At 52.9% G+C, this 140316-nt stretch overlaps 2 protein-coding genes across 5 annotated transcripts in view; both read left to right on the top strand.

Moving 5' to 3' along the window:
* The window catches only part of GHRHR (growth hormone releasing hormone receptor), a 14593-nt gene extending 5087 nt beyond the window's left edge, over positions 1-9506 (top strand). Inside the window, exons 4-13 of the mRNA XM_007175246.2 lie at positions 282-379; positions 1537-1634; positions 2367-2499; positions 3950-4103; positions 4391-4451; positions 5020-5089; positions 5778-5869; positions 6816-6945; positions 7527-7568; positions 9381-9506. Coding sequence (XP_007175308.2) covers positions 282-379; positions 1537-1634; positions 2367-2499; positions 3950-4103; positions 4391-4451; positions 5020-5089; positions 5778-5869; positions 6816-6945; positions 7527-7568; positions 9381-9506 — 1004 coding nt within the window. The remainder of the gene's footprint in view (positions 1-281; positions 380-1536; positions 1635-2366; positions 2500-3949; positions 4104-4390; positions 4452-5019; positions 5090-5777; positions 5870-6815; positions 6946-7526; positions 7569-9380) is intronic.
* A 65242-nt stretch (positions 9507-74748) lies between these two features.
* Positions 74749-131154, top strand: ADCYAP1R1 (ADCYAP receptor type I). Of its 4 annotated transcripts, none has more exons than XM_028164761.2 (17): positions 74749-75029; positions 86637-86775; positions 88285-88390; positions 99889-99996; positions 102158-102178; positions 103425-103466; positions 105790-105899; positions 106544-106641; positions 107122-107254; positions 108102-108255; positions 108686-108746; positions 109384-109453; positions 113243-113334; positions 120100-120180; positions 123390-123519; positions 124943-124984; positions 126206-131154. In XM_028164761.2, exons 2-17 carry the CDS (start codon positions 86725-86727, stop codon positions 126392-126394), a joined length of 1488 nt encoding a protein of 495 aa, XP_028020562.2. In that variant the 5' UTR covers positions 74749-75029; positions 86637-86724; the 3' UTR covers positions 126395-131154. The 4 variants fall into 4 exon arrangements, with proteins under 4 accessions (XP_028020562.2, XP_028020561.2, XP_028020563.2 ...); XM_028164760.2 differs by having other exon boundaries at positions 120097-120180; XM_028164762.2 differs by lacking the exon at positions 120100-120180.
* Positions 131155-140316: the final 9162 nt, after the last annotated feature.

Genomic DNA, 140316 nt, shown 5'->3' with positions numbered 1-140316 from the left:
CTGCCCTTAGGATGCTGGAGGCCCAACTCGCTACTCTGCTCCTCAAGGGAACCATTCTTTCCATTAACAGAAGGTGAGTCTGAGGCCAGAGAGGAAGTTCCTAGAACGTGTCCCAAGCAGGCTGGGCCTGGACCCCAGGCCTCTGGAGAGAAGGCTCCTCTCTCTCTGCTGCAGAGATGGGCTGTCTGTGCAGACCCTGCCAGGGTCACACCCCGGCTCCCCGACCTCTCCTGGGGAGAGAGGAGGAAAATCTCTCCTTCCCCGCCTCTGTTGCCTCCCAGGGGCCGTGAAGCGGGATTGCACCATCACGGGCTGGTCTGAGCCCTTCCCGCCCTATCCTGAGGCCTGTCCTGTGCCCCTGGAGCTGCTAACTGAAGAGGTGAGAGGCTCCTGGCATCTTGGAGGAAGGGTCGCCGTGGATGTTTGATTGGGTGGTGGACCGCACAACGGTAGGGGCCGCCATTCCCACTGTAGTCAGCAGGTTGGAATATTCATTACAGCACATTTCCGGAAGATGGCAGTGTCTGGAAGAGAGAGGGTCTTGTGCTAACTTGCTCAAGGGTGACAGGTGGGCCACGCAGCTAGGAGGGAGAGGGGAGGCAGAGGGCAGGGAGGGAGATGTGCTGGCCACCGTCTTCTTTTCTCCTTGGTGTACCCTCTCTGTGCCCAGGCCTCCAGGGCAGGGAGCTGAGAGTAGTTCTGGGCAACAAAGGCTCTTAGTGGTCCTGGGCAAGCTCCTTGCCCTCTCTAGCCCTCAGTCTGTGGGCAAGCAAGAGAAACCAAAGCCTGGAGTGATGTCAGTGCCCCCTAACCTAGCTGGCACACGCCACGCTTCCAAATTGAGCAGGACCTTTGCAAGGTGTCTCCACACCCATAATCCCATATCTCTTTCCCCCCAGCCCTGAAGGCAAAACATGAGTCTGACATTTTTTCAGATAAAAAGACTGAGTCTGGGAGGGGCGACGATTGCCAGCATCCCTCAGGCGAGCTGAGTTCCCGATCGATCCCCTCCCCGCAAGGCTGCACGCTCCGTCTCCATCTCCGGAGTCCAGGCTAGACTTTGATGGATCCAAATCCTTGGTCTTGGAAAGAGCTTTTCCTTGCAGCTGTCCCTGGCTGTCCCCTTTATTTGGGGATGTCATGTTCCCAAGCCAGTGAGCAAGCTGGATGTCAATAAACAAGCCCAATTTCCTCCTGAGCTTTGTCACTCCCCAGGGGCGTGCGGTTTCTGTGGCAGCCTCCCCCTACCCCCAGCGACAGCCAGAGTTAAAACAACTAGCTCCCTCCCCCCTCCCCCTCCCCTCCCCCACCCCTCCCCCCTCCCCCCACCCCTCCCCTGCTTCCTCACCAGCGACGGGCTGTAAACAAAAGCTTCGCTTCAGTTCCGGAGGGAGTTTGCTGTGGTCCCCACAGACACCCCTGCCCCCACATGGGCAGTTTCGGGATAGAATTGAAAATGTCACCTGCTTGACTGTCAAGCCTCCCTTTCCTCAAAGGCCCAGTTGCTGAGCATTCCTCCGTCTCCACCCTCCCCAGAAATCCTACTTCTTCACCGTGAGGATCATCTACACCATGGGCCATAGCGTCTCTGCCGTGGCCCTCTTCATGGCCATCACCATCCTGGTTGCCCTCAGGTTCGCCATCTTCATCACCTACTCCAGAACCTTCGCCCTCCGCATCGTCCACAGCACCAAACTTGAACCCTTACCTGGATATTCAAGACGTTCCCAGATCCGGCATTGGTCATTTCTAACTTCTCCTTTCCCTTTCCCCATCCCCTCACACTCCAGGTCTGGCTCCCACCTCTACACCTTTGCTTGTGTGGAACTTGTTCTATTTGCTTGGAATGCCTGCCTCCTTTTTTCTCAGTGACCTCATATCCGTTAAAATTCAAAGCTCAGCTCTCATCTGCCTCAAGAATCCTCTTTGTCTCTTCCATGAAGCCCTTCTTGACTATTTCAACCCTTTGATCTTTGCCCTCTCAAAGCCCCGCCCCACCCCACACCCCAGCCTGGCCCGCGCTGTTCTCTGTCTCCCGGGGGGTGAGCCTCCTCTCTCTGATTATCAGGGGGCTCCCCTGGGCAGGACCCTGTCGTTTCTGCCTCTGTCCTCCACACCGTGAGCTCCCTGAAGGCAAGGGACTGCTATTCTCTGTCCTCTCACCTACACTGAGCCCAGCTGCCCTGCAAGGTTATAGCTGAAGCCTCAAGTTCAATGCAATCCATCCGATCCAATCTGACCCAATCCAATCCAAGCCAATTCAGTTCACCTCCCACCCTGCTCAGCCTCCGCAAGCCTGCTTTGAGCACACCAAAAGCCCCTCTCCCGCCTTGCCTCCTGTTCTTCACCCCTCCTGTCCCCTCCAGGAGGCTCCACTGCCCCAGGAACTACATCCACACCCAGCTGTTCATCACCTTTATTCTCAAGGCGGGAGCTGTGTTCCTGAAGGATGCCACCCTCTTTCACGGCGAGAACACGGACCACTGCAGCTTCTCCACTGTAACAGCCATGGGTCGGGGTGCTGGTGTGGGTGCGGGCGAGGAGGTTGGATTAGAGATGCAGCTGTGCCTGTCCGGTAGCGTGGGCTGCCCTGCGGCTCCCGCTTTGCTAGCGACAGAGTGGGAAATCACCCCTCCCCCTTCCTCCCCCTCCTTGCGGTCAAGTTCTAAATCCTCCGGCTGTTTCCTGGACGACGGTGCCCATCCACAGCGTTTCCCTTATTCCACTCTCCACTCCATATTCTGTATTCCCGTTCCATTCCCCATCCCATATCCCAACCCGGACTACATTTCACTCCAGCCAGCCTTTCCATTTCACACTTCCTCTGAGCACTGTCTGTCTGTGCTGGGCGTGGGTATGCCAGGGGCTGGGCTGGACAGTCTCCCTTGAGAAGCACCCAGGGTGCCTAAGGGGACAGATTATACCAGATTATGGGACCACTAGGTAGAGGGAGGTGAAAGCTGGGAGAGAACAGGAGAGGGCTTCAGGGAGGAGATGGCTTTGGAGCTGGGTGGGCAGCAATGATAGGGAGGGAGCGGGGAGGACCAGGGTGAACGTGTCCAGTGTGAGAGGACCAGCTCTCACAGACAGGAGAAGCTGGGGCAAGTCCAAGAAACAGGGGTGTCATCATGGGGGCAGGGAGGTGGGCTATGAGAAGAGACCGAAAATAAGGGAAGTTGGGCTGAGTGTGGTGGCCCAGCACGTACCAGCTACTCTGACACCGTGCTGGAAATGAACAGCTACATGAATGAACAAACCAACAGATGACCTTCACTCGTTAATGAAAGACATAATAATAGTATATGTATCGAGCACTTATGTGCCAGGTATTACGCTAAATGCTTTACACATGTTATCTCCTTTTATTTCCTACATCTATTCTCATTTTAGTCCCATATGTAGATGAGGGGTAATTGGCGATGTCACCCAGCAGCTGAATGGTGGGAGAGGGACCAAGCCTGGGCCATTCTAAGCTCAGAGGCGAGCGCTCCTCCCCCGACAGATGAGCAGAGTCACGCAGTGAATGAATGAATGCATGCACGGGCACATGCGTGTATGTTCTCAGGACGGAGCAGTGCATGAATAAATGGTGTTCCATATCCTCAGCTCTAGGGATTGACTTGAGCTCAGGAGGGACGGGGTGAGAGTAAAAACAGTAGCAATTCGTATACAGGGTTTCCATTCAATCCTTATGATGAGGCCACGAGCCAGCATTGGAAGTTTTTCCTTTTAGAGATGAAAAGCTAAGGTGTGGGAAGGTTATCCAGATGGTAAATTTGAACCCAGGCTCTCTGGATCCCAAATCTGTGCTCTTAACCACTGCAATACACAACCACACCCCCTCTGGGGCAGCCCAAGGTGGAGGTTTGGGGCCTGAGTGGGGTAGGGGAGACTTGGCGGGGCTCCAATGGGTGTCCCGGCTCTGAAGCGCCCAGCCCCTGGCCCGCAGGTTCTGTGCAAGGTCTCCGTGGCCACCTCCCATTTCGCCACCATGACCAACTTCAGCTGGCTGCTGGCAGAAGCTGTCTACCTGACCTGCCTCTTGGCCTCCACGTCACCCAGCACAAGGATAACCTTCTGGTGGCTGGTTCTCGCTGGCTGGGGTGAGCACCGAGGGCTGGTATGGGCACTGTGCGGGTGTTGGGGGGTCGGGGATGCCCAGGGAGCTCACACCAAGGTCCCTTCATCTCACTCACGATGACCCCAAGGCCCAGGGAGAGGAAGGGCAGCCTACAGTCCTACAGCAAGTGCTGGAGTTCAGGGCCAGGTCCCCGGTCTCCAGGCTGTCTCCCGGTCCCACCTTCACAGTGCCCTGTGTGACTGGCTGTAGCGGTGGGAGGTGGGCGCAGGATGAAGACCCCTTACTCGTGTCTTTTCTGTACCCCCTCAGGGCTTCCCCTGCTCTTCACCGGCATGTGGGCGGGTTGCAAGTTGGCCTTTGAGGATGTTGCGTGAGTCTGGGCTATCCCTTCATCACACCCGTGCTGGGTCCCCATGGGGCATGGACTGGACTCTCAGGCAGTGAGGCTGTCCTCCAAGCTGGGAAGAGGAGAGCTGCCAGGCTTGGGAGAGGGGTGGGAGATGCAGTCGTGGGTAGCACAAAAGGGGCTTGAGCCTGGGCAAGAAGGGGGTGCAGAATCTCAGGGTTCGGGGCTCAGGGGGTAGGGGGCTGTAAGTGGGGGCCTTCTGGAACAGGGGGAGTGTTGGAGCCACAAGAAGGCAGCAAACAGACTGAGTTTTGAGAAACTCATCCACCTAGGTGGAGAGAAAGAGTGAACCCAGCTTGGATCAGGGCACGCCTTTGGAAAGTGCCTAAATGTCGGAGAGAACGTAGATAAGGCTGGTTGGGAGTAGGGTGAGGCTAGAAGGCTCAAATTCCAAAGTGAGGAGCCTAGAGGCTGGTAGGTAGAGAGGAGGGAGGAGCATGGGTGCCACAGAAAAGGGCTTTCCAGCAACTGCACTCTTCCCACCCCACCCCACCCCCGCCCCCCCATCAGTCCCGGCCTGTCCTCTCCCCAGGTGCTGGGACCTGGACGACAGCTCCCCCTATTGGTGGATCATCAAAGGACCCATCGTCCTTTCCGTTGGGGTCAGTGCCTGGGGCCAGTGTCCTCTGCTTTATTCAGCCAACCTCCCTGGGTCCACCGAGCAGCCATACACAGCAGGAAACACGACTCCAGGCTGGGAGTCAGGGCACCTGGGGTTCCAGCCTGGTTCTGCCGCAGATTCTCTGTGAGGCCCTCTCTGGACTTCAACAGCCCATTGGTAAAACCAGAGCTCAGGCCTCTTCTAGCTCAGAGTTTCAATGAGTCTGGTGTCCTGGTTGCAGATCACCTACCGCCGCAGTGAGGCTGGGCTGGGAGAGTAGAAGACGCGGCAGCTGAAACTCCTACCTGCTCCCACGTGGAAGACAGGGCAGCTAGGACTGGTTTTGTGGCCTGGGTGAATGTACGCATTTTTGACAGTTTTGCAGTTGTGCAAAGAGAAGGCCACATGCTTTGTGCCAGAGAAGAGGCTGAGAGGTGCTGGAGGCAGGATGGCAAGGCCTGACCTCACACCCTTGGTCCTGGGACTGGAAAGGGAGGGGGACCCTGAGCCCCCATGGGACCGTCCAGTCTCAGGCGACAAGGTCTAGAGCAATGACCTGCACATCCATCTACCTTCACATCCCTGCCTCTCCAGGATTTGAGGTTTCTAGTCCCCAAAGATGTCCCACCCCAGACCATTTGGGTCACCCCTGACCCTTGCCTTCCACCTTCCTACACCTCTATTTCCAGGTGAACTTTGGGCTTTTTCTCAATATTATCCGTATCTTGCTGAGGAAACTGGAGCCAGCTCAAGGCAGCCTCCACACCCAGCGTCAGTACTGGTAACGTGTGTGTGTGTGTGTGTGTGTGTGTGTGTGTGTGCGTGTGTGTGTGTTTCCGGGGGTTCTGGGGACATAACTGGAGTGGGAGTCAGCATGGTTCTCTTTTATGCACGATTAGGCATCCATGATCCTGGTCCAGTGCTTGTCCCTATGTCCCCAGAGAGAATAGATCTGGTCCCTGACCTCCAATAGGTCACAATATAGGAAGGATGGGGCCTCCAAACAGCCAGTAGCCAGGCCAAATAGGCTGATGAGTGTTGGGATCAATTTCTACGGGAGCCTGCGGAAGGAGATCCTTTCTAAACAGATGGTGGGGTTGGAGTACAGTCTGGGAAGACTTCCTGGAAGAGGTGTCTTTGAACTAGACTTTGAAAGATGCATAGACTTGACTAGAATAAATTGAGACAAGAGAATTTGTCAGAGGGAACAGCGGAATCCAGGGGCCCAAAGTAAGGAAGCCCAGGGTGCATGTGGGGAGTTCTCCAGGGTGGCTGGTGTGTAGAATTGATATGGGAAGCTGGTGGGAAGTGAAAGTAGGCAGGGGGCCCATGGGACTTTCCTTTTTTTTTTTTTTTAATATTTCAGCTTACTTTTTTTTTTTTTTAACTTTGGGTTTATTTAATTAATTAATTAATTAATTTATGGCTGTGTTGGGTCTTCGTTTCTGTGCTTTCTCTAGTTGCGGCAAGCGGGGGCCACTCCTTATCGCGGTGCGCGGGCCTCTCATCATCGCGGCCTCTCTTGTTGCGGAGCACAGGCTCCAGACGTGCAGGCTCAGTAATTGTGGCTCACGGGCCTAGCTGCACCGCGGCATGTGGGATCCTCCCAGACCAGGGCTCGAACCCGCGTCCCCTGCACCGGCAGGCAGACTCTCAACCACTGTGCCACCAGGGAAGCCCCCCATGGGACTTTCTAATTCCAGCCTTGGGCTTGTCTTTTTCTGCAGGCGTCTCTCCAAGTCAACCCTTCTCCTCATTCCGCTGTTTGGAATTCACTACATCATCTTCAACTTCCTGCCTGACAGTGCTGGCCTGGGCATTCGCCTCCCCCTGGAGCTGGGACTGGGTTCCTTCCAGGTGAGGACCCCCACAGCACTCACTCTCACTCCTTCCCTCTGAGTCCTTGAGCAGGAGGAAGGTGGTGCAGCCCACAGGCTTGGTTGATTTCATGGTAGGGTGAGGGTGACTAGGCTCGTTATTCTTCCTTCCAGCCACTCATCCATCTATTCAAGTATCCATCTGTCTGTTTTTCTCCCATCCATCCCTCTATTCATTCAACTACTCATGCACCTATCTACATATCCATCCATCTACCCATCCATTCATCCATCCATCCATCCATCCAATCTATTCAACATTTACTGAGCACCTATTATGTGTCAGGCTCTGTGCTTAATACTAGGGGATGGAGAAATAAAGAGAATCAGAGAAACAGGCCAATGGGGCCAACAGTACAGCCTTGGCAGACTTGCTATGACAATTACATGTGACAATATGCCTGGCACATGGTAAGTGATGACTACGTCTACTTTCCCTTTTCCCAAAGACCTGGTCCAAGTCACAGCCTGGCGGAGAGTAGGGGAAAAAGGTAGTAGGAAGACTGCAGACACCTTGAGGCCAGGCCAAGGTGATGGGGTCCTTTCTCTTTGGCCCCACAGGGCTTCATTGTTGCCATCCTGTACTGCTTCCTCAACCAAGAGGTATGTGACTCAGGCTATCCTTATTTGTTAAGGCTTCTCTCCCACCAGTCCTAAGGCTGCCTCTCTCCTGCCCAGCCCCTGTAAATCCCCAATCAGGCCAAACACTGAGTCCTGCAATCCTATGTGGAAATCTGTCCTGAGTTTCTGGATCACGCTTAACCTGAATACTTCCTGTAAACATCTTTTATCCATCCCTCCTCTGGGCTGGGCCAACTTTACTGTCCATTCAGCAGGAGGTGGGAAGGCCTTTCAGGGATCAGAAGAGGGATCCAGGGGTGGGTTAAAAGGATCCTTTAATTCTGTGTTTCTAAAAACTGAACGAGAGAGAGTGGGGGAAGGAATAAGTCGGCTCCTGGAGAGACAGGGAGAAGACACAGAGGAACCAAGAAAATCAGAGGTGGACATACAAAGTCTAGGAAAATAAATTCAAGTGCAGAGACAGGGAGGATGATGGAGAGCAAAGCCAGGGACTCTGAGACAGAGCACCCGGAGGAGAGGCGCAAAGAAAGAACAGACCAAACAGAGAAGGACAAACACATGAATAGACAGAATAGATGGTAACGGTGCACATGTAGAACTATGGAGAGATGGTAAAGAGGAGTGAATTATAACATCCCACCCAGAAGACACTTTGCATTTTTCCTTTAGGACAGACTTGCTTTATGGGGAGGGGTGGGAGAATTTAACTCAGTGCCCCAGACAACCAGGTCCTGTCGCTGTGTGCACAGGCAGAGTCATGGGCTCCCTCTGGTGGCCAAGGATTTGCTGTGGGCTCTGTGTTCTGCTGGAGACCTGGATGTACGTACCTGTACCCCAGCTGTGGAGCATTGCACCCCCCTATTCTGCCACCACTGTCTCTTATTGGTTCCCTCCCCTCTGCCATTCTTTACTACCACCCTAGCCTTTCTGAGTCTTCTGCAGCCTTATCGGGCGTCTGGACGCAGACACAGGACTGCAGTATCTGATTGTAGTGGCTCATGGGCCCTGGGGTTGCTGAGAGGGGCGAGGAACAGCCCTGGACAAGGTGGGTGGGATCTGGAAAAGGGGATTCCACAGAGAGTTGTGAAGGGATCTGTCCCAGGAAGCGGTTTGGGGACCAGACAGTTAAATGCCTCTGGAGACAGGGAGCTTACTACCTATCAATGACACTTTCTATCATCAGGAAGCTCACCTTTATGTTGAATGGAAAACTGTCTCCTTTCTGTCTTTGTCACAGCCTAAATTCAGCTCTGTCAGAAATGTCACAGCCTCTCAGCCCCCTTTACCCCAGCAGCCCCTTGGAGATGTGAAGATACAGACACTCCCCGTCCTGCCCCACGTCTCCCAAGTGGCTTTTCTTTCAGTTACTCTCAATCCCCTCAATTGCACCTCCTCAGACAGAGTTTGGAGGCCTCTCTTCCTTCAGGTCATGTCCCCTGGACAGGTTCCCAGTGGCCACAGTTCAGTTCAGTGGGCAGGGGCAGGAATGAGCCCCAGAGCAGGGGATCGTCTAAGCTTTTGGGGAAGACAGAGTCGTTTTTTGGCCAGAAACTCAAGAAAGCACCCATAAATGTCTTTAACTGGGCCCAGACAAAGACAGTGCTAAAAGAGAAAGGAGCCACAGGGAATGGTCAGAAATACAGGAAGGAGGTAGTATCCTCTAGAGGTAGTACTTAGCAGTGGCTGTGGCCAACCATAGCTTCTCCTGCTCCAGGAACCCCTGTCTCTGTTTCTCCTGCATGGTCTCCCCCTGCACACTCAGCCCCACTGGGGTTGAGTAAAGAAGTGGCAATGGGACCTTCCTAACATCCTCCCTCTTGTCCTTGCTTGGAGGTGAGGACTGAGATCTCACGGAGGTGGCGTGGCCATGATCCTGAACTTCTGCCAGCCTGGAGGACTCATGCCAAGTGGACGATGCCTTCCCGCTCAAGGGCGAAGGTGCTGACATCTGTGTGCTAGGCTGGCCACATCACGTGACTGGAATCCACACCTGAACTTGGGCAGCTACACGGGCCCACCACCCTTCAGAGGAGTGGGAGCAGCGCCCCCTGGGAACCCTCAGTTGACGCCTCCACCCAAGCTTCTGCCCAGCCCTTCTTCCCTGTCCTGCCCCTGACTCTTTTCGCCCGGGTCTCTGTGTGTCCACCTCTGACTTCCTTGGTTCCTGTCTGTTCTTCTCATGTTCCTTTTCCTGGAGTCTGGGCCATAGCCCAACGCCAGAGGAGCCAATAAACTTGTAAATGAATAGATACACGTTTGAGTGAAACCATGCGCCTCTGCAGGGGAGGGGTCTGTAGGCTTTATTTGAACCCCCGGTGCAGACGTGCATTTATCGTGTCTCAGTTCATGTCACGTCCCCATCACTTGTCTGTGCAAGGATCCTCGTGTTTAATTCATTAAAAAAATGTGTTCTCTTTTGTCTCTACCTGCACTCCCATTCCCCTCCTCCCACAGGCAAACATTCCAATGTGTTAAATGTGAATTCTTGTGTTTCTGTGTTCTTGCAGAATGTGTAGTGTTGTGTGTGTCTCTACTTTTAATTTACATAAATGCTGTAGGCTACATGCTTCATCCTGCTTCTGATGTTTTTCCTCTCAGCACTTTTAAGAGATCCACCCTTGTTGCCATGTGCTCATCTGGTTGCTTGTTTTGACTGCCGTAGGGTACCACATGGTGTCGCCGCCCACGTGTGACCATCCTGTCTCCCCCTGCCTCTAGGTGAATGTTTGCGTGCTTGTGCCCTCATGCCCCCACGCCAGCAAGCCTTTCTCCGGGACACATACCACAGAGTGGAAGTGCCAGGTCAGCGGTTGTGCCTTTTCTTAACGTGACGGAGCGGTGCCAGATTGCACCCAGAGCTCCGGCGAGATCTCCACTCCCACCAGCAGCTCTGCCAACTCTAGGCATTACCCAGTCTTTGGGTAAAGAGATTATGGCTGATTTTTATTTTCTTTTAAAATCCCTTCTATTTCTCCCAAAAGCCCTACAATGAGTATGAACCGCTTTTACGATCTGAGACTAAAGGAAGAAATGCATGGTAGGGTTTTTAGACTGTGGCCACACTTTTGACATTTGTCTGACCAGGAAAGTGCTGGGCAGCTGGGCATTATGGCCAACAATGTGCCCTTGGGTTTCATATGGCTGCATCTCCTTTCACTGGAACCCCTGTGACTGTAAGGGCAAGAGTGGCCATCAGAAGAGAAGACAATGGCAGGGAAGGCTGAGGTAGTGAAGGAAGGCTTCCTGGAGGCCGGGGAATGGAGCTGAGTTTTGCAGGACAGATCTGATGTGAGTAGTTCAAAAATGGGAGCGATTTCGTTTTAATAGTCAAAGAGTGGTCTCCTGAAGTTTTTTTTGTTTTCCTAAACCCTGGGGAGGGGTTGCGCCCTCCTATTTATTTATTTATTTTTATTTAAAAATTTTATTTATTTTATTTTTTGCTGTGTTGGGTCTTTGTTGCTGCACGTGTGCTTTTCTCTGGTTGTGGCGAGTGGGGGCTACTCTTGTTGCGGTGGCTTCCCTTGTTGCAGAGCACGGGGTCTAGGTGTGCGGGCTTCAGTAGTTGTGGCAGGCGGGCTCAGTGGTTGTGGTGCACGGGTTTAGTTGCTCTGTGGCATGTGGGATCTTCCCGGACCAGGGCTCGAACTTGTGTCCCCTGCATTGGCAGGCGGATTCTTAACCACTGCGCTGCCAGGGAAGCCCCTCCTGAAGTCTTAACTGGCATCAGTAGTGGTTAGTTAGCAGTTAGCGTTAGCAGTTCGTGGTGGTAGCAGTGGTTGAAGCAGAAGCTCACTTTGTGAATTGTCCATCCCTTCCCTAGAGGTTTCATCTATGGCTGGAAGTCTACTCCTTGCTCCCTCCAGTTTCTACTGGAGCCTCAAATTCCCACCACTTTGCTAGACTCTTCCACTACAAGGATCCTTTGCCTGGGGCTACATTGAGGGTTTCTGGGCAGATCCCTTGATTGGCAAACCCTTCCCTTCTCGGGGCCTCAGCAACCCCATCTGCAGCAGGAAGGTTTCGGTCAATAGGTGACTTCTGAGAGCTTTTCGAAAGGGACATTGAATTGCAGGCAGCAGAGTTGAGAAGAGCAATGCTTAACTTGGCCACCAGGTGGCAGAACAATGACGGTCAAGAACATTGGCTGGGCTGACCAAGCTCCCTGATGAGGCCCCAGTGCTGGAGGTGGACACAGGGCTCCCAGGGCCTGGCCTGGGCCACAGTGAGCCTGCAGGGGTGGTGGAAGAAGGACCTCGTGGTCTGGCCAGCATAGGGGGGCAGGAGGCTTTTGGAAGAGGGCGGGAATGGGACACCCCCGAGCCCTTCCGACCCCAGTCTTGAGGAGGACGAAGCTGATAAAAAGAGTGAGAGCTGAAGGGATAGGAGAACCTGTGCTCACTGGAGTCTCTGTACAGCGTTCACACCAGATGGGAGAGGTTTCCATGGGCCCCTGGTTTTGTGCAGGGAAAGTAGGATTTTCCATCATCCACTGCAGCATTTTCCTTCCAGCCAGCCCCTCCTCAGGTCCTGAAAGGAGTTTCCTAAAGGGAAGGAAGAAACTTCCCTGTTGTGGCCAACCTGTGCTCCTCTCCATTGTGGGGAGGAGGAGGGAGGGTACAAAAGGGAGGCCTGTTCCCTGTCCCAGGGGAGACCCCAGGAATGTTGAAGAGATCCCCAGGGATGAGCCCAAACCTGGATGTGAGTAAGAACGGGTATGTGGGGCTCAAATTCTCTGGGCTGTGGGAGCTCAGAGAACAGGGTGTTGGTGAGGGCAGGAGCAGTCAAGGAAGGCTTCCTGGAGGAAGGGACTCTGGCTGGTTGTATAGAGCCTAGAACCCCACCAGGCCAAGAGCCACCATCTGCTGGGCAGGAAGCAAGAGTGTGGCTGATCTCAGCTTGAGGAGCAACGTTTGGAGGAAGGGTCTGCAGGACAGGATGGTGGGTATCAGACTCAGACTTTGTTCTCCTCAGGGATTTTCATGGACATTCCTGTTAGGGCTCTGAGTTCTGTGGGGCCACCTATTTGCTAAGTACTTGCTTAGGTGGCAGACACCTTGCCAGCACTTAGAAACACGGCTGCAAACAATTCCAGAACATTCCTATTCAGGGGCTTAGGGTCTGGTTAGGGAGAATATGAGTCAGAGGTCTCTGCTGCAGGCCACAGGACCCCTCAGGCTGGGTTAAGCAGAAACATGATTTAGTCAAAAACGTCAGGGAGCTCACTGGTCTCCAGGAGTACAGTCAGAGGCAGCGCCCACCCCCAACCAGGGGACCACTGTGGCAAATTCCCCACTCCACCACTTTTGGTTGCAGACTCAGGTGCTCACAGCAGTAACACTGGGGATGCAATGCCGGACACCCCACATGGCTGTCCTGAAAAGCCAGACTCCTCCACTGCCATGCTTGCCAAAACCTCAATTGCACTTGGCGCTGGCTTCCTCTTGGTGCTCTCTTCCGAACCCAAGTCTCACAGAGCTGCCTCTGATGGCACGGCCTTGGTCCTGACCCTGCCCACTAGCTACAGGGGGTGCTAGAGAGCCCACGCTGACTTCTACCCGGAGAGGGTCAACACACTGTCGCAAGTTCCTCAGACATAAGACAGGCATTCAGAATAAGCTGGCTGGCCACGAACATGACAGATGTCCAACACTGGGAGACAGTCATGCAGCTCAAACAATTGCACGATAATGGCTATAGGTGTACAGAGGAGAAATAGAGTACCAAAAGAAGAAACATCTAGAGGACCAAGTCTAGTCTGGGGGTGTTAAAAAAAAGGCTTTCTAGAGAAAGTGACATGTAAGCTGAGATTAGACCGTGAATATGAGTTGGCTGGGTAAGGAAGTGGGTAAAATCCCAGGTAGCGGAAATAGCATGTGCAAAGGCCCTGAGGTGAAAAGGAGCTTGTCATTCGCAGGACCTGAAAGTAGTTACTGTGGCTGGATTGAAGTGAGAAAAGGGGAGGGTGGCCTGAGATGAGGTGGGGTGGGCAGCACCCAGATCACGCAGGGACAGGAAAAGCCACGTTAAGGAGGTTTCATCCCAAGAGCTGTTGGAAGTGTGTGATATAATGAGACATGTTTTTGCAGTAATCCCTCTGACTGGTATGGATGGGAAGACTGAATTTGGGGTGGAGACCTCAGCCGGAAGCAGGGAGGCTGAAAAGGGAGGCTTGGCTCGGGGGATGGTGGTAGGAAAGGCTAGGCCAGATTGAAGATGTCTAATTGGGTGATGAGTTCATGTGTGAGGTGAAGAGAAGGGAGCTTTGTAGGAAGATTCCTGGAAGAGGCCGAGGTGGAGAGGAGCACGTTTTAGGGGGGAGAGCACATTTTAGGAGCGTGAGCGTGGTCAGTGTGGGGTGCACGGGAGACAGATGGATGCCAAGGTGCAAGCTGGAGCTGAGGAGATGGGCCTGGCTGGGAAGTGAGACTCGTGAGCTGTGGGAATATCTGTGGTGGCGTTTGACCCCCCAGGCGGTGAGAGTGAGGCTTGCGCCTGGAAGGGGGCTGGAGGGACTGCATATCCCCAGGCCCTGCGCAGGAGCAGGAGCCTCCGGAGGAGGCTGGAGGGAGCAGCCGGAGAGTGGGAGGGAATCCAGATGGACTGGGGCGGGGATGGTGTGAGCGCTGCTGCGCAGCCCTAAGACCTGACCAGGCTTGCAAAGCAGGCCGTGGACCTGACAGCCCAGCTCACGGCAGGAGCAGGAGCATTTGGGGCAGAAGATGGACTCAGAAGGCAGCCTGGAGGGGGCTACACAGTGAGGGGGCCGTGTGGACATGCCCTTTACCCAGGCTGGTCTGGGAGGGGGAGGGGAGATGAGAGGGTATCGGGAGGGGAATGTGGGTCGATGGGGGGTTGTTTCTTTGTATGAAGACTGTCTGGATAAATGCTAATGAGCTGGATGTAGGAGTCACCGAAGGAAGGGGGGGAGGGCAAGTGGTGGGGCGAGGTCATTGAGAAGGTGGCCCCAGGACCCAGGTGGGGGCATCTTGTCTGGGGAAGGGGCCCCTGCCCCCAGGGAGGTGGTAGATGCAGGCGACAGGAGGGCCGGGTGGGCGGCCGTAGGAGGCCGGCTGCTGGCTCTGGCATTCACCCCGGAGGCGGAGGCGGAGGCGAGGTTGTCTGCGGGGCGAGGGAAGGTGCGGTGGGAGCGGAGAGTGGTGGGGCCTTGAGGAGAAGGAAGAGGCTGGGAAGTAGTAGTGGCAGAACGTGGGGGGACAAGCTGGGAGGAAATGGGGTGAGCTGGGCAGGTGAATTCGGAGTTATGGCCATTTCCCTCGGGGGAGTGTCTGGCCCAGAGAAGGCCAAGGGGAGCCTCTTCAGGGCAGGGTTTTGCCCAGAAGACAGTGGCGCTTGAGATTTCCAGGCCGTATTTGCAAATGAGGGTTTGCACTGATGACCCCGAGATCTAAGCCAGAGGGGACGGTGGATGGAATGGAGCAGGTTACGGAAGCGTCAGCTTTGTAGGTGGGGGGCATTGAGGAAAGACCCACAAGGACAGGCAGGCGAGGTCAGAGGGGATGAGAGCTGCTCTGGTGCGGTTTGTAGCCAGGACAAGGGCTCCACGCTGGGCGAGGGAGGGGCTGCTGGGAGACCAGGAGGATGGCGGGGGGTGCTGCTTGGCCAGTGGGCCTGGGCATTGCAGTCACCCGGGATGAAGGCTGCGGTTGAGGCGAAGGAAGACTTAGAGCCAGAGTCTCCAGTGACGAGGGAAGGCTGGCGACTGCAGAGAGGGGCTCAGGTGCGGGGGGAGTGACCCTGAGTAAGGAGGACAGGGCAAGCCAGAGGGAGACACAGGACAAGGCCACAGGTGGAGAGGACCCGGGCAGGGGGCAGGGCAGGAGGCAGGAAAAGATCCAGGCACTTGCGCCGACTCTGGAACCCTGGTCCCGGTCCTGCCCAGCCATCCTGTGATGGCCTCACTCTCCAAACTTTGGGGCTGCCAGTGGCCGGGCCCTGGAACCATTAGGAACAGGGCTGCCTTCAGAGGTAGAGCCAGGCTTTGGAAACCAGCAGGAAACCGTAAACTGCAGATGTTTGGGACTTTTATTTGGTTGGAGGGGGGCAGTCTGTTCTGTCTCTCTCATCTATGTGAATCTCTGTGTGGATATTTCTCTTCTGGGGCTCTCCCTCTCTGTCTCTGTATTTCTATCTCTGTCTCTGTATTTCTATCTCCCTCTGTATTTCTATCTCTCTGTATTTCTCTCTCTCTCTCTCTCTGTATTTCTCTCTCTGTATTTCTATCTCTATATTTCTCTCTCTGTATTTCTATCTCTCTCTGTATTTCTATCTCTCTGTATTTCTATCTCTCTCTGTATTTCTCTCTCTGTATTTCTATCTCTCTCTGTATTTCTATCTCTCTCTGTATTTCTCTCTGTATTCTCTCTGTATCTCTCTCTCTCTCCCTATCTCTCCCTCTCTCTGTCTCTGTCCTTCTGTCTCTGTCTGTTTCTGTCTCTGTCTCTGTCTCTTTCTTCCTGTGTATGGGGCCCCAGCTTCCAGCTGCGGGAAGTGACAGAACAGCCCATCGGGCAGCTGGCCCGTCTCTGTGATACCGGACATCTGGGATTGAGGTTGGCTGGAGGTGGCTGGAGCTTTTAGCTTGTATCCAGACGGCCAGCTCCCCCACCTGTCAGAATCCTCTGTGGTTCCCTCTGTCCATCCCCCTCACCCACGTCTTTCTCTTTCCCCCCGTCTTCCCTCCAGACCATTCTACCCCAGGAGTCCCTTCCACAGACAGGGTGCTGTGTGTGTGTGTGTGTGTGTGTGTGTGTGTGTGTGTGTGTGTGAGGAGTCTGGGGGATGACAGGTGGGGCAACATAACCCAAGTTCACGGAGCCTGTCTGCGGGCATCCCAGGGAGCAGGTCAGGCCGGCAGGCAGGATTGGGTTGATGGGCAGACCGTTTGCCAGTCTCGGAGATGTTGCATAAGCAGCCGCAGCTCTGCACACATTCCCATGGTTACGGGGCTGGGACAGGCTGGCAGTGGTGGCATCGCCATGGCACCAGCGTGGCCCGGGGCTCAGCTGGCATGGTGCTGGCGCAGAGCAGCTCTGGGTTCTCACTGGACAGATCTTTGCCAGGCAGGGCCCCTCCCGGGCATCCAGCAGCCTGTGGAGTCAGGCAGGAGGCAAACAGCCCGGGACCAGCTTTGGGGGGAAGGCTGGACGTTCCCCTCAGCCTCTCAGCCCAGCAGTCAGAGCTCCGTGGGGTATGGGGGTGGCCAGGGGAGTAAACGCCTCCTACACTAGCCAGCTCAGCACAGGCAGACCTGACCCCGCCCACAGCCCAAGTCCACAGTCCTCAACCTGCAGGAATCTTGACCTTGACCTCAGTCTTGGAGTTCTCATCTCCTGCACACCCTCCTGCTAGGTCTGTGCCCTGGGGATCTCACAGTGGAGACCTAAGCCCTGCTTTTGGGGGCGGGTATGCATACCGAGAACAGAGGCATGTAGGACTCAGGCCAGCAGGACGGTGGGGATTCAAATGTCAGAGGCCAGCGGGGGTCAGAGCGGTCATAGGAGTCCTCCTGGGAGGCAGTGGTGTGTGGGGCCCATGAAGATGAGCAAGATTTGGAGAAGGGAAAGATCCTGGGAGGAGGAGCAGCTGACATGAAGGTGGGGAGGCCCAGAGCACACGACCCGCTTGATCAGTTTAGGTCTTTCAAAAAGAGAATGTGTGTGTGTGTGTGTGTGTGTGTGTGTGTGTGTGTGTAGCGGTTTCTCCGGGTTTAGCTCTGGGTTGCTCCAGCACAGGAAGTCTTCCGGAGGGTGGGGCAGGGGAAGGTTAACAGGAAATCGCCTTACAGGGAGCCTTGCCCATGCCCTGACACAGACTCCAGGGAAGATCTTCTGCAGGTCACCTGAGCTCCCACGCATGGCCCCATCCAGCCCCCCGCCCAACTCCTCCTCCACAGCTCCGCGTGGGTGACTGAGGCCAGCTCCTCCTGCTGTTCTCCCAGTTCTGAGTATAAACCCCATCAGCCCAGCAGTTCCCACAGGGATTCCAGGAGTAACTCCTGAATCTCCATCAGGAGGTTCTGAAGCCTCGGCCTCCCTCTTGTGTCCCACATCCATCCTCTTTCACCGATTCCCTTGTTACAACCCCAGAGCTCCTGCCACCGGGTGACCCCTCACTGATGGCCTCTCGGCCCTTCCAGGACGTGGCCCACGAGGAAAGAATAAAGCCCATCCCAGCCCTCCCCACTTTCGCATTTGACTAGGAAAGAAGAACCCAAGTTCCTCTGCATGGCCTGGACTGCCCACCTCCCCAGCCTCATCTTCCTTCATCCTCCTCCCCTGGGCTCTGCCCTGGCCACACCAGCCGTCTCATGGTCCCCAGAACCCCCCAGGCCTGTGCTCATTTCAGAACGACTGCTGCTTGGGACACGCTGCCCCCAGCACCTCCCCTGGCCGCCGTCTCCCCTGACTCCTAATTCAGTGCCAGTGTCACCTCCTCAGAGAGGCTTGTCATGACCACCTAGTGACACTGCTCAAGGTCCTATTGCATTTCCATGTCTTATTTGCTTGGTGCCATTTGGCAGTAGTTACAGCTGATCCTCATTATTCGTGACAGTTACGTTCTATAAAGTTGCCGTGAATGCTGAGTTAGCAAATACGGAACCATCGCTCCTAGGAGAGATACAGCGTTAGGCTCCTGTGAGCCTCTAGTCACAAGATTTTGTCAACAGATCGATACGTAACCTTGTTTTCTGTGTGCTCTGTTTATAGACACATGATTTAATATATATCGTTGATTCATTAACATTGAACTTGTGGCCAACAGCGCTATCATTCGTGACCGAGAAAAGCTAAGTTACACATGTATTTGCTCTGTAGGGCACATCACAGCTTCCAGGCACTGAGCACCTCTAGACAACACTTCCGCACTATGCTTGGGGCCATTTAAAACAGTGAAATCACCCACAAGAAGCATAAAAATGTGGAAAACATGGCCCTAAGTAAACCTCGAAAAGGACACGTTTAAAGTCTGAGCTGAACCAAGAAGGCAGAGGTCACCATGGCGGAACCCAGCTGGAGACTTGTGCACTGGGCCACTGAAGTTTTCCCTACCCTGTGTTCGTCCAAGAATGACCATGACAACACTGTGAGTATCGACTTTGGGGTGCAAAAACATTTTAGCGAGCAGGCAAATTCACAGATATGGAATCTGCAAATAGTGAGGCTCAGCTGTTTGTTATTTTCAAGTGTTTCGTGTTTATTGTTGGGCTTCCCTTTGCTTATTCACTGCTGTATCCCCAGCACCAAACAGGGTCAAGGTCAAGATTCACAGTAGATGCCTTATAAATATTTATTGACTGACTGCCCTGCCTCTCTCTCTCTCTCTCTCTCTCTCACACACACACACACACACACACACACACACACACACACAAACACTTACAACACAGAGTCCTTATCAGGTCTCGGAGCCGAAAAGATGGGGCATCTTGTTTCTGGGCACCAGAGGCAAGGGAGAGAAGGAAGATTCTGGAAAGAGGGGGTAGGTGAGAGTCCTTGTCCTAAAACTTCCCTATTCCTGGCCTCCTCTCCCTACTTATTCGTCCCAGGGAAAGCTGTGCGTGCACGTGGGTTGTTAAAACCCCCTCCCGCAGGAATTGATGCGGGCACATGCAATATGTGCACAGCCTGGCTGAGGACCCCTGCGTCCCGCTCCCGGAAGGATGGTGTGCTTGTGCGCCTGTGTGTGCCGTGCCCCCTCGCGTGTAGGCACGTGTGTGAGCACGGGCTCCAGCCTGCCCTGACGAGGCCTGCTGGCTTCCTAGCAGCTGCAGAGCTTGCTGCACTGACAGGGCCTGTAATCACGGGAAATTACCAAGCCCAGAGCTAAAATTAAGGCTGCTGCTGCTGCCACAAAACCTGCTTACAAAGCCAAGTGCCTGGAAGAGGCCCTGGGAGGCTGTGCTGGGAGCTGCAATGTCTGGGGAGGACACGGGTGGGGACTGGGCGGAGAGGCCACAGAGAGGAAGGAAGCCTCTTGTACTTGCCATGTACCCATGAACTGATAAGCACTGTGCTAGTTAATTCTATGTTTCAGTTTATTTGATCCTCACAGCGGCCCTGCGAGGTAGGAATGGTCCCAGGGGTACCGACGCCAGACCTGGTCTCAGAGGTCGAGTAAGGAGTTTCAGGTCATGAAGCTTGTAACTAGCAGAGCTAGGGTTTGAACGCAGGGCTGTCTGCCTCCAGGGCAAGGCCTGTGGGGCAGGGAGAGGGGAGCCCTGTGAGCTAAGTGGGAACGGGTCTCACGAGAGGCAGGATTCTCTGGCTTTTAGTATTTGGTACTTGGTGTAAGGAGCCCTGGAAAGAAGACCCCCATCCATAATACTGTCCCCCTCCCACCTGTCACGTGGTCCATGGCACACCTGTTAATACTTTAGGGTGAAGGTGGCCCTGTGGGAACCCACATATCCCTCCAGGGAAGAAACAGGTGAATCGTGCACACTGACATCAAGTCTAAGGGACCGTGTTCCAGGTGCGGGGTCGCCCCTTCCCCAAGCACAGCACCCCCGAACCTCATATGAGTGGGCCTGAGGGGAGAGACTATAAAGCTGCACCAAGGCCCAGGGTCTGGATTCCCAGCTGAGGGCCTTTTCCTTTTCTTTTTTTTTTTTTTTTTTTTTTTTAAATTTATTTATTTTATTTATTTATTTTTGGCTGTGTTGGGTCTTCGTTGCTGTGTGCGGGCTTTCTCTAGTTGCGGCGAGCGGGGGCTACTCTTCATTGCGGTGCGCAGGCTTCTCATTGCGGTGGCTTCTCTTATTGTGGAGCACGGGCTCTAGGCGCATGGGCTTCAGTAGTTGTGGCACTTGGGCTCAGTAGTTGTGGCTCACAGGCTCTAGAGCGCAGGCTCAGTAGTTGTGGCGCACGAGCTTAGTTGCTCTGCGGCATGTGGGATCTTCCCGGACCAGGGCTCGAACCCGTGTCCCCTGCATTGGCAGGCGGATTCTTAACCACTGCGCCACCAGGGAAGCCCCCTTTTCCTTTTCTTTTTCCTTTTCTGTGGCCCTGCACAGACCCCTGGCCCCAGAAGGACCTAAATGTGTCCTAAAAGGACCCTGAGAACTACCCTCCCCACCCCTCCCCCCAGCCAGCAAGCAGATCATCAGTGAACAGTGGGTGATGGGTGGTGTCTGTGGAGGGGCATTGGGTGGGGCAGGGAACTCCCTCTGCAGAGGGCAGCGGCTGCACTGGACAGACAGTCATCCACACTGTCTGGGCTGGGCTCTCCGGGTGAGCAGCACCCCGAACCCCTCCACTGTCTCAAGGAGAGCCTGGCTCACTGGCCTGGGGGCCGTGGATAGAGAAAACTCAACCCAGAGGCCCCATATGGCATATTCAGTTCACAACTGAACTGGCCTCCAGCCAGTAAGTACTTTCATCTGACTGAGCAATAAAATATTAATAGTGTCAGGGACTGTTCTAGGTCACACACACACACACACACACACACACTCACATACACACACTTGCTGAGAACCCTTTGAGGAATTAGCATCATCCCCATTTTACAGATGAGAAAACTGAGGCACAGAGAGGTTAAGTGGTTTGCCCATGGCCATAGAGCTGGGTGATCATGGAGGCCAAATTTGGACCCAGGCAGTGTGGCAGCAAAAGTTCTGGGCTAACCACTATGCTATATTGCCTCTCTCTCGAGTCCCCAGTCCCCTGGTCTTTTGCAGGCCAGATACACACTGTGCAGGCTGTCTGGTGAGTGGCCATCTGGTCTCTGCCTGAATATGACCCTCACGGTTCCCTGTAGGTGGCTTGCCTGGGCAGAAGGGTCCTTCTTGAGAAGCTGAAGCAGTCTCTTGGGAGTGTCTGCCTCCTAGGTCTGCTCACCTGGCCTCTTGTGTCTCTGCGGGCACCGGAAGAGGACAGTCATGTGCCAATGGACATGCTCGCGCACCAGCCCTCACAACCCTGAGCTGTTCACCAAAGGGCTGGAGGGAGCCTTCCATGAGCCCGACTGCCTGCCAGACCCGAGGCTTCACTTCACATGAGCTCGTTAATCTTTTTTTCTGTTTGGGCTGTGATCAGCATTCAATATTTTTAATGAAATGGAAGAATAAAAATAGAGTGCATCATGCCTGGTGAGGGTAAGTACTGTTTCATGAAACTTTTATTTCCATTTTACATATTTATGCATGTTTATGCTGTCACAATGAAAATGAGGTAAAAAACCCAAGTTTGAGGAACAGTCCCATAGGTTGCCTTCTCACTCCTTGTGTCCCATTTAGGTTCCTGCATCCACAGCAGCCAGCCCAGGATCTCTGTGAGGCCGAGCCCAGGAGTCCCCTTGCTCCCCACACTGCAGAGCCAAACCCCGCTCCGGGGGCCACAGGAGAGAAGTCAGCTTACCGACTGAGCAATGATCAAAGGGACCACTGTGTGATGTGCGCTCACCAGGTGCCAGGCTCTGTGCGGAGCGCTTTACTTGCATCATCTTTTAAGCCTCATCAAGTAAGTGGCCCTATTCTCTCCCTTCCACAGACCAGGAAACCGAGGCTCAGCAAGTGTCATCTGCTTGCTCAGTCATGCAGCTCACACACATCATAACTGGGTCCAAATCTGGGTCTGGATGGAGGGCGCGTGGGTCCTGATTACAGGCAGGCGGTGATCAGAATGCGCCCTGACCCTCCCACCCCACCTCCGGGGACACCTCCTCCTCCCTCCTATACAGAGGCTCCTCTGCCACCAAGCTCCCCTGAGGCCCCCTCCCTGAAGGCCTGTGGGATTCTTCAGGTTTACTTTGAAGCAGCTTCTGATATCTGTGACCCCAGGGCGGAGTGACTCGGGAAGCCTGCTGGGAGCATGGGGAGGGGACCCACCCGAGGAGAGCCTGGCCCTGACTCCAAAGTCTGTTGCACAACCCTTGGGTCTGCACATCTGCCCAACCCAGGCTTTTCCTTTCCCCACGCAATTCACAGCTGGTGCCTGAGGGCAACACCACCCTCCTTGTGTTGCTGAGGGCGAATTGTCACGGGAGACACACTCCTTCCCAGAGCTGCTCATAGGGCAGCAAGGCTGGCCTTGCCTTCCCTCCCTCCACCCTGGCCCAAGCCCTTGACCCAGGGCTCGGTCCTCAAAGCTAACAGATCACTTCCACTCCTAGCCTCTCCCTTCTCAGAGGCAGGGGACCTAGTGAGCACTGAGTTTGGAGTTAGTCGGACCTGGGTTCATGTCAGGGCTGGATTCAGAGAAGAATATGATGCCTATTCCTACCCCGACAAACACTAATTTAAAATAAAACCTGTTATTTGCCGAACTCTCTAGTAGCTCCCCATTCTCCTCAAAGTAAAACGCCAAAGGCCTTAAAATGACTACAAAGGGCTTCAAAGACCTATATGTCTGCTTTTCTGGACACATCTCCTTTCTTCTTTCCTACACTCACTTGGCTCCAGCCATGCTGCCCTCTTGCTGTCCCTGCCCCAGGGCCTTTGCACCTGTGGTTCCCTCGGCCTGGAGACATCTTCCCTCAGGTACCTGCATGGATCACTCCTTCACCTCAGCGAGGGCCCCTGACCAAATAACACCCTTTAACCCCAGCTGCAGCCCATAGCATGTCTTATGCCACTTTCTCGCTTTATCTTCTTCCTATGTCACCTCCTACAAAAATACTGTATGACTTATTTATCTACCTTGTTTATCATCTATCTCTCTCCATTAGAATGTAAGCTCCATGAGGGTGGGTTTTTTTCCTTAGCTTGTTCAGCAGTGCCTAACACCGAGTAGGCATTAAAAAAAAGGTGGAAATGAACTGAAAGAGAGTTAAAGTATGTATAAAGAGGTCCAGAATTCAGATGTCTTCCATGAATTCCCTGAAGCTGCGATATCAAATTCTTTGAAACCAGAATCATCTAAAGAAATGTGTCTTTGACATTCTTGCTTTGCTATAGGCCTTTCTTTGGGTGGAATTCAGCTCTGATTCAGTGCCTGATCCCACCATCATCCTCCTGGTTGCCAGGCCCCGGGCAGGGCACTGTAAATACAGATACAAACCAGAAAGCTCCCCCTCCTGGAGTCACAGCCTGGAGGGGAGGCCGACAAGCGAATAGGAGGCAATGACACAAGTGTGACAGGGAAGCACCAGGGGCTGTGGGCACCCACAGAACGGGAAAGTGCCCCAGATGGAGGGGATGGCTTGCGTGCCTAACTTATCTCCTTAGAGCCTGTTTCCTCACAGTGACGCTGAGCTTCTAGATCAAATGAGATGATGAACTGGAGGACGATCCAGTCCTGAAAAGTGACATGCAGATAGAGATTTTTATGTTTCACTCTTCACAAAGAGACAGGAAGGCAGGGCAGAAATTAGTAAACCCATTTCACAGATTTTGCCATGTTCATCCTTTCCCGTGTGGCACTTCTTCCTCCTTCCCAAATTTCAGTCTCATCCAGAGCTCCTGAAGGCTGAGACCCTGTCTGCTTCATTTTGCCTCCCAGCCTGAGGCCCTTCCACCGCCAAACATGTGTTCTTTGGAGCCCCTGCCTCCAGCCTGGGCTCCCCTAGAGGATGCCATGACCTCTGACCCTGCTAAGCCTTCATCCACTCCTCCCGCACCCCTGGGGCTGTCAAACTCAGGGCTGAGGGCCTCTGGGGGCTGGCTGGAAACATGGGAATCAGGGTAAAGCCAGTTCTCACCGAAGACTTTGCACGCCTCTGCCAGGGCTCTGCACTGCCTTCTCTCCTCCCCTCCTCCCTCTGGAGAGCCGCTCTGAGGGGGACCACGTCCTACCCTTTTGGGGCAGACTCTCCCAAGGCTCAAGGATACAGATTTTCAAGCCTAGAGGGGCTGCCATGAAATTCAAGGTCCTGCCTCTTCCTGCCATGCTATAGAGGAGGAAACTGAGGCCCAGAGCAGGTGAGAGGCCAGCCCAGGTCCCAGGGGGCCAGAGGCAGGGCCAGGTCTGGAGTCAGAGTTCTGCGTCACCATCAAGTCTGAGAATATTTGCTCTTTCAGGGCTTCTGGTGTGTTTCATCTGGGCAGCATCCTGGACTCCTGGTGTCTAGCTAACATTGCATACCTCCAGCGATGGGGGACTCACTACCAATCTGTGTTTTCTCTTGCCCTCTCCACTTCTGTTCTCCTCATCTCTGAACCCAGACCTTGGAGTTCAGGTTCTCTGCTTCCGACCCTTCCTGCCTTCCCCACTGGTGCTTCTAAAGACACTCACGGGCTTCCCTGGTGGCGCAGTGGTTGAGAATCTGCCTGCTAATGCAGGGGACACGGGTTCGAGCCCTGGTCTGGGAAGATCCCACATGCCGCGGAGCAGCTGGGCCCGTGAGCCACAACTACTGAGCCTGCGCGTCTGGAGCCTGTGCCCCGCAACGGGAAGGGCCGCGATAGTGAAAGGCCCGCGCACCGCGATGAAGAGCGGTCCCCGCACCGCAATGAAGAGTGGCCCCCACTTGCCGTAACCAGAGAAAGCCCTCGCACGAACCGAAGACCCAACACAGCCAAAAAAATAAATAAATAAATAAATAAAGTAGCTATAAAAAAAAATTAAAAAAAAAAAAAAAAAAAAAAAAAAAAAAATAAAGACACTCACATGCTTGTTGTCTGTCCATGTTTACAGAGGGGACTTCTGTCCTGCTGCCACCCCCTCTCTACTCTAAACAGCATACTCAGGGCCCAAGGTGAGGTTTACTCATTCTTGTCATTCATTTCTTCAAAAATTCTTATTGAATGTTTGTTCTGCTACGTACCAGGTACTGTTCCAGGCACTGAGGATACACTACAAACAAACAAACACAAATATCGGACCAAACAGAGACTTGAACTGTCCCTGACCTAGACTCTCCGTCCCCATGACAGAGCCTCGTGCAGCTCTGAAACTGATCGCCGGAAGGGCAGACTACCATAGAGAGACAGACACACGGAACAGAAGTGCTCAGAGCGAAAGTGGGACAAGGCACATGGAAACTTTACAAACCACTGGTTAGTACAGTTCCTCTGCCAGGAAATTACAAGGCTGCCCTTTGACTTTCTTCTGGACTTGGAGGCTGAGAGTCCCTTGGAAACAACTGGAACATCTGCTAGCTATCCTCTTCCACGGAGGGAGACGGGGCCAGGGCTTGATTGGGCTGGGACTGGGGCCGGGGAGACCAGGCAGGTCCAGTGGGAGGCCGCTTCCTCCTCCCAGATCCCTATAATATCACTTGTAGAGCCTGGGCAGGCCTGGCGCCTCCCCAGCCTCCCCACCAGACCCTGCTCGTCCTTCCTGCCGCCTCTGGCTTCTCAGAGTGGGCTGGGTCCACCGGGGGCACACCCTCTGCAGGCCCCTGTGGGGATGTCAGCTCCCGCAAAGGAATGCCAGGCTCGGGGGCAGAGGCACCAGCCGAGCCCATGGGAGCTCACTCTCTGGGGATAGTCAGGACCGGGCTGTCTGAGGTTAGAGGTGGGAAGGTGAACGTGCACTGCGGCAGAGGTCAGGACTGGGAGCAGCTATAAGACAGTTGGGGGCAATGGGAGAGACTGATGGGCTGGGGAGAACAGAGTGGGTGACTCACACCACAGACTGAAAGGGGTCGAAGCTTGCCCCCGACCCCTGCTACTGGGGTTGAAACTCGAGGATGTTATGGCCCTAATTGGGGAGCCCCCCCCCCCAGTTCATATGTTGAAGTCCTAACCCCCAGTACCTCAGAATGTGCCCGTATCTGGAGATAAGGCTTTTAAAGAGGGGATTCAGTTAAAAAAGTCATACGGTTGGTCCCTAATCCAATATGCCTGGTGTCCTTTTAAGAAGAGGAGATTAGGACACAGGCACACGCAGAGGGAAGACCACGTGAAGACACAGGGAGGAGACGTCCGTCTGCAAACCAAGCAGAGAGGCCTCAGAAGAAACCAACCCTGCCGACCCCTGGATCTTGGACTTCGAGCCTCCAGAATCGTGGGGAAGTAAATTTCTGTTCTTTAAGACACTCAGCCTGTGATATTTGCTACAGCAACCCAGCAAACTAACATAGGTGCAAAGCTATTTGAATATGGCACTGCCTTAAGCGTGGTCACTTTCAGCTCCCCTGGAGATCCCCTTGTCCAGATGCTCTGCCAGGAAAGCGACAAATACACTTTTAGGATCGTACTCCTAGATTACTATTTCCCATGGATTAGGGTCAAAATTGGGGCAGCTGTAGAAGCTGATATTTTTCATGGAGACCAGGCAGGACATCACTTCTCAGCAATGAGTGGTATCTGCCTTTAAGAATGTAGGCGAAAACCTGACACAACATCGCCAGTACAAAGACCAACTAGAAGGGTACCCACTGTCTTCCTCTTGGACATTTAAGGGATAGAGGTGCCTTCTTCCCACCTGGAGTGAACAGAACGTCTATGAAAAAGAGGAATTCATAAACACGTAGCAAGTGCCTGAGGCAGCACAATGTACCAAATTCTAGGATGTGGTGGGGTGCTGAAACTTCTTAATCTGGGGGCTGGGTGTGTGTCCACCGGACAATTATAACAATAGCTAACCCTTTTCTATCTCAGACATTAGCGACAGACCATATTTTAAGCATGTTACACAAATCATCTTCATCAATCCTCACAAAACCCTATGAGAAAGGCACTATTTGTGCCCCCATTTTATGTATGAGAAAACCGAGGCACAAAGAGATCACGTGACTTGGCAAAGATTACACAACTGATAAGAAGGAAGAGTAATAATGTTAGAGGGAGAAGAGACTTGAAGACAAGAGAAAGGAAGGGTGAGGGCACAAGGGAGCAGACACATGGGTTGCCTTCCAAAATCTTGTCCTCCAGTTTGGAATGACTTCAGGACACTTATTGGAACCCTTCAATGAAGAACTACTTAACTCACCATTGGGGTCTAGGGAGTATTTAATCTGAAGATAAGCCCTACGAGACTGTGGGTGAGATAACCAAAAATATTAGTTAAAGTGGAGAATGATAAACAATGGCACGCAGATCTTGTGTATTTTGGGACAACTTTTAAGATGTATGCATCTATTAACCACTCTTGATATATGGCCAAGCGCTTTTCTTTGAGCAGAAGCCTGCTGACTGGAACTCTAATTTGCCTATTTTTTTTTTATAAAAAAAAATTTTTTTTTTATAAGCCCCACCACACTATTTTTTTATAAGCCACACCCACGATACCTCATCTTTGGTTTCCTGTTCTGTTTTTTTAATATGTAGAGCAGTGAGGGTGTGGGCTGGTTTGCACTCTCTGGCCCTCTTTCTGTCTGTGCGCAGGGCGGGATGGCCCTTCTATGCCCACCTGAAGTTGGTTACGGCCACGTGACTTCCCTGGGCCAGCAGAATGTAAGTGGAAGCGATGGCCCGAACCAGAGCCCCTGCTCACCATGACGAATCTGCAGCATGACTAAGAAGAAAAACCTGTGTGGTTTGACCACTGAGGTTTGGGGGTTATTTGTTATTGCAGCCTAGCCTACCTCCTCCTAACTGGTACACTCGTCAAGTACTACAAGTCCAGTCTTAGTCTGGGCATTTAGATGTATTTCTCTATATTTCTCCAGCATTTTTGTATGGTCTCCTTAGGCCTCATTTCACAATTCTGTTTAGCTATTTGCTTTTACTTTGGGATACCCAGGAGACCCAGCCCTTATTCATGATGCTGTTTCTGTGGTAAAAGTGTGGAACTCCAAGGAGAAGCCCACTGGGCGTGCAAAAGGCAGCACATTGAGTGTGGTCATCTGGGGCACCCTGAGGGCAGGACCCACGCCCACCCCTCTCCTACTTTTCCCTCCTGCTGAGACAGACAACTAACCTTGGACCATGGGCATCCCTCAACATTCCTGCTGGGTACTCCGCGAACGCAAGGCCCTGACCGCTCTTCACTTGGGCCACTCCTCAGGGTCATGTTTGCCACCAGCAACCTTGAGAGAAGAGGTAACATCTCCCACCAGGCAAAGAGCAGGCTTCCCATCCACTTTCTTTAAAACTGAAGACTCGGGCTTCCCTGGTGGCGCAGTGGTTGAGAGTCTGCCTGCCAATGCAGGGGACACGGGTTCGAGCCCTGGTCTGGGAGGATCCCACGTGCCGCGGAGCAACTAGGCCCGTGAGCCACAATTACTGAGCCTGCGCGTCTGGAGAGGCCGCTATAATGAGAGGCCCCGCGCACCGCGATGAAGAGTGGCCCCCACTTGCCACAACTGGAGAAAGCCCTCGCACAGAAACGAAGACCCAACACAGCCATAAATAAATAAAATAGTGTTTAAATAAATAAGAATAAAAATAAAAAGCCAGCTTGTATATCACCTGCTCTTTAAAAAAAAAAAAAACAAACTGAAGACTACCAAGCTCAGTACTTCCTTTCCTGCTACTCCAGCCGCTGAGTGACCCACCCATCCTGGGCCCCTTGCTTTGCCTTTGTGGGACTTGGATGGCACCGGAGAACCAGAGCAAACCGTTGTGAAGCTCTGGTAACTGCTTTTGTACAAGTAACAAAGTCCTTTGTCTTGGACCCAGGTGTCTGGGCTCTTCGGCCGGCATCCATGAAACAGTGGCAGGTTAACGTGTGAGCTTGTACACAGGGTAAAGTCTCAGGTCCTGCACCCTCCACCCCCAGTTCTGCCCAGGACAGTCTCATTCTATACCTGATTCCTTAGGGGCCATTTTACTTCCTGGAGCCTCAGCTTTACCCTCTGCAATTGGCACAAGAAACCAGGACCCAGTTCACACTCAGGGCTGTTAGATTTGGGGTTTGGAGGAAGATGACTGGCCTTCTCTGGTAATTGCCAGCTGATTTCTGTCTTCCTTTGAGGTGATGCCAGCACACTTGGCTCCTCCCAGAGAACTTGGGAAAGAGGAAGAATTTACTGTTAGTGAGAAAGGAGGAACGCAGCCAGCAGAGACGCCGTTGGCCGTGGAGTCTTTCCTGTGGACATCTGCGCAAGCAGGACAGGGACTTGGTGTTGTCACGAGGCAGGGCTGGATTGCGTGTCTCCTGGGCCTCTGTTTGGAATGAGAAACGTGACACCCACCTTCAGGGAGCTGATGGGAAGGACTTGCCTTAGTTTCCAGCCAAGGATTTGGGGTTGCTTTGTCGGGGCAGCTGTGGAGGCCTAGGGAAGGTAGACGGCGGCCAGAGACAACGGGACAGGCCTCTGAGGTCGCTGCCCAGGCCGTGCTGGAATTTGCACCCAAATAAACACTTGGCAAAGCTGGGGTGTGTTCCTGCATTTCAGATTTAATAAATCCAAAGAAAGCAACTCAGTGTGAAATTGAAAAAACAAAACAAAACAAAAGGGAGAGACCATTACTTGACTAGCGTCTTTGCTGTGCCTTCAACAGCTCTCACCAGGGGACATATGTGTCCCTGCATCTCTTTCCTACACTTCAGGGAAGGAGGAGGCTCAGGGAAGATTGCAGGTGGGACTGGAAGGGGAGAGAAGAGGCAGTGGGGTGGTGCAGCAGCTCTAGGAGAGGGAGACACGGGCCTGAGCCAGGGAGGGGATGATACAGGAGAGAGGAGGGGATGAAGGAGGGGTACACGATGAGGGCTAATTCTCAGCAAGGGGTGTGGTGGCTGACTGGCTGGGAGACCCCCGTGTCCCCTCATCTGCCACACCCGGCTCAGGGCTTTCTCTTCGCAGAGGATTCTGGGAACCGTTGCCCCTCCTAGTCTTGGGTCCACAGGGTTGGGGGTCGGGTTGATCTCAGGAACCCAGCTTCCCCGCCCCCCGTCAAGGAAGGGCCTGTCGCCAGGAGAAGGATAACCCTCCCGTGTCCGAGTCCTCATCTCACTCGCAGCTGGGCGCTAATCCAATTGCTGGCTCTAACCTAATTCTCCATTGATGCTCGAGTCCTTTGCCTGCCGATATTAAAACTCTTTTCATTTAATTGTGCAGAAGATAGATCCTCCTCAGCTGTCAGGTGGTAAATATAGAAGAGCTGATGTGGAGCTCTAATTTCTTCCCTGGCAGGCCTCCCACGGTTCTGAGTAACTGGGGACCAAGATGTTCTGAAAGGAGGGGGCCAGGAAGGAGGGAGAAGGGAGGCGGGTGGGTTGCTGGGATGTTACCGTGGCCCAGAGGTTACAGATTGGAGGGAGTTGGGCCTGGTCAGTGTGTTCCTGGCCTGGTCAGTGTGTCCATTTCATAGGGACAGTCACTTCTCTCCCGAATCTCTCACGTGACTGGTATCCCGAGATGTTATGGGAGAATCAAGGGTGACCAAGGGGAGGGGGCTATCCCACTGTAAAGAGTAGGAGGGGGTCACGGGAGCCCCCAGCGTTAGAGGCAGGGAGCCGTGGTCCCGATAAACCCCCTTGATCTCATCACAGAGAGGACCGTTCCAATCTCAGAGTCAGGACTTTTAATGGACCAAGACCCTTTGAGACAACTGACTGCAGGCCCCTTGTTTGGTGACCACAAGCAAGGCAATGAAGAGTTGGTGACAGAGGGCTGGCCTCTTGATTTCCAGTCCAGCCTGGAACGTGGTGGCCACCCTGTGTCCCTGTGGAGGGAGGGACGGAGCATCACAGTGACACCCCAGCAGCCATTCGTTAGCAGGTTCACCCTCCCATTAGAGGCCACCTGAAGTCACTCCCGCCATCCGCTGCTTATCCCCCCCGACCCCGCGCGCGCGCGCGCACACACACACACACACACACACACACTTATTCAGGGAAAGGCAGGACAGACGTAGAGACCACACAGCCGAGGCAGTGGGTCATGGGTAGGGCCCTGGCCTGTTACTGACCTCACACCTGGCCGCAAGGAGGCAAGAAGCATCCTAGCAAGAGCCACCGGCCACCAGACACTGACTTCTCTAGAGGCCCAGCCCCACCTGTGGCTTCCCAGGAGCTCACAGTTTCTAGGGCTCCGTCGGGCTCTGGAGGACTTGGCACCCACTCCACCTCCCGGGGAGCGGCTGCTCCTTCTTTTTGGCCCCCTGCTCAGCTCCCAGCACCCCAGAGCTCCTTGTGCTTGATCACCGGTGGACCTGAGCTCCTGGATGCGCCCTGCTTCAAGAGGCTTTGCTGCACCTTAGCTTCCTGAACCCCTCCCTTCTGCCACCACTTGTCACAGCCTGGTGGGGACCTCAGATGGTCCTTTCCTCTCTTCTTTCCCTTCCTGCCTCAGAACAAGGCACATAGCCAGTATTCCCTGAGGGCTCCTCTCTTCTGGACACTGGGGATTCGTAGACCTCCTTCCCCTCCTGACCTGTCACCCCAGGCCTTTCTGACTCCACCCCAGTCCACTTCCCAAGATCTGCTTCTCCCTTCCTACCTCCAGCCTGCGCTCTGCCTTTACCCCCTTTTCACCTGCTGAGCTAGGAGATCCTTGGGTAAGGGGAGGGCATACCCTGGGGCTTGGGGTACCTGCTGAATCTGTTACCAACCAGGGTTCTTGGCTTTCCCCAATCAATAGAAATTGACAAGAGGCCAGACAAGAAATTCAGGCAAGGCTTTATTGGGGCCCCTGCTGCAGCAGGGGGCAGCCAGAACAAACAACAGGTTCTCTTGCTTGCCCGCTGAGGGGGGGCAATCTTGTTTCTTATATGGGGTGAGGGTAGGGGTGTGTCCAGGGGTTGGGCCAGACGGGTGGCTTAGGTGGTCTGCCCACCCCTTTGGTGGTGTTGTGTGCAAGGGGCATGCGCAGTGCCCTGCTTTTGCTCCAGGCTCTTCAAGAGCGGCAGTTGGGCTTTTTGGTCTCTTTGTATCTTTTGGGTCCAGAATTTGCCCCAGCTGCGCATGCACGCAGTTATTTTTAGTCCCATACAGTTTCTTTGTGTTTTGTTGCTCTAGGAGAGGTGTGTCCAGGTGCAAGCACTGCAGCAAAGGGTCCCAGGTCCCAGCAAAGGGTCACAGGTCCCAGGCCTTTCTCAAATCCTTTGACCAGGAGGTCCTAGAGAAGGTGATCAGGGTGGTTTCCAAGACCCTGGCCCAGAACATCACCACTGTCCTTTCCTTCAGAATTTGGGGCCAAACCTGCTGACCTGCTGACTTGGGGTCCCTCTCCTTCATAGTATTTTCAGAACAAACACTGGCAGGACATGTGACTGCTGGGAACATGGGCCCAGATGGTCTAGTCACAGGATCCCTGTGTGCCGCGGCCATAACGGCCAGGGCTGCTGCCCAACCCCTCTGTTCAAATGAGGAAACTGAGGCTCAGATACACACACAGGAGGGCATGTTTGCCCAGGCTCCTGCTGTGACTCAGTCCAGAGACCCTGGCCTCCCAACTCCAGTCCACACTCTAGACGTTTCTGCCAGTAGAGTCAGAATGATGGGGGTGCTTCTGAGCACGGGGGTCAGGATGACGGAGTGCCAATTCCAGTTCCACCTTCTGCTGGCTGTGTGACCTCCGGCAAGTTACCTGACCTCTCTGGGCATCAGTTTCCTCACCAGTCAAGTGGGGATGCCAATGGTATCTACTGCTTATGTGGCATGAGAATGCACTGAGATAATCCTCCCAAAGCCCCAACACGGCATCTGGCACGTGGTGAGTGATGATTAGCTTTCAAGCAACATTCAGCTCCACTGGATCACAAACATCCTTAAAACCAGTAGGAACCATAACGAACATTAGCTATTCAAGAAACAAGCAGGCATTTAATTTACTCCCTCAGAAAACTGAAGGGTTCTGGGTCAGGAGACTGTTTGGATGGTTTTCCAGAAAGAGAAGTTTGCACAGATGTCGTTATTCCCTCCATAGATGTTTCCCAGCACGGAGCAGGGACAACAGAGTCATTCCACTCATCCTGAGGCTACCCCCAGGAAACAGAGGGAGCCGCCCAAGTCAGGATGCTGCTGGTTCTTCTCTAGAAGCTCTCCAGAAGCCCAGGACTGCCCAGACCAGCAGCCCACCTTCCGCTGAGCGGTGTATCTAGTGCTGTGGGAAGCCCCACTCCCCATCCCAGGACCTTCGGAGCAATGATTACGCCCTACGGTTCAGTCCCTGGCAAGGTGTTAAGCAAAAATGCTGATACTCACCAGGACCAGAACTAGGGCGAGGAGAGTGAAGCACTCACCTGGGATGCAAAATTTAAGAGGCACCCCCAAACTCAGTAGCCAAGATAAATAACATTTTAAAACGTTAAAATTAATTTAAAAATCTACAATGAACAAAATATCACACTTTTAAATAGAGACAGGCTCTGCCCCCTGCAGAACCCTGAGAGTGAGTGCCTCCCTGGCCTCACCCTAGTCCCAGCCCTGAAGCTCAGGTCCCTTCCCAGACCAGTAGAGTCAGACGCCCTGGGATGGGCTTCCAGACAGAGGTACCATCTGGGGAAAGCTCTGCAGGTAGTTCTGCTGTGCAGAGAGTTGAGTACCCTGCTCTGAAAGAAGTAACAAATGCAGGCGCGTCTGAGGTTTGCAGAGGGGAAGGGAGGGGATGCTATGTGATCCCTTAATGGCAGTTGTTGAAGAGTTCTGTGCAGAGAGGCCAACAGTGCCCCATCCTCCAAGGGCACTGAAATTCTGCTTTTCCACCCTCTTCTCTGTGGGTTTTCTTTCAGAACGCAGAAACTCCTAGAATAATTGAGCAATACAATAAATTAACTTGTTCAACCTTTGAGGACTCTCTGCTCCACTGTTTCCACTCCAGATAACTGGGGTCCTTCTCTCTGCTTATTTAACTCCTGTGCAGATTTCCAACCCCAGTTCATCTCTCATGCCGCTCCCAGGAAGCCCTGCTCAAAATTCTGTTTCTTGAATCTCTCCCTCTATTCATTCCATAAGCACACATTTGAGGACCTACTATGTGTCAGCCTGGATTATGGAAATACAAGGACTGAATTAAGAAAACTGTGCTTGGGGAACTCAAAGTAGTGCCAGCATATAACTAAAGTTAAATTATACTAGAAGGTTTAGAATGAAAAGCAGCAATCTCTGGTCCAACTTTCTCCAAGTTCAGTATCGCCTCTAGGCTCTAATCACCCTTAATTCTTTTGGGTGTTTCGTCTAGTATTTAGTTCCATTTTTCTAAATATAGGCATACACAGTTTTGTTTTGTTTTTTTATCAGTTTTGGGCATTCACTTTTGAATTCCTGCCATGGTAAATAAAGACTTAAATCTCCCATTTCCCTCCTGCTTCCTTTCCCTCCATCCTCCTAACATGAGTATTTTCCAATTTTTTATTGAACAAAAGCACTGCTGAGCCCAGTTGTACATTATAACTGCATTCTTTTTTATACAAGCCTTTTTTTCTAGAACTAATAACCGTCTTTTTTATTTGTCTGATGTGTAGTATCTATTGATAACTTTTCCAATGTCCCTGCCACTCGCCTATCAATAGTAGTTCCTCTCAATCAAACACATCGATTTTATTTTTCCCTCTATTTTCTTGTTTTAAGCTAGACTTGTTGCTTGCTGAGCCTGGGACTCAACTGTCCTCTTAGGACACTTGATCTTCATCTTCATGTCGAGATATACCTTCACTGCACGTCTGTGTTCACGTCCTCACTTCTGGAATCTCTTTCTTTCTCTTCCTGGGTTTGTTCCCCTGTTTTGGTGGCATATATTTTCCAATAGCTTCCTGAGAAAGGGGACATGGGAGGTAATATTCTCCATCCTTTTATGTCTGAAAATGTCTCTATTCTATCCTCACACTTGGTTGATGGTTTCCCAGAGCATGGATTTCTAGGTTGGAAATACTTTCCCTTGTAAAGCATTGCAAATTAACCTCTAAACTCCAGACCTGCTAGTAACCCAATGCCTGCCATTCCTGGTCTCCTGTGACCTGCTCTGTCACTTGGAAGCTCCTAAGGTCTCTTCATAACCACTCTGATTCTTGTTCATGACTCTTTTTGCATCCATTATGCTGGGAACTGGGTGGGACCCTTTTGTTCTGGAAATTCATGTCCCTCAACTCTGGTGAGTTTTTGTGTGTAATTTCTTTGGTAATTTCTTCTTCTCCATTTTCTCTGTCCTCACTATCTCAAATTCCCTTAGCCAAATGTTGGACTTCCTAAAATGGAGCTCTAATTCTATTGTAATATTTTCCCCTATATTCCTTTTAAATTTTTAAAATTTTTTCCTGATGGATTCTTTGTATTTCATCTTCTATCCTTCTATTGATTTTTAAATTTAATACTCTTTTTATTTTAATTTCTGAGAACTCATTTTTGTTCTCTGTTCCTTTTTCAAAAATCCCCTGTCTCTGGATGTGATTTTTTTTTCTCATTAAGAATGTTATTGTTAGTGTTGTTGAAGTTTTCTTCTGTTCCCTGCATAGTCTCTATTTTCTCTATCTTTCTCCCTTCCTTCCTTCCTTCCGTCCTCCCTCCTTCCCTCTCTCCCTGACTCTCCCTCTTTCTTTCTTTCCTTCTTCTTTCTTTCTTTCTTTCATTTTCTCTCTCTCTTTTCTTTCTTTCTTCTTTCTTCCTTCTTCCTTCCTTCCTTCCCTCCTTCTTTCCTTCCTTCCTCCCTCTCCCCCTCCTTCCCTCCACCTTTCTTTCTCTCTTTATCGCTTTCTCTCTTTCTTTCTTTGCAGTTTGGACCTTGTATTTTCTTTCTTTGGACCTTGGTCTTTAACGTCAGAGGATTTTCTAAAATTCTGGTGACTCTTGGCTGCCTGTTCTTACTAAGAGAGGTCCCCAGATGCTGATTAGAAGCCCTGCGTGCCTGGCAAGGCTAGGTACTGATGGGCTCCTCTGGAGGTGGTCAGATGACAAGCCTGCCTTTTTGTTGGGGGACACCTAAATGTCAGATTTTGTTTATATCTATTTTATGGGCTTGTTCAGATCTCCCGAGAAGAATGTGTGTGGCTGTTGGCCTCCTGGAATCCAGGAGGAGTGGAGGGGAAACACCTGAGAGAGGTTTCAGAAGTGGAATCCACAGGACTTGTTTTTTCCTGAAATTATTAATTTTTTGTTTGTTTGTTGCTTACTTAGTTTTCACGTACCTACGTGAATTCTTCCCCAAATCTCCAACAAAACATAAAACTGCTCTCAATTCTGTCAACCTCCATAGGTAATCTATAAGTGTGATTTTTTTTTTTCTTTTTTTGAAGATATGCCCCTTAGAACCTCCCATTCCCACTTGGAGGGGGCTCTCTCCACGTCTCTTCCCCAGCTAAGGACGGTCATTCTAGAGCTGTCCTTCCTTATCTTCCTGAGGATTCACTTCCCTCTCTCTCTCTCTCTCTCTCTCTCTCTCTCTCTCCCTCTCTCTCTCTCATGAGTTGATCCCACTATGTCCTGGATCCAATGCCTTCCTATTTCTTGGCTAACTTCCTTGTTTTGGTGTAACACGTTCTCCAGTAACTTCCTAAGAAATGTACACAGGAGATAAATTGTGTGAATCCTTAAATGTCTGAATAAGTATTTATTTTTACCTTTTATTTACTCTTTATTTTACTTACGTGATGGATAGTTTGGCTAGATATGGAATTCTAGGTTGCAAATAAATTTTCCTCTAAGTTTTTAAGACACAGCTAGATGTCATTCTAAGTCTTTGTCCTTTGTACGTGACCTGTCTTTCTCCTTTTCCCTAAATTTTTCAGGATTTTTTTCTCTGTCTCTGATGCTCTGTGACTTGGTATAGATCTTTTACGATTCATTGCTCCTGTGTACTCATGCCTGTTTTCAATGTAGAGACTTATGTCCTTCAGTTCTAGAAAAGCTTCTTGTATCATCTCTGAAAACTTTCTGCCCCTTTACCCTTTCTGTTTGTACTTTCTAGAACTCCTATCACTAAAATGATTTGAACTTCCAATTTCTTATCTTTTATCTTTTACTTTCTAACTTGTCAGTTTGCTCTATTTTTTGAAAAGATGTTTTCAAACAACTTTTTAGTTCTTCCACTGATTTCAGCTATAATATTTTTTTTACTTTCCATGAGCTTTTGCTTATTCTTTTAATGTACCTTTTAAGGATACCATTCTGTTCTTTTTTTCCCCCATGGATGCAATATATTCTATTACTTTTCAGAGGATATTAGCTATACTTTTAGTTTTTTACTTCCTACTTGTCTCTGTTTTCTCTAAGTTTCTTTCTTTATCTGCCTGATTCCTTTCTTGCTTCCCCCTCCTTGTCTAGTGCCTTTCACGTTGGAGGCATTTCTAGTGCGTCTGGGGATCCTTGGCAGGAGTTCATTTAAGACAGAGGCACCCACAATCTGATGGCAAACTCTGTGTGAACAGGGCTTGTCTTCAGAGGGGCTTCCCTGGAGGGGATCAGGTGGTGAGCTCATATGCTACTATCTCTAGGTCTTTCCTCTTGAGCTGACTGGTTTCTCCAGAGAGGGTTTCTCTACTATCCTACTGGGAGTCTTTAGCCTTTTCAAGTGGAGTAGCAGTTGGGACTAGAGGTCCACCATCCTGTACGTAATCCCCCATTTTCAGTATGACGCCTCAGGCCCACTCCCGCTACGCAGTCCCAGTGTCACTAAGAAATCCTCTCTCCATCCTCAGCTAGGTGGGGAGAGAATTTGCAGGGAGAATGGGCAGGGGGAGAGGGTGGGTCTAACTCCTTTCTTAAAGAGACTTTCATTGTTCCTCTTTCAGCCTCATTTTTGCTTTCAGAGGAATCTGGCTGCTCTCCATCCTGAGCCTTTCCAGGCATCGAGGTAGAATACGCCTTGCTTCTTGCTGCCTTCTCTCTCCACTGGCATTTATGTTTCCACTTTCTCAACTCTGTCAAGGCAGTTACTGCTCTGCCATTCACTTTCCCTTTTCCAACATTTTGTTGAGTCCTATTGTCTCGTCTCTGGTTGCCTTTGTCTTTTTCTGTCATTTTAGTGGGGCTTTGCAGGGGTGGGGGAAGGGAATATAGTGGGTGTGGTCAATCCCCAGGGCTTACTTTTTTTAAATAATTAATTAATTAATTAATTAATTTTTGGCCACATTGGGTCTTCGTTGCTGCGTGCGGGCTTTCTCTAGCTGTGGTGAGCAAGGGCTACTCTTCATTGGGGTGCGCAGGCTTCTCATTGCAGTGGCTTCTCTTGTTGCAGAGAACAGGCTCTAGGAGCGCAGGCTTCAGTAGTTGTGGCTCGCAGACTCTAGAGTGCAAGCTCAGTAGTTGTGGCACACGGGCTTAGTTGCTCCGCAGCATGTGGAATCTTCCTGGACCAGGTCTCGAACTCGTGTCCCCTGCATTGGCAGGCAGATTTTTAACCACTGCACCACCAGGGAAGTCCCCCAGGGATTACTTTTGAAGGCATCAAGACAGGGCTGCATTGACCTCCTGGGACATCTATATGCTGATGATCCTGATTCTACTCTCCAGCCCAGCTCTCTCCCGTGAGGCCAGGCCATACGTTCAGCTGTGTTCGGGACACGTCCACTTGTGTGGGCCACAGACCCCTCGAATTCAGTGTACCTCAAGCTGAACTCATCACCACTCCCTCAAACCTGCTCTTCGTCTTTGGTCCTTCAATAGTGAATACCCATACCCTTCCCTCTGTGGTCAGGGAATAGGCCTTCCTGTATGCCTACAAGACAACCATCATGCATTGGGAATACCACTTCCCACTCGCCTCTTGAGTCCACCCACGTGTCTCCATCACCACCTTGACCAGTCTAGTCCAGCATCATTTCTCACCTGGACTGCAACAGCCCCTAACTGCTCTGCTTTTCCTAGTCTGGCCCAGAAAGTCCTCTCTCAAGCTGATCATGTCCAGTGGTTTCTCATTGCCCTTGAGATAAAGACTAACACTGTCACTTGGCCCATGAGTCTTGCTGACTGCCCCTACTAACCTCTTCAGCCCCATCCCTTGCTTCTTACCCTGAGTACTCTATACTCCAAGTACTGCACACTGTTCTTTTTCCCCCCAGGTCTTGGAGTTAGGCCTGTCTCTTCCCTCTGTTCCTTCTCGCTGCCTCTTCCCTTTGCCTGATCTCTCTTACCTGTCAGGCTTCGGCTTAAAATGTCATTGCTTCCAGGAAGTCTTCCATGACTCTGAACCGCACCCCACCTCACGAAGACTGATTAGGTGCCCCTACTCTATGCTCTTTATCTTGCAAATTCCTTACCTGTTCACCTGCCCTGTCTTCCCATCAGGCTGTAAGCTCTGTGAAAGCTGGGTCATGGCTGACCCAGCTTTGATAGGGAGCAAACCTATCCACCCTGTCTCCAGAGCCCAGCCAGTGCCTGGCATAAAGCAGGTGCTGAATTGGTTATGTTAATAAATCAATGTTATAATTAATTTACAGCTATATATCATACGCAGCCTGGTGCATGGGGGAGCCCATGGGAAGAGTGTGCGTGTGTGTGTATGTATGTGCATGTAGTTGCAGGAGTCAGAGAAGTAGGTGGGGCCCAGCCTTCGCCATCCCACAGTGCAAAGGGTGGAGGACAGAGGGCAGAGGGGAAGGGGTCAGCCAGGAGGCAGGGAGCCCAGCAAGGCGGCTGTGGTTGTCTGTAGAGAAGAGGGCAGCCCACTCTCCAGCTCCCCTGCCACAATTCCACTTGGCAAACTGTCCTGAGCTCGGCGAGAATGGCAGCACTTTGGTATGGTGTATGTGCACCAGGGACGGTTCCAGGCACTCTACACACGTTAACTGGTTTAGTCCTTACAGCAATCCAATGAGCTAGTATTATTTTCACATACATTCTATAGATGAGAAAAGTGAGGCACAGAGTGAGGAAGGGCCTCTGGTTTCCGTCACCAGGGCGCAGTGAATTCCTTCTGCCCTGGCACTGCCAGCAGTAGGTACCACATCCCCAGGCAGGGCAGCTCTTTTGTCTGCCCCAGGCAGCTGGGGCCCTGGGCAACCTTGGAGACTTAGGACTGTGCTTACCTCTGCTCACCTCCTCCACGCTTACCCTCCTCCTAGCCCTCCCTTCCTTCCACACTCCCAAATTGAGGGCCTAGGGGTCAGAGGTGAAGGGGGGATGTCCCACCCCCATCAAGCTCCCAGGCTGCTGGAACATCACACAAGCTATGCTCTCCGTGATCACGATCGTTCTGTGTAGTACCTGCCTTGTTCAGAGCCAGGAGGTGGAGCTGAGAGAGGGGAAACGGTTTGCTAAAGGACACACTGCTGGCCTCTGCCCTTCTCCCACCACCCATCGGGTCCCAACCTTCCTACCCCAGGATCTCCTCCCTCCACAGATATTCAGGGCCCTTATGCAGCTGAGCACTGCTTATCACAACCTGGTCCACCCTAAGGGGGTGCCCTAAGCTCCAATGGCGACCATTCTGGCATCTGGGAGAACACTGATGGGTTAACACAACCCTGGCTGCCCCGAGTCTCCCTTGGAGGGAGCATGTGGGTGGTGCCCAGCATTGGGCAAGGAGTCAGCACCACTCCCTCCCTCATCTTGTGCGAGCTTAGAGGAGTAGACAGTGCTCCCCAACGCCCAGCTTGGTCCTTTGAGAACTGAAACGCCACTCTCAGGGGTCCACTCCTCAGGGTAAGGCCATGCTAAAATGCTTGACTCGGGCTTCCCTGGAGGCGCAGTGTTTAAGAATCCGCCTCGCCTGCCAATGCAGGGGACACGGGTTCGAGCCCTGGTCCGGGAAGATCCCACATGCCGCGGAGCAACTAAGCCCGTGCGCCACCACTACTGAGCCTGCGCGCCACAACTACTGAGCCCGGTGAGCCACAACTACTGAAGCCTGCGCACCTAGAGCCCGTGCTCCACAACAAGAGAAGCCACCGCAATGAGAAGCCCGCGCACCGCAACGAAGAGGAGCCCCCACTCGCCGCAACTAGAGAAAAGCCTGAGCGCAGCAACGAAGACCAAACGCAGCCACCCCAAAAATAAATAAATAAATAAATAAATAATAAAATAAAATGCTTGGCTCCCTGGGAAGAGCCGCTTGAAGCCTTACCAGTCACACATTCCTCAGTGTGAATGAGACCTCCCTCCTTCCTGAGCTCGGCTTTTAATGACCGGGGTGGGAATGTAGGGGACGGAGCCCGAGGATTCAGGGCACAAGAGAGGAAAATGCTTTTGTTTGAGGTCACACAGCGGAAGCCAGGCAGAGACAGGGAGCCTGGGCTCTTCTGAACCTACAGCTGGTCCTCCGGGCCCTGCACCACCCGCTCTGTCCTTGGCCTGCTGCCCCAGAATGGAGGCGGACTAGGTTGATACTGTGGAGGAGCTGCTGGGACAGATGTAAGTTGCCGGGGAGGATACGGGAAATGGAGGAAAATACCGCCCCACCCACTCTGCCTCCGGCTGGTTGCGGATCCCCCGATTCCCACATGTGCTTCTTGCGGGGGGCTGTGGAGAGGGTAGAACACCGGACCACATGTCTCCCTTGCCGTTGCCCCAACACCTGGCCCTTGCCCTCTTTCCTTCTAGCTGAGGGTGGAGCTTTTGTTGTTGTTTTTGCGGTGTTTTTGGCATCGGGGTGACTCTGGTTGTCATGGCAACTCCAGCAGAGGGAAGGAAGGAGAGGGCCTGAGGGCGGTGAATTTATTCCACCATGAGCTGGTTCTCCAAGTGGGGATCTGCAGAGGATGGAGACTGAGGGACCAGAGAAAGGCCCTGGCCCAGGAAGGCCCTGTGGACCTCCACGGCTCCCTGGCCAGCCTGGCACCAAGCCGGCTTCTGCACCTCGCAAGGCTTCCTCTTTTGGGGGAGACGCAGGCCTCCCCTGCTGCCACGTGAGGTTCTGGGTCTAGAGAGGATGTCTTAGTGTGGGTGAAGAAAGGAGAGGGAGAGCCCCAGAGAAGCATCCAGGGCCTGGGGACTTGTGCTGAGCCCTTAATCCTGTTGGGGCGGCAGCCGGGCGGGGACAGCTCCAGGGAGTCCTCTGGGTGGCCTGAGAACACAAACTCAACCGCTAGAAGCCTTGGGCCAGGAAGTCAAATGAGAGCACAGAAGCATGTGTTTGATGGTTAAATATCTTTCCAGGGAAACGGTCTCCCTTTGCTATTTTCTTCTTAAAACATATGTTCCCTCCAGTTCAATTTTCCAGTTTTGACAGCGACACATTGACAAAGAAATAGTATTCTATTAAAACAACAGCATGTCTGGTGATAAATGGCAGCTGGCATTAGGGATGGGGGCGATGGGGAATGGCGGGGACTGTGGCCAAACGGAGACCCTTTTTGCTGGGTGATGGGTACTGCTCCTACGCACTGCAGTTGACCGTTGCCATGTGGACATACTGGCTCAACGGCTCAGGAGAAGTAGGCAATCCATTTTATGTGAAATTTCCTGAATTTTACCTTTTTCCTCACTAGAGTCCTGTGCCCATCTAGACCCAGGACTTCTGAGGAGCATAGACAAGGGGGCCCCTGCTATCACTTAAACAAGTTAAAGTGGGCCAAGCCTCTAGAAATGATCTCATCTGCCTCATCCTGCTACAGATAGAGAAACTGGGGCCCAGATAGGGCAGAGACCTGCCTGGCTAGTGGCACTGAATGGGCTAGTGGCAGGGCTGCCTTGGGAGGTACCCAGAGCAGATAAACAGAAAGGCAGCCCAAGAACGCGTGTGCTACTGCGGCCATATGACTAGCACCCGGCCCCATCAAGTCAGATGGACTGAGAGGACCTATGGATGATCATCATTTTAGCTCACATTCATCAGGACAGGCGTCAGTCTTGGTTCTTTACATGTATATGTTGAATCAGCAGGGCTTGTGGCTATTGAAAATAATTTTATTTTGGGATCTCACGGCCTCTTTAAAATGTATCATTAAGGAAGTCTTCTCTTGCTCAGATGAAAACTCGGGCTGGTCCTGTGTCTTTTCTGCTTGCTCTTAGGCCATAGAGGAGACATGAATTAAAACTCTGAAACTGATTTAACAGCACTTTCCCCCTTGCCCAGCTCAGGTCTGGAATGTGCAGTGGGAAGGGGGGATTTGTTCTTCTCCTAGTGCTTCTCTCCTCCTTCAGCCACTTTCCAGCTGGCTAGCCAGTTTCTGACCCCCCCGCACTCACCCCGGGTGTGGGAGGACAGGAGGGAGGCGGGGAGGGAGGGCTGGCGAGGGGAGGAAAAGTCTTGCTGGAGCTGGTACCATCATGAACCGGCCTTGTACTCTCTGAGCCTGGCAGACGGGTAAAGCCGGTTCCTCCTTTGCAATACCTGGGTGGGGGCCATCTTTATCCTGGTGGGGAAGGACAGAGATGGCATCCGTAATGGATAGCAGTGCCCACTCCACAGCCCACCACCCAGCCACAGGGGTCCGCCATCAACTGGACCATCCTGAGGAACTTGATCTGTGTCAGATGCTTTATGCCAGGACCACTTTCCTGTTGTGTGACCTTGTTAAAGACCTTGGGCAATCTCTCTTGGTCTTAGTTGCCCTCATCTGTGACATAAAAAGGTCCATACCTTGCATAAGACTGCCTTCCTGCTGGCAAGGAGCAGGCGGGTCCTCTGCGGGGCCTGGGCAAGAGAGGAAATCTCCTCTCCTGGCTCCCACCTGGGCCCCCAGCAGAAGAACAAAGCACAACGCAAACAAGGACTCTGAGTTCATGTCCCCATCAGAGCCTTTCGAGCCTCCTCTGCCTGCCGGGGGCCCCTCCCAATCTCTGAGGTGTCCCCTGCCCCTCCATGCCCTGGGCTCCTGTCCTCACCTGCACTTCCTCCCTGGCATCAACAGTGGAGCAAGAGAAACCACTGACTGGGGGGTAAGGAAGGGGCAGGAGTTGATGCCTGGTGGGTCTCTGGACTTTCTCCTCCTTCTTGTCCTCCATCTCCTGACCCCACCCTGATACCCGGCACAAGACCCTGCTGATGGGAAGCTGGCGGTGGAGAAGGGTGAGGACCCCAGGGGGCCAAGTCAGTGCTTGGATGGGGGGTGCAGGGGTGTGGGGTGGAGGCCCAGCTGGAGCCTAGTGCTGGTCTTGGGTGGGGAGAGAATTGGCTCTGAGAGGGGAGGGGAAGGGTGGAGGCTTCCCAGCTGAAAAGAGGATCAGGCCCCAGGGACCCTGTGCCTCCTTTCTGCCCCAGTCAGAGAGCCCGGGAGGGCATCTGTGCCCCTGACCTCCTGGGGGTCAGCCCTGCTGGCTGGGGACAGGGCTGTGGGAGCAGGGCAGAGACAGGGTCGGGGGTGGGCTCCTCACCACGAGTCCCTGCTCCTCCTCCAGGACTCAGCACCCATGTAATTGAGGTCGGGAAGTCACACGGATTTTCAGATGAGATAGGGCAGGCCAGGTTAACCTGGAAATGCATAGGAATCCCCCCTTGACGCCTTTGCCTGACTCCCAGAGAGCAGCCCCGTTACCTCGGCTCCCACAGGACCCCTGCTAATAACTCTGGTACAGGCCTTCGTCACGGTGGGGAAACAGTCACTGTGTCCGCCCGCTCCTTTGAGGCCCAGGGCTGGGCTGTATCCTTTCCACCTCTGGACTCCAGCACTAGGTGTCATACCTGGTGTTTGCTGAGTGAGTGAGTGAATGCCTCTGGGAGGAAGAGGGGAGGAGGGAGGGAAGGGGCAGGGGCGCTGGAGGAAAGGCTGGTGTGAGCGCCAGCTCTGGCCAGCCGGGTTCATTTCTGCCTGGCCGGAGATATGGCGGGGGGGGGGGTGGGGGGTGGCTCTCGGGATGAGGATCTTCTGCTCTAGCGTGTGGGGCATGCCCCGGGCTGCAAGCTCTGCAGCTAGGACGAGGGACACAGCTCACCGGCCACCCCTCTCAGCCTGCCCGTGGTGTGTGTGTGGGGTTGCTCTGGGCAGGGAGGGGCAGGTGGGCATGCAGAGATTTGGAGGGAGCCAGGGGCAGGACCAGGTGGAAGAGGATGGGGGAGAGGAAGGTGGATGTGGAGACCTGAAGAAGAGAAAGAGATCAGGAGGGAGACTGAAGCAGGGATGGGGGATCTGGAGGGGTTTCCTCTCCCGCCCCTCATCCCTTAGCCTGACAAAGCAGAATCTACCTGTTTGTATATCTCCTTCAGGAACCACTTCCTGGTTCACTGGATCTGGCCACCTCCTCTGCAAATGGTTGAGGACTACCCCAGTGCACTCCTTAGTCTTTGGGCTCCCAGGGGGGCTCCGATCCAACGCCTGGGGTGCAGCTGACCAGAGCCATCCAGGCTCACAGCCCTCAGTCCTTAGACTCAAAGGGGACTTGGTGGTGAAGGAGCATAGCACGCTGAGGGATCAGATGTCCTGGGTTCAAATCCCTGATAGCTGCTCACTACACGCCTCCACGGGCCAGTTGCTTAAACACTCTCTGCCTCAGTTTGCCCATCTGTAAACTGGAGATAATAATAGGACCTTTTCATGGTGGTGTTATGAGATTTGAATGAGATAATCCAAGTAGAGCCCCAAGCCCCGGACATCATAAAGTCGCCGTAAATACGTGCTTTTTACTTGGGGCTCTCTGAATGGATGTGAGACAATAGGCAAACACTTAACTTCTCCACCAGAAGTTCTCCATTCTCCCACCAAAAGGGGGAGAATGATCCTGGCTCGGACAGCCTGCCAAGGATGGTGAGAGAATCCAAGCAAAAGTAATAGTTTCCAATAATTCCAATGGCCTCCTCCTTGGCTTTTTATAATATTTCTAATCTTCACCTAATCCTCTGAAGAAGATGTTAACGCCCATTGTACAGATGAGGGGATCAGGACTTGGGGATGGTAGGTGGTTTGCCCAGGGTCACAGGCCCCGCTGGGGAAAGCAGGGAGGGCTTCTCTTGGTTCCGGCTTTGGGGAGCGGGCTCGGGGTGTCAGGGCGAGGGCAGGAGGAGGAGGGGTTCCTTCATCCCTGCCCAATAACCCTCATTATCTGCCCCATGTACTGCTCCTCGCTGATTCTGAACAGCAGGTAGCAGATCTCACTGCCACAATCACCTGTCTATTTGAGGAGAAAATTGGACTAAAATGGCCTGGAGCTTTCAGCCTATAGTTTAGGAGAAGGGAGAGCAGAGAGCAGCACGATGGTCAAGGAGGAGAGAGCGGCTTCTGAATCCGAGGTTGTTGCCAGGGCCTCAGAAAGCAGCCTTCCCAAGCCCAGGTCCATGCTTGGGTAGGGGGTAAATGCCAGGGGTCAGAGGACCCAGACCTGGACTCCCGGCTGCAAGATGCAGGCTCCCAAATTGCTCCCCGCAAGAAGACATGGTGAAAAACCCACCCAGGACCACTGGGATCCCAGAGTTTTTCCCTGAGAACAATAAAAGTAGTTGTCTAGGCCAGGTAAGGGTGGAGGGCATGAGTGGTCCCTCCAGATATTGAAGGAGAACCTGCTCTGCCCTCCCTTCCCTATGTCCTGGTCTTCACTTGCTTACCCTCCTGGAAAGACTGGGATAGAGACCTGGGTCCTGCCCTCGGGAAGGCCCTGGCTGGTTGGGAGACCAGCCTCACCAGCACGTCAGCCAGAGAAGAGCCCAGGCTGAGGGGAGAGCCAGGCTGAAGGGGAGAGCTCAGCCTCTGGGACAGGGGAGCTCAGAGAAGGGAGGTCCGTGAGGGTCAAGGCAGTTGGGGAGACTCCTGTAGGAGAGTGGATAGAGCTGGTCTTTCAGGACTTGGACATGGGGATTAAGGCAGAAAAACACTCAGGTGGAGGTATCATCTCGCAGAGTTGGGACAAGAGTTGAAAATGAACCGAGAAAGGATGGGGGAGATGAAGGAAAACTCTACCTGATTGGGTCAAGGAAGAATGGAGTGGAGAGTAAGTTAGGAAAGAGAAAACAGACCTGGAGGCCGATGGCAGAGAGAGTTAGGCTGAGGGTGTTAGGTGTAATGCAATGCGAAATAGGAGCCATTGAAGATTTTGGAGCAAGGGAATGGCTTGGTCAGATTAACAGGTGGCAAAACTCATTCAACCCATGGCTGGACAGTGGGTGAGAGTAGAGGCCTGGTGACCAATTGGGAGGATATTGCAACTGGTAAAAGGTAACAGTCCCCGGCTTGGGCAATTCCTTGTGGTTGGAAAATAGAAACAAAATACCTTTCTAATGTAGATGAGGGATAGGCCTGGGTGGATTAGATCAGGATGGGAGTGATCTATGTGGAAGAGGCTAATTCTTTTTTTTTTTTTTAATAAATTTATTTATTTAATTTATTTATTTTTGGCTGCATTGGGTCTTCTTTGCTGTGCGCTGGCTTTCTCTAGTTGCGGCGAGCGGGGGCTTCTCTTCGTTGCGGTGCGCGGGCTTCTCATTGCAGTGGCTTCTCTTGTTGCAGAGCACGGGCTCTAGGCGCACGGGCTTCAGTAGTTGTAGCTTGAGGGCTCTAGAGCACAGGCTCAGTAGTTGTGGCGCACGGGCAGAGTTGCTCCGCAGCATGTGGGACCTTCCCGGACCAGGGCTCGAACCGCACTGGCAGGCGGATTCTTAACCACTGCGCCACCAGGGAAGCCCCGAAGAGGCTAATTCTTAACTAGGTTTTTGATTTGGGCAATTGGGGGGATAGTGGTGTCATTTACAAGGACTGAGAACACAGAGATGAGCTTGATTTTGGACTCGCTGACTGCCATGTATCTGTGAGGCATCAACGTGGAGATGTCCAGTAGATAGTTGGATAGATGGGGTGGGGCTCAAATGACAGACTTGGGCTCATTGGCAAATAGCTGTGGACAGAGAGTGGCGCTCAGTGGGGTGGGTGTGGGGATGCGGTGGGAGTGTCCGAGTCTGTGGGAGCCATCTCTACCCGCCCCCCCAGAGACTGTGCTACGAACCCGGTCTAAGTGCTGCCTGAGAGTGAGAAGAGGGTGAGGACACAAGCCCTGGGGACCACCATCATTTAATGGGGGGAAGAGGAGGAATGGCAATGAGCGGGGTTAAGGAAGCCCAGGGGCATGGATATAGGTGTCCGTGTTGCAGAGGGGAGTGTGGTGAGGCGTGAGTCACAGCATGGGGTCAGCTGACAGAAAAGCCCAGAAGCCAAGTCACACCTGCTGTTGCTGGTAGCCACTGGGTCTGCAAGCTCTCCTGGAAGGAATGTGCAGGTGCACCCCCAAAGCCCCAGGGAGGCCCTCCATCTTGTGCTCGTGGGAAGGTGCAGCTGACTGCCCAGCATCTCTACCCTCTCCTCCCAGCCCATTTGTCCCGGGTCTTGGCCATCTGTCCTCTCAGCCCTCCTAGCCCCCTTCTCTTCCTCTCACTTTCAGAGCCAGAGGACTAGGCCAGCACAGGCCCAGGTGTGTTACCAGTTCCTGTACTCCACTCCCATGTCCCAGAGCTCCCCCTTTCCAGGGGTGCAGGAGTGCCACGCAGGCTGAACCTGAATTTTATGCTGCAGTTCAGATCTGCTGTTGCATGAACAACCCGTGCCTGGGCTTGGGGTGGTTAGACTTGAGGGGAGGCCTAGGCTGGGGCCACCCTCTGAGGTGACACGGTGCACCAGTAAACTGGCCATGTTGCCCTGGCTGAGAGAGTGGATGGCTCTGTGCCACCCACTCCAATGACTGAGAGAGGCAGTCAGCGCCTGGGTGTTGGGCAGCAGAGGGCACAGCCTCTGAGGTCCATGTGGGGGCACCTGGCAGTCTGGGCAGCGGCTGAGTCATCTCTGAAGCCGCTGTGGCTGGAACATCCAGTGCGCACGGGTGGACCGGAGCTCATCTGGGCCATCCGCCGGCCAGCCTGTGTCTGACATGATCTCCTGGATGAGACAGGGTTCCCAGCACTTGCCTGCAGCACGGAGGCCTTGCAGAGCTGGGCTGAGGAGGGTCAGGGAGGCCCCTGAAATCCACGGCTCCGGGACCAACACACAAGACTTGGATCTTAGAGGCACAGGGCGAGTTCCTGTCCAGAGAGAAAAGGGAGCTTCTTTTCTAGTTCAGCAACCCCTGCCAGATGCCAGCTCCTGAACTGTAGCCCCTTCCCTAAAGGGCCCCCATATCTCCCCACCTCCCGGGCTCAACAATATAAAAAACGCCCAGCTATGCCCAGAATGGAGGCTTGCTGTGGGTAGGTGGGCCGGCAACATGGAGAGAGGTCAAGGGCTTTAAATGTGGAGAAAAGTTTAGAGAACATCTTGCCTGGTGTGGGTTTTCAAACATTTTTAGCAGCCGCTCAAGTACATGAAAGTAGTCACACTGACTGCAGTGGGGCTACGGGGCTGGGGCCGCTGTTGAGCCCTCTCCCCCGTGCCCACTCACTGCAGCCACTGGAGTGTCTGTGATTAACACCTGCAGCTCCAGGTAGCACCGTCTAAAAACTGTATATCAGCTTCAATCTCTGCACAACACATTCTGCCTACCTGCTTTACAGATAGGCACACTGAGACTTAAGGAGGAGGAGTGATTTACATGAGGTTGTCTGTGGCAAAGCCAGGGACATGGACCCAGGTTCCTGCATCCCAGCCTGGGGCCTCCTGCTGCCCGGGAGAACTCCATCTTCCTGACTGTTGATTGGATTCCAACAGCTCTGTTTTAAAGAATAATTGTATTGTCCTAATTATGCATCTCAATATTCTAAACCATCTTACATCTGCTTTGGAAGCAGGCAGAGAGAAGGTCATCAACGCATATGTAAAATCATTACACTCCTTTTTTGTGCAGCTCTGGTCTCTGCTGTCCTGTGGGAGGAAATAAAAGGATGAATCTGGTCCCTGCCCTGATGAGCTCACAGTCAGTCTGGGCCTTTGGGGAGAGAGGGTGGCAGAGTCTGGGCTCACCCTCAGAAGCTGCGGACAGGCTAGGGAGGAGGGCTGGCACCTTGTGGGGTGCCACTGGGGTGGGGGCAGCGTAGCAGATGCTCCCAGGCATCATTCTGGCTAGCTGCAGGGCAGAGGCATAGCCATAGTTCCTGTGTCTCTGGCCTGAATGCTATTAAGAATGTGGACAATGCCACTTAATAGCTCTGACCTTAGGCAAGTTTGCTAACCTTTTTGTGCCACAGTTTCCTCATCTGAGTGTGGAGATTATACAAGCACAAACCTCAAAGAGTTCTTGTGAAATTTATCATGTATCAATTTATGCAAAACACTTAGCACTGCAGCTGGCAGATGGTAAATGCCCCTAACAGTTAGCCGATGATGATGATATGATGTGGTCGGTTGCAGCGGGCTCAGGTGGGCGTCCACCCTGGAGGAGGGGCTGCAGGGTGAGCCCTCCCAGGGGCAGCGCTTCTTGCCTGAGGCTTGGTCATTGGAACCTTGACTGAATGTAGAGGAGAGAGTGCTGGTCCAGGAAGCAAGTGACTTGGAGCTCAGATCCTTGCTCAGCAGCTGAGGACCCGGGGCAGGTCTGTTTCTTCCCTGAGCCTCAGTTTTTGCATCTGTAAGGTGGGGAGCATTACACCAAACACACCATGGTGCTGTGAGAGTTAGATCAGATCAATGTGTAAAATACTTATCACCTTACCTGGCACATTGGAGGAGGCATTCAGAGAATGTTAGCTCCCCTCCCAAAGAGGACAGGCAGGAGGACCCTGGGTAATGCATCACACAAGGATCCTCCTTAGAGTTTAGGGAGAAGCTGGAAGCAACAGCACCAGGAGATAATAGAGATGGGAGCAGGTAGAGAAGTCAGGCTGAGGCAGAGGAAACTTTCATGTTTATTCACTCAGCACCTGGACATGAACTATGTCTGGTCCCTGGGCTGGATCCTGGGCAGATAGACATGGCTGATATAGTCCTGCCCACAGGAGCTCCTAGGCTGGAAAGAGCCGGGTGAAGATGTCCCCTCAAATGAATACTGTGCCAGGTGGAGCTACAACAGGGGCTGAGGTCCTTAAGCTGGGGAGGGTTGGGGTTCTGCTTTGTTCTGTTTGGCTGGGGTTTGACAGCTTCGATAGAAGAAATGTCGGCATACCAGATAGGTTGAAGGGCATCCCAGGCTCAGGGAACTCATGGGCAAGGAAAGGGGTAGGAAATCATGAGGGGTGTTCAGTAGACTGAGTGAAGGTCTAAGCTGCAAATTTTTCTTCCCCAAAGGAGGCAAGCTGGATCTGAAACTCTGCTCCATCCCTACCTCTTGCGTAGACCACCCCATTCAAGCAGGAACAGAATTTTCCCTGGAGGAGTCTCTTAAAATACAGACCAAAGCTCTAGACTACACAGGGGAATATTGACTGAAAACTCACCACAGGCCTTGGGAGGGTCCAGTGAATCCTGCAGTGAGCCTGGGCAGGCCTGGAAGGCTTCTTGGAGGAGGTGATGTTGGTGGAAGCTTGCCCCTGTGTCAGGAGAAAGCCAAGCTGACAGACGATCATTCACTTCCTATTGCCGATTAGAGCTGGGGGTTTTCCTCAGATTACTTCTCACTAAAAAGACAGGCCTCTTCTCAGGCACAGCGGTTCTGTTTTCCCCAGATGGGGATAATCAGCTTGTTTGGGAGTTGGGCTGACAGCTCAGGCAGCAGGCGGGGGCTGGGGGCGGGAGGGCCCTGGCTGCAGGCAGCTCTCAGGGAGCAGACGCTGCGTGGGTGACTACCCCAGGCAGGTAGGGATTTCCATTTGCGCCCCGGAGGAGGGGGCTGCGGAGCAGTTAGCTGAGTTACGTGAACCCCGAGAGCCTGGCTGGCTGCTTCGTGCCTGAATCCAGCCACCCCTTTGCTCCAAGGGAAGAGACCCATCAAGATCTGTGCCTGGAGCTGCGCTGGGTCTTTCCAGACCTCCCGCAGGCAGGGACCTGACTCTCCCCTCTCCCTCCCCTTCTCTGGGAAGACTTCCTTGGCTCCCCGCTGTCCCTTGCTGATGGTCCCACCCCACCTGTCTCCACAACCCTGAGAGGCCCAGCCTCAGGCTCCAGCCCAGGACGCACTCTTCATGGACTCACGAACTGGGGGATGAGGGCAGGGGCCGCCAGCCTTCAGGTCTCCGTGGACAGGCCACAGGTGAGCCTCTCCTCTGCTCGAGGGTCAGCTCCAGGCCCTTGTCCTGCTCAGCATATCTAAGCACTTGGCCAGAAGGCTTGAGTACTGAACACAGCAGGGCTGAGGAGTGGCTATTTTGGAATCACCTTCAGCAAAACAGCCATATCCACCCTGAGGATGGCGACCTCGTCCCTCAGCGGCTCTGCAGGTCTGAGGGAGGCCCCATAGCTGCTTTGCCAGCTTTAAGGAGGTGAACCAGCCCAGACAGCCTTTCTCAGGGGCTTGCACTCCCCCTCACCCCCGACCCAACACACCCTTTGGTTTCCTTCCGTGTGGAAGGAAGGGGGTGGACTTCCCCGGCTCCAAGGTCCCGCCGCCCCCATCTCAGCACCCCTTTTCTGGCTCCCCAGTCGGGGCCCAGCTTCCATATCTCAGTGTTGGCTTATTCACTTCCAGTGCATCCAGAGCTGGGAGTTTTCCTCAGACTCTGTGGTTACACATTCCGGCTGTTTCAGAGAGCAAGGTTTAGTAGGGACTTTAACAAAGCCTGAGGTCTCTCCCGAGGGCACGGATGGGAGACCTGGCCGTGGAGACCAATACGCCCCCTGGTGGTGTGTTCCTGGGTTGCAGGTCCTGGAGGTCTGCAGAGCCCAGGGCTGGGAGGCAGGGCCCCTGGCTCTGTCCTGGGTTCCCCACCACTGACCCCCAGTGTGTCAACCACAAAAGCCCTTCACCCTCGGCGTCTCAGTTTCCCCATCTGCCTCCTGGGTGTCGAGGAGACCCCTGCAAGGTGCACCTGAGGCTGTGGCCCCCTGGAGAGGCACCTCTGGGACCACCAGCCATCTGGCCCTCGGCAGCCTTGTGGAGCAGCCTTCCTCCACTGTGGTCTCCCAGGCAACGGCGAGCTGCCTGCCAAGCTCGCTGCCGAGGCCTGGCTCCTGCACACATCTTTAGTGCCACGCAGAGATGGCTGATGGCAGAACCAGGGCGAGGCCCATCCTCCCCAGCTGTCGCAGGGAGCAAATCAGACAAAGGCTGAGTGGGGTTGAGAGGGGAGGTGCCAGGGCAGGGGCCCTGGGAAAGTAGCTCAGAGCCTTGGCTGCCCTCCGCCTACCTCATCCTCCTAACACTGCCCTCTCGGTGACCCCTGCTTTCTAGAACACTCCGTTTGGAATCTCACAGCACTGGGCCTCAGTTTCTCCATCTATCAAAGGAGTCGGGGCCGATCTCTAGCCCTCCAGACTCTAAAGGCCTGAGACAAGATCCCAGTTGGGATGTCAGGGGCCTGTGGAATGGGCCCTGAACAGTCTTTGGAAAGCTGCCCCAACTGCCCCAGCAGGACATCAGAGAGTGTATCTCTCCATGGCATTTACTAGACAAAGTCTCCAGGACCATTTGCTCCAAGATCCAGAAGCCACGCTCTGCCCCTCACTCCACACCACTGGTGACAAGCCTTCTCCCAGCTGCCACTCCCAGGATTGGCAGGCTCTGGTGGCCGGGCAGTTCTTTGTTAGATTAGAGTTGCTCCTGCATTAAGGCCGCCATGCCATCCCTGTCCTGACAGATGTGGAAGCTGGGGCTGGCCCTGGGAGGTGGGACCAAAGGGGGATGTGCAGAGAGGAGAGAGTCCTGGGGACAGCTGCTTCTGCATGTGAATAGCTGGGGCGGGGTGCAGAGAGCGGAGATCTCCCAGCACCCACAAGACAAGGACATGGGAAGGAGGCATCATCCCGCCTCCAGCAGATTCCCAGGTCCAGAGCAAAGACACAGGCATTCCCCATCCATGCTGGGTCCCCCGGGTCTTGGCTTGGGGCACCAGAAGGGACCACTGCTGTGATGGGGAGCTCCATTGGGACTGGGCAGCTGGCAGCATCAGGCAGTCAGGCAAGGATACTGCCAGCCCCTGTGCCCCCTTTGTGTGAATTAGAAAAATACGCCCTCTCTTGGCAGCCATAGCCCTGCAGCGCATGGATTTCAGTCCCTCACCACCTGTGTAGGTGGCCATAGCTCAGGGCTGAACCTGAATTGCCATCCACAGTAGCCGGCCAAGCAGCAATTGGAGAGGTAGTGACTCTTTGACCAATCCCCTGGAGACTCAAGAGAGGTTCCTGGCACAGCTGCGTGGGGAAGCTTTGGTGACTTGGAGCTGAGGCCTGGAGGCCAAGACAGAAAGGGCGTTGGTTCCTTCAATACTAATTGAGAGCACTCTTCAGGATGCTGGGAGGACAGTGGTCATCAAGACAGACAAGGTCCCTGTGGTCCCAAAGCTTATGTTTCAGACTGAAGAAACAGACAATGGTAACCTAGAAAAACATCAGGCAGCATGCAAAGACTCACACTCGGGGGTGGGGAGTGAGTGAAGAGCAGTGGGAGATTGGAGGCGGATAGAGATGTCTGGCAGGCCCCACTGAGCCTGATACTGGGGCCTGAATGATAAGAAGGGAAGTGGGATTGGGGATGCTACTGGCCTCTAGTAGGCAGAGGTCAGGGATGCTGTAAAACATCCTACAAGGCACAGGACAGTCCCCACAACCAAGAATTGTCTGCCCCAAACGTCAATAGTGCTAAGGTTGTGAAACCCTGATCTAAATGTTGGTGCTCCCCAGGTCTGCTGTTCTTTATGGATAACCCAGGGTCACTGTAGTCACATTTCTAGCTCTTTCTGTATATACTCTGGGTTCAAATTCTGTCTCCACCACTTACCCAAAATGTCAACGGTGCAGAGGTTGAGAAACTCTGCTGTAGAGGAAGAATGGAAACTTCGAGATACTTAGACCGCACAGGCTCACGCAGCAGCCACTGGCCACGTGGGGCTTTGGAGCATTAATATGGGATAGTCCCAACCAAGATGTGCTGGGATTGTAAAACACACACCAGATTTCAGGCTTAGTACAATAAAAATAATGTAAAATATTCATCTTTTTATATTGATTATATGTTGAAATCAAAATATTTTAGATATATGGGGTTAAATAAAATATATCATTAAAACTAATTCCAATTCTTTTTATCTTTTTTAACGTGGTTACTAGAAAATTTTAAATCATATGTAGCTCACATTATGTTTCTACTGGATGGTGCTGAGTTAGACAGTGATAATATTGATTAAAATGCTTACTATGTGCCAAGCACTGTCCTTTTTACATACACCATTTGACTTACTTTTCATAACCACTTCATCAGGGAGATATTGTTATTATTCTCACTTTCCATTTAAGAAAACTTTGGCTCAGAGAGGTTAAGTTACTTGCCCAAGGCCACACAGGGAGTAAGTATAGAGCTGGTTCACTGGGTTTGCTTTGAACAGCAGGTGGAGGGTGAAGCCAGTCGCTGAGAAGTGGAAGCTGGGGGTGAGAGCAAGCTCGGAAGGGGACTCAAGTGTTCTGGGTGGTCCTGCCAAGTTTGAGATGACTGTAGACATCCGACTGGAGACATCAAGAAGGCAGTGGGTTTACAGGGAGACGTCTGGGGTAGAGATAGACAGTTGGGGGTCAGCAGTAGATAAACAGAATTTAAAGCCATAGGGGGTAATGTGATCACTAAGAGAGACTGCAGATGTTGGAGGAAAGGTTGATCAGGATGGAGCCTGGAGCACACCAACACTTGGCGTGTGAGCTATGGAGAAGGAGCCCCGATGGGAAGCTGAGAGACAGAAGCCAGTGAGGCAAGAGGAAAACTAGGCAAGAAAAGAAGGTATCTTAAGAAAGAGGGTGTGGTCAGTTTTCAGGCTGACCTGTGAGCCTGTGAGCCTCTGTCTGGTTGGAGCAAGATGGCAGAACTCATTCCCAAGGTAGGCCCTCTGGGGGGCCTGGGCTCACCCGTGGGCACACCCGTGGCCAGACTCATGCTGAGTTCCCAGAACTAGGCATCCCTGGTTCCTGAAAAGAGCTACGTCAAGTGCCCCCAGCTAAAGTGAGAGGCAGGCCCTGGGGTGTGGGAGTGGGACCCACATTTCGTTTGGCAACCAGGAAGTCCTCCCTTATGTGTGACTATAATCCTAACTACTTCAAAGTTAGCCTACAGTTCTTTGTAGCTAAGCTGAGCAGACCCCCTCATACACATCCCTTTTATGGTTGGAGACAGATAAAATGCTTGTTTCTCCCTCCACCCTCTCATAAACCCATCAACCCCGTCTCTCCCAGGCTACTCCTCCTTCTTTCACCTAGGTAAGAAATTTCTCCTCCTTGCAATAGTCCACAGATTTAGCTCAGGACTCAGAGTGGGAGAGATGGGTAGAGACTCTGATCTGAGCTTCCCGTGTCCTGCCTCTGGTTCTAGAAGCTTCCGGCTGGCCCCTAGCCCTAACTCCCACGGTCTCTCTCAGCTGATTTGAAAGGTCTCTGTTCAGGAATCTGTTCTCAAGAGCACTTGTTTCTGCTTTGGCAACCTCCTCGCTGCCACCTGGCTCCTGACCATAGCCCAACCCGGCTTCTGTTCTCAGTGTGCCCACCTTGGCATTCTGAGTGCCCCCCGCCCCTAGCGCACGTCCGTTCTGGGCTCCCCTTCCGCTTCATCAGAGCGGTCGCCCCAGTGCACCAGCCCCTGCATGTCCCTGATCGCTAATCTCTTCATCAGCAGCTTCTTTTCAACCGCACTGCCCACAGAACCAAGTGCTTTGTCGATGAAAAAGCCCTTTGGGGGCAAACACAGGAAATTAAAGACTCCAAGCGCAGTAAGAAAATCCATTCTTTTTCATGGATTTCTGCAACCTGATTGCTTTGGCTTCTGCTGAGTGGCTGGGATCTCCTGGTCGGAGCTCACACCCACGGGGGCTGGCCAGTGGGGGTGATGTCGCGAGGAGGGCTCTGTCTGAGATTCCAGCATCCACATCGTCCGTGCCTCTGGGTGACCATGCGAGGCTGGCCACCCGGTCAGCAGGGGGGTCCTTGGCAGGAGGGAGCCTTCAGGGCACTGTCAGAGCTCACACCTCGCTCGGATCTGTCCCTGGCCAGCTGGGAAAGAGTGTGTCCTGAGAGAGGAGCAGCTGGCAGGGCCAGAGAGTTCTGTGGCTTTGAGTGTAGAGTGAGAAGGGACAGCCTTCTGCAGGGATGTGGGGAAACCACAGTCCTGCCTTCCTGTCCCAGCAGGTTAGTACCGCTCTCGGTGACTCCTCGGCTCAGCCTGTAAAATGAGGGGGGTTGGACTGATGGTGTTTAAGGTCCCTTCGGGTATAATTTACGCAACAGATGCTAGTAGAGCTCCATCCTTACGCTGGAACTTTCAGGAGCCTCAATTAATAGTGCCCAGGGCTCCGGATCAACCCAGCGGTAGCTGCCTCCCCTCACCTCCTGAGTCCGGCCACTGCGGAGACCAGACTCGGCCTGCTTCTCAGCTCACAAGCTCACTGGCCCGGGTCTTTGGGAGCCCCTGCATCACTAGGGGGCCTCAGGGACCCTGGGCTCAGGCGGGTATCAGGTATCTTCTCTGAGAACCCCAAGCTTCTGCCAAAGCACTTCACTGTGGCTGGGCTCCGCACACAGAGGAGACTGGGCCACGGAGGAGGCAGGCCAGGGGCTGGGCGATGGGAGGGAGGGAACGCCCTGCAGGGAGGTGGCAGAGTACAAGGAGACCTGGCCTGCACTTGGGACCCTAACTTACCATCTGGGGGAGCAGGCAGAGGAGGAAAGACTGGAGAGGGCAAGAAGAGCAGAGTTTGGAGCAGGAGGCCCCGAGCCCTCCTACAAGGAGCTCGGGCCCTGCCACAGGCTTGAGTGTGGGGACTGTGGGCTGAGGCCCTGGGGAAACCTCCCAGCTCAGGGCTCTGGGGCGGTGGCCCAGTCCAGGCACTGGGAGAGCAACTCCCACAGGGCAGAACAGGCCACCCTGGCGCCAGGGGTGCAGCAACAGTCAAAGGTGGCGGCTGGACAACTTGTCAGCATCAGTGTAGGGGTTCAGCGTCACTTATCCAAGTCTGTCAGGTCTTCTAGTCTCAGCCAGACACATGGGCTCCAGGATTCCATCATTCATCTGCCTACTCATTCAAGGAACATATTCTAGTTGCCCTTCCTTTGCCGCCTCCCTAGCCCCCATTCCCACTGACTCTTGCCTGGGGCTCTTCCACCACCCATGGGCCGTGGATATTATTCCCTGTGGACCATCCCTTGCGTCAGTCAATTCATCCTGGCCGCGTGTCTGACCTTTCACATCTGCTCCTGACACCCCAGGTGGAGTAACTGACTTCTCACCTTGTAGATGGTCATTTCAGGTACTGGCTCACCAAGTCCTCTCCCTACCAGCCTGTAACATTGCCAGAAACCTCTTGGTTACAGAGAACTGACAGTCCTCAAACATTACACTTGTACCACACTGAAGGGTTATTTGATTAAACTTAAAGGAAAAAAGGGAACCAACATGAACGGAACACGTACTCTGGGTCAGGCCTTTTCCTGATTAGCTTACAGCCCCCCAAAGTTGGTATAATCCTGTCAACAGCAAACGTAGCTAATATTTATTATTGGCTACTGCTATGGTCTAGGCTTTGTGCGAGGTAATTTGCAGATGAAGAAACAGGCTCAGAAGGGATAAGTGCTTTACAACTTGCCTAGTGTCACATAATCAGAGGGTGGCAGCGTTGATGTTCAAGCGGGTCTGGTGACCCCTGCCACTTTCCACCTGACATCCCAGAACAGACATGGGCCATGTGCCGTGGGGACCCAGTTGAGGGAAGAGAATGTTTGGTTTCAAGGAAATGCTGGGGCTGGGGCATCCTTCTGGGGGATTTCCTGTACTGACCTCTGCCCTCCTGAACTGCGGGCTCCTCCTGGCCCAAATGATACAGGCTTTTCCCCTTCTAGGGTTTCACTGAAGTCAGGCACATTCTTCCGTAAGCGCCCCAGGGGCAGAGGTCCCCTTCCTCTCTCTGCTTCCCTCCTCGCTCTGTCTTCCGCCTGACCTGGAGAACAGCAGAGGTAGAGAGATACAAGGTGTTTCATAAATCCTTATAGTTTTATTACTGACCACTTTGATGTTTACCAAAAAAACTTACCATTTTGGTATGGATGAGTAGGTCTATTCTATTTTATAGAAGAGAATCTGAGGCCCAGAAAAAACAAATTGGCTGCAAAGAAAGGCAGCAGTAGAGGCCCCGAGGGTTCCCTGTGTGTGTGCTCACAGCGCAGGCAGGCCGGCACTGCACACAGGGTGACCAGCTGCGGTGACAGCCTTGGTGCAGTTGCCCGGGGCAGGGGCTCCATCCCAGCAGGGAAAGTGGAGTTTCCTCCCTCGAAACTTCTGGCCAGGTCAGCTGTGAAGACCAGAGCAGCTTCCTGAGTGGTGACCAGGCAACCCCAGGAGGGAGGGAGGGAGCGAGAGAGGAGAATCCATTTTGTCACTGCAAAGCCTGGTCACATCGGAGAGGACTGTTGTGTGTCCTCTTTGCCTCTCCTTGCCATGTTCTGTGTAAGAACTCTGATGGAGATGGCTGGGCAGGTGCTCTGTGTCATCTGCTCTTTCTCATCTCCCAGTGGGGCCCGGGAGGGGTGAGAAGGCCTGCAATTGACAGGACCGGAAGATGGATACTTTTCTCACTCTCTACTCCATCCCTAGGCCACCTCATCCACTCCCGTTGTTCCGTTACCACCCCCACCAGTGGCTCTCATCCTTGGCTGCATGTTAGAACCACCTGAGGGGCTTTTAAAAAATGCTGATGCCAAGCCCTGCCCCAGACGGAACAAATCAGAATCTCTGGGGTTGGGCCCAAGTATCTGAATTTGTTAAATGCTCTTGTGCGGTCAGGGTTGAGAACCACCAATTCATCCTCCGATCACACTTTCTTCCAACTTCGATCTCTCTCCCAAGCTCCCCACCTGCTCCCTGGACATCTCCTTTTGTTTCCTCCTGGAATGCCTCCAACTCAACTTGCCTAAGTCACGTGCTCAATATGGACAACCCACACGTCACGCCACCTTGAAGCCTGTTTCTCCTCCAGGGCTCCCTGTCTTAGTGAACTTGACCCACACCATCCAGTGGTGCAAGCCAGAGACCGGAGGGCAGCCCTGCCTCTCTTGTCTGTATTCTTCATGTCTAATCCATCACTGTGAAGATCTGATCAGCAGCTGTAACAGAGAGATCCAAATAGCAGTGCCCAGGCAAAATAGAAGATTACCTCTTTTTTACATAAAAGTGTGGGTAGGAAATTCAGGGCTGGTGTGGCCACTCCGTAATCACGGGGGGCCCAGGCTTCCTCTCAATCACGTGTCTTTGCTCTCCTTCATAAGCAGCTTTCTTCTCTTTGTCCAAGACGGTTTCTCTAGTTCCCACCGTCACGCCCCCATTCCAGCCAGTGGGAAGGGGCAAGGAGGAAGGGGAGGTCATGGCCCTTCCTTTAGGGCACAAATTGGATGTCATTCACATCACTTCTGCTCACATCACGCTGAGTGAACATCACATTGACCTGAACTTAGACACAGGCTCACACCTGGCTGCAGGGAAAACTGGGAAATGTAGTCCTATGGATTTCATCTCCTCAGATGGTCTCCGGTGCCTCCACTTCCTCTTCCACCATTCCCTTAGTCCAAACCATAATCTCCTACCTCACCTACTGCAATAGCCTCCCAGTTGGTCTCCCCACATCCTCCAACCTGGTTTTTCCCTTGCATCCTGAGTGATTTGGTTTAAATGCAAATAAGACCTCATCACCTGTTTAGCAGCTTCCCACTGCCTCAGGATAAAGTCCCTCATGATCTGACCTGGTCCTCTGGCCTCAGATCAAGCCTCTCTCCCTTGCTGTCTGTCCTCCAGCTGCACTGGTCTGAGGCCAGTGGGTTGAGCGCAGGTGGCCCCATCTCTCCATTCATGGTCCTTGCTCTTGTAGCTTTCTCTGCTGCAGTATCCTCTCCCCACCCGACTCCCCACATCTCCCCCACTCCCAGCCCCATCAGATCTTGTCCCTCAGATCTAAGGTAAGTGGACTCTTTCTCTGGAAAGCCTCTCTGACCTAGTGGATAAGATCAGGCCACTTGTTACATAGACTTATGGTGCCTTTTCTTTTATTTCAATATCACAGTTCGGATTATGTTATTTGTGTGATCATTGCTTAACTTCTGTGCACACCATCTGACTGTAAGCTCCAGGAGGGCAGGGACCGTTGCAACCCGCATGCCTGGCATGGTGCCTGGCCCATAGCAGGCCCTCATGAAATGTTGGTTGCCTGGGTGAACTGTGAGGCATGGGAGAGTGTGAAGAATGACTGCCAGGTCTCTGGCTCACCACGGAGATGAATGTGGTACCATTTGTGCAGACAGAGCCCTAGGAGGTGGGTGTAGATTGGGGCAGGATCCTGTGTTCAATGTTGGAAATGCTGGGCCAGGGATGTCAACTAAGCTCTTGGATAGTGACCCTGGACTTCTCGGGAGATGTCCTGCTTGAATCAACTGACATTGGATTCTCCACCTGGCTCAAGGTTATCGTGGGTCAAGGCGGCCAGAAAGGCAGCCATTTGGGGGGTAAAGATAGGGGTCCTGGTCTTGTGTCCAACTTCAGAGGAGAGGAATTGGGAAGGAAGTACCAGAAAAACTCTCTACTGCAATTTTCTTTACTGAGTTCTCTTTTTGGAAGGGACTGTTTGAGCCCTTTGGTTGTCAGGGAAGCTGAGGTTCTGAGTAGCAAGCACAGCGAGCTCGGGAGGGCTGGAATCTGCACTCCCTCACCTATGTGACAGGGCACACTTCTCCCCCCACCCCGCTCCACACCCACGAGCAGCCTAGTTCAGCAAACACGTACGTGTTGTCTACTGAATGCCAGAGCCCTGGGGATCAATCATGATGGTGGTGGCAGTAGCAGAGTAGTGTAGCTACTGTTTATAGCGTACTCATACCAGACACTACCGAGGCACTATATATTGAAACACATTTAATCCTTTCAACAGCCCTGTGTGTCATTATTTTTCACATTTTACAGCTGGGGAAACCAAAGCAACAAAAAAGTCAAAACAAGATCACAGCTACTTGGTGGCAAAAAGAAAACTATAGCCCCTTTGCTTAAAAACGCTTAGAGGTGCGGGATTATTTTGTAATAGTGAGGCTAGCTATTATCACTACCATTAGATAGATGGGGAAAACGATCTGGTGAATATAACACTTCCTAGCTGCACTAATTCTCTCTGCCTTTCTCTAGCCCTTTCCCTTTTGTACCTGTTAGGACTAATCCAGTTTTCCTTGGAAGACACAAAACTAGTTTTAAGAAGACAGGCAACTGATGGGCTGGCTGCATTTCAGTGAAAGGTGATGGGTAACCATTGCCAAGGTTAACTTTCATCACACTGGTGGAATAATACCCCTTCACAGAGCTTGGTAGTTTAAAAAGTTCCTTTATAGAACTTAACCCTGTGAGATAAATAGTATCATCCGTGAGTCACATATGACTCTGAGAGGTTAAGTGACTTGCTGGGATCCTGGGGCTGGTAGGTTGTGGATAGGACAGAAACTTAAACTTTGTTCTCCAGACTCCCTGTCCAAAGCAGTCTGTCTGAAGTCACTTCATATCAATTCCGCCTGCATCACCTTCTCCAAGTGTCCAGATTTGTTCCCACTTAGGTCTTTCATTTTCCTTTTGCCTTTCCCCACCAGGTTGTTTAAAATCTGCTTCTGCTAAGTTTCAATGGCTCCATGGATGAATCAGCTAATTCATGCTGAAGTGTTAATGACTGATAATGACACTCAATATATTCCCTCTCCAGAGAGTTTTACATTTTAAAACATTGAATAATAACAATAACAAAAGATCCTCTTATGGGTTCTGCCTCTTGGAGTTTTCAAAAAGAGTTACCATTCATTTACCTTATTGTTTTCCTCAGATCCAGCCCCTCCCTTTTCCTTCTGTGGCCACTGCCTTAGTTCAGTTCAGCCCTTCAACATCTGTCCTCAGGACTGCTAAAGTAGGTTTCTAACTACCTACTCAGTGCCTCCCGTACATCCACTGTCCAGCTGCCCAAATGATTCTGTTTAGCATCCCTTGATTTAAGCCCTTGCCTGGCTCTGCAACCACCACAGATAAATCCAATCTCTTGATATAGTTCTTCCTGCACCTTGTGCTGGGACGTATCTCTGGGTAGTCAGCTGTCAGTCTCTGCGTCACCCAATTTCATCAAAAACTGCCAACCTCTCCAAGTGAGTCTTTTCAAGCTCCTTTCAGCGGGTTGAGGTGAGGGAAGTGCCCTTCTCTACCTGCCTTCCCTTGGGAACCCCCAACAAATGCATCCTCAGTAATTTGAACATCTCTTCCTTACCCCCTCTCCTATAGCCTGGAAGTGGTGGGAAGATGTTGGCTAAGCAGGTTTGAGGCTCTTCCCTTGGCAAGTCCTTCAAAGACAATCTCTCTGAGTAGTTTCTCAAGGGGGTAGGGAGTGGGCAGTGGTGGGAATGCACAGGAGTGTTTTTTTTTTTTTTAATTATTTATTTATTTATTTATTTATGGCTGTGTTGGGTCTTTGTTTCTGTGTGAGGGCTTTCTCTAGTTGTGGCAAGTGGGGGCCACTCTTCATCGCAGTGCGCGGACCTCTCACTATCGCGGCCTCTCTTGTTGCGGAGCACAGGCTCCAGACGCGCAGGCTCAGTAATTGTGGCTCACGGGCCTAGTTGCTCCACGGCATGTGGGATCTTCCCAGACCAGGGCTCGAACCCGTGTCCCCTGCACTGGCAGGCAGAGTCTCAACCACTGCGCCACCAGGGAAGCCCAGGAGTGTTTTTAATGTCACAATGACGAGGCAATGCCACTAGCATTTAGACCTGGAGACTGGACTAATGCTTAATGGTTTGAGTAGCAATGGACAGCCTGGCAATAAAGAAGAAGTATCCTAACCGGAACGCTCACAGTGTGGGGTTATGTGGCACCAGTACGGGCTAGAAGCAGCATTGTGACCCAGATTAGAAGGCAGGTTCTCTCCCCATCACACGAGAGCTCCCTGCACTGTATATTTCCACTTCCCCCCAAAAGAAAATGCATCCCAGTGGAGAGATTTTTGTGCAGCACTGAACAGGAAGATCGCCCAGAGGATAGAGGCCCTTTCCTTGTGACCTCACTTCCTGTGGTCGTCTGAGACAAGTGAGGCTGGACAAGCTGCCCCTTAGTAGTGCAGCTGGCACAGCCCCTGGAATACGGGTGATGGTTTCTCGCTTCTTCGTCCAGGTGATTACAGCTCTGAGAGGTCGGTGGGTCCATCCATCCTTTCCAGACAGGACCACCTTACCTTCCTGGGAGTGAGCAGTGCGTGTGTCAGACATTGTTAAGTGCCTTGTTGGGGGAAGCCTCCAGTTCTGCTGGGCACCATATTGATGGGAAGAAGGCAGCCGTCCCTCCACCTTGGAGATGCTGAAAGGAGAAACAGGGAACACACAAAGACTGCAACATATTTGTTATTTGGATTGTTACAGGGTTCCTCCTCCAAAAGCTCTAGGCTCATTAAGGAAAAACAGTGACTTATTCCAAGACACTAAAACCAGCCAAGTCGAGGCCAAGACAGTGGGTGGCAGAAGGGCAGAAAGGAGTGCAGTTGAGGGAAGAGCAGAAAAGTTGGGAGACCCGCATGGGGTATGTGGCTATCACCGGGCTTACAAATATTCATCTATGTCACCAACTCCATTTGCCAAGATCACCAAGGCAAGCATCCCCGTGGCCATCTCCACCTCAGATACCACCTCCACGGTCACTCGCCCGACTCTCTCGCCACAGTCTGTATCTCTGTCTCCAACAGCGTCTTGACTCTGGGTCAGATTAACCCCTGGTCCACTGACCTCCTTCCAGGTTCTCTTTCTCATGTTGGAAAGAGCTCAGGATGGTGCAGGGCTACATCTGAACAGAAGACCTTCCCACAGCAGGGAGGGGAGAGTCCGCTTGCTCTGGGCTTTGAGAGGGATTCAGCCCGGGTCTTTGTAGCTGCTTCTAGAAGCCAGCATGCCTCAGAGGTGTGGGACTACGTTACCATTTTAAGGAATCCTACTGGTCTTTGGATTCTTTGAGGTGAATCCTATTTTCAGAGATCTGTGGGCTCATGAGGCACTGTTCGGAAGAATCTGTAGCTGGGACCAGGGCTCAGTCTAGAGGTTAGTTTGTAGCTGGGACAAGGGTGTCCTCTGAGACTGGAATGGGGACCTAATTTGAGACAAGTTCAGGGTTCAGTGTCCAGCCCAGGTCAAAGGGCTGACTGGGATTGAGTCAATTTTCAGGGTAGAAGTAGTGTCAGGCATCCATTAATTGAACCTTTGTCTTATATCCAGAATTCTCACCAAGTACCACCATTTTACTCTGGGTCAATTCATTTTCTTGAGGGATTCCTCCATCCTCTGACCCCTCACCACATCCTCCTTTTAGCCCTGAGTCTCCTGGGGCTCAAGACCCAACCACACTCCTGCTCTAGGGTATGGACTTCAGAATAAGATGGGGTACCTTCTGAAACCCAAGCACTGCGCGGCCTGAGCCTGCCTTTGGAGGGGAGGGCAGAGCCAGGCCTGGCAGCTGGATGGCCAGTTGTAATGGGATTAGGGCCAGCCACGCCCACCCTTTGCCTGTAACCCCAAGCCCCTCCCTCCCTTTCTCCTCCTGCTCCTGATTAGGATGCAGCCCTTGGCTCTACCTACCCAGCCAGCCTCATTGTCTTCGGCCAGTGCCAGCGCCCAGCAACCCTCACAGGGGAGCCCTTTCCCAGTGCCATCCTGGCCTCTCCCCCTGCCCCCCAGCTCTGAGCACCAGCATCTCTTGTGTTTTTATCTCTGCAAAGAAGCCAACACCGTGGAGCCAGCTGGTCTCACCAGATTCTCCCAATGACCCGGTTCTGAGAGTCTCTTCTGAAATTCTGGGCCTCCTCTGCAAGATTCCTGGGTCCTATTCTCAGCAATTCTCAGATTACATTCTGAGATTCCAGAGTTCCATTCTGGAATTCTTCAAGGCCTGGAGTCCATTCTAGGAATCCATGAATTCTAGAGTTCCAGGATTTTATGGGTCTCAGACCATTCATGGTAGGCTAGAATTTGGTTACTGTGGGACAAAGGGGTCTTGTGGTTCCAGAAATGGAGACTGTGGTCATGAATCAGGGTGACAGAGGTTGGAAGATGATGAGGGCATGGAAGTTGCATTTTTATTCTCTTTAAATGAGAACTTCTGAAGAGCACAGAGAGAAATGAAACCTCTGCCTGGGAAGAGGGAAGGTGGGATTCACTCACTTATTCAACAAATATTGTCCAACCCCTTTAGGTGCTGGAAATAGAGCAATGAGCAAAGAAAGACCCTGCCCTGAAGCAGCTTCCATTCTCTTAGGGGAGACTAATGTTAAACAAATAGACAAATAATATGCAACATGTCAGATATCAGATAGTGATAAGCGTTACAAAGAAAAAGAGGGAACAAAGGAATTATTAACACTTTATTGTATTTATTCTGTGCTAGACACTGTTCTAATGCTTTATTTATTTATTTAGTTTTGGCTGCACCATGAGGCATGTGGGATCTTAGTTCTCCGACCAGGGATCCAACCCAGGCCCCCTGCAGTGGAAGCACGGAGTCTTAACCACTGGACTGCCAGGGAAGTCTAATGTTTTAAATATATTAACTTATTTACATTTATAATAATGTTAATAAGTAGGTGCTACTGTTTAGTCCCACTTTATAGATGAGGAAACTGAGGCACAGAAGGTTAATTATCTGTCCAAGTGGCAGAGCCAGGATTGGAACTCAGCAGTCTGGCTCCAAAATCTGCGCTTAACCAGTGTGTTATCATGCAGAATAAGGGTATGCACAGTGATGGAGTGAGGACGCTATCACACAGGGAGGGCAGTGACATTTGACCAGAGCCTTACAGAAGGCAAGGTGGCAATGCATGTGCATCTCTGGGGAAGGACACTCCCCTGGGGAGTAAGCCAGGTTCTGTTTCCACTATGGAGGACACATGTTCTCTGTGCTCTGGGGCTGGAAAAAGGCTCCCATGGAGATCTGGTGGGAGGGGTAAACTCAGAAAGATGCTTGCCTCTGTGGTCATAAACGACCTGATTGCCCATCCCAATCAGATTCCCCTGCATCCTCTCCTCCCTGGTCGTGCAGACGGGTCCCCTCCTTTCCAAAGAAGTGTCCCCAGAATGCAAAGGAAAGAGCTAAAATAGACAATCCCATGTGACAGGACTAATCAGCCTGCTAATTACGAGTAATTAGAAACACCTCCCCGCCTTGTCAGGCCCTGGGTGGCCCAGTGTGAAACAGAGTGATGACTTAATCCTCCTGGGAAGGAAGGGGGAGCGGTGGGCAGAGGTATGGGGGAAGGTGACCAAGCATCGCCAAGCATCCCCACACACCTGGCCTCCTGATGCTGCTCTCAGTCTGTCCTGCCTGCATACATAGGCAAGTCAGCATGGAAAAGGGAGCACTGGAGACATTGGGATCAAGCTGAGTGAGCTTGAGTCCTGGCTTTGCGATCGTGCCAGCAGCGTCTTTGGACAAGTTACTTCACCTCCCTGAGACTTGGTCTCTTCATGTGTAAACCTGGGGTATTCATCATCCCTAATCACACAGCTTTATGGCAATTCGAGGAGCTGGTAAAATAACCAAACGTGGTGCCTGGTAAACAGTAAGTGCTCAATAAATGGTAGTGTTTATTGTTGTTCCAACTCTGTCATCTGTTGCCTTGGATGACTTGAAAAAGTACTTTCCTTTCTCTAGCCTTGGCTTCCTCACTTGTACAACGGAGGTAGGAGTTGGTGACTCACTTATTCAATCAAAAAATATTTTCTGAGGACTGACTTCATACCAAGCACTTGGATGGAACAAGACTGACACAGGCTCTGACCTCAGAGAGCTTTGGTCAATAGGGTGTTCCCACCCCATCCCTCACATTCAGTCTCCAGGTGATACGGACTACAGTAGACAGGATTGTAAGGTCCCCTGGAGTACAAGCCCACACAAGCTCCTCCTCTTGGATGTGGACAGGACCTAGAAATATAATGGGATTTTACTTTCCTGGTTAGGCTAGTTATGTGGCAAAGGGGAAAGGGATTTTGCAGAGGTTGTTAAAGTCCCTAAATGCATTGACTTTAAATTTGTCAAAAGGGAGATTATCCTGAGAGGGCTTGAGATAATCAGATGAGCCCTTTAAGACAGCGTCTAGAACTCAAAGACAGAGGCATTAGTCTCTCTCCTGTTGGCCTTAAAGAAGCAAATTGCCACGTGGTAGAGAGGGCCAGATGGGGCCCTAGAAGCTGAGGGCCTCAGCCCCAAAACCATGAGGAACAGACTCTGTCAACAACCTTGGAAAAAGACCCCAAGCCTCAGACGAGACCCCAGGCCTGACTGACACTTTGATTGCAGTCTTAAGACACCCTGAGCAGGGGATCCCCCCGCTGCACTCCTGCCCTAGGGAATCCGTGACATAATCAGTGTGCGTTGTTTTAAACTGCTAAGTTTGCGGGAACTTGTCACCCAGCAATAGAAGCCTGATCTACAAACCCTGCCCCTGAGTGCATGCAAGGCCTTGGGTCAGTGCCATCCTGCTGGCTCCAACTATCTTCCCAGCCCCTGCTCAGGGCCTAGAGCCCTCAGTGCCCCAGTGAATTCCCCGCAGACAATGCTCCCATCAGCCATGGCAAAGAATTGTTTCATCAGCTGCCAACCTGCTCCCAAAGTTGGTCGTCAAAGAATGTTCTATTTGCCCTACTTTTAATATAATTATCAGCATCATTTGCACAACACCGAGTCAGGGCTCAGCCTGTCACAGGCCCCCGATTATCCCGAGCTGCTTTTCTGGGAACGGCTGTATCCATGCCTCACGCTTGCCGCCTCCTCCCACATGAATTATCTGTAATTTCCACACCTCCGTGCTTGCTTGCCGAGGTCCTTTGTAAAAGCAAGGACTTGTGCTGGGCCAGGCGCACTATGATTTTCAAGGCAGCCAAGTCAGGCTCTGAGGAAACTGAAACAAGAGCAAGTGGAACCTGGCCATGACTGTGGGACCTGCAAGGGGGGAGGGGAGGGCAGGCAGAGGGAGTGTGGGTAGCCACCCCAACAGAAGCTGGAGCCAGACTGAGGGCAGTGAGCTAGCACCTAGCAATCAGAGGGCAAGGCGTGAGCAATACAGCTCTCGAACACACACAATGTGGCCCGTTTGTAGGATGCCCAGGAGGGGGCCTTTCTTGCAGCAGCAGAATTCTACACACCAACTCCAGAGTGTGCTGAAGATGTTGGAGAGGATGGAGGTGGGGGAAGAAAAGAAAGCCCTGTGGATAGAGGAGAATTGGACATGGAATGGAAATAGCACATTCTCCTTCAACCAGAGTTCCCTGCAGGGTATTCAGCTCCCATGGGTAAACAGCTGAATCCCCTGGAGAGGGGACTACGGAAGGTGGATGGGAAACGTCACTCTCTGAGGAGAACTGTCTGACAGCAATGAAGCTCTGCTGCTGCAGAGTGGCCCACTGGCTGGTTCAATTCTGCAAGAGAGAAAACACCTCTCTTGGTAGAGACGATGTACTTTCACACGGCAGATCTTTGGAAGGTGCCCTTGTGTATGTGCGTGAACACGCTTGGACCCTGTGTGAATATACATTTGGGCATACATAATGGATGGAAATGCACATGTGCGTGTGTGCAGAGTACAGTCGCGTGCAGCAGTATGTGTATTTGGGTGTATGCTTCTCTGGGCCAGAGGCTGCCTTTGAGTATTTATGTACATGGGGGAAGAAGACAGGGCATTTGGCTCTTCATATGTATCTCTCACTTTTACCTCTTTTGGTACCTACTCCCATTACACCCACACGTTCCAGCTCCCGGGAAGTGTATCTTCCCTTTTAAGAGTTATGGTTCAGGGGACAGAACTCAGGACTTGAAGTCCAGAGACCTGGTGTGTGACCCCATCTCTGCTACTAGTTAGCCTTATAACTTTGAGCCACCCATTCCTGTTCTCTGAGCCTCCTTTGCTTCCTCTGTGAAATGGGGTGCTTAACCAGTCAAGTCTGCACTTAGAATTTAGGATTCCAGATCCCTGTCCCCCTGGTCCCTTCCCCCTGCTCTGACAGTCCTCCCCTTTCTCAGCCTTACCCACTGCCGTGCCCTGTGGGGGACGGAACAGAGAGGACTTGGGACTCCTCAGCTCTGAGGAGCTCCCAGGAAGCTCTGAAGACAGGTCTCCCTTCCTTCTGTACTCCAGGTTTCTGGTGAGGCAGCTTCAAGTATTCTAGAGCTTCTGGAATACAGTTTGAAAACCATGGATCTAAATAGCCTGATGTTCATTGCCTTGGTTTCTTAGAAAATTCCAAGAGTCCGTGGGGTAGCTGAAAAGGCTCTGGAGGGTATTGGTTTATCTGATGAGGATGCTGCCTCCAGGTGAGTGGCCACGGGGCCTACTTCTGGAATGGTGCTCGCCCAGGGGAGCCCAGGCCCTGCTACCTGGAATGTCCCTGCAGCCTGCGTATCTGCGGGAGAGGGGACCTTTATGAGGCAATGGGCCTGGCCTACGCACCTTCATGGGGCTGAGTCTTCCAAAGCCTCCCTGCTGCTCACCCTGTTGTGTTTCCAGGCCTTCCAGTGGGCACTCCCTGATGCACCTGGGCCTTCTCAGAGCCTGCCTGGCTGTCTGACTCCAGCACAGATGCAGGAGGTGACCAGAGGGCCTTCAGAATCAAACTTTCCCCAGAGCTGCACAATCTAGAACTCTGGCTCCCACTGGCTTGGGTGAGAAGTGACCCAGGATCAGCATTTTGCTCCTCCATAGAAAGAAACCCATACTCCATAGACTGCCATTCAATGAATGCCCAGGACATTCCCCAAATATGAATTAAATGGGCAAATGCCCATAAGGCAGCTATTTCGCATCCTTTTCATGTCCTGGAGCACATAGAAAACAAAAACGTGTGTACAGCTCCCAGAGGAAGTAGAAGAGGCTGCTTATGGTTACCAAGGGCTCTGAGGGACAGCACCTTGGCATGCCTCTCATGGCTTCTGGACATATGAGCACGCCACCTTGGGACGTGCACAGGTAAAGCATTTAGCAGAGGGCCTACGGCAGTGGTTCTGAGACTTGGGTACACACTACAATCCACTGGGGGGCTTTTAAAAAAATACTTTTGGCCAGGCCTCACCACAGACCAACTGTCTACTGATCTTGGTGGTGAGGCCCAGGCACGGGTACATTTTTTTTTTTTAATGAATTTATTTATTTATTTTTGGCTGCGCTGGGTCTTCGTTGCTGCGCGCGGGCTTTCTCTAGTTGTGGCGAGCGGGGGCTACTCTTTGCTGCGGTGTGCAGGCTTCTCATTGCGGTGGCTTCTCTTGTTGCAGAGAACGGGCTCTAGGGCGCACGGGCTTAGTTGCTCTGCGGCACGTGGGATCTTCCCGGACCAGGGCTCAAACCTGTGTCTCCTGAATTGGCAGGCGGATTCTTAACCACTGCGCCACCAGGGAAGCCCCCATGGGTACATTTTTACAGCTCCCCAGGGATTCTGTAGCGCAGGAGGGTTGAGAAGCCCTGGCTCAAGACAAGGTGAACATTCAGCAAATGTCAGCTATTTACAATAAAAACTCCTTGGTGTCCTCGAATGTGCTGTTCTCCCTGCCTGCGCAGCTGGGCTGGTGTGGCTGGAGCGGGCTGGGGGCCAGGAGTCACGGAGGGAAGTGCTGTTCAGGAGAGATGAATGCTGGGTAGGGCAGCCTGGCATCCATCTCCCTCAGCCACATCTCAGAAAATTGAATTAAAATCCATCTTTTTCGGCGGCTGCCTGCTTGGCTGGCTGGCTTGTGGAAGCGAGCTGAGGCAGTGAGCACCTCAGGGCAGGAAAAAGCTGTTGAGGAGATGCCCCAGCCTCCCACCCTAGGGGAAAGAAGGCAACTCAAGGGGTCCTCTGGAAGGAGACCATTCCCAGGGGTGGTCCCTCGGCCTCCCGTCTCCCTCAAGCCAGGCAGGCAGGGTGAGGAGGGGCTGGCTATCTTGGAAGAAGAAGGAAACTCTGGTCCTGTCCTTGGGGAGGCTCAGTCTGGGGGACCAGACCTGGCATAGCTCCTGCTCAAGGAGAAGCAAGATTGTTTGGAGAGACCAAAGCCATATGCCTGGATGGGCAGAGAACGGTCTGGGGCATGAAAGCCCAGCCTGCTTCAGCATGATAGGGGTAACCCACTAGGTAGAACTACACTAAATTGGGCACATGGACACAAGCTTTAGTCCCCAGTCTGAAAAGTGTGTCCTTGGGCTAGTCCTGTGGCCCCTCCAGGCTTGGGCACTTCATTCATAGAGAAGGGGACTAGCCAGCCTTCTTCCTGGATCCCAGCTCTGATGATGTTCATTCCTGTGCCTCATCCAGGCTGATGCTAGTAGGTACGGCTGGGATTAGAAGCCGCCTAAAAGGACTGCAACACCTTGGAGAAAATTAGAGAGGTGCCCTGTCCAGGACCAGCTAGAAAAAGCACCCCTTTTGGTGGACTCTGCATGCCTGGTTTGGTGGGAAGTGGGCAGAACAGGAGCTGGATTTCCACCCCTACCTGCCCCATGCAGGGAATGGACTGCACAGTGGGACCTGGAGCCCTGACTGACCCTTAGCTATGGTCAGCTAGGAGCCCACCCTCTGGCTAGGGGTCTTGCAGCAAAGGGAGAACAGGTGAAGGGAAGGGGTGTGAGCAGAGGACCGCGGGTTCATTCCTGTCCACTGGCTGCCCAGGCAGAGAGGAAGGGGTGCCCAACCTGCTCACTGCCCACACCAAGACATACATCCGGGACACAGAACAGAGGGCAGGGGATCCAGAGCCCAGAGAGGGACCTGGAGTATGGAAAAGGGAATAAACCTGGAAATGAAGGCTGACTCAGAGCCAAGGGTCCTCATCTGGCCGCCCGACCATTGACATTCCCAGGGACAGCTGGCCTGCTGCAGGTGACTCTGATTTCCACCCTTCCTCACACTTCATGCCTCCAGCGACCCGTGCCCCATGCTCCCCTCCTGACTCAGAGATTGCCGCAGCCCCTCCTTCCCCCTCACGATGTTTCACAGTCTACAGAGCACTTTCACACACAGCATCTCATTTGATCTTCAGATACCCGGGCTGGAGACAGATGAGAGTAGGCTCCCAGGGGTCATGGCAACAATCTAGAAAGGGGTGTACCCAGGACCAGAGGGAAGTCCTGTCCATCTTATCTGTCTGACTCCAGCAAGGCACCAGGCCCTCTTCTTTCCAGAGGGGTCTCACCCTATACTGATACAGAGAAGAACTAACATTCTCCTCCTCCAGGAAGCTTTTCTGGACTGAAAGAAATGTGATCCGTGAAGACCAACAGTGTGGTATACAGAGGGGGGCAGGGTTCACTGTGCAGTAAAGAAAAATCATCAACTCACTGAGCGGACCCAGGGAACTCCTCGCATCTTTCCAGATACTTCCTTCGTTTTCGTTATGGAGTCCTGCTCCACGCTCCAGTCCTCTCCTCCTCAGCTGGACTAGAATTCCCAAGGAAAGGCTTAAGTCTCTTTCTCTTCCCTCCTCTTCCTTGAAGCTTCCTCAACAAGGTGGCCACACCCAAAACTCAGGCCCACAGGGAGGCTGAACAATGACTTGAATAAGGAAAGACAGAGCCTGGTTGCAGAACTGTGGATGGGGGTATGGAGGGAGCCTTGGGATGCTGACACCGGGGGTAGTGACCAGAAACTGTGAGCAGGGGTAGGTGGGAGCAATGAGTTGGCTGGTGGGAGAGGGTAACTGTCCTATGTTGGGCTTTGGCTCCACCACCAACTGGCTACATTGCTTTGACCTGTTTAGTTCCCCACATTAAGCCTCAACTTATCCATCTGTACTAGGAGGAGGCTGAGTGGTACTACAATAACAGTAGCAATAGGTATTAATTCATTAGTGAGGAAATAAAATCAGTGAAAACCTACTTTGGGATGTGTGTACCATTCTTGTTTAATGCTGTTGTTAAGAGGTGGGGGGTAGGTCCTATGATTCCCACGTACAGGGAAGAAGTTGAGGTTCAGAGATGCCCAGTCCCCCGCCCCAGCTCACAGAGCTAGCCCTGGCACAGCAGGGACTGAAGCCAGGCAGTCTGACTCCAGAGCACTGTCATCTTAAGTTGCTGTAGGCCGCCCCGGTAAGGCCCCCACCTCCCTTTTCTGGCCATAGAGGCGTTTTCTAGGCGATCACATTTGAAGACATCCAGGCAGGCATCCTGGAGCTAGCTGACTTTCCCAGGCCAGGGCTGTGTGGGCAAAGAAAATCCCAAGGGGAGTCTGGGACTTGCCCTGTAAGGAAGGCTTCCTGGAGGAGGAGGAGCTGGCTCACACAGGGAATCAGGAGGACGTAGGAGGGAGAAGGCAGAGGGTTTCTCGCTCTGGGTACCTTGGGAGGGTTGAAAGGAGGGCGGTGAGCCCCGGGGAAGGCCCGACGCTGAGCCCCGGAAGCCGAACTACAGAGGGGAATTGTTGCCTCCGCATCCTCCCCGCCAGGTCTCTGCGCCGAAGCTCCTGCTCCCATGTGCGGCGGGCGGGGTCCCGCTCCCCTCCATCCCCGGCCTAACCCCTCCCCCGGGCGCCCATTGGCCTGTACCCCACCCCCAGCCTGAGAAGTGCGCGGGGGAAGGCGGTGGTCGGTCGCCTCCCTCCTGCCCCCGGCCTGCCTTCGCGGCGGAGGCGGCGCCTCTGCCGCAGCGCAGACCCAGCTGGGCGGGCGCGCGGCGCAGGGCGGGCGAGGGCAGGCGGGGGGCGCAGCGCTCGGGCCCCGGGCGGCGACTGACGGCGGCAGCGGCGGCTCCAGGCGAGCGCGGTCCCCGCGTGCGCACAAGCTCACTCTGCCGCGCAGGGACCCACGGCTACCGGCAGCCGGCTGACACACGGACGCGGAGACCCGGGCTCGGCGCGCGCTGCTGAGCGCACACGCTCTCCGTCCTCGGGCGGCTCGGGGCGCGGACTCGCCGCTGCGCGCCCTCCGCGCGGAGTCTGCCCCGGGCCGACCCGCAGCCCGCGGCCCCGCGGCGAGGCCCCGCTGTGAGCAGGTAAGGGCCGCCCCGCCGCCCCTGCCCCTCTAAGCCCTGTCCGCCCTCCCCCGACTCCAGAACCTTCGCCCCTTGGGGACCACGGAGCCCCTCCTCCAGCTCGGCTGTCTCCGCAAGCAGCGTCCTTCACCGACGGAGAGCGGGCCAGGGCCAGAGCGGGGCCAACCTCCCGAAACCTAAATGAAGCCGTCTCCCGCCGCTGCTCCCATCCTGCGCGACTGTCTGATACCCTCCCTTTCGCCGCCCCCCCCCGCCCTCCCAATATCTGGGATCATGCTCGGGGGCGACCGATCCTTGCAGCTCGCAGGGGGTGGGGTCAGCTAGCTACCTCGTGCCCCTCTCCGTGCCAGAAGGGAGGACCAGGGGCAGGGAAGGCACTGCGGCCGGAGGGACCCACAGGGACCTGTCTCCCTACTCCCAGGGCAGACGGACGCGGCTAGGCGAAGCTGGAGGGTCCCCAGGGGGCTGGGTACCGCAGTCCTCACGGGATTTTAGGGGTGGGCAAGCGATGTGCTGTGTAGAGGGTGGAGTATGGGCCGGCGGAGAATGTCCCCCTGTAGTGACACCTTCGGGATTGTTCAAAAGCGTCGTCTCTCGGTTTCCCGCGGCGCAGAGAGGTGGGGGTCCGGATGCCTGGGCTTCTGCGGTCCCGCGAGGAAACGCCCCACGGGGGCGTGTGGGAGAAACGCGTTGGCCTCCCCTGGCTGAAGCGGGCTCGCCTGAGATGAGACCCCTGCCCGCTGCCTTAAAGGCACAGGCTCGTGCTGCAGCTGTGGGAGGCTAGGGCCCACATCCTGGGCAGGCAGGACCTTTGCAGTTTGGGTGGGGGGGTAGTCCGAAGGGGCCAGGGTGCCAATGGATGGAGCTAGACGCTCAGGGGAGAGCCCAGCCAGGAGCTGATTGTATTTCACGTGGAGCTGGGAGTGGAAGCTCACCCTGGCCCGTGCTCAGACCCCCTTTGAAAGCTGCTGGGGGAAGGATGGAGGACCCCTGCTAAATTCTCCAGATGATTTCTATGCTTTTAGTGCAGGTGCTTGTCTCCTTTATCCGGTCCCCCCACCTTCCCACACACACCAAAAGAAAATACACAGCATTTGGCTTTTCTAGTGAGCAGCACTGCTTGGGGGGCGGCTGGGGGATGGGAGGGGGCTACACAGTTTGTGGAGGGCACCCTGCCTTGGGACCCTCTTGGGCAGAGGCATACAAGCATTGTGAAGGTCAGGCTAGAGGCTTTGAGAGGCTGTGGGCTTCTGAAGGGGATACAAAACTATGTATGGGCCTTGGTTGGGGGGCAGCAGCACTCAGATTTTCTCAGGGGCCCAGTCTGAGTTGGTGCTGGGTGCAGGTTGGGTTGGCAGAACCCCCAGTCCCCAGATGAATCTGGGGCTCCTGCTCTCCACTGACGAGGTGCCAGTCTGGACACAAGTCAAAATTTGAGTATATGAATTAGAGATAGAACACACTGGGGCAGGCCCTGTCCAGATCTTTCAAACAATTCATCAACAAGTGTGTGTGGGTTGACCAGGGTGGCGAACCCGGTGCCTTCCCTCCCCTGTGGTGGGTAGTTCATCCATGATTCTGTGTCTGGGACAAGACCGTATGATTCTGTTTGCCCCTATGTGCAGTGAGAGGGGTTATCTCTGGGGAGCCTCTTGAAGGACTCTTTCCTACATTCTAAGAACTAATCAGGCTAAAAGATTCATTAAGGTCCTGTTTTGTGTAAGGTTCAGGCTGGCAGGGCGTTGGTTGGAGATACACTTTGGAATACATCCTTTTTCGTGCGGCCACCCCTCTTTGCCATGCTCCTACTTTGGGACACTTCCTCAATTTGTGTTGAATGAACAAAACAAAACAAAATGGGTGTTTAGAGATCAGTATCTACACCTAAGAGGGTAGGAAAGACAAGAGCTAAGGCCATGAGGTGGCTTTCTTCCTGGGGATGTGGCCTCAGGTTCAGTGTCCCAGGTCTCTGGCCTCTTAGGGGTGAAGATTTCATTGGCCCAGGGCTGGCACTGTTAAGCAGAGGACACCTTGTGCTGTCTGCCAGAGGGCAGAACCAAGGTGTGCCAAGCACAGGGCACGAGCTCAGCTCAGTGCCAGAAAGGCCTTGCTTCCCCAAGAGCTACCCAGTGTGGAGCCGACACTTGGGGTGACAGTGGGTTTCCTGTCTGGGGAGGTATGTGAGCAGAGGTCCCATGCCCCAGACAGGTGGGACTAGAGGCCGTGGAAGCCTCGGCCACCTCTGAATGGAGGAATCTACAAGTCCAGGGTCTGACTGGTCTGGGCCTAGTGGTCCAGCTGCCTGGCAACATGCAGGCTGGAAACTCTTCAGCTGCGGCGTGTTTGTACTGAGCCCTGGATGCCGTCAGAGGCACATGGTGACAGCCACCTCCACAGTGACACACAGAGAGAGAGTGACACACTGCCGGGGTGGCATAAAGGTTTCCCATGACACCTGCCAGAGAGCTGGGGCAAACATACAACAGCAGAGCACGACATACATACCGACAATGGGACACACCCTCTCACACAGATCTCGAGACACCTGGAGACTCAGACATCTGCCCAACGAAGATCACAAAGTCTTCCTTAATGAGCGTCCAGATGCATGTTGCATTGAGTGGAGAAAGCGTGTGTGTGTTGTTGCGTGAGGGTGGAATGAGGGTGGGTAGGCTTTTTCTGTAAAGGGCCAGATAGTAAATATTTTAGGCTTTGCTGACCATACACTAGGTTGCAACTGCTTCATCCTGCTGTCGTAACGTAAAAGCAGCCATAGATGATACTTATGCAAATGAGCAGGGCTATGTTCTGATCAACTTTATTTATGGACACAAATTTGAATTTCGTACAATTTTCCTGTGTCATGAAGTATGAGCCTTTTAATTTTTTCCTGACCATTTGAAAATTAAAAAACATTTTTGGCTCACTGGCTGTACAAAAATAGGTGACAGGCCGGATCTGACCTGCTGGAAGGGTTTGTGAACCCCTGGGCTGTAGGTTAGCAAAGAGAAGTGGTTTAAGAGGTGGAAGAAGGGAGGGGCTTAGTCCTGGGGGCCCAAGCCGCCCTAGGGGGGGCCTTGGATGCTTCCCTTCACCCTGCCTGGAGCTCAGGGTGCACATCTATTTAATGCCTGGCCTCAGCATCCTACCTTAGACAGGCCTCTGCTGTGTTCATGTGATAAACCTCCTGCACTAAGGACACCCGGAGACAACATTCATGCCTGAAAATGAAAGGACATCGCATCGCTGAGCTCACCAAACAGGTCCTGAGCCCCCATTCCCATTCACCCTCTTTGGCCAGGTGCATGCCCATCTCCACCAGGAGGAAAACCTCAGGGAAACCTGGACATGCCCCTTGTTCCCAGACAGGCTTCAAACTCACGAAGAGAAGGACGAGACCTGAAACAGCCCAGGCAGGAGTAAGGGGCTCCTCATCTAGGGCTGGTAGTTCTCAGAGGAGGGTGAGGCCAGTGGAGGTGGGTGCAGCCGGGGTGGGCTTCCTGGAGGTGGCGGTAGGAGGTTGGATTGGCCTTGTGGAATATCTGGACGTTCTCATCCCAGCTCCAGGCATTGCCTTAGCTGTCACCTTTCCCTCGTGAAAAATGGGCATCAGAGAAGGGTGGCTGAGACAAAAAAATAAACATACAGTTCCTTTGCGGGCACTTCCGATGTCCCAGTTTCTGATTTAAGGTCGTGTGGTGAGTCAGGTCCTGCCTTTGGTTTCTTCCTATCCCTCCTGTCTGTACTCTTCTGACACTTCTTTCCTGCCATTTCCCCAGAGGGGTGGGCCAGGGAGACTTTCTTTTCCCACTTGCCCAAGCCTCTGGATTCTGTCCCCCACTTTCCATTCCAGCTGCCCTTCCCTGCCCAGGCCCCCATCACCTCTACCCTGAATCCAGGATAGGTTTTCTGCCTGCGCTTTTCTCCTTCCACTCAGCTCACCAGCCTTCTGAGGAATACTCCCTAAATGGGAAGCTTAGCACTTCACTGCCCTGCTTAACACTCCTCAGTGCCCCCAGCCCTCTCCCGTGGAACTAGGCTGCAGTGTCCCTGGCATCCGCAGACTAGCACCAGCCTTCCACCCTCTCGTCCACCCCCAACTCCTGGTATCTTGCTGGGTTCCTCGACACCCTGCATTCACCTTCCTAAACCCGTCCACCCGGCACTCCTCAGGGTTTGAGGGTCCCCACCGCATGCTCTACCTGTGCCAGGTGCCAGGGCACCTGCCAGTCAGAGCTGGCCCGCCCTTCCAGGGACTCACAGCTACTCAGGAGGGACTGCTGGCTAGCAGGGGTCAGCGCAGGTGGCAGTGCTCTCCATCCCACTTTGCCCCAGCCTCACCCCCCGCCTGGGAGGTGCTCAGTAAACTATCCACAAGCCAGAGCCTGCTTCCTGTGCCCTCCCTCCCGCCCTCTCCCCACACACCTCCCACCGCCTTCCATCACTTCCCGCCCCTCCTTTCCCCTTTCTGGTATCTTCTGTTTCCTCCTTCCCATTCTTCTCCCCTCATCCTCTTTCAGGCCCTGGGGGGTAGTCCCAGGCAGAGGACTCCCAGGACCCCTCCAGGACAGGAGGTGTGCCTGAACTAGCCAGTGTGGAAGGGCTTTGCACCATGACCTTGGGAAAGGCTCTGGGTCTCTTTGGGCCTCAAACCCTCACCTGTGAAATGGGATATTACTACCTGTGTGCATGTGTGCCCAGCCTTTTCCTACCCTGAGCCCAGGTTCCCTATGTGTAAAATGCAGGGCCTGGGTGGACTCATCGTAGGCCTTCCAGGGACCTGGCTTCTGTCACCTGCTGTACACAGGACTCCGGGGACCAGGCTTTGAAAGGGGAACGTCAGCGTTAATGATTAATCCGTTGATTGCCAGAACACCCCTCACTCCGGCATTGGACACTGACCTTTATCAGCTCTGACCTTATTGAGGAGGAAGGAGGTTCTTGTTTCCCAGAAAGAAGTCAGGTTCCCTCCCTTTGAGGGGTGAGTTGGAGGGGCAGTGTTTCGTCTTTCAGGCTTCCCTATCTGGTCCTCTGTACTAGGCGGGCGAGGAGGAAGTGGGAGGTGGGTGCTGCTCAGGTTTCGTTAATAAAAGGAGCGTGTGTAGAGCAAGGGAGGTGAATGATCCACCTTGCCTGGGTCATCTTCGGTGTGGTGTCCAGGCTTGGCACTGCCCCACGGTGGAGAGGGATGCTGAGCGGCCAGGGGAGTCCAATAGGAGAAGCCTCAGCTCCATGAGGGCAGAAGAGGGACCCAGGGCTGTGTGGCCCCATGGAGAGGGGGAGTGAGATGCTGCCCTCCCACTGTGGGGGGCTCCCAGGAGGCAAAGGAGCCTGTGCTGCTCAGGGCTGGCCTGGGAGGGTGCAGTGGAGAGACATCAAAGCTTCCCCTGAGGGCCCTGGACTAGCTGCTGGAGAGGGGTGAGCGCCCCAGCCCAGGAGCTGGACCACCCTCAGCTGGGGGGCTGCAGAAAGGGTCCTGCAGGCAGTGGGGCAGTGTGGGAGGTGGCTGCAGGGTCTCCGAGTCCCCTCCCACTCCACGCGGAAAGTCAGAGCCCGGTGAGTCACCGCCGGCTCCGGTGTGCTGACTGATGACGCCGTCTTCCTGCGTGCCTGGCGCAGTGGCTCGCCGGAGGACACAGCTGCTCTTTCTGTTCCCGCCCCAGGCCAGTCGCTGGGCTTATGGGGCCTGAAGAGGGCAGGTCCTCCCAAGTCTGTAAGGGGGACACGTGCGTTCCCGCCAGGAGGGCTCCAGGACTCTCTCCTGTGTGACCTTGGGAAGTGTCTCCCCCACCCCCCCCGGCCTCAGTTTCCCCACAGGAAACTCAGTACTGTGGGGGAGGTGACCTTTAAAGTCCATTTCAGGTCTGAAATGCTGTGTCTATAATTCATTCTTCTTAAGGAGGGTGCTTCAGATATAGAAGTGTAGGCAGAGGGGTAGCAGAGGGCCTGGCCAGTCCCCAGGGATGTGAGAGGGTACTAATAGGGTACCAATGGACTCTGAGCTGGTCTTCCTTTTACCAATAACAGAGAGTGGCAGGAGCATAGGGATGGAGTGCGCAAGCTTTGGAGCCAGGCTGCTTCGGTTCACTTCCCAGCTCTACCGCATGCTTGCTGTGTGTCCTTGGGGAAGTTGCTTAGCCTTTCTGTGCCTCAGTCGCCTCAGCTATAGAATGAGGATAATGCTAGGAACGACTGCCTGGGTTTGGGGCAGGTGAAATGAGTTAATGCATATTGATTGTTTGGAAGAGTGCCTGGCATGTACCGAGTGGTTAATAAATGTTAGCCATTAGCAAATAAAAATGCAGCAGGTCTGATATTCCTATTTTGAATATGACAGAGGGCTTATGGTGGTGGAGGTGTCAGCAGGAAGGTGGAAAAACCTGAACACAAAGTGGTAAGATAATAATAATAGTTAACACATGTATAGCCCTTATTGGGAGCCAGGCTATACTCCGCTCTCCATAGTTTACTTATATCAATTGGTTGATGCCTCCCAGTAACATCTATGAAGTAGATATTACTGTTATTCCATTTTCACATATAATTGAATTGAGGCACAGAAAAGTTAAGTGGCTTCCCTGAGGTCTTTAAGCTTAAAACCCTAGCAAAATGGTTCACGAGTCCACCACACTAAATGCCAGGAGGTAGTTTAATTGTCCTCAGATTAGTTGCACAAGCCAGTTTATCCCAGCAGAGCCTGGACCCAAGAGAGAGCACCTGGGAATATCAGTGACCAGGTCATCCAGAGCCACATGCGTGGCTGGGCTGAAAGAGCCCAGCATCCATTCTCAGGGAGGGGAGAGTCCAACCCCAGGCTGCAGTGGCCAGGCCTGGCCCTTGGGAGGGTCACTGGCAGCTTGGGGGAGTCCAGAGGAGAGAGGCAGCTGGGACAGGGCGCAGGGGACAGGGCTGGGAGTGGCTGACCCAGGGGACACATCTCAAAGTGCTTTCCCGGGACAGAGGAGCCAGGCATGTGGTCCAGAGGAGCATGAGGTTTGGGACAGGTGGCCTCAGACCGTAAGCTCTGAGCATTGTCCCGCAGGGGCTGTGCCCAGTGGCCTCGGGGCGGGGTCAGGGGAGAAGAGGTGGGGGCTGAGATCACCATCCTGGAGAGGCCGCAGGAGGTCGTCCCTGAGGTTTCCAGCTGAGGTCGGGAGTGGGAAGGTCAAGGCCTGGGAGCTCCCACTTTCCCTATTTCCACCTCTTGGCTAGTGAGTGTCTGTGTCCTGTCGGGCAGAGGGTGGACTGTAGTTGGGGAAGGTGAACAAGAGGGGGCGAAAGTGGGAATCAGGAACCCGGGTCTAGTGCCAGAGGAGGCCTCGTGTTGAGAGTACCCCAACCCCTCCACCCTGGGGCACTGGGCTGGGGGCACACCGCTCTCCTGGTTCACCGCGTTGTCTGAGCAGCCTGGTGACAAAGCAGAGAGCGAGGGGATGGTTAGGCGGGACCTCTGCTTGCTCCAGCTTGTTTTTAATCCACTGCAGGGATAAGCATCCCGCAAGTCTGGGCATCGTGTCTGTGTGTGTGTGTGTGTGTGTCTGTGTGTGTGTGTGTGTGTGTGTGTCTGTGTGTGTGTGTCTGTCTGTGTGTGTGTGTGTGTGTGTCTGTGTGTGTGTGTGTGTCTCTGTGTGTGTGTGTGTCTGTGTGTGTGTGTGTCTGTGTGTGTGTCTGTGTGTGTCTGTGTGTGTGTGTGTCTGTGTGTGTGTGTGTCTGTGTGTGTCTGTGTGTGTGTGTGTGTGTCTGTGTGTGTGTGTGTCTGTCTGTGTGTGTGTGTGTGTGTCTGTCTGTGTGTGTGTGTGTCTGTGTGTGTGTGTGTCTGTGTGTGTGTGTGTGTCTGTGTGTGTGTCTGTCTGTGTGTGTGTGTGTGTCTGTGTGTGTGTCTGTGTCTGTGTGTGTGTGTGTGTCTGTGTGTGTGTGTGTGTGTCTGTCTGTGTGTGTGTGTGTGTCTGTGTGTGTGTGTGTGTGTGTGTGTGTCCGCGCATGCTCATATGTATGTGTACCTGCAGCCACATCTGAATCCAAATAAATCTAACTGCTGCTGAATATCTCAATGGCTTTGCAGAATGAGTGTGTGTGTGATTATATGCAGCAATAATTTGATAAACATATGTGAAGATCTAAATCGCTGTGTGATGCATCTGCACATACCTTTGTGCTGTGCTCTGAGTGTGCCTCTGCATGTCTGTGAAGGTGTGTGGAGCTGTCTCTCAGTCCCTGAAGGAATCTCCACCTTTGTGTATTCCACACATGGGTGTTTGTATTGATGCCTTCAGGTGCGTGCCCTGGGGATAAATGTCTCTCTCTGTGGAGTTGACGTGTCTTTATGCTCTTCTCTGTAGACCTGTTTCTGTGTGTGTGTGTGTGTGTGTGTGTGTGTGTGTGTGTGTGTGTGTGTGTGTGTGTGTGTGCACGCGCGCCTGAGAGAGAGAGAGAGAGAAAGAGAGAGAGCGCGCCAGTCCTCAAAACACAAACTCCTTCTCTGCTTGCCCGCTGCCACCGGCTTGCCCTCCAGAGCACCCCCAGCTGGGCAAGCCACTAGCTCTTCCAGGCCAGCCCTCTTGGTTCTAATAAGTTAAGGTTAAAATGGAGGCTTTACAATCCTATCTATACATGAGAATCACCTGAAGAGCTTAAACAACACTGATACCCGGGCCCCAGCCCAAGGCATTCCGACTTAGTTGGGCAGGGGTATTTTTTTTTATTATTATTAATTAATTAATTAATTAATTTATGGCTGTGTTGGGTCTTCGTTTCTGTGCGCAGGCTTTCTCTAGTTGCGGCAAGTGGGGGCCACTCTTCATCGCGGCACGCGGGCCTCTCACTGTCGCGGCCTCTCTTGTTGCGGAGCACAGGCTCCAGACGTGCAGGCTCAGTAGTTGTGGCTCACGGGCCTAGTTGCTCCACGGCATGTGGGATCTTCCCAGACCAGGGCTCGAACCCGTGTCCCCTGCATTGGCAGGCAGATTCTCAACCACTGCGCCACCAGGGAAGCCCTGGCAGGGGTATTTTTAAACAGTCCTCTGTGGTTGTGCTGAGCAGCCCATGTTGAGGACTGTGTTGAGAGGTCAGAGCTCACCTTGCGTCCCGGGTCATGGCTCGGGGGAGGAGGCCGTGAGTCTCCACTTGTAGAGACCCAGTCCTGAAGGAAGGGGATAGTGCTGTTGCCATCTCAGGGGGCCCTGAGCACTCTTCCCTCTTCCCAGGCCTCTTCCTCCAGGAAGCTTGCTTTGTGTCCCAGGGCAGAGGTCTCTCCCAAGAGATGTGTTTCTGGTGGCACGTTGCTGGGAGTACAAGGGCGACGGCCTCCAGGAAGGAGCGCCGTGTGTCCACCCGGAGACACAGGCCATGCACCCATCTCCCTCCTCTGGCTTTGTCTGGGCCCGGCTGGCTGTGAGGCAGGCCAAGGAGGGAGCTGAGATGGTGAGTCCCCTTCCTCTCGGCTAAGAAGGCTGAGACCCGCAGAAGCAAAGGTCTTGACTGTGGCCAAGTGCTGAGGCCAGAACCCAGGCCCAGGCCACAGGCTGTGGCTGCTTTCGCCCCTGCCAGGAGGGTCAAGGGAGGTGCTGGGGGCACCCAGGATTGTCCTGGGTGGAAGCCTCCCTGGCCCCAGACCCCACCAGGCCGTGGCTTGACATTGTCCTATGTGCAGGAGAGTCAATCCATGTCTCGGAGGCCTTCTGCCTTAGTAGCTTCTCTAGGCCCTCAGTCTGTAGCATCTGCTGAGAAGCTGTGGGCCCGGCCTTCCTCTCTTCCAGCCGAGTGGGTAGGGAGCACCAGCTCTCTGCAGACAGGGCCTTGGCCTCCCCAGGGATAGTGGAGATGGCCAACCCCCCTGTGGACCACTGGTGTCACATCATGCCAGAGGCAGCCTGTGGCCACCAGGTGTATGGAAGGTCCTGGGAGTGGGTACAGAGGCTGAAGCCTGTGCTTAGGGTGCCCGGGGGTGCTGAGGCCACTGCTTCCCCAGCCTGCCCAGCCCTTCCTGACACCTGGGGGAGAGGCTGGGCCAGCATCCCCATGGCCCCCCTGGGCTTCTCAGAGCATCTCTTGGGGATACCAAAGCGTCCCTCAGTATTTCCAAGTGGGCGCCAAAAAGGCAGAACAGTGGGTAGATAAAATGGACCCCCTTTTCCTTGAACCTTCCTGCAGCTGGTTTTCTTTCTCCTTTTCGGGTGCTTGTTTGTCACCAGATTGAGTTTGGAGAGGCCAAGGGGAGCTTGTTGAGGCAAGGAGAGAGGGAGGGAGGCGTGGGAGGCAGCCACTGGGGGCACAAAGGGCCCCAGGGTACCGGCTGCTCTGCTCATTGATGGGGGTTGTGTAAGGACTCATGGTTGGGATGCAGCCCCCACGGGCCTCTTAAACCAGGCACCTGTGGGTTAGTGGTGGCCCTGACATGGGCCTACTCAATCTTTTTAATAATAATTTAATAGTAACAAAAAATTTTAATTACTGTATAGTATTTCATCGTATGGCTACGCAGGGGCCTATTAACAGTGCCTGCTTGATGGATGGTTGGCTGCCGCATTTTTTGCTGTCGATGCTATTTTAAATGATGTTGCAGTGAATATCCTTGCATATGCTTCTTTCTGTATAAGCACAAATATCTCTCTAGGATAGATACCCAGATGCAGAACTGCTGGCTTGCAGGGAATATGTGTTAACGATCAGTTGTAGAAGCAGACCGGACTCTTCCTCTGGGCATGGGCTGGGGCTCCCTCAGGCTCCTCACTCGACTGCCCGTGCCCTTTCTGGTCCTTAGTAGTGACTCGGGCCTCAGAGCCACGGGAGCTCTGGGGGGAAGGTCCTCGAGGTCCGGGCACATCCTCCTCGGTAGTCTTTTTGTCTGTTGCATTGGTGAAGGCTTTATCCTGGAGGCCAAGTGGGCTGAGGCAGGGTGAAAGGAGGCTATGTTTGTTGGGGACCAGGCTCGGCTGCTGGAACAAAGCGGCCCTGTATGAGTGAGTGAGTTAGAGAGAAGGGCACGTAGCAGCCTGAAGCTAGGTAGGCTGTCAGGCTGGCGGGCTGGCTCAGCGCCGCGGGTGCACTCAGTCATCCTGGCTCCTTTTGGTGTGTCGCTCCCCACCTCTCGGTGTTGTCCTGGCCGCTCTGTCCAACCTGGGTCTGGCATCAGGGAGGGGGAAAGAGCAGCAGGGGTGAGCACGTGATGCCTTAGGGACAGGTGGTGCATAGGTGGCACGTGTCACTGTCACCCACGTTCCATAGGTGGGAAATTCATCATATGCCCGCACCTGAGAGCAAGAGGGACCTGGAAATGTCCTCTCCAGGTGGGCACGCATGTGCCAGCTAAAACTCTCTTCCTGTGGAGGGAGATTTGGGGACACAGCCACCTGCTGCAGAGGAGAAAGCCATTCAGACCATTCTTGTAGTCCGACGGCGCCCGACCCAGCGTGTTCCCTGCTGTATCACCAGTGTCTGGTAGTGAGTAGGCACTCGGCAGATGCTTGTGGGGTAGAAGAATAAAGAACAGCACACAGGCATGGAGGGGGGTTACCCTTGGAGGCTTTGCTGCAGGTAGGGGTGGGGGACTGCCGCCGCCCCTCTTATGCCGCTGGACCCGCAGGATTCATGCCTTTCCTTTCTTTCTAGCCTGTAGATACCTGGGGCTGAGCAGCAGCTGCTGTGAGTGAGAGGCGGGCAGCAGTGGCCTGAGCCTCCTTCTGGGCTGAGAAACATCATGGCCAGCGTCATACAGGCCTCCCTGGCTGCCCTCCTGCTGCTGCCTATGGTAAGGGCCCAGGACCCTCCCCTCCATGACCAGCTGGAGCCCCAGGCTCACCTGAGCTCCCACCCCAGATAACCTGTGTCTTTTGTGTGCTATCAGCCAAGCTCAATTCCCATGGCTGGTATCTCTGCCAGCACCCCCCTGGACCATCTGGCACTTTTGTGTGAACTAAAAAGGGTGTCCCTTCCTCAAGACCCTGTACCGATTTGACCAGAAATTGTTACATAATTTACAAATCTATTATGATAGTAACATATGCAGCAGCCTTTAGAGTTGTGCAGTACACAACCTGCTCAACTGTATGCAGGGGCCCTCGTCAAGGCCGCGGAAGGCTCTTGTGATCCTGGTCCCCAGCTCACTAGTCTCTGGCAGGTTAGAGCTCAGAAGGCTGCTCTCTGCTCATGTCTCTGAAAAAGAGGGATGGGGTGCAGGGTGCCCAGGCATTGGCCCCTGCCCCTCAACCTGGGAATTCTGACCAGCATGGATGCAGCTGTCTTCAGAGCCCTGGGTGCCGGTCCTGCCTCTGCCCTACCTTACTGTGTGACCACAGACAAGCTCATCCCTTTCTGTGCACATCTGTGAACAGTCAGAGCTAGACTGGATCCCTGAGCACTGCTCTCGGCAGCTCGGGATGCCTTGTGCCTAACTCCACACTCGCCAGCATCCCCTTATGGAACCATCCCTGCCCTGGAGTTTTGCGTTGAAGTGACAACATTAGGATGCAGCTGTCGTGATAGCATCCGTGGGCTTTGAAGTTACTTGGTCCTACACTTAAATCCAGTATCTGCCACTAACCAGCCGTGTGACCTTGGGCAGGAGTTTCTAAACTTCTCTGAGCCTCAGTTTCCTCCTTTGTCACATGGGGCAGGAGTAGATGAGAGTGGCTACTAAGCCCCACGGAATGCTACCACTGTCCTTCACCTGCAGCTCCCGGGCCCCCAGAGGAGAGAGAGGATGAGCTCTCTCAGCCCCTCCTGTCTCTCACCCCCTGCTTGCTCCCCTAAAGTGCACTTGTAGCCTCGTGGTCTCTGGAGCTGGACTGCATGGGTTTGAATCCTGGCTGTACAGACTACTAAACTGTGTGACCCTGAGCAAGTTTCGTAACATCTCTGTGCTTAAGTGTCACATCTGTAGAATGGGAAATGGTAAAAATAGTGCCTGCTTTGTAGTACTCTTGATAAATATATGCGTGCATATGACAGAGTAATGCACTCAGTTAGTACAGTGCTCTGTGTGTGCTTGCTAATGTTATCATAAGACATGGAAACTGAGACCCAGGAAGCGGGTGGGATCTGCCCAGGTCCCACACTGAGTTGGTGAAGGGGAAGAGTCCCCATGGCATCTGTGACGAAGTGGAGGCAGGGTCCCCGCTGGCTCTGAAATCTCTCTGTCACTATCGTCTTCCTACTTCTGTCGCTCCCCTTCCCCCGCTGCCCCTGAGGCTTAGGTAGCAGGGCTTGTAGGTGAACCTCCCTGCTCCTTCTCACCGTCTATCCCCTGTGCCTCCTGCAGGCTACCGCCATGCACTCTGACTGCATGTTCAAGAAGGAGCAAGCCATGTGCCTGGAGAAGATCCAGAGGGCCAACGAGCTGCTGGGCCTGAATGACTCCTCCCCAGGTGAGGAGGGTGGCGGGGAGGGCCACCACCCCTGGCATATCCAGGCCAGCCTTAGAAGTCATGTCCCAGCCTCTGGCCAACTTATAGGAAGTAGTGGAGGGTACAGGTCCCCGGGTCCTTCAGAAAGCCCTTTGGGGTGATGGAGCCCTGGCTGTGCTCTAGGCAGTGACACTGGGGTTGCCCTCCTTGGGGATGGCCTGCCCTGGGTGCCTCCCTCTGGAAGGGGCTATTCCGGGTGACGGGACGTGGCCGCCTTCACTCCCATGGGAGCTGGGATAGAGCTGGTGTCTGGGCTGAGCAGTGGCTGTCAGAGAGCTCGTTAGCAGGCCGCCTGGGCCTGGTGGTGGAAGGGACACAGCTGTTGCTGGTGGCCGAGCTAGAGAGCACCTGGTCCCCCCAGAGCATGAGGTGTGGGATCATTCCCGTGTCCTCGGCTCACTCCATCAGAAGGCAGAGAACAAGGCAGCAGGAACCCCAATCCTGTGCGTGTCTGGTGCTGCTATTCTCCCGGGGCTGCTACCAGCACGGGGGGCCGGATGCCGCTTCCTTGTGCTGGATGGTACCACGCACTGCAGGACATTTAGTGGCCTTCGCTCTCCCATGAGATACCCCTAACACCCCCTGATCTCAATGACAGTCCCCAAAGCCTCACTTTTCTAGATGTCCCAAGGGAGTGGCATGGCCCCGGCTGAGAACCAGTGGTCCTGTGTAACCCCTTTCCTCCTAACTCCCCTGCTGTGCAGATGGGACGCTGAGGCCCATAGAGCAAGGGTACCCTCAGCTTCCTGACTCCAGCAGGGCCAGGGAGAGGGTCTGTGCGGGAAGTTGGGGATCTGGGGGTAGGGGGCGTCACTGGAGGACTCGCCAGATTCTCTCATGCCTCAGTCACTGGAGCTGGGGTTCTCCACCCACCCTAGAGGGGTCCACTTTCCCCCGATCCTCCCCATTTACAGGGAGCTCTTCTGAGCACCATCTGTTTAAATGCTTGATTAGTCTGCAGCCCAGTTAAATGCAATCGTCCCGCTGGGCTGGGCTCCCTAGCCAGTCAGCTCAGCAGGCATTAACTGGTAATGGAGTCACTCCCAGCCATGCTGGCCTTTCCCTCCAGGTGAGCTCTTGCTCAGCTCTAGCTGAGGCCAAAAGTGGATTTGAGGCCTCACCAGCCAGGGAAACTGAGGCAGGGGGCCTAGATGGGTGCACAATTGCAGGAGACTCGAAGAATATCTTTTCCAGGCCTCTTGTGTAGGGGATGGGAATGTGGAGCCTGGAGGGCAGTGACTCTTTAGAAGCATGGGAAGGGGGAGTATCAGGCTCAGGTGGGCCTGGAACCCAGGTGCCCTCCCTCCCAACCCAGGGCCATTGTTCCTGCTTCGCAGGTCTCAGATATACTTGGGATCGAGTAGTAGGAAGCGTCTGTAGGGATGGGTTGAGGTGGGATGTGGGGCCGGGACTGGGCCAGCAGGCATGCAGGCGAATTGCACCTGTGGAGCCCTGGGCAGGGAGAGGACAAGACCCCCCCGCCTTCCCCCACAGGGGCATCCAGGTGGAGGTGTGAGCATGGGTGAGGCAGATGGAAGGATGGATACCACCCCAGGAGGGGCAGACCAGTGCTGCCGGGAGGGGCTCTCACCCCCAGGCATGCTCAGGAGAGGACGATGAAAGGAATTCTCTGTGGGGAAGGATTCATCGAGAAGGTGGCGTTTACATCAGGTCCTTGGTCCTCAGACCTGGCTGTACGTCAGAGTCACCAGGGAGCTTTGAGGAAAATGCACCCAAGACACAATCCAAACAAGTTAAACCAGAACCTCACTCCATTGTAGTCACTGTGGTTTTTAGAGGCTCCCCAGGTGATTCTGACGAGAAACTAGGCTAAGAACCCCTGAGTTAGGCCCTAGGGAGGAGGAGGCACTTGATGGCAGGTGAGAGCTGAGGGATGGATGACTGGGGAGAACGTTCTGGGCTGAGGGAACCACGGCAGCAAGAGGCGGGTGGGGGAGGGGAGTGAGTCCGCCCCTAGGTCTGGAACCCTGCATTGGAGTCGGTGGGGATGGGCTAGAGGGACGCGTGGCTGAGGGCCCGGGAGCAGGGATCTGTGTGTTGCACGTCTGCCGCCACCGGAGTCGGAGGTTGGAGGGGACGGCAGTGGTAGCTTCCCCTGAGCTGCTATCCCTCCAGCTTTCCCCAGGACCCGGCCTGGACCTCCCTCTTCTAGCCCTGCCTCGGGGGCCCTGTGAGTCCGGTCACCCCCAAACCTGAACCTGGTCAAAGGACCCCAAGCCCGTGGAAGAATTTCAGTGACCCATCCACCTGCTCATTCATTCACTCACTTATCCCCTCACGCTCTACTGCACTCATTCAACTCACATGACGAGCTGGGATCTTAGGTGTCCAGCCCGAGCGGAGTGAGGGCAAAGCCAGGGGCGGGGCCTGCAGAGCTTCTGGGAGAACTTAAAGAGACTGATGGCCAGGCCCTCCCCACACCAGCGTGATTGGCATTTGGACAGGGGGACTTGTTGAGAGCATGTGTTAAAAGCCTCCCGACGATTCTAAAGTGTATCCAAGTTTGAGAGCCACTGGGTTGGCCAGAGAATAGCCTCCACCAGGGTGCTTATGTCAACTTGGGCCAGAGAGCAGCCCCCAGCGTCCAGGCAAACCCGGCTGGGAGCCAAGAGTCCAATCTGACTATAAGCAAGAATCAGCATTATGGTATTAATATCTGTGCTTGGGGTGAAATGAGAGAGGCCAGCCCTCTTGCTGTACCCCTTCTCTGCGCCTCCCCTCCCCCTTCTGTCCCAAGCACATGCACCATGCACAGAACGCTGGCCAGGGGTCAGCCGATGTCCCGGAAACACACTTGAAAAAGAAAATCTGTCAGCTTGTTCCAGTGACTGTGAGTGTGTATTCACAGCAATGCTTGGATATATATTTTTATGTATTTATATATATATATATATATATATATATATATATATATATATATATATATATATTACTTGTATGTCCCCATGATCTTTTAAATCCCATAAAGTGAGTGCATTGGAATGAAGACACTGATCTGTTAGAGGGGAGGTGTGTCTGTGGCATGTACGTGTGGTTGGGGGGATGGTGAGGGGTTCCCAGGAGGGCACCTGCATCCCCTCAAATCCATATCCCTCACTGATCCTGGGACCTCCACCGCAAAGAGAACGTGGGACCGTAATGCATATAGGGGCCTTCAGAATGGAAGCCGAGGGACAGAGGTATGCTGGGGAGCGGCACCGGAGCTCAGCAGGCAGCTGAAGGGGGTAGAAAATATAGGTAAGATAGTGGAGGGTGAAAGCAAGCTTTCTGACTGGGTGGTTTTGTCCACAGCGTCCCTGGCGGGTTTTAAAGATGTTTATTGGGACCGTTGTTGAGGTGATATATTTAGTGGTTTTGTCCCTTATTCCAAACTCCTGAATGCTAAACAGAACTTGAGACAGCACCAAGTCCGGCTGTATCATGTGACACACGGAGAGGCTGAGGCCTGAGTTGGGTGTCGCTGGCCAAGTCACACCGAGGGCCAGAGCCAGCTCTGGGACAGGACCCAGGTCTGCTGTCCCAGCCAGGGAGGGCCCTCTGTGCTGCAGTGCTCTTGTGCCCAGAGAGAAGCAGAAAGGACTCCTGTGCGTGGGAACCAGCGCGTCCTCTCTGGAGCGTCCCCAGACCCACACAGGGCACAGGCACCGCCTGCTGGGCTGGCCGCTTTGTTCTCTCGGCTCAGCCCGGCCAGCCTGCCTGCCCAGGGTGAGTCCTGCCAGCACGTCCTCTTTGTGGGACTGCGGGCTTGCATCAATCTGGAGGCCTTCCCTGCATCTAAGTGGGCTGGTCAGGTGTGGTCCTCCTTGGGGGTCCCACGCCCCATACTCTGGAGAAGATGGAAGAGGGAGGCCTGAAGCGGCCTTGGCAGGGGCAGGAGGGAAGTGGCTTGGAGGAGGGACAAGAAAGCCTGCTCATTGCTATTCTGACCCAGCCTCTGAGGCCTGTCCAGGCTGCAGAGTGTGTATCCTAGCCCCCAGCTCCACCCTCACCAGAAGAGAGGCCTGGAGGAGGGCGGGGGAACCACTGCAAGGCTGGGCCCAGGCTCCCCATCCTCGGAGCACGATCAGCTTCTTGTCTGTGCCTCCCAGCTGCTCTGAGAGCGAACAGACCCCCAGCGTGGGGAGGGGGCGGGGTCTGTAGGGACCCTCCCTCTGTGGAACTCGCTCCCCAAATCTGACAAAGGGTTCTGTTTCTGTCCAAACCTGTTTTCCTTTGGTCCGTAGTTCTCAGGCTTAAGCCTGTATCAGAACCTCCGGGAAGGCTTGTTAAAACCCAGATTACTGGGCCCAGCCCCAGTTTCTGACTCAGTGGGTTTGATGGGGCCCGAGTGTCTGTATCTCTGGCAAGCTCCCGGTGGCGCTCCTGCTCTGGGGTCCGCACTTTGAGAACCACTGACTTCCAGAGGGGAGGGCTGCATCTCTAGTCCTTCCTCCACTCCCCTAGCACGGAATTCACAGCTGGTCCTCATTTTATGGATCAGAAACATTGGCTGTAAAGTAGATTTCAGTAAATTGAATCATTTTTTACCCGTGAATCGCATGCCGAAATGAGGGGCTTGTTCTAACAATACCCAGGCATCCTCAGGCAGCTTCTCAAAGAGAGGACTGCGCCTTTGTTTGAGTCCCCTTGGCGCCCCTGGTCTCATGAGTTTTGAACACTGTGTGGAACTGGACAGAATCATCACCATGACAACCCGAGATTAGCTCCTTATTTTGTTCCAGTCGGGGCTAATGGCTCTTGCGTTCTCTCTCCATTCAACCTGCCCAAGTGGTCTTTTCCCCTCCTGCTGTCACAAGGCACTGCCTCTCCTTGGCTGCTTTGTGTGTCAGCATCTTAGTGGGAGCAGCCCCGGAGAGTGTGCCCAGCATTCTCCCCCCGAGTGGGAATCCCCCGGTGCCTGAATTCCTCCCATCAAGTCCCATAGAGGCTTTCGGCGGGACAGACTGAGCCAGGAGGGCACAGGCAGGCTTCGTGTAGAATTGGGGCACAAGGGGGGTAGATCGGAAGGCTTGGGGTGTCAGAGTGGAGAGTTCTCCCAGGGAAGAGGGCCGGTTCTTATTTCCTCTGCACGGGGAAGAAGAGGACAGGAACTTTCTCAACCCCGCAGCCGTGTCTGATGCACTTGACCACCTCCTCCTTGAAGCAGGCTTTCCTGCTGCTGTGTCACCAGCGTCTGCTGGTTTTCCTTGTATTTCTGGCCACCCCTCCTGAGTCTTCTTTGCCGGCTCCTCTTCTGAGTGGTGGCATCTCCTCTGTTGGGGCCAGGCCCTAGTCTCTTCTCTTTTTTTCTTCTCAAATCTACGCCCTCTCACTGGACATATCATCCGGGTCCACAGCCCTACAGAGCCTCCCTGTGCCGACCACTTCCCATTCTCTTCCTCCAGTTCCAACTTCCCCGCTGAACACCAGAAATTTGTCTAACTGCCTATTTGAAATCTAGCTTCACTTGGCTCTTCGCATCATCTCAAACTAAACATACCCCAGATGACACTCTTGAGTTCCAGCTTGCCGATTCCCTCCACCACTCGCTTCTCATCCAGCCCTCCCCACTGTGGCGAGTGGCTCAGCTAGCCAGCCATCTAGACACTCAAACCCAGGTGCCGTCCTTGGCCCCTCTCTCCCGTTCCGCGCATCAGTCACGGTAGCCTAGACCATGCTGCGGTAACAAATGAACCTTAACATCTCAGAGACTTAGCTCCATAACATTTCTTGCTTGCACACGTCACCAGCCAGCGTGGTCAGCAGAGGTGGGAGGTGGAGTTCGACTCTGCCCGGTCCTTCAGAGATCCAGGCTCCTTTCATCTCGCAACACTGCCACCCTGGATATGCGGCCTCCAGGGATGCTGCAGAGAGGGGAGAGAGAGAGAGAAAGGGTATGGAGTCTGTGAGGGATGTTTTTGAGACCTGTTCATCACTTCCCCCCACTTCCCATGGGTGAGCACTCACTCACAACACTCCCTGGCACACTCACCGGCTGGGTCCAGCCAGTGTCACCAAGTCCTGTTAGTCCTGCCTACAGACTCTCCTACGCAGAACTCCTTTCTACCTTGGCTGCCATGGCTCCTAATCGAGCCCCACCACCCTCCTCTGGACTGCTGCCATATCCTGGCAGACATGTCTCCATGTTTGCTTTCCTGCTCTTGAAATATATTACCTTCCCACACAGCTGAATCAGATCACGTGACTGTGTCTTCAAACCCATCTGTGGGAGGCAGAATAATGCCCCCACCAAAGATGCCCACGTCCTAATCCCCAAAGCCTGTGAATGTGTTGCCTTACATGACAAAAGGGACTTGGCAGGTATAATTAAGATGGAGCAAGTAGCCTGGATTATTCAGGTGGATCCAGTGTAGTCACAAGCGTCCTTATGGGTGACAGGAGGCAGCAGGAGGATAAGAGGAGAGAGCTTTGAGGATGCTATGCTACTGGCTTGGAAGATGGGGAGAGTGGCCGCAGGTCAAGGGATGTGGGTGGCCTCCTGAACCTGGAAAAGACAAGGAAACAGATTCTCCTCTAGAGCCTCCAGAAGGAATGCTGACAACTTGACTTTGGCCCAGTGAGACTTCTGACCTCCAGAACTGTAAGATAAGAAATTGTGTCATTTTAAGCCACCAAGTTTGCTTTGTTATAGCAGCAACAGGAAAATAATACACCATCCAAGGTCTTCTCAGCATTTGGCATTAAATCCAAACTCATTCCCATGACCACAGGCTATAAGCCCTGTGCGGGCACAGACCAGGGGGGTTTATTCACCCCAGTTTTGCTCTTCAGTGTCTGACTTGTAACAGGCACTTAATATTTCTTGAATAAATGAGTGAAGAAGAGGGAAGGGAAGGGGAAAGAGAAGACACAAAAAAGGTAAAAGGAGAAGGGGGGCGGGGGAGAAAAGGCATCTTGAAATCTTCTAGCCTCAACAGAACTAAGCTTTGTTGGGACTGGAGTCTGGAGCAGATGGGGAAAGAGAAACTGGATGTGTTTTGTGGGCGTGGAAGGAAAATGAGTTGCTGTCCTTAGTTAGAAAAACCCAAGGCGCTCTCAGGAGCCCAAATCCCATCCTCATCTCCCTGGAAAACGTTCCTGGGAGGATTCAGCTCCAAGGCTCCTGAGGCCAGAGCAGACCCCATCAAGAACAGGAGAGGAGACAGACCCCACCTCTCTTCCTGTGTGGGTCAGGCCAGGAGGTGATAACTACAGGAGAAATGTGCACAAGGCATCTTGGGAAGCCCCGAGATGGTGACCTGCGTCTCCTGTGACCCCAGTGATGCAGGCCAGAGAGGTGTGTGGATGGCTGAAAGCTCCCGATGGGGTCGGGGACATTGTCCCGTAAAGCAAAACTGTTTCACAGCATTTCTGACACCAAATGTGTGGCTTTTCCATACCAAGCAATTCTCCAGTTTTCTCCGGATACCCACTGGATGTCCCTACAATTTAATTCAAATCTGACACTAACTACCTGGAGTTAGCACAGACCCAGCAGGCTAAGGGTCAGCTTCAGGAGACTGCTCCCCCATTTCAGATGCCAGTTGCAAGTCGTGGGTCCCCAGGTTACCCACACTTCAGTGTGTCTTGGCTACAAATCAGGAGTTCCCATGGCCTCCTCCTCAGGCTCCATAATTTGCTATAATGGCTCACAGAACTCGGGAACACATTTACCAGTTTACTATAAAAGATGTTATAAAGGATATAAATGACCAGCCAGAGGAAGAGGTACATAGGGTGAGGTCCAGAAGGATCCCAAGTGCGGGAGCTTCTGTCTCTGTGGAGTTTGGAGTGTGCCACCTTCCTGGTACATGGATGTGTTCACCAACACAGAGGCTCTCCAGATCCCATTGTTTAGGGGTATATGGATGTTCCATCATGTAGGCATGATTGATTAAATCATTGGCCATTGGTGATTAACTCGATTTCCCGCCCCTCTCCCCTCCCCCAAGGTTGAGAGGTGGGGCTGAAAATTCCAATTCACTAATCACATAGTTGGTTCCTCCGGGGATCAGCCCCAATCCTCCAAGAGCCATTTCATTAGCATACACTCAGATATGGCTGAAAGGGGCTTATGAGTAACAAAAGATACTCCTCTGACACCATCACCCAGGATGTTACCAGGGTTTTAGGAGCTCTGTGCCAGGAATCCGGGATGAAGGCCAAATCCATAATTCTTATTATATCACAATATCATAGTCTCCTAAACCCAGACACTGGGATTGGGCCCTGGAGTTATGGGTTCTAGTTTCAGGCTTCATACCTGCCCTGGTACTACAGGAATTGCCCCTAGGATCCTTAGTGTATGGAGGGGACTCAGGCTAGGAACCAGGAGGGCTTCCAGAGTGTGGCAGGTCACAGGGCAGGGTGAGGGGACCTTGGCAGATGCCCCTTTGAGGATGTCTGTCCTGGCAGTGGGGCCAGGGAAGGCAGCCCCAGCCTCCCAGCCATCCTTCTGGGCCCCAGCATATCCTGAGTCAATCTCTTCCCGATTTGAGTTCTAATCACTGAGAGTTGGGAGTCCCCTCAGAGACACCCCGCCCTTGCTGTGCACAGAGGGAAACTGAATCAGGACAGGGGGGATGGAGACTTACCAGAATCATGCAGTGAGCCCTTGGCAGAAGGTCTGGGACTTCCCTGGTGGTCCAGTAGTTGGGACTCTGCGCTTCCAACGCAGAGGGCACGGGTTTGATCCCCATGCGTGCCACGCGGTACGGCCAAAAATAAATAAATAAATAAACAAACTTAAAAAAAAAGAAAACAACTCAAGTCTGTGGCTGCCCTGCAGGTGTGGAGGGGACACCCTGCCCTTTCCCTCCCCCTGCCCTCAAATGCAGACTTCGCAAATTTGTTTTTTCGACCTCTGTAGCCCTGGGCCTGATGGGCCCTGGCACACTGTAGGTGCTCAGTGAATAGCTGTTAAGAGGATGAATCCCTGCCTCGCCTCCACACCTCTGACCTCCAACCTGGGAGCCTGTGTGCTCGCTCTATAACGAGTCCTAGGCCTTAGGAACGTCAGCTGGCAGAAGCAGCTGGCCGTGCCAGGGCCTAATGTTCCACATTAAGGGAACATCTGTTGACTGGGGCTCCCAGGGCATGGGCCAGACACAGCCACGCTCCATGACCATTCCACGGTCAACACGGGCCATGGCGGCCAAAGATGTACTGTTAGGTCTTTTTTCAAGGATACGTTGTCGTAACCAGCCACGTGCAGGTTGGAGTCCTGCTGTGATGGGTGGACAGGAGCCATCAGTGACAGACCTGGGACCCATCTCCCTTCATGTGGCCCCAGCATCCTCATCTTCTTGGTTGGTTGTCCTCAGAGCTTTCTATGATGCTTCTGTCTCCCAAACTCAGGCATTCTGGGAGCAGGATACTATAGGCTAATGTGACTGGGTGTGAATTCTAAAGTAGCCAGGTCTGAGTTCTGAGAGAGAGGGTTTTCTGCACCTGGAAGCTTTGGGCGCCTTCTGGTCCAAACGGGACCGGAAAGTCAGTCATAGACCCCAACAGAGAGGCTGTGAGCTCACGAGGACCACCCCGGGCCCCCATCCTTGCCCAGTGCCTGCCCAGCACCTGCTGGGCTTTCTCTGTGTCTGTCAGTGGCCCTCCACTGGCCTTCCTTCTCACCTGGTAGGGCTGTGTTTCATCTCTCTTTCTTGGGGGAATGATCCCCAGGGACACCTAATTGAAATAATGAAATTAATGGTAATAACAATGGCGAGCATGCATTGAGTGAGCCCGCCATGAGCTTTACATGTATGAACTCATTAGTCCTCCTAGCAGTCCTGTGGGGTGGGACAAGCGCTGGCTGTCCCATACATGGCAGAGAAGCCCTCCCAAGCCCTTGTTATAGACCGCTCAGCAGGATGTGGTCCCTTTTCTGAAAGTCTGTACTCTGCCATCAGACATGCCACACTGCTGCCTCCCTTCTCTGCCTTTGCCCCCCTGTCATGATTACATCTCTGCCTGCCTGGAAAATGTGGGGTTCCATGCTCCTCTCACATCACGTCCTTTCCCTGGGTGAGCTCTCATCCCAGGGCCTCACCCATGCCCCACATGCCAGAGTGAGAAGCAAGGGCCAGGCCTTAGGAACCACGTTAAGGAGCTGAGGTGATAGGACCACTGGATGGCGCTCACTGGGGGTGGCGGCTGTGTGACCCAGCCACATCTTCCTTTGGAAGAGCTCACGGTCACAGCTCTGTGCGGTTGAGTGAGGAGACCACTGGGGAGGCTGTAACCATGGTCCCAGTGAAAGGTGGTCATCCCTTAGGTGGGAGTGCAAGGATGGAGAGTAGGGCGTGGATTCCACAAATATTCGGAGGTCAAGCCAGCAGGACTTGGTGACCAATCGGCTATGGAGCATGAAGGAGAAGGAGACAAAGCAAGAGTGCCTCCAGGGTTCTAGCTGGGGCTGAGACAGGAAATCGGGTTTTGTAGGAGACGCTGAGTTGAGTCTTGGACACGCTGTGTGTGGATTGTCTTGGGCCTTGCAAGGTGGGGATATCCAGCAGGCCCCTAGCCATGGAAGGCAGCTCCCATGTTGTGCAGGAGTCAGGGTTGGGAGTTGTCTGTGTAATTCTCTCCTGAAGTCCTTGGGCCTGGTGGTCTCGTTTAAGGGCAGTGGGACAAGGGGCCGAGGGCAGGGCAGACACAAGCCCCTGCATGCAGTCGGGGTGGGCAGGGTGGGGCCCACTCAGTAAGGGCGGAGAGGTCAGTAAGGGCAAGAGGCCTCTCGGTGGAGAGGAGGGGCTGAGTCAGATGAGGGGTGAAGCATGAAGGGGAGGTGAGGAGGTGGTGATGGGAGTACAGAGAACTCCACAGAGAGGCTGGCAAGGGCTGGAAGGAGAGCAGGCACAGGGGTCGGAGGGTCCACTGAGCCCCCCAGTTCTGAAAATCTGGTGGCCAAGCTCAACGTCTTCCTCCTTCTCACAGGCTCATGTCCAGCGAGTCACCCGTCTTGGCGATTCCTAAATAGCTCTCAGTTTGTCCTCGCTCTTCTCCAGCCCTCGGTGCCCGCCTGATCCGGGCGTGCCTCGCCACCACAGTGGCCTCTGAGGGGGTCCCTGCCTCCTGGCTCTCTGTGCTCCGAGCCCTTTCACAGTTCGGGGCCTGGGCTTTGCAGGCCTCTCCCCTCCTCCCCATCCCCCATCTGGCCAATTTGTGCTCCTCTTCAGGTCCCAGCTCCGTGTCATCTTCCTGCTCCAGGCCTGCCCTGAAAGGCGGTGGGCGACTGGTGGGGGGGGGGGCGTGGAGCGGCATCCTCGGGCCACACGGTTCCTGCCCCTCCCCTGAGGGGGAGGGAGGGCCCACCGAGGAGGTCGATGTGAAGTGGGACCCCACCGTGATGTGGAGCCTGGGGACGTGGAAGAGCTCACGCAGGGTGATGTGTGCGTGTTACGTGTGTGTGTGTATGTGGGCGTCTGGATGCCCTCTCACCATGGTTCCCTTCCTCACAGGCTGCCCTGGGATGTGGGACAACATCACATGTTGGAAGCCTGCCCATGTGGGAGAGATGGTCCTCGTCAGTTGCCCCGAGCTCTTCCGAATCTTCAACCCAGACCAAGGTGGGTTCCCCCGGGGGGCCTCTTCAGGCCACTCTGGGTCCAGCCTACTCCCCATATTCGGACCTCAGGCTTTTCTGAGAGACAAGCACCAGAGACATAGAGCGCCCTGCAGGCAGATATTTCCCATTCCAGAGCTCATGTGCTGGTGGGGAGATGAAATCACGGACCCTCGTGCACACAGGGACACAGAAGCACCCCTCAGACGTGGCAAGTCCACGTGGAGGTGCATCGTTGTGGCTGGGCTCTCGAACTTGGACTCCATCACTTAACCCAGCCGGGGACCTTGAGCAGGGCATTCACCCCTCTGTCCCCCATTTCCTAGTCTGTAGTCTGTCAAATGGGAATGTGGCATGGTGACCGGGGAACCAGGTGGAAGCTGCAGATGGAAGTCCCTTAGCGAGACTGGGCATGTCTTAATGGTCAGTGGTAAGTGTTAGCTGATGTTATCACCATTATCACTCACTCAGAGAGGCCTGGGTGACCACCTCTCCGTGGGGAGGGGTCTGAGGGGAAGGGGTTCTGGGGAGTCTCTCCTTTGAATGTGAGTCTGGTGGTCTCTCCAGGCCTGTTCCTGTCTTTGGTGGAGGTCTCGTGGACTCCTAAAGAAGGTTGGAAGCTGATGAGTCCACATTGACACTGGGAGGGGCCTGGAGCCAGACCGGCCCTCTACCCCAATCCTGGGGGTGTCACGGGAAGCAGGGTGGCAAGCTGAGGGGCGCTGAGTTGGGCTGGGCGGGGAGAGATGGCGGGGCTGGGCTCCAGGCCGGTGATGTACTGAGAACCACCCGTGGACCGCTGAGCCCTGGGTTGGGGCCTTGGTTTGAGGAGGACACAGGGTGGGGCTCCTGAGGAGATTAGAGAGTCTGAGACACATGTGTGCGGCCATGCTCGGGCCCCTTGAGACCTAGGTCTCAGCTTCGTCCTTCCACCTGCCTAAGGCTTCAGCCAGTGTCCTTCCAGAAGTGGAGAGTCTCCAAGCTCCACTTCACTACAGAATCCTGCCTGCCGCTGTCCCTAATGTGTGTGTGAGAGGCAGCGGCAAAGTCTTTCACACTTGTAAGTCCAGCAACCTAGACTGTGCCTGGAGGGGAAGGAGCTTTTGCAAGAGGTGGCGGAGGGAGGTAGTGGCATTGTATCGGGGTGCCAGGGCCCCATCTCTGCCTCCCCGCCCAGGACCAGAGGAGGCAGGGTCTAGCTGCACCGCACCCCTGCCTCGCCTCCCCACAACTTCCCCTCCAGGGCGGGGCCTGTTAGCCGCACCTCCCACCTCCAGAATCTCCAGCCAGCCCAGCAGGAGGGTGGCAGTTGAACTCTTCCATCCTGACAGCGTGGGGACTGGGTGTGACCCAGGGCAGGATGGGAAGTGCTGAAGCGAGAGGCACAGTATGAATGGTGGGACGTCAGGCGAGGTGGCAGCCCGCTGATTCAGCCCAGGTTCTAATTCATTCCTATAGAAACCGACTTAATCACTTCCTCCACTCACGTACTCCTTTCGTTCAGTCGTTTATTTAAAGTTGACGGAACAGCTACTCTGGGTCAGGTACCATGGCAGGACTTCTTCTTTTCAACCACAAAAAAACGTAAAATGAATCAGCAGTAAAATAAAATTTTCTAAAGATAAACTTTCCTTCAGACTCTATGCCTCCCTCTGGCAATTGCACAATGAATGTGTTATTTACCCCTGCTTCTTAATGGTTCATTAAGGCAGGGCTTTTTAGCATCTCCATTCACAAAGCTGGATTAGTGAGACTTGCCTTAAATACTTAGAAAGCTGAAGGTGGCGTTTTTTTCATTTTATTTCTTGGTTCCCAGGGCTGAATCTCATGCTCATTGTAATAGTTGTTGCTCTGCAGGCTATTGGAGAGACAGGAGCGTTGATCGCTCTCCTCCTTACACATGCCTCTGATATTTCTCTTTAACTGTGTCCTGTTCCCGACGGAATCGTAGAAGTCTCCAGTGTCTGGTCCAGCCCCAGCTTGTAGTTCTCATGCCTCTGGTCACCCCCAGCAGAGCCTCTCTCCAGAGTCCGGGAGTGGGAAAGAGGAGGAAATCATCAGCAGGGCGCAGAGAGAGCAGACCTGACTTTAGCCCCCTTGCTCACCTCTGTGTTCTCTCTCTCTCTGTCTTTCTGTCTGTCTGTCTCTCTCTCTCTCTGTTTCAGTCTGGGAGACGGAAACCATCGGTAAGAGGAACCTTGGAGAGGACAGACTGCTGATCATCTGTCCATCTGTCCATCCGGCAGGAGCCTGGCTCTGACTGCTGGGAGTGGGTGGTGGGGGGAATGAGAGGCTCATCAGGGGCTGGGTTCATCCCACCTCCCCCCCCCCACCCCCTCCCTCCTTGGCCATCTGGAGGTAGGGGAGACACAGGAGGATGGAAGATGGAGCTCTTGGTCTCAGGGTGCTCATGAGCTTGTTTAGGAAGTTGAGACTTGCCTGTGGAGAGGTTAGCAAACAAGCCCACCCGTGTGCATAGGCACGTGCATATGTACACATACAGGCCTGATTGTGTGAGTGAGCCCACATGTGGAGTTGGAATGTATGGCAAGCTCCAGAGTAGAAGAGACCTAACCAGGTGGCATTCAGGCAGAATAACGATGATGTCGGGGAGGCTTCCTGGAGGAGGTGGCATGTCAGCTGAACCTTGAAAACAGAATTTTGAGAAGTAGAGGGGAAATTGGGGTTCACTGCTAACAGGAGATTCAGCCTAAAGAAAGGGTGGAGGTGGGAATAAAGAGTCAGGAGAGAAAGAGAAAGAATGTCTGAGGAGGAAGTCTTTGGAGTTCTGGGTTCCCTTTGATGGGAGTGGTTTGTGGGCTGAGATTGAGGGTTGAGCACCAAAGAAAAAATGCAAGCCCAGGACACATATTGCTATTCTTTGCCCTTTTCTTGAAAAGACCCAGTTAATTAATTTATTTACAAAACAGAAATAGACTCACAGACATAGAAAACAAACTTATGGTTACCAAAGGGGATAGCAGAGGTGGGGGCGGAGATAAATTAGGAGTTTGGCATTAACATATACACACTACTTTATATAAAATAGATAAACAACAAGGGCCTACAAAAAAAGAGGAAAGGCCCAGTTACCCTCTTCCAGTCCTCTCCCACTCCAGAGGCCCTCCCATCCTCCTGACAATGTCCCATTTCCAGTCCCTGTGGTCCAGTGCAGAGAACTGAGTCATGGGCCACCATTAGCATCGTAGAAATACAAAGCAAATGAGATGTCATTGGAAGGTGCAGTGTGTCAGACAGGTGTGTGTGGGTGCTCTGTGTGATGCAGCCTCTTGGCCAAGATCCCGCCTCCCCCCAGCCCCCATCCTTCAGGCCAGGGGCAGCCTTGGCCTTCCACGGTGCAGAGTAAGCAGTGGATAGCCCTGGCAAGCTGATGGCCAGGTGTCCCGACTCATGCTCACGCCTGTTTTGCAGGAGAGTTTGGTTTTGCTGACAGTAACTCCTTGGATCTCTCAGGTAAGGGATGAGCTGGGGTTTACCATGGGCTGGCTGGAGGGAGGGCATCTGCTAACCCGTGAACTTGGGGAACCCCTCCTTCCAGGCCGGTCTATGCCTCTCTGTGGCTGTGTGATCTTTGGCAGCTCGCTTTCCTTCTCTGATAAAGCTGTGGATTTTCTCCATGGAAATTTGCACGCAAGTGCTCAGACAGAACACTGTGCATACAATTTCAGGGAAGCATAGATCTCAGGAAAGAGCTCCTTGGTTAAGTGGTCTCTGATAGCGTTGAACTCCCATATGTAGAACAGTGGTTCTCATACTTTAAAAGTCACCTAGTGGGCTTGTTAAAGCAGATTCCTGGACCACACTCCCAGAGTCTGATTTAGCAGGCCTGGGTGGGGCCTGAGAACGTGCATTTCTAGCCAGTCTCCCAGGTGATGCTGATGGGCTGGTCTGGGGAGGGCACCCACTTTGAGAACCCCTGCCCTAAGATTCTGTGCTCCTACAAAGTTGCTGGGGCAAAACAGCCTAGTGAAGTAGGTGCAACCACTGCAGGGTGTTGACAATCTGGAGAGTACTACATCTTCCGGAGATTTCTATCAGAACAGTAGAGTGGCAGATTCATGGAATAGTTCTGAACAAAAAGGTTTATACTTTTCTGAGCCCACGCTGTATTATAAAAAGAGAAAGAAGGAAAATAAAAGAAAGGAAATGGCTTGTATCTCCAGGATACTTTTTTAAAAAAATGTTTTTCAAAGCAACTTCCCTTTCATCTTCCCACCACCCCGATGTGGGCAAAGCAGAGAGGAGACCCAGGGAAGGGAAGGGCTTGGCCAAGGCCGTGGTCCCCTAGGACGTGCAGACTTTCTGAAAGAAACATTCAGAGGGACTTGGAAAGAGGTTGCCAGTAGCAGCCTGAAACAGATTTGCTGGAAGAAAGAACCATTTGGCATCAAACTGTGGGACAGAAGTGAGCCCTTCTCTCCCTGGGCCTGCCAGATGTCCTTTTTGTCCTGGGTCATAAGACTCAGAATCTGAGCAGCGATGGAGACCAGTCTCCCCGCTCTGGGCAGAGCTCTCTTTATGGCAGGATAGCCCACCCTCTGCTGCTTCCCAGAGTCCCAGGAAGTGCGTTTCTGACTCCTGCCTAAAAAGCACTGGCCTTAGACCTTCCAACTCAACCAGCAGGACACGAGGTTGGAAAAGTGTAGGGGTCTCCTTTCTTGGCCTCTGCCCTTGCCCCCTTCCTGAGTGCCCCAGAGGTGGCCTTGGCCACAGAGGGGGGGATTCTTCCAACAACATGGGTGTTGGAGCCTCTTTTATGCAGATGTCTCTTGTATACGATTTTCTGGCCCCTGAATCCTGAAAGGAAGAGCCAACCCCAGGTGTCCTAACACACCAGGTAAACTCCCAGGAAGCCAGTCTGGGAAGAGGGGTCAGTCTGGGGCCACACTCAGGGGCTGGGCTGGAGGCAGAGGTGGCTGCTGTCTTCTGCCTTCCCCCAGACATCCGTGGTTCACCTTTAGACAATCAGGAGCGGGGAAGATGAAACAAGCAATCATTAAAGGCCAAAAGGCACCCAGGCGGGGTGAAAACCAGACTGGACTGCACTCTGCAGCCAGCAAATGACTCCTGCCCCCTCTGGTGTCCTGCAAAATGGCCTTTAAAGTCGAGCAAAAGAAAATTCAAGTGTATTAGTGACAGGAAACAGACCTCTAAACCTGAAAAGGCAAAGTCTTTTTTTTTTTAAGCCTAAATATGTATCTTAATAAGATCTGATGCTAGGTTAATGGAGGTCTGGTCCTTGTTAATTAAGCCAGCCACGTGTCCCCTTGACATGGGATATTGCAGCTGCTGGAAGGCCCAGAGCTCCCAGTAAAGGCATCACCTAGAGCTCCAGGTATGACGAGAACTCCTGCTGCACCACCACCTGAGGTGATTCCTGGGCCAGAATCTTTGGGCCTGGAATCTGCATTTGTGATCCCAGGTCATTCTTCTGCTCACTGAAGTTTGGCAAGTGCTGACCCAGGGCCTAGGGCAGGGGCTCAGGCCTTTCCCTAGGGAGAAGGAGGCTGGATTCGTTCGGGCTCAGTCCCCTCACCCCTTGTTTAGAGATCAGCTTGCACCTTGTCCTCCTACCCTCCTCGTCCTGTGTATAAAGGGTAAGCAATTACTACTTTCCCTTGGACAGTGGAGGATCTCATGAACCTTCAGCTGCCATGCTTCTCGGATGGGCATGTGGATCTCCAGGAATTCCCACTTAAGAAGTAATTTTCGATTAAGAATTTCGGAGCCCTTTTCAATCATTTCAGTGGCTCGCTGAGTTTTTGTTCTGCTGCAGGCATGAGGGTGGTGAGCCGGAACTGCACAGAGGGTGGATGGTCGGAGCCGTTCCCTCATTATTTCGATGCTTGTGGGTTTGATGAGTACGAGTCTGAGACCGGGGACCAGGTGAGTGTCTGCTCCTCACCTGGAGGTGGAGGGATGAGGATGAGGAGGTGGGTGGAAGGGTGTGTCTCCCAGAGGCCTTGACTCCTCCTGATGGACGTGCAGAAGCTCCGGTCCCCAGGCAGCATTCATGAGCACCTGCTGCATACCCTGCTGCGTGAGAGGGCAGGACTTTCATTCGCTCATTCTGGGCTGAGAAACAACTGGTTTGCTGCTTGAGCTCCTTTGGCCCCCAGCCCGGGTCCTCCACCTCCGTAGCTACTCTTTCAGGATACACAGCCTTTCTGCGGCCCGGCCATTGAAGGGTTAATGTGGGGCAGAGCAGGGGGCCTCCTGGCTCCTCCTCCAGGATGAGGCTGGGCCCCGTTCTGGCTGGTCAGTGCTCCTGCGCTCTGCCAGCACTCAGCTTTTGCACAGTGCGGACCCTGCAGAGGGAGGAGGTGGCTGGGGGTGGGGGTGGGGGCTGGGGGTGTCAGGGTGGTGGAGGAACTGATGGGGGAGTGGAGGAGAGGCCATCAACAAGACAAGAGAGGAAGGAGGAGCTGGGCAGCAGGCCCTGGCCTGGGAGATCGGATGCAGTTCCGTGGGGGCCAGGGGCCAGGGGCAGGCCCCGTGTGGAGCCCTGCGTGTCCTGTGCTCTGCTCCAGGATTATTACTACCTGTCGGTGAAGACCCTGTACACAGTTGGCTACAGCACGTCCCTCGTCACCCTCACCACTGCCATGGTCATCCTGTGTCGTTTCCGGTGAGACCCTGGGCAGCATTCGAGCGAGCGCGGCCCACCCCAGCTTAGAGCCCTTGCTCCATCCCTCCCACCTCCCACTCCTTCCCTGGATGTCAGCTCTGGAAGTCCCTTGGAAGACATTTCCCCCACCCGTAGGATAAGAGATGGGAAACTTGATGCCAGAGAGGGCAACTGACTTGTCCAGGGCCACACAGCAAGGAAGACCCTGGGCAGGAGACCTACGTTCCTCATTTTATCTTCCGGTCTAGATAAAGGGAGGTCACAGGAGGGAGTAGGTCACGGAGTAGTGGGGCCAGGTGGCAGGGGCCTGGGAGTGAGCGAGGGTTTAGAGTCTAGGTGGGAAGAAGGGGGTGGTCTAGGTGGAGGACCCCCTTGAGACAAAGCCGTGGAGTCGGCCCAAAGCAGACCCCGAGATGGAGGGTGGAAGGCTGTGGAGTTCCTTACTTCAAAGCCTTTTGCTTCCCTGGCCCGCTGGTGTAGGAAGCTGCACTGCACCCGAAACTTCATCCATATGAACCTCTTTGTGTCGTTCATGCTGAGGGCCATCTCCGTCTTCATCAAAGACTGGATCCTCTACGCTGAGCAGGACAGCAACCACTGCTTCATCTCCACTGTGAGTGCGCGGAGCCCTGCCAGGACTGGCCCTGCCTGCGACGCCCTGCCGTCCAGGTGTTTTCCTGCAGGTTAAGGCATCGACCCCAGTGAACACGGAAACCCAGGAATGACCGTGCGGTTACTAGCAGCCAGTGAGACCCCAGCGTGACTTCACTTCCTGTCCCTTGGCCTCTGTGTGTCCTTGGCAGAGCAGTTGAGGAAGGTTGGGTGGAAATGTCAAGTCCCACTTGACTAGGTTCAGAGAGAGGGCTGGCTTGGCCGTGGGTCGTTTAACCCAAGATGGAGCCAAGGGGCTGATCGGCTGGGGTTCCCCCCAGACCACCTCCCCAGTTCTGATACATTTGGTGGTAAGCAGAAAAGATAGGTTTTGATGCAGCAGGAGGGAAAGAACAGCCCAGAGCACAAGACCTTGACCTGAAAGAGCTCACTTGGAGGGGGATCTGTGAGATATCCGGGGGGCCAGGGGTATTCCCCTAACCTATGTGATGCCTGAAACCTTTATTTTACCAAGGAGCCTCCTGCAAGGTCCTCCTTACTCGCCTCTCCTGTGGGGACTGGAGACGGGATGGGAAAGTCGGGGAGAATGAGCCTGGGAAGAAAAGGGGGTTCCATGTTTTCTGACCTGTGCAGAGCTGCCTCCATGGCAACTTCGACTCAGACTCATAGGATGCTGCAGTTTTAAACTCTGAACCCAGGAATGCTGAGTCTTTCAGACCCACGGGGTGTTTAAGCCCGAGCATGCTTCAGCTGAAGGGCCCTCAGGATCCTGTCTGGTCCTGCTGGGCTGGATTTTCAGGGTTCGGTGGGGACTCGTGCCACCCTCCCCCTCCTCACTCTCCCTGTAGGTGGAATGCAAGGCTGTGATGGTTTTCTTCCACTACTGTGTCGTATCCAACTACTTCTGGCTGTTCATTGAGGGCCTGTACCTCTTCACCCTGCTGGTGGAGACCTTCTTCCCCGAGAGGAGATACTTCTACTGGTACATCATCATTGGCTGGGGTAGGTCACTGGCTGTCGCCCAGACAGGTTCAGGCCTCATGGCCAGGGACGTCCTTGGTCCTGCCATCCGGGAACGTCAGGTCAGGAGGGAGGCACTGCCCTGCCTCGCAGCTGATGACACACTCCCGGTTCTTGGATCCTTTCTTGCTCTTCTCGTAGAAAGCCCACTGTCTGATGGAGGGAATATGCTCAAGAGTCCTCCTGAGAGGCGAGGTAGCACAGGGTTTGGGGGAGACATGGACCCCCAGGAGGCCTGGGTGTGAGGGACAGTTAGGGTCCCCAGGACTCCAGGTCTGAGAGGGAGACATGCCCCATGGGTCGGGACCCCACCTCTGAGGGGTTCATTGGCCCCCAGAAGACCCAAGTCTGAGGGGGACACCGGGCCTATTGGTTTTCCAGTTATCACGGGGCTCCTTTTCTTGCTCTCCAGGGACCCCAACTGTGTGTGTGTCCGTGTGGGCTGTGCTGAGGCTCTACTTCGATGACACAGGGTGAGTACATGCCCGAGAGCCAGGGCCGGAGCCCCAAGTAGGCTCTTACAGATGGTTGTCAGCGGCTGTCCTGATTTCCCATTAACTGTCTCAGACAAACCATCCAATGCCAGGCATGGCTGCACCCCCAGCCCTGGGCAGTGACTGTGCCCTGACCCCACTGCGGGTGGACCCACCCAGCCACATCTCAGCCGGGACTCAGTGAGGGAATGTGCAAGGTTTCAGAGTCCTGCTCTGCTTCTGGGCCCAACTCTGAGTGGCTCTTCTCCTTTTAGGGAGGGGAGGAGGAATATCAAGGGTGAGGTCGCATCCCCCAGAGCCCTAGGTCTGAGGGGGAAACATGGCCCTTGCCCAGGAGCCCATTGGTGCCCTCACTCCTGGGCTCCAATCCCTGCCTTGACAGGGGAGCAGAGGGAAGGACCAAGGCAACTTGAACCAGGGCTGGGCTTGGGTGTGCAGCCCGCCTGAGAGCTCTCCTTCCAGCCAGAGAGCTGGAAGGAAGGAGAGCTCTCCTTCCTTCCAGAGCTGCAGGAGGGGCTGGCTGGAAGGAGACGATGGTGCCCTTCCATCCCTTCCAGCCAGCCAGGAGAGATGATGCCCCCAAGCATCATCTCTCTTCTTTCTGTCTGTCTTGCAGCTGCTGGGATATGAATGACAACACGGCTCTGTGGTGGGTGATCAAAGCCCCTGTGGTTGGTTCCATAATGGTGAGTGTCCTTGGGACAAGAAGCAGGGAAGAAACAGAGGCCTGGGCTGAAAGGCAGGGGAGGAGGAGAAGTAAAGAGGTCACCACACAAAGCAACCTCCCGTGGCTGTGTTATAGTCTTCAAAAAGGGCGCACGGGTTATTCAGCTCTTCCTCTAGTGTTGGACATTTATCTTTATCCCATTTTCCCTCATTATGCAAGATGCTACTAGGAACGGTTCTGTGCATAGTTTTGAAAACGTGTGAATATTTCTTTAGAATTAATCCCTAGAAGTAGAATTGCTGGGCCACAAAGGGTATTCCCATATCATTGTCTGCACTTGTAATTTCAATCATTTAAATTTTTGCACAGCCTTGTGGGAGATAATGGTAGCTTATTGTTTTAATGTGCATTTCTCCACATTGCTAGTGCAGCAGAGCATTTGTTTCAAATATTTATTGACAATTTGTTTTTATTCTGGTTATTATCTATTCTTTGCTCATTTTTCTAGTCCAGTTGTTATCTTTCTTACTGTTCGATAGATAGTAATGCTTCATCTGTTATACATGTTTTAAGTATACTTCCAAGATTGCATAATTTTATATAGTCAAACCGTCAGGCTTTCTCATCATGAATTCTGAGCCTTATTTCTCATTTATGGAAGTCTTTCCCAACCTTAAGATATAAAAGTATTCTTACTTGTTTTATAACAATTTTGTAGATTGCATTATTACACATATGCCTTTAATCCATCTGAAATTTTATTTCTCTGTCTGATCTGAAATGATATCTAACCTTATTTTTCTCCTAATGGGTGGACATCCACCCTCTCAGTTCTTTTTATTGAATAGGTCCTTCTTTCTCTATTATGTAGAAACGCCACTTTATCGTAAACACTCAATGTACTCTACTTGTATTTAGTTCCAGACTTCCTACTCCATGTTACTACTCTATTTGGCTGTTCCTGTGGCAAGTTACTGTAAACTGGCAGCATGTTTTGATATCTGGTGTGCTCATATCCCCTTCCTTATTTTTTTCCCCTTCCAAACTTTCTCGCACATTTACTTTTTCAGATGGACTTTCAAAATTGTCGAGTTGCAAATTTGTCAAGTTGCAAAAAAAGCTGGTTGAGATTTTTATAGGAACTCCATTGAATTTATAAACAAATTTGGAGAAGTGGTTTTCTTAAAATATTGAGTCTTCCTTTCCAAGAATATGGCGTGGTTCTCCATTTATTCAGTCTTTCTCATAGAGTCATTTTGACAGTTTTTTTTTTAGTTGTCTTGTTAGCTTTCCCTTTATGGTGTCTTTCAGTTTGTGCTCGTCTTGTGTCTAGGAATCATTCTTTCGTTATATTTTCTAGTGCGTGTATTTGTGCTGGGACTTAGGGAAGCTACTAGTTTTTGTGTATTTTTTTCTTTTCTTGGTTACCTTTTGAAGCTCTTTTATTGGTTCTTATCCATTTTCAGTTGGTTCTCATGGAAAATTACATGATCTATAAATGGAAATACTCTTTACTTTTCATTTCCAATATTTATACTGTTTATTCCTTGGTTTCTTTGAGGATGGTGTTTGCTATAGTTTTGGGCAGTTGCCTTCACTGAATTAGGAAAGTTTCTATTCCTGGCTTGTTTTAGTGTTTATTTGTAAAAAATCAGGAATAGGTGTTGAATTTTATCAAATGTGTTTTGGAGACATTAATTGATCATTCCCTTAGTGATGGACATTTATAATATTCCAGTTTATGTTCATGATGAACAATGTTGTGGTGGATATATTTGTGTATACTCGAGTTACGTGTGAATATGCTTTAGAGTAAATCCCAGGAGTGGAATTTCTGGGACAAAGGATGTATACATTTAACATTTTCATGGATATCAAATTGCCCTCCACAGGCAGAGTACGAAAGTGCTCATTTCTTATGTTTTTGTTGATGTTTCCATTACTGAACTGTTCACCAATCTTATGTGGGATAAAGGTAGTTCGTTGTTTTAATCTGTTAATGTAACAAATATTAGTAGATTTCTTTTTGCATTCCTGACATAAAACCTTTATGGCCGTGATCTGTTTGTTCTTTTAATGCATTGCTAAATTCTATTTGTTAATATTTTGTTTATAGTTTTTACATTGTTCTTTGTAAGTTCTCTGGTTTTAGGTGTGTGTGTGTGCGTGCGTGTGTGTGCACGCACACACTTTCTGTCCTTGTCTAGGTTTTGTACTAGAGTTTTGTTAGCTTCATAGGTAATTTGGGAGGTTTTCTTTTTATAAGCTTTTAAATAATGAAGTAGTATGTAAATTACATTCTCCCTAAAGGTGTTATGAAAGTGGCCAGTAAAATTATCTGGGCTGGTGCCTTTTAATGCATACATCTTTGAGTACTTTTTAAATTTCTCCTGAGGTCATTGCTCTATTCTGATTTTCTACATCTTGATTTAATTTTATTAATTTATATTTTCCCATTTTGTTTGATTTTTTTCCTCGTGATGATTTAAAATATTCTATACATCTGTTGTCCTCTTTCTCATCCCTAAATGTGTTTAATTGCATTTTCTCCTTTTGGACTAACATATGCAGTTAACAGTATTTACTGTGCTAAATCCCGGGTACTGATTAGACACTGAGCATGCAGTAGAAAGCAGGACTGACATCCTGCCCTCTGGAGGATGCTTTATCATTCTACTTGATCTGTGGAAACAAGCAGAGCAAAACCAAAACATTTTATTTTTATCTATCAAGTCTACTTTTTTTTTTTTTCCAAAGCGATTGGAGTTTATTTATTTATTTATTTTTGGCTGTGTTGGGTCTTTGTTTCTGTACGAGGGCTTTCTCTAGTTGCGGCAAGCAGGGGCCACTCTTCATCGCGGTGCGTGGGCCTCTCACTATCGCGGCCTCTCTTGTTGCGGAGCACAGGCTCCAGACGCGCAGGCTCAGTAGTTGTGGCTCACGGGCCTAGTTGCTCCACAGCATGTGGGATCTTCCCAGACCAGGGCTCGAACCCGTGTCCCCTGCATTGGCAGGCAGATTCTCAACCACTGCGCCACCAGGGAAGCCCTGTATTTCTTTAATGAATTTTTATCTTTAACTTCTTTCTTGTATAACTTAAATTTGTGGTACTCTTTCCCTAGATTTTGATTTGAATGGTTAAGTATTTTATTTTTAATATTTATTATTTTTTCTTAAGTTAGTGTTAGGCTCTACATTTTCTCCTTGAGTGCTGCTTTGCTACAGCCAGATGTTGCTGTGTAGTCACCTTGTTTCTTTTTATTTGCTCCCCTCCCTCCTCCTTTCTCACCATACACACAGCTTCCCACTTTGTTTAGAGAGCTTTTGTCTGAAGGTAAACGCTATTGCTATTCCCAGGCAGTCCTTTAATTAATAATGCTTATGGTTGTCCATTCTGGTTTTCCATATTCAATGACTCTGGACTTGGAGTTTCTCCAGAGGACGGCTCTCACCTCTGCGATAGCCTCTTCTCTGGTTGGCATTGTAGTTTTTCCATCACCCTGACACTGTTTGCTCTTTCTTTTCCAGAAATTGCTCCCTTTTCTGGCTCACTCATGATAATCTTTGCTATTTCTCAGTACTCTTATGGAATTCTTCATCTCTCTCTCTTCTGTCATTTCAGTGATATGGAGGGAGGCTGGGGGGTGAATGAGTGTTCTCATGCTGCCATCTTAGATTATAAGCCTAGATGGGATCTTGACTGGATGGGAGGAGGGCCCTGTTGGGGGAATAACAGACAGTGCAGAGGCAGGGACGTGGAAAGTCTTTGCTCAGAATCATTTTCATCTGTTTTTTCTTTGCTTTTCAGGTTAACTTTGTGCTTTTCATCGGCATCATTGTCATCCTCGTGCAGAAACTTCAGTCTCCAGACATGGGAGGCAATGAGTCCAGCATCTACTTGTAAGTACCATTAGGTGAATGCCATGGTCAAGTCCAACAGCTGTATGGGCCCTGCACACAGGACAGAGGAGAAGGCCTGGGTGTCGCTGACGGGGTACCCTAGCATGGGCATTGGCAAGAATTCTTTTGGGTTAGAGTACCTTTAAAATATAGTTGCCCACCTCTCCTTCAGCCGTCTTCCATCTCACCCTTCTTGCGTTGTGGTCAGGAGCATGACCAGCTGGGTGTGTGTGCTGTGGAGGCACTTCCGGCCCCGGGGAGGCAGGTTGGTCCCCTGTGATTGGCTGGAGGGGCCAGATAGGCACAGGGAATCTGAGGACAGTCTCTGCCGTGGAAGCCGTATGTGTTGCGTCCTCAGTTTAAGAGGAGAGCAGGTGAGAAGGAGCTGAAGTGCTCTCGTGGCACCAGAGGGGGCTGGTCCGGCCTCCGTCAGAGGCTGCAACCTGGGGCTCAGAACCTTGATGGCTGCCCAGTGGACAAGTGGGACAGCAGAGAGACTCCAGCAGAGGGCTCCGCCACCCTGCCATTGTCCCCGAGAGAGGGAGAGGCAGGAACTGCTCAGGGACCAGCGCCAGATCCTTCCCTCAGGCTCCTTGAGGCTTCCCTGGGTCAGTGGAGATTGCCTTGGTCTCTGTTCAGCCTGGGTACCTCTCCTGTGGCAGCCCTTCCGCTGGGGGCAGGGATTAGCCTAGGGCCTGGCTCCGTCAGGCTTGTTTCTCCCCGCGTGTAGGATGATTACATTGACCGCCCCTCCCCTCCTTCTTTTGGCTCTCCATTTATTGCCCTTTATTTTTTTCATGTTTTGGCAAATGTTTACCAACCTTTGCTTATACGTGTATGTTATGTAGCTGAAAATTGTTCATCCACATAAGTCATAAACTCTTGGAGGCCCTGCCCTGAGGGGCTGGTAGGGCCAGCTCTCTGCAAGTAACTGCCCTGGAGAGATCATTCCTGCCTTCGTCTCCACGAGCCACAAAACAGGGCCCCGCCGCTCCCCTCACCTTTTCTGGTCCAGTGTCAGAAACCACGTCCTTAAGTCTGGCCTGCTTATCCTGCTTGAGGGTGGCTTGGTTCCCACGCCAGCAGTCATCTCGGACCTCTGAAGCTGGTGGGTAGCAAAGTCGGCCTTGTCTCTCCTTTGAGCTCTAAGCAACCATGGTTCCCCCAGCTCCCGCCCCACCTTGCTTCCTGGTAGGATCTGTTTCTTCTTCTGAGGTCCCTGGGACTCTCCTCTGGGGCCTCTCCTAGCTTCCCCTCACTCTGCCTGTGCAGGGACACACATGGTGGCTCAGCTGCAGCTTCAGTAAGGACACTCTACCGACCCCCGGACATACTTTACCAGCTTGGACATCCCGCCCCAGGCAGCAAGAACCCCAGGGTCTGGAGGGAGGGAAGTGTGGAGCCAGGGTTTTCAAGGTAAATTGTAGACTGGGAGCTGTAGAGTCTTGTCAGGCCTTCCTAATGCATAGATAAGAACCATCTGTAATTAGCACAGCGTTTATACATTTAAGTACAAACGTTTAAAGAACCAGCTGCAGGCATGCCTCGTTTTATCATGCTTCTCTTTACTGTGCTTCGCAGATATTGCTTTTATTACAGATTAAAGGTTTGTGACAACCCTGTGTTGAACAAGTCTGTCAGCCCCATTTTTCCAATAGCATTTGCTCACTTCGTGTCTCTGCATCACATTTTGGTAATTCTCGCAATATTTCAAACTTTTTCATTATTACAGTTGTTGTGGTGATCTGTGATCAGTGATCTTTGTTACTACTATGACTCACTGAAGGCTCAGATGAGTAGCATTTTTTAGCAATGAAGTGTTTTCAAATTAAGGTATGTACATTTGTTTTCTAGACATTATGCTATTGCACACTTAACAGACTACAGGATAGTGTAAACATAACCCTTATATGCACTGGGAAACCACAAAATTGATGTGAGTTGCTTTATTGCAATATTTGCTTCGATATTCGCTTTATTGCTGTGGTCTGGAACTGAACCCACAATATCTCAGGGGTATGGCTGTAGTTGGTTTACTTTTATCATGTAAAAAATCCCCCTCAAATCTCAGCAAATTTTTTTTTTTAGAGAAATCTAAACTTGTGCTCGTCTCAAGCCCCAAAGATTAAACCTCAGGTGGATGTGGTCTGCAAGCCAGGTGGGAGGGCTGACACAGGACAAGGGATCAGCTTGATCCCATTAAATGCAGCAACATGTTTGAGTGTTTCCAGGGTCAAGGAGACCCTACTGGCGAAAGTGAGGGACATTCAAAGTGGCCATGCCGCTAAGAACTGCAGAGCATTTAAAAACACTTGCCATTCAGTACATGCACGTTTAATGCCCACACAGCAAATCTGGATTAAATATAATCCCCATTTTACAGCCAAGGGAACTAGTTATCAGTGAAGTTAGATGAATCCAGCAGGAATGAAGCCATAGCCACAATGCAGGCAGACCCTTGACTTCAAACTTGACTGCACCATCATTTCTACCCTCAAAGACTTTACAGGCAAGAAGATAGTGTTAAACAAGGCTTCCTGGAAGAAGAGGCCCCAGTGGGTTCCAGCCTTGTAAAAAACTGCCCCACCTGGAGTGCCTTGAGCTGGGAGGTGTCTGCTGCAGGTGGGGAGGTGGGTAGACAATGGGGGGGATTAAAAAAGGGGCATGACATGGTAGGAGAGGGAGATTTCGGGGCTGCGTCCGAGTGCCCTTGGGTCAACAGAGTTATGTGATGGACTGATATCCCTTCACATCTGCCCACAACAGCTTTCCGGTTTTTCCCTCTGTTTCCAGAACAAATTTAAGCCTGGACATCCCCAAGAAAGCCCGAGAGGACCCCCTGCCTGTGCCCTCAGACCAGCATTCACTCCCCTTCTGTAGGTTGATTCCAGCTGCTCAGATGATAAGGGTTTGTCCTCCTCCATAGACCAAGACGGCGCTCCCGACCCAGCCGCAGAGGGACCTGTTGGGGGCTGGGGCTCCTGCAGGGGGACAGTGGCCCTGAGCCACCTCCATTCTCTCACTGGCTGGTAGAAGGAGTGGCTGGGCTCAGGACTTGGGCAGTGGCCAGGCATGGAGTGTGGGCCTGGGTCGGGGCTAAGCCTGCGCTTAGGCTCGACTTGGTTTGGGGCAGAGGGTTTGGGCTCAGCCCCATTCTGGGGTCAGGGTTAGCCTGCCTTGTCTTGGGGACCAGAGTTTACCTCTGTGAGAAGCCAACTGGTTGAGAAAAAGGAGGGTGAGGTTTCAGGGCAGACACTGATTGTGCTGAGAGCATCTCAGGCCTGGCCCTGTAGGGAGCTGCTCTATTTCCAGTGCTCTCCCTGCTGCACGATGGGCATTGGGAGCTGCCTCTTGGGTCTGGGGTCGGGGAGGGAAACCCCATCTGTATTTCCCTAAGGCACCCCACAGAGCAGGTCCCCACGGCACCTTGGGGTAAAGGAAGGAGAACAGACACCGTGATGTATTGGGTTGGCCAAAAAGTTTGTTCAGGTTTTTCCGTAACATGTTAGCCGAACGAACTTTTTGGCCAACCCAATAGTATATAGCTCAGCAGGGCTGTGACCTACCCAGCGTCGGAGGGATGGTATTCGCCTCTGAAGACAGACTCTTCCATGTCTAGGCAGAAGTGCAGCCGGGAAGCTCTCAGTCCAGGAACTGAGCCCACAGCCTAAGGCTCCCAGTTCACATGGGGCTCTATCTTCTCCTTCCAAAGCACTCTCTCCCTTGTCTGGGAGCACCCTATCCTGACAGCTCCTGTTAGAGACTGGCAGTAGGGAATGTTTGCCCCCATTTTGCAGATGGAGAAACTGAAGTCCAGAGAAGGAAAGTGGCAACACCTAAAATCAGCAAGTTAGTGGCCAAACAAAGCTTTGAGCTCAGGTGCCCCGACCCCCCAGGTTAGGCAAGGGGCACTGAGGGCTGGCTGGTCCTCAGTGGTGGGGGAGAAGGAGGGTGGGCAGGGAAACTCCAAGATCTGCTGAACTGGGCTGGTGGCTGGAGTACCAGTGTGGTGGGGAGTGCCTCCCTGGGGACTGGGCCAGGGCTCTGGGGGTACACGGCATCTTAGCACCAGGAGGGACCCTATGGAGAATGTTTAGCTCAGGTCACAACATTCTGTGGGCCTGCCGAGTGTCCAGTGCTATGCTGACCACTAGGATCAGGGTGAAATAGACAGGGGTGCTGCCCACAAAGGGTTCCCCTGCAGGGGTCTCTGTCTAGCATCCTGGGGCTACAGCCCAGGCAGCCTTGCACGCAAAAGGCACTGCAGCATTCGTGGAGTTTAGCTTGAGACCAAAGCAGGGTCAGAAGAAACCAGGTGCTGCATCCCTGGGTTATAGATGGCAGTGTCGAGACCTGGAAATGGCTTTGACCTTCCTGCAGACACACAGCAAAGCCTTGGCAGAGTCAGGCCTGGGAGCCAGGGCTCCCTGACTTCCAGATGTGGGTGTGAGCCGTGCCCCTACTGTGGGGTTCTCCTGCCTTCCCATTCAGGCTGACGCTGCTCTCCAAGCAGCCCCCATCTGCTACCCTTGTCTGAGTTTCTTATCCTCCCTTGGATCCAAATAAGAACTGAGCTGATCAGCCAGCCTAGGTTTATCTCTTCCTCTTGATTGAATTTCTTTTCTATTTTTCACTAACAAGTGACTTTTCAGAGATTCTGACGTCTTTCTTTCTCATGCCTGTCTCTGGCTTTTCTGCCACCCATTTTCCTGTTTGTTTCTTTTCACTGGATCCTTTTGAACAGTCATTGGAGGTTTGGGGAAAGGGGGTCTCAGAGGAGAACAGCTGAAGGTTTAGAGTTTGGGTGTGTAGGAAGTGACATCTGAGGTTTGGGTTCTTGGGCTCCTGGACCCTGATTTCTGTGGCTCACCCAGGCCAAGGTTGAGGGGTCAGGCCACTGGCTGTAGGAGAGAGTAGTCAACCTTTCAATCTGGGCAAGGTAGAGAATAAATTTGAAGACTAGAATGGCTTCCATTCCTGAATACCCAATTAAGCTCTTTTAATTATTGAGGAAAACATACTTATATGTGTCCATCTGTCTCTTTGTATGTGTACAAAACAGACCTTTGACATTCATTGAGGCACATGAAAAACTTCTCAAATACATGACTTCCTCACAACTGTGTTCCTGGAATTTTGATTTGCGGGTGGAGCACCTAGGGATTTTGTTAAAATGCAGATTCTGAGGCAGCAGGTCTGAGCCAGCCACTGAAATTCTCACTTCTAAGAAGCTCTCAGGTGGTACTGATACTGCTGGTCTGGGTAGCAGAGCATCATAACATCCCCCATCTGTATAATGGTTCACTAGTTCCCATCTCACAGTCTGGTGTGAATTGAAGCATGTTGTTAATTAAATGAGAGAATCACAGACATAACTGAGGCAAGGATGCTGGGTGGACCTCGGCTTGCCCCATCTTTGAAGTGTGTGATTCACATGTTCGCCTCAGCAAAATGACGTGTCACTACATGTCAGGGACCTTCAGACTTACTCTTAAAGAGTGGGAATCACAAATTACGAATCCATGAATGCCAAAGGTCTGGCCTCTTTGTGCATATCTGTTCTCATTTGCATCCGACCCCCTCAGGTTGATCAGTTCACCGGCAGCTACTAGGAGCTCGGCCACACGGTGCCTGAGGAGGGTGTGTGAAATGGGCACCTCTCCTGCAGTCTGACGAGATGACACAGCTCTCACTCCATTTCTTCCATGTTTGTCAGAGATGGAAACAAATGAGTTGGGCCAACCGAAGCATAAGCAGGACCGTGAGGGGCTAGAAGAGGTGGAGATTGAGCCTGATAGCTCTCTGAGGAGGCAGAGCTCTGTGCCTCGCCCAGTGCCAGGTAGAGCTGGACAAGCATCCTGGGCCCACCTGTGGGTGGCTCCTTAAGGTGACTCGTTTCTGCAGGCGGCGGGGCAGAGCCCGAAAGGTGCTCTCTCAGCCTTCAGCCCCTGCCCTCTGAACTTTTATCGAGAAGTCTAGCCAGCACTGTGCAGTAGAACTCTCGGCAGTGTTGCAAATGCCCCAGATCTGTGCTGTCCAGCACAGGAACCACTAGCTACCTGTGGCTGTTGAGCCCTTGTAGTGTGGCTCAGGCAACCCAGGAAGTGGATTTTTCACTTCGTTTTAACTTACATGGTGGATGTGTAGTGTTTCATGGGTCTGCTCCATCCATCCTACCTCTGCTCCCCTTAGGCCCACACTGAGGTACCCGGGGGCTCAGTCAGAAGAAGGTGCGGGAGGGGAGGGAGGGGGGGAAGACCAGTGGACGCTCCAGTTGGTTTTCACAAGCAAGTGCAGAAATGGCCTGATTCCAGGGCTGGGCCAGCGTGAGGTCCATGGCGTGAGTTTCCAGCTGCCCATCTAGCTGAGGGATCTCCATCAAGGCCATGCTCTGTGCCTGGAGCTGACTCTGGAGACAGTTCCTGGTCCCCTGTGTGAGCCCCAGTCAGGCCCCACCTTCCAAACACACGTGTTCCCCCCCTCCCGAACCCCACCACCTGTCGGTTTCCCAGTGTGAGGGCTCGCATGTGCCTGTGTGTCCGTGCACACACGTATATGTGTAGAGGTGTGTATTTCTATGTCCAGAGCTGACCACCTCTCGGCCCTTGGCTTCCCCCTTCTCCTTCACGTGATGCCCCAGCCCTGTCTCTACACCCTGGGCCTCTCCGCCCGCCCTGTGAGCCGTGTCACCCTAAGTCCCACCTCAGTTTCTCGTTGCCCAGTGCCCTCAGCTGACAGAAATGCCCATCTTGTCACACCCAGCAGCTGCGTGCAGAAATGCTACTGCAGGCCACAGCGGGCTCAGCAGCACTCTTGCAAGATGTCAGAACTGTCCACCATTACTCTGTAAGTGTGCGTGGCGTGGCTGTTCTGGACGGGAGGGGGACGCATGCTGCTGTTGCCACCGCCCGGAGCTTGCGTCCGCCCAGGCTGGAGGAGAGCAGGGAGCGAGCCTGTGCCTCCAGCCCCAAGCCCTTTCCCAGCTGTTGCATGTTGACATCTGTGTGTCTTGTGAGTTCTCTGCAACCTCGTGGCCTGGGGCAGGAGGGGAGGTTGCGGGCATGGGGCTGTGGCCACTGTGGGGCAGCTGGGGCGCGGCCGGTGCTGAGCGGGAAGCAGCTTTGAAGCCTCTGCCGCTGCTGCTGTCGTGATGTGTGGTCCTCCGCAAATCCCCACTTCTCTGGGTTTCAATCTTTGCAACTGCCAAATTATTTCTAAGGGCCTTGAGCTTGAGTTCATTTAGACCGTCCTCCTGCAGGGGGCGGGACCCTCACCCCATGCACCTCACTCCCACCGAACGTGCTGAGTGGCTGACTCCCCACACGAGCCTATTAGGTGGGTACTTGTAGTATCCTCATTTTACAGGTGAGGAAACTGAAGCCCAGAGAGGTGAAATGACTCGCTCAAGGCCACACAGTTGGCAGGGTGAGGATTTGGACCCAGGGAGTCCTAGGCACTAGTCCCTGGGGCATCTCTTGCTGGAACCTCAGCTCCAACTTGCACATTCCTTTAAGTGGGGGAGCCCACTGGAATTTGGGGGGCTCTGACCGTTGGAGCTCTTCTTTGTATTCTTTAGGCCTCTTCTGCCCAGTGATGCCTGCTTGGGGCAGGAAGACAGAGGCTAAGGCCCTGTGCTGCGGTCTCTCTGGGTTAATCAGATCGTAGTGTGAGTCTGTGACTCCTCAACGCGGGGTTCCAAGGTTCACACCATATGTTCCCATTCCAAGGCCTCCGAAGGACAGAGGTCCTCGGACTCTGAGATCTAGTGACTTCCTCACCTGCCTCCACTGTCCCATCTACCAAAAGGAGTCATGGGGATGCCCTGGGTCCCTGGCAGAAGTCCCTGATTATTCCTGGGCTGCATTGGGGCCACAGGGGAGGGAAGGTGTTGCCCTTGGACTATACTGTGGGATGCCCTGCTGCATTTGCCACATCTGCCTGGGGCTGGGATGGGCCTGAAAGGTGGTGTTTCTCACGTACCAAACCCGTCCCATCCACCACCACCACGAAAGCTGGAGAAGTTTGGCCTTTTGGTTTCCAGGGCACTTTTCAAACTTCAGGGGCAGATCCCTGGAAACAGATCCATTCTGGGGAGAGGAGGCAAGAAGGCAGGGACCGCAGGTACATCCCAAGGCTGCCTTCCCTCCTCAGCTTCTTCAGTTAAGCTGCTCTTTTACAGTAACCCCTTTAGGCAGGGTCACAGAGGCACCCCCAAGATGTCCACATGCCTGCGTTTCCAGACCACTTTCCTCTTCTTTTTGGACTTTCATTCTCCACCCAACACTTCCTGCTGCCCTCTGGGTGCCTGGAGATGAGCATGAGCAGGACCTGGGCTCCCAGGTCACGCTCAGTGTCAAGGGCTCCAAGGTGTTCATCCCGGGCCCGTGTGGTTATCCCTTCATGGACGCACACTTTCCGAGTGTGAGCCCTGTGCATGGCATGTGCTGGCCAGGGCAGATGACAGTTAAGTGAGGTACCATGCCTGCCTTCAAAGAGCCACATCCGAGAGAGGACAGACAGATGAGAGGCTAGACCACTCCAAAACTCAGCTGGGCTCTGAGTGGGACCCGATCAGATCCTGTTGGCGCCCGCTCTGGTCCAGGCACCCCCAGGTCCTGTAGAATGGGCAGTCTGTGAGCACGGGGAGGATTGGTGGGCACTGGGCACTCGAGGGGCTTTTTCCTTCCAGGACTGAGCCTTGGTCCACCTGAAGGTCTCCCCAGGCTATTCCTTCCCCTTCCGCTGTGTCCCCTCCCCTGCTTTTCTTTCTTCCCCTTCCCCATCCTTTCCTTTTCAGTAGATGCCGGTAAGCCAAGGGCATCACTCAGACTCCATGGATTCTACTTCTCCTGAAATCCGGAGGCCCCACATTGAGTAGAACATTCTCTCCCAGAAAGCCTGGGATGGGGAGGAGGGAGGGAGGGGCACACGGTTTGACTGCCCCAAGTCAAACGGCCACCTCCATACCCCGCTGCCCACCCTGGTGGGCCGACCTCTACTAGGAGGGCTCAGGGGGCGGACTGCACCTGTAGGGCGGGGCTGGCTCTTCCAGGAGATCCAAAGGGAGCCAGTCTGCTGGGGTGGGCAGAGACGGGGTCCCCCTCTTGGAGACCCTCTGGGAGCCGCCCTCCCCCCAGAGCAGGACCCACAAGAGCACATGTCGCCATGCCTACTCCTGATGTTTTCCCGTGGCTTCTGTGCCCCACCCTCTCAGACCAGAGCCCCACCCCACTGGGCCTAGGAACCAGTTGCAGTCAGAGGAACCTCAGAAGAGGTGGCCTCAGGGAGTACTGAGGTCCCTTGGGCCGTTTCTCCCTTGCCCGTTCTACTCCCACCTGAGCAGACAGCCTTCCCTCCCCCGACTCAGTTTCCCAGGTGGCAGGTTCCTCCTGCTAGATGGTGATTGTTTATGCTCGGAGTCAGTAAATCCTTCCTAGGACCCCTCCCAAGTCTCTCCTTCTGTGGTCTACCCAGTGTTCCCCACCTGCCTCCCTGTCATCAGCGCCTCTCCCTCACTCTCCACGAGCGTGCCTGGCTAGCCCCAGACTCAGCAGACTCAGGAAAGCCGACTGTCTCTGTGGTCCCCTAGGGGCTGCTCTTTCCAGGCACAGGGAGCTTCTTTTCAGAGCAGGAGAATGCTTGTTTTGCTTGAGGACACATCATGTTGTCCTTCCAAATCCCATCCCAGGGTTTTGCCCTGACTGCACTTTTCCCAAAGGTTTCGCACCTCCCAAAAAGGGTCTGTGTAAATCACATACTCACATGTGCATGTTTAGTGGTTCTACAGGATACTGGCATGGCCTAGAGGGATGGGTGCCCTGCAGACAGGGGGATGTCTCCCCAGCACTTCCCAGGGAGTTCTGGAAGCCTGGGCTCTGTTGGCTACCATCTCCCCCAGGCCGCATGCACCGGGAGAGAATCCTGAGGGAGCCCATGGATAGGGGCCCCAGCTCTGGGGGAGAGTAGGGGCTGGGACTGGGCTTCTCTGCCCTCCATGGCTCTGGCCCCAAGCCCTGGCGGCCCCCGGAGCAGATGTCTTGCTCTTTCCCCCACAGACGACTCGCCCGGTCCACTCTGCTGCTCATCCCACTATTTGGAATCCACTACACGGTCTTTGCTTTCTCCCCAGAGGACGTCAGCAAGAGGGAGAGACTTGTGTTTGAGCTGGGGCTGGGCTCCTTCCAGGTAGGCGTGGTGTGTGTGGAGGGCAGAACTCACGGGGAGCCAGGGCCCTGGCCTCTACCTTGTTGATGGTTCTACGTCTTTAACCTATTCTAGGTTCCACCTCTGGAATAATAGTACTAGATTAGAAGGGAGCTGGGAGAGCCCTTTCTACTGTCCACCCTCTAGGCTCCCACGAGAAGACATGCTGATACTTTCATGTTGCTGCTGCGTCTGGGTGTCCTGAGCCAGGCCTCCCTTGGGCAATCAAAGGCGGCAGCTCCCCGCCCCTCACCATCGGCCCCGGGGGTGGGCGGAGTGGCCTCAAGAGACCTCTCTGTCCACTTCTGACTTCAGCCTATAGAACATGCACCCCATGAGTGCTGGAGCTTTGTCTTACCCAAGTAAGACAGATCCCCAGCACAGGATCTGGCCACAGGGAGCTGAATGAGCTGAACAGAGGGGATGAGCGAACAGATACGTAAATAAGTGATCCAGGGAATGAGAGAGCCAGAGACTAGTAAGTCCGTGCATGAAGGAATCAGTAAACGGGGCTGTAAATGAGTGAGTGAAGGGGTGAGTGAGTCAGTGCGAGGTTGCATAGTGAGTAAATGAACAGGTGGGGCGCATGAGTGGGGCAGTGAAGGCGGTGGGTGGCTCTCTTGAAAGTCCCCAGGATAGAGCGCCTCTCCCTAGCCCAGCTGTTTAGAGGAGTATTTGACCTTGATGGTCACAAAGTTATTCTGTGTATCTGACCGGACTCTCTCCCTTCCCCCATTTTAATTCAAAGCCATTTTACCTGTTCGGGTTCTTAGCCTGGGAAGGCTGGGAGGTTTGTTGACAAAGCCCCAGCCTGGGAGTCAGAGCCTGGGGTTCCTGTCTCAGCACAAGAATTCTAAATGCACAGAATATAAGTCAAGAATATGTGTAGAAGAGCCGAACACCTACTCTGCACCAGGCACTTCCGTGATGTTCTGTGTGTTCTGCGTACAAGGGTGTCTGGCCGAGGGAGGGTGGAGTGGGGAGGTGGTGGTGGATACAGACAGGTCTGCTCTGTCCTGTAGGAGTGCTGCCCTCAGGGGGCCTGCGGGCTGGCTGGGGAGCCCAGAGGACACTCTGGGGCATGCAGGGAAGGCCTCCTCTAGGAAGTGGGTTAGAGCTGGCCCTTGGGAATGGGAAGGATTTGACCAAGGGGACATGAGATCCAAAGCCAGGGTTGTCGGTGGGAGGGAATGCCCCCACCAGCCACTTGGCTTCATGGGTGTGGCCATCTTGGTGGAACAGAACTTTTCCCATCTTACCGCAGATTCCCAGGCAGGTGCCTGCATTCAGATCATCTTATTTTTCTGCTTCCTGGTGTCACTCCCTGCTGCTGCGGCCTCCCACACACCCCGGGTGGAGGGCTCCTTGCTGGCATTCTCAGGTTTTGTTTGTCTTCTCTCCCTAGGGCTTTGTGGTGGCTGTTCTCTACTGTTTTCTGAATGGGGAGGTAAGATCCTGGCCTTCTTAGCAGTGGAGGTACAGCTTGCTGGGGAGCAGACAGGGCTGTGGCCTGCTGGGTGCACAGGGCTGATCCTCCCGACCTGGACTCTGCCAGACTCCCAGCACCTACAGGAGGGGGGCGGCAGCCGTGCTGGCGTCTCCTGACGGCCTCCACCCTGTGCCAGATTCTCTCCCGCTTTGCCTGCTGTGCAGCTGAGGCCCAGCCTCCGGAGCCGAGCTCCCTCCATAAAGGCACCAACTGTTGAGTGCAGACCCACCTGGGGGGGCTCTCACCATAAGACACACCTTAGTCAGGGCAAACTGAAAGTGAGGAAGGACAAGGCACAGGAAATGGTACATACAGTTTCTGAGGCTGTTGATGGGCAGGGGTGCTGAGTGGGGACCTATCCAAAGTTCAGCACTGCCCCCAGCAGGCCAGCCTGCCTGTCCAAACCCATCCCCTGTACAAGTGGGACTTGAGGGACCCTGGGGAGCGGCTTGGAACCTTCTAGTAACGCTCCATTTCCAGGCCTGTTAGGGTGAGGCTTTTGAGCAGAGTGCAGAACAGATGCTGAGATGGGGATGGGGGCTGAATGGGTGGATGGCTTTGGAGAGCGGGCAGAAGTCATTGCACCAAGTGCTTGGGCCTTGGCTGGGTGACCATGGCAGGCTTCCTCCTCTTTTTGCATCTGAGAAATAAGATTAGCTCAGACCACCTATAGAAGGGTCAGATAAGGGTAGATATGGAGAGGCAAACAGGGCCCTGCAGGGAGTGGCTGGGAGTACAAGTAGCTTGTCAGGACCGACGGTGGAAGTGGGAGCTGGAACTGGAGGTGGAGGGTGCCTACACCGCACGAAGGTGCTGGCGAAGGGGGTGGGTACATGGACGCTGAAACTGGGCATGCCCTGCGTGCACCATGCTAAGAGCAACACGGGGCGGTCTTCGCCCAGAAGGGTGCTTTATTTAGTGATCCTCAACCCTAACGGCGTATTGGAATCCCCTGGGAAGCTTTAAAACATATGGGTGCCCTACCCCAGAGATTTGGATGTCATTGTTCCGGGGTATGGCCTGGGCATCTGGGTTGTTAAAAGCTCTCCAGGCGATCCTCATCTGTAGCCACTGTTAATGGGAGCACCCGCCTGGGAGGGGCCCCAGGGCAGGCAGGCGGACAGGTGAGGTGTGAGAGGGTGTCCGCCCAGAAGTGACCACCCGAGTTGTCCCCCGCAGGTGCAGGCGGAGATCAAGCGGAAGTGGCGGAGCTGGAAGGTGAACCGCTACTTCACCATGGACTTCAAGCACCGGCACCCGTCCCTGGCCAGCAGCGGGGTGAACGGGGGCACCCAGCTCTCCATCCTGAGCAAGAGCAGCTCCCAGATCCGCATGTCTGGCCTCCCAGCCGACAACCTGGCCACCTGAGCCCACCCCCCCGCCTCCTCTCCTCGGAACAGCGGCTGGGGCTGCGGGTGGGTGGGCGCCGGCCCACGCGTGTTGTGCCTCTTCTCTCCCTTCGGGCCGGCCCTGGGCTGGGAGCCCAGCTCCCCGAGGTGGGAGAAGGATGCAGGGCGCAGATGGGTATTTCCCCTCCCCGTTTTGGCATTGGCCCCGCCCACCGTGGGCCCCTGGGCGTTGACCCCAGACATGTAAATACTCCTTAATTTCGGGAAAGTCATCCCATCCCTACCCCTCTACCTTGTGTCCCTGCTCACCTCAGGCAGGTCCCCAGCTCCACCCCACCCCGTCCCCACCAGCCTCAGTGATCGCCTGACCCTGTGTGGGAGGCCTTCTGAGCTGAGGCTGGTGACCTTGCTTTGGCGGATATGGGGCGGGCCCTGCCCGACAGCCCCCCTGCAGTGTCTGACTCTCGGTGTGGACTCTTTGAGTCTACTCGCCACCCCGCGGCCCTTTTTAGGCCCGGCCCAGTCCCTGAGGCTGCCAGAGGTCCAGCTTGGAGTGCTTTTCGGTGCAGGCGAGACCCATGTTCACCCACCATCTTGGTGTCCAGGTGCCCAGTTCCTGGGTATCAGACAGTGGGAAAGCTCCAGGGCTCTTCCAGTCAGAGACTTCAGTTTGGATGTGGGGCTAAGGCCAGAGAAAGTTCTGGTGCTTTTCATTTGGCCCAAGAAATATTGCCAGGAACCAGAAAAGTGGATGTGATTGGAATGGAGATGGAAAGAGTTTGGAGGGACCCATGGAAGAAGACCTTCACCACCTCCATTATTTTACCCCTGACTCAAGGTAGGCGGGGGTTCATCTGGTGGCCTCCCTTCTGTCCCTCCTGTCCCCAGGCATCAGTTGCAGAACGTTGAGAGGTGGATGCCTCAGAGAAACTCTTCCCCAACTACACTCACCATATAGAGCCCCTAAGCCCTCCCCCTTCCCAGTTCCCCTTGAAGTCAAAGCCACGACTGGGATGAACCAGCCACCTTTCTGTGATATCAGTGAATCGCGAAGCACCTTACACCTCCGTGTGCCCAGGGCCCAGGGCTCCCCTTCATCCCCCGCCCCCATGGACCACGAGGAGCCCCAGTCACCAGCTTTCTCTGGCTTGGGCTCAGCTACTGAAATCGGAGACCTCTGCAAAGACTTCCCTCTGTGTGCTTTAGACATTGAGTCAGCATGGATGCCAGGGTGTCCTAGGGTTTGGGAGGGGAAGCCACACCTGCCGTGCTTGTTAGCAGGGGCTGCTGATGGGAGGAGCGGCTGCACCCCAACTCCTGTCCTGGCTGCCCAGCCACAAGTTACCAGACCACACCCTAAGAACTTAAAATGGAGCAGAACCAGGTTCAGGGCAGGTGGAGGAAAGTGCTAGAATGCCGTGGCCCATGTGCGGGGCCCACCTCATTTGTGTCAGCTTGTGGTGTTTCCAAGTGTATTTGTGGGCTTGTTTCACGGGCACATTCTGGAACACTTGGAGAGTTTGGGAGGATGGGGAATGTTGCTTTGCTTGGTTTTATAAAGAGGAAGAGGCCCAGGGGACTTAGGGACGTGTTCCTGGAGAGGCCTTCGAAGTGGCTGGAGAAGGGCCTAGTGCTTGGTTTAGAGATAAGCCCCATGTCCAGTGAAGCACTGTGGACCCTGGGTCTTGGCTAAGCCAGAGAAGGACAGGGCCTGCTTTCCCTGCTCCAGGCACACACGGCGACTCAGGCTGGCCATGGAGTGTGTGGCGGCCTTCCCACCCTACACCTACCTGCCTCATGATCTCCTTCCCTCTGTCTGGGAGCCACGTGTGTTGCATTTGAGGTCACACTACCTTGCACACGTGGCTTGCATTTGAGGTCCTTGCATTTGAGGTCCTTGCATCTGAGGTCCTGTTGGGAGACCTGAGTTGCTTGGAAGGACTCACAGGCTTGGATTCAGAGACACACAATCTGCCCCAGTTGGGCACAGACTGCTGAGATAGTGGACGCAGTGCTCTCTGTTCTGGGCCTCAGTTTCCCCATTCGTGACATGAGGCGACTTCTAGTGCTTCTCCAGGCTCTGTGCTTCAGTAATTCTCCAGTTCAAAGCCAAGGCGGGTAAAAGGGCATGCATCATTGTTATGTGTATCATCTACGGTTCTGAAACATCTGTGTTTGTGTGTGAGTGGAGGGAGGTTGGATGCTGTGTATTTTCCCTTTCTTAGAAATGGGACATCTGTCTCTTCCATTTGGACACCACAGTGAGAGGGAAGGCTCAGGCCAGGGACAGTTGGACAGGGCATGATGTGCAGACCCAGCTGTGTCCCGGCTGGGGCAGGGTGCCACGTCTGGGTGGGCAATGGCTACCCCCAGATCCTAGGAGCGGTACCCTGAGTTTGGACCCTGTTTCTTCATCCTCGCCCCCACCAGCAGGTGTGCTTCACTGTGGAAGAAGAGGATTTGATTTTATATATATATCATCACAAAATAGCAAAAGCAAAATCTACCCCGAATCTCCATGCCATGCTGCCCCCTGAGCTGTGGGCCTGCATCCTCGTAGAGGTTCCAGGTTCCTGTTGGTTGCCCTTTGTCTCTGAACAAATTATTGCCAGCCTTGTGAGCAGATGCACCCGATGTATTTTGAATGCTCCAGGAGGTTAGGCAGCTGTCCTTCAGGGTCACAGGCAGTGGGGGGACAGTATAAGGTCTGGGTACCACCCTTCCCTCTCTGACCTGTTTTTTCAAATCTGTAAAATGGGCAATAAGACTAGCTAGCTTTTAGAGCCCACTGTATCTCTGAGATTCTCATCTGAACATCAGCCATCTACTGGGAATGGGCCCCAGGCAAGGATTGCAGTATTCACCTGGACCAGGAACAGGTAGGAAATCATGCTGAGTAAGGAGGGGCCGAAGGGCCTTGGGAACGGTTGGGCTGGAGAGGAGCAGAGTTATCTGACTCCGTGTCTCTAGAATGGGGTTGTTTTTGTTCTGTGCAATCCTAAGGGACAGAACCCACCCAGGGGAGGCCGAGTGTTCCTTGGGATGAAGAAATCTCTCATCCTCTGTCATGATTGTCCTGTCACGCAGTGTCGAGAGAGACTCCAGCCCTGGGGGAAATGGGACTCCAAGTCAAAGATGCTGAGCCTGTCAGGGAAACTGTGAGGGGTCAGAGTGTGGGAATCGGGGTTCAGGGGCTCTCTGGCGGTCCCCAGCACGACAGACTTCATGACTTCCCACCGTGCCTGAGGCCAGGCCACGTTCTCTGTCTCAGTGGGCAGCTCCGTGACCCTCCTTGACATATCCAGGGGCCTGCAGTGATTCCTTCTCTAACCCACACCCCTCCCTGAACCGGCTTCTCTAGGTCATAGGGCCAGAGAGCTGGAGCCGGGGCCCAAGCCTTGAAGTACCCTCAAGTCCATTATCACCCACCTCCTTCATCTGACCCTCTACCTTCCCAGAAGGAAAGCTACAAGAGGCTTCTTTGTAATTCTGTGAGTACCCTTGATCCACTCAAGGCCACTTCAGAGTGAAAGCAAGGAGTGCTTCGTCATCGTAAGTTCCTACTTGGGCCCAGTGACCATGGATGCCTCTGGAAGAGCCCTGAGCTGGGAGCAGGGGACCTGGGCATCTTCCAGCTTTGCCACTGATCTGTTGTTTGGCCTGGACTCCTTCATGTATCTTTAGGGAAACTCACAAAGTACTAGAGCTGGGAGGAAACTTGGAGATCTGCAGGTCAAACCTCCCCATCGGGCTGATGAGAAAACACAGACAGGTGGCCTTGGCACAGTGCCTGCACCGTCTGGGGACCCAGTATGCTTTACAAACCTGAATGGGGAAATGGGCCTGCCAATATGTGCCCCCCTGCACGTGAGCCAGAACAAGACACCCAATAAAGCTTCCGACCAGAAAACATTCAGCCTTGCGCAGGAGAAGGGCTCTGGTTACGGAGGTTGTCAGGACTCCAGACTGCAGGAGGAACAGTGGAGTCGGTGTGGTGAGGGGAGACCTCCGTTCTAGCCTGACTTTACCACCTGCTCTGTGCTCCAAGGCACAGAACCTCTCTGGGCCTCTGCTTCCTAATCTGAGAAATGGGTGGACGTGATTTTCAATCTGCCCCACAGGTCAGGGGTAAGGTTGAGGTGAGATGCCCTGGTATGTGAAAGGGCTTTGGAAACTACACAGGTGTGAGCTGGTTACTGGGGTGAAGACCTGTGAAAGGGGGACCCCATGCTGTTTGTCAACTGCTTTGAGCCCTCCTGGGTTAACCTTTGCCCCATTTGTAAAACCACCAGCACTGGGGGGTGGAGGGGGAGGCCTGTGGGCTCTGACGGACACAGAATTCCAGGTTTATTCCCATTAGTTGGGCGTTTGTTCTTGGGATAGAATGAGGAGACTTCCATGTGGGTAATGTTAGTGTTTCCATGCCACCCCCATGGGAATCCTTCAAGAATCTGGGACACCCCTCAAGTGGGCTGTGTGCCCATCTTTCTCCTTTTCCTGAACTCAATGTCCTGGGATGTGTCTGTGCTTGGCCATGTGTGTCTTGTCTTATGTCTGTCTTCTGTAGCTTTGCGCCCGTGAGGGCTGGAGTGGGGACGCCCCTGGCATCCCAGACGTGGTCCAGGCTCGCTGTGGGAGCCGGGCCCACCTGGGTCTCATCTTCCACGATAAAAGATAAGCCCCACAGACCTCACTGCTACCGCTGTGCTCACAACCTTGTCCGGGATTTTAAGAATGTCAAACTGCTATAGATGATTCAATAAATGTCTTATCATTTTTTCCTGGTGGCTGTAACTTGGCAGAAGTGGAGGGCAGGGAGGAGAGGAGGTGGAAGGGGAGGAAATCTGATCCCCCAGAGTAATCCAGTCTACAAGGTCCTGTGGCCTTTTCGAGTCCAAGGGAAAGGTATGAGAATGGGCCTGAGTGACCTTAGAATGGACTTGGAAGAGTAAAGTCCTGACCTCAAAAGGACCTGCAAGGATCATGCAACCTGAGTGGAATCGAGGTCACTTGGATGTTTTGGGTTCCTAGAAATGGAAGCAGCTCACCTCATAGTCTTTGTTGCTTCATGGCCTTTATATTGTTTTCTGAGAGTGGCCACCGGCTATCCCCAAAGCTTGCCTGCAGTGAGCATTTCATTCCACAGGTAACCACAGGCTGCCAGAGTCCCATCCCCTAATTCTTCTGGACATTCCGAGTCATCAGCCCCTGCCAGACCAGATAACCAATTCCAGGTAACCCCCATTTCCTTGAGGTTTTATTGATTTTTTTCACAACTTCCAATACCCATATTTATATTAGAATTTTTAGTTGCTAGCTACAGAAGATCATTTTGGCTGATGAATCAGAAAATAAGTTTAGAAAAGAAGGGATTGGGCAGCTCATAGAATTCTTTTGAGGCTGGAAGAACCAGAAAAGGGGTCTCAAGCCTTATGATGTCATGGAACTGACGCAAAGCTGCTGCCTGCTGCTGCTGCCAGCCCAGGGATGTCTCCTCTGTGCCAGGGACCCATTTCAAAAATTACCATTTTTGAAAACAAATAGCTTTGCTGTCTTTTGTCACCAGCAAGCCCAATTCCACATGCAGCCCCTTTCTTCCACTTGCTCACTTCTGAATCAGAGTCTCACATGAGTCCATCAGATTGACTGTGTTCTAGCTGCAATGAGGCTGGAAATTGGACTTTTCTGGATTCTACCTTGGGGAGGTCAGGCTCATACATCTGGAGAATTTCTAGATTTAACATGGGTGTTGTTAAACAGTCCTGAAATAAATGCCTACCACCGCAGGCCTGAGGTCCACAGCAGTTGCAGAGCCAGCTCCCTTCAGTGTTCAGGTGGGCCACTCTGAGGAAGTCAAGTCAATGGAAAGATGAATCCCAGCCCAACTGCACGTGATCCCTACAAGCAGCTAGACCACTCGCCGAAAGCTCCTAGGTATCCGGTGCGGGTGTTCCCCAGCTGGGAGGCTGCCTGAGGTCACCCCTGCTCTCTCCTCTCCAGGTCCACTTCTTCTTCCACTCCTAAGGGAAATTATCAGGCTATGTCATATGACTTAACCTGGCAGATATCTTGAGCTGCTTCCAAAATGGAACCTACCCTCGAAGGGTGAAAATTAGGCTCCTTGTGTGTCAGACTATGCTGACCGCTCACAAAGATGACTTCCCTAGTGCTTAGAAAAATATTCTTACTGGTGTGACCGTGATAAATTGAGGTTCTATATGTTTCATTCGTAGAGAGAGGTCACACTCAACAAGCAAAGATAAAGAACCAAAGGTAAATGGAAAGCCTTGAATTCCATCCCAGTCTTGAATTTCTTGGCAACTGTGAAGATCAATCAAAGACTTAGTCCAGATGAGCACTTATTAAATCCTGTTTCCTCTATCCATTCCTCCCAATTCATCAACTATTCCAGCTCTCTTTTGTCCCAAACCCCATAAAAGAATGCCTTCAACCCTGGTTATTTCTGATGATGCTTTTTCCTCCGGGTAGTGTGAGCAGTTCCTCTTGGGTACCCAGTGGTCCTCAGGCTTTAGCATGCATCAGAATCATCTGAGGGCTTGGTAAAATACAGATTGCTGGGCCCACCCCCAGAATTTCTGATCCAGGTCTGAGGTAGGGCATGATAATTTGCAGTTCTAAGAAGTTTCTAGGTGCTGCTGCTCCTGACCTGCAGACAATGCTTTAGGAACCATTGTTCTAGACGTTCTACCCAAGGGCACTGGCTGGGTATCACAGTCCCTTTTTGGGAACCTTGGGGCTTGACAGTGATTAACTTCCCAGCATAGGGAGGACAAGCAGGGACATCAACAACATGAACTTTCATTGACTTTTCTTCCCAGGCCACTGTGTAGGGGCAGGAAGCAGAAAGTTCCAAGAGAAAAATCAGCCCATGGATGTCATTTATTTTCAATCAAAGTAAGTATTAGACCATCTCTGAATCAACTAGGATCAAGTTCAGTGGGCTATAAAAGAACAACCCCAGTGAAAAGTGACTTAAAGAAGATAGAAGTTAATTTTTCTCACATTAAAGAAGTCCAGAGGTAGGCACTCCAGAATTGGTAGGGTGGCTGTGTGGTTTCTCTAAGGACTCAAGCTTCTCCGTTTCTGCTCCTCCATCCTTAGCATGTGACTTCCCCTCTCAGGGTCACCTCATGGTCCAAGAATGGCTCCCAGAGGTCTGGATGTCACCAGACTCAGGGGAAAGTGAGAGAAGGCAAAAGGTCCCTCCTCCTAGTTTTTTAATGTTCTTTTTAGAAGAAGCCTCAGATCTGCTTACATCTCATTGGCCAACAGTTAATCACAAGGCTACACTTCAAGGCAGGTGATGTTATGCACCTCTAGTAAAAATAGAAGAGAGAATGGATACTGGCTGGCAAACAGTATTTTGTGCCATAGTCTCAAAATCCCAGATCTTTCAGGGTTTAGATGATGGTCACTGAGCTCATCCACACCTGTGAAAACCCAGAGCCTAACTGATCCTACTGATGTCCCACTCTACACCTGGAAACAAACTAGGGGATGCAGTCTCCAACCTGGACCAAAGAATAACTCGAGATGGTCCCCAGTCAGAATTGAGGGAGCTGCTTATGTCCACCCACAGGAACCTACTCTGGTGTGAGGTGTGAGGTGTGAGGGCATGTTTGCCTCACTTCCGGTTTCCTACATCTTTCTTGCTCTCCCATGACTGCATTTCCTGAGTGGATTCTGCTGCCTCGCAGCTGCTACATTATTTAATCTCTTTTTAATTTGGGGGATCATCAGAGCGGTGATGTAGTTCACTTTTTTGGGGGGGGGGCTTTTAATTTTTGTCAGTTGTCCTCAAGTGAACCCAACTTAGGTACTTCTGAGCCTCCCAACTATCTTAGACTGCCCCCTGGTGGATGCCTGTCACAGCCATTCTTCTGATCTGATCATAGAGATGGCTTTTTTCCCTGTCCTGGATGCAAGATTAAGGATTCCACGTGTGAAACTCAGCCACCAAGAGCTCTTTTAACTTTTAAGATGTGGTATTGTATATGTTCACATGGAGATAGTTTTTCTTGGCCTCTTGAAATTGTCATTTCCTCGATTTCTATAAAGGACAGGCTTGGGGTGTAAATCCTTTTAGAAGGAGGATGGTGGCAATAGGGTTTGTACCTTTCATTTATTTATTCAACAAATACTTGTTGAGCATCTGACTCTTCATTTAATAATTATTTCTTGAGTGCCTACTATGTGCCAGGAACTGTTCTGTCACTGGTGAGCACTGGTGATAAGGGCCCTGCTCTCAGGAGCTTACATTCCAAGTACAGAAGAAAAGAAACGAGCTGGTTTCAGATAGAGGAAAGTGTTATGAAGAAAATAAAGTAGTTAGGACCCACCCGAATCCAGTATGACCTCATGTTAGCTTATTACATCTTCAAAACCCCTATTTCCAAATAAGGTCACATTGATAGGTACCTAGAGTTAGGACTTCAGTGTGTCTTTTTGGGGGTGGGGACACAATTCAATGCACAACAAAGGGAGAGAAAGTCTGAAGCGTCACTGGCTGAGCTGGCACACTGCTTTGACTTGGATAATTTGGAAGAGGTGGGGGTCAGTGATGGATATGTGGGGCAAGAGAGGGTGACAGCTTCCTCTCACCCACAGTCACCTCCTGGCACCACCAATGTGTTTTGGTAAAAAAGCAAACAAAAACTCACCCTGGTCCTGGTTTGGTCCTTTTTTGAGCATTTCTCACAGAAATTAACTGGCTCCTAATATTCCATTGCCTGCTAGATCATAAGCTGCACAGCAGAATCCAAATCCTTAGCGGGCTCAGTCTTAGCCAGTGAAGCCGGATGAAATTCATTCAAGCTGGCTGAACACTGACCTCCTTTCACTCTGCAAACAACCCCAACTTTCAAAGAAACTGAGTGCCCATTTCAAAGCAGAAACAAAAGCAAACCAAAACCATCTTCCGATAGCCATCTACACTCGTGAATGCCAGAAGACTTGTACAAAACCATCACTTACATCTGTTCCAATTCACATAGACTCTCATAGGGGTCTGGGAGCGAAGCCTCAGCTTTAGTTGGCTAATCCCCAGCCAGCTCAACGGGAAGCATCTTTGTTCTGGTGCTCAGGGCTTTCTCCCAGGCCACCCCGCTCAGTCACTCTTCTCTCTCTTTGCCTTCCAGATAGCCCCTACCCCAGTCAATTATATTTTCACTGCCTTTCCTCCCTCACCCCAAGTCCCTTCTCTCTGCCCTTGATCTAGACTTGGGCATGGCTTGGCAGTCAGTGTTTTCCTTGAGTTGATATTCTTTTGGAGCTCACATCTTTTGAATTTCCCTGATACTTGGGAATTGTCTGTGGTTTTCTCCTTAACCCCCTTTTCTTGAGACACTCCTTCCATGAGCAGAAGCATCTATTCCTATGCATTAAACATGATCTCAGTTGGTAATCCTGACTCTTCATCTCCAGGGACAATCTAGTGGCACAGGCAGGGGCCGGTGCAGTAAGTACCATGAAGAGAGCTGAGTGAACTTGGCTCCAGCACCACAGACAGTTCCAAGGCACTGTACCTATTTGAGAGCAGATTGTGGCCAATTTATCTGATGTGAACAAAGGCAGATCTAAGTTTTATGGGGCCTGAAACATAATTTTGGGGGAGGTCCTCTTTAATAAAAAATGAAAACTTTAAAATTCAAAATTAGGTGTAAAAATGAATTTTTTAGAATGAAAAAAGTTGATAACTATCAAATATTACAAAATCCAGAAAAATAACATAACATTTGTATTAATTATGATAGTTTTAACCTACTTTTTGGTGGAATATTTTTTGATTCTATCTTTACTGGGCAACAATTTTTATATCATTTTCTAGACAGATAATGGAAATGGAATTCAGTCACATGATCAAAATATGTGTTTTATTATTGATAGTTTGGACTCAGCACCAATGAGAACAGAATCCTCCACTTAAAGTTTTACATATTTGATGACTGGAAGGTTTCTTTCACAGCTTACTGCCTCGTTCCACACATGCCAAGCTTTGTTTCTCCACCATTACTCACAGTGCCGGACATTGCAGGACATTTCATGTTATGATCTCTGGCCCTCTGCCTTTGTATGTCATGCTGAGTAGAATATAGGGTAGTGATAATCTAACTATATACTGAAGCAATAGTACACTACTTAATCATAACCCAAACTAAATGTATCTCCAACATAACTTCCTCTTAGCTGGATCTCCAAAATGCTCATGGTCTGTTCAGCAGTACCACGCATGTGAGATGGTGTTCAGTTTTCAGTCTCTTGTAGCATATTGTGTCTTGACTGTTAGAGCTGTCTGCTCTAGCTGGGGGAGAGGTGTGGCCAGTAAATTTTTCCATGAGAATTTGCTCTTAAGCTTGAGTATGAATGAGGGGAAAAAAAGAAGAGAGACAAGAAAAAAAAAAACATTAGCAGCAGAGAAATTATAGTGAAGACTTTTTCACTTTCTTCTGAAAAGCTTTCCAAGAGCCCAGATCTGATTAAATGCCTGTTAGATGTTTTCTCATAAAATGCTGTGCGGAAGGCACACTGAGTTTTAAGCATTTACACAATAAATATTAACGGCACCTCTGTTAGGTTTTACGTTCTTCAGATGCCTGGCAGTAAAACTATGAGTTAAGGATAAGAATTTTTTTTTTTTCTTACAGGGAATACATTCTAATCAAGAAAGCAGAAAATACATAGGCAAACACATATGTCCCTAAACTGTTCCTGACTTACGCAGTTTAGGGCAGAAACCAGCGGCCGGCTGGGAGGAGTGGTGCCTGTTAAGGAGCACCCCTCACCCCAGGCTCCGCAGGGCAGGCAGCTGTGCTTGAAGGGACCACAGTGGCCTCCGCACAGGAGAGCCCAGGGCTCATCCAGACCTCCCAGGGGTTTGAGACCTAAAAGTCACCTGGTGGTGGCAGGATGGGCAGCTGGCGCGAAAGGGGGTTTGTCACTTTGCAGTCCTTACTAACCCTGGTTATTAGGGGCGGGTCCTAGCACCTTTAGGAACCACGAGCCTCTCTCACCAAAATCCAGGCCTCGTCCCAGCCTGCCCCAGGGTTCCAGAGCTGAGTCCAGGCTGCAAAAAGGGCTGGGCGGGAAGAACTGGCAGCTGGCTCAGGGAAGGGGCTCAGTTGGGAGTCTCTTCTCCCTCCAGGATGGGTTGGGTCAGGCCCAGTGTTGGTAGAAACCATGGAGAGTTCTCTCATGAGAGTCCAGTCTGCATCCCTGCCTCTCGAAGGAAGGAGAGGGCACTGCCAGGTGTGCGAACCAGGCCCTGGAGACAGTGGGGATGGTGGTGGAAAGGCCCTGCTGGAAAAGGAACCCATCCTTTTTCAGTCCTTATTTGCCCCCAGGAAGGAACTTTGCCGGAAAGCAGGCCTTTCGCTGGAGTGAAAGGGATGCAGGGGAAGGGATGAGTTGAAGATGGAATGGGTTTTACCTTTAGGCACATTTAAGGGAGTGCTGCCTTATTTGGCCCGCTCAAGCACTCAAAATGTCAGACCCAGCCGTGGCCCCAGGACGTCTGCATCCCTTGCTTTGACTGGAACCCCAGGACTGGCCAAAGCCGCATCCCTGAACGGAACCACACACCGAGGTTTGAGGAAAGGTCTAACTGGTCTGTGGACCTGCATGATGTCCAGGCTGCACCAAGCCTCCCAGTGACCCGAGGCCTGAGGCTGGACCCTGGCCTGCAGACAGACAACAGGGAAGCACACAGAAGGCAGAAGACAGGCCTCGTGGGCTCTGCAGACGGCCTGCCGAGGGGTCCTGCCTCGTCATTCATTTGCATCTCCAGCAGAGAAAAACTGAAAACAGGTCCTGACACAACCAGTCACTTAACCTGAAGCAGGTGAGGCAGCAGCAAATATAAAAAGCCTGGGAACCAAGAGCCAATTCTTCCCTCCAACCAAAATGTCTACGGGCAAGGTCTCCCATCTTGATTTGTCTTGGCAAAAAATCGGTGCATGGGTCTGCACTGCCCTCTGTCGGTCACTTGGTTATCAACACCGGCAGCCCGGCACTAACCTGGAAATCGCAGGAGCTCTCCCCAGAATGGAGTGTTCTGCTAACCGGGCTTGTTTCCATACAGTGACTCATAAATGAGATAATGAGGGATAAGAGCAAGTTAAAATATTAAATATAATTAACATCGGGTGGAAAAACTTGTATCTTAAATCGCCTGTGGAAAGAATGTGGCCTAGAGAAGATTTTGCCGTGGGTTTAATCCTCCGCATTTCCTGTTGATGAAGCATGCGCTTACATTGTTTTCCTGATCATACAGAAAATTTATTTCTGAAGGTCACATAAATATAAGAAACATATGTTTGGTGTCATTTAGGAAGTGAATATGTGTCTAAGAATATTCACACTTAATTGTAAACATGAGTGTTCGCATTTATCCGTTCATTCCTTCCTCAGTTTTTCAATGAGATGTTTGCCATGTCGTCTCTCCCATGCTTTTGGGGGACACGAAGGTGAAAGAGATAAGGATGCTGGTCTCAAGGAGCTTGTTGTTTGTAGGGAAGTTGATAAATAGGCTGAAAGAAGGCAAACAGAGGGATGTGCCCAGATGCTGTTGGTGGCCGCCCAGGGCTCCCTCGCTGGTCCAGTTGCTGCAGGTGTGGGCTGCTAACGGCATCCACCTGCCCCTTCTCCAGACGCTTGCTGAGGGATGCCTGAGGGGTAACACTACCCCCTCTCCACACTTCCCATCCGGGGTTGCCTGTGGCCGGAGACTGACTGATGTGGGCCCCGCCCCCTGCCCTCCGGCTGGGACCGCCTCTGTGGTGCCCTGTACACCCCAGAGCCCCCTGCAGGGTCGGGAAGAGGCTGATTCTCCTGAAACGACATTTTTGCCTACTCTTTCCCCTGCCCCTCCCTGCTTTCCTCACGCCTCTACAGTTTCTCCCAAGGGCAGCCCCTCCATAAGTTCCTTGCTCAAGAATCTCCATTTCAGGCTCTACTTCTTGGGAATCCAGACAAAAACATGTGCTATCAAAGAGGCCCAGGGAAGATGATGTCTAGTTTCAGGATCAGGGAAAATGTGCCTTGAAGGTTAGTTTAGATTTGAGCACATTAGAAAATATTCATTCATTCTACAGACACCTATTGACAAGTGCCTTCTATGATCCTGGCACTCTTCCAGGCCTCAGGGACACAGCGGCAAATATGACAGTCTTGTTTGCACGGGCACTTACATTCTGGTGGAGAAGGAAAGAAATAAGAAAACAAATAATGGACGATTAGATGAATTCAGATAAGTTCTATAGTGAAAATAAAGCATGGTAACTGGTTAATGTCACCAGTTCTCTTTCCTACCATTCTACAAACACTTACCCGTGGGAACAGGTAATTCAGTCCAACCTTTCTCCCAATGGTTATAATTCTTTACATCCAATGGTTCAGATTTCAGTCAGTGTCAATTCCCACTGAGTTCCTGTTGTGGATGGTTATTTTAAACCAGAGCATTGACCCCAAACATGTTTCAAACACGTCCAAAGCCTGAATTTGGGATCTTGGAACATTCTTTAGGCTTTCCACAGTTCAAGCATTGAAGAGTTTCATTTAGTCTGGATTCAGAGCAGAATCCCTCTAGAGGACTGGGAATGCTGTAAACTGGTAGAATGCAAGTTGCTGCCATTGCTGGCAGTGAGTACTTGTGGCTGCCTGACAGATGGTTCTGGGAACAAGGAGAAGTTGGCTCTCCTGGGAGTTCAGGCTTGACTTGTCCTGCACCGCTATCAGTCCCGTTCTCCATGCCAGTATCCCAGAACCACACTGTCCTTTGATCCAATGTGCCTTCCCAAGGTAACCCCTCTTCTTTCTGGTCTGTGAGGTCTCCCAGGCAGAGAGTGTTTTATTCATCTTCCTGTGCCCCAAGGGCACAAACAAATCGTGTTGCATGAGAATTAACCAGTGACATTTGTGTTAATA

The sequence above is a fragment of the Balaenoptera acutorostrata genome, chromosome 7 (assembly GCF_949987535.1).
Source record: "Balaenoptera acutorostrata chromosome 7, mBalAcu1.1, whole genome shotgun sequence".
NCBI classification, from domain to species: Eukaryota; Metazoa; Chordata; class Mammalia; order Artiodactyla; family Balaenopteridae; genus Balaenoptera; species Balaenoptera acutorostrata.
This window is presented reverse-complemented; position numbering and strand designations above follow the sequence as displayed.

Excerpts from the sequence above, each read along its gene's own strand:
- ADCYAP1R1 (XM_028164760.2), top strand. The coding sequence starts at position 86,725 with ATGGCCAGCGTCATACAGGCCTCCCTGGCTGCCCTCCTGCTGCTGCCT. Across the intron at positions 88,391-99,888 it reads CCTGAATGACTCCTCCCCAG|GCTGCCCTGGGATGTGGGAC; the intron begins GTGAGGAGGGTG and ends CCTTCCTCACAG. Across the intron at positions 123,520-124,942 it reads TGGGGCTGGGCTCCTTCCAG|GGCTTTGTGGTGGCTGTTCT; the intron begins GTAGGCGTGGTG and ends TTCTCTCCCTAG.